This window comes from Macaca nemestrina, chromosome 15, assembly GCF_043159975.1.
Source record: "Macaca nemestrina isolate mMacNem1 chromosome 15, mMacNem.hap1, whole genome shotgun sequence".
Taxonomy (NCBI): domain Eukaryota; kingdom Metazoa; phylum Chordata; class Mammalia; order Primates; family Cercopithecidae; genus Macaca; species Macaca nemestrina.
This window is the reverse complement of record NC_092139.1, coordinates 116,728,200-116,871,473: the sequence shown is the minus strand read 5'-3', so window position 1 is coordinate 116,871,473 and position 143,274 is coordinate 116,728,200. Positions and strand designations below refer to the sequence as shown.

The 143,274-nt window shown below is 51.2% G+C and overlaps 4 long non-coding RNA genes across 6 annotated transcripts; 1 reads left to right on the top strand and 3 right to left on the bottom strand.

The window, feature by feature from the left end:
* Nucleotides 1–84,266: 84,266 nt before the first annotated feature.
* LOC139358761 (uncharacterized) lies at nucleotides 84,267–99,261 on the bottom strand. Its single transcript, XR_011614246.1, has 4 exons — nucleotides 98,841–99,261; nucleotides 96,169–96,310; nucleotides 95,520–95,612; nucleotides 84,267–88,305 (listed from the first exon to the last, which is right to left on the bottom strand). It is a non-coding gene; the product is annotated as an uncharacterized lncRNA (long non-coding RNA).
* A 626-nt stretch (nucleotides 99,262–99,887) lies between these two features.
* On the top strand, nucleotides 99,888–110,420 carry LOC105489780 (uncharacterized). Of its 2 annotated transcripts, XR_011614245.1 has the most exons (5): nucleotides 99,888–100,099; nucleotides 102,960–103,056; nucleotides 106,821–106,896; nucleotides 107,137–107,335; nucleotides 109,940–110,420. It is a non-coding gene; the product is annotated as an uncharacterized lncRNA (long non-coding RNA). The 2 variants fall into 2 exon arrangements; XR_011614244.1 differs by lacking the exons at nucleotides 106,821–106,896; nucleotides 107,137–107,335; nucleotides 109,940–110,420 and adding an exon at nucleotides 103,470–105,014.
* LOC105489781 (uncharacterized) lies at nucleotides 100,774–105,713 on the bottom strand. Of its 2 annotated transcripts, XR_011614242.1 has the most exons (4): nucleotides 105,574–105,712; nucleotides 104,585–104,655; nucleotides 101,621–101,736; nucleotides 100,774–100,912 (listed from the first exon to the last, which is right to left on the bottom strand). It is a non-coding gene; the product is annotated as an uncharacterized lncRNA (long non-coding RNA). The 2 variants fall into 2 exon arrangements; XR_011614243.1 differs by lacking the exon at nucleotides 104,585–104,655 and having other exon boundaries at nucleotides 105,574–105,713.
* Nucleotides 110,421–123,854: 13,434 nt separating the features above from the next.
* On the bottom strand, nucleotides 123,855–125,292 carry LOC139358760 (uncharacterized). Its single transcript, XR_011614241.1, has 3 exons — nucleotides 125,210–125,292; nucleotides 124,919–125,037; nucleotides 123,855–123,906 (listed from the first exon to the last, which is right to left on the bottom strand). It is a non-coding gene; the product is annotated as an uncharacterized lncRNA (long non-coding RNA).
* Between the last annotated feature and the right edge of the window lie 17,982 nt (nucleotides 125,293–143,274).

Below are 143,274 nucleotides of genomic sequence, written 5' to 3'. Positions count from 1 at the left end.
AGGAGAATGGCGTGAACCCAGGAAGAGGAGCTTGCAGTGAACTGAGATCACGCCATTGCACTCCAGCCTGGGCGACTGAGTGAGACTCCATCTCAAAAAAAAAAAAAAAAAAAAAAAAAAAAAAAAATTAAAATTAAAATTAAAAAAAATACAAAAATTAGCCAGGAGTGGTGGCAGGCACCTGTAATCCCAGCTACTTGGGAGGTTGAGGCAGGAGAATCTCTTGAGCCAGGAGGTGGAGGTTGCAGTGAGCTGAGGTGGCACCATTGCACTTTAGCCTGGGTGACAGAGCGAGACTCCATCTCAAAAAAAAAAAAAAAAAAAATCAGAAGAAGGACAGAAAGGAGAAAAAGAGGAAAGGAAAACAGTTGGAACAAACAAACAAAAAGGAAATAATAAGATGGTGGACCTAAAAGTAAACACATCAATAATTACGTTAAATGCAAATGGCTTAAACACACCAATTAAATGATGGACAGTGTCAGAATGGATAAAGAAGCTTGGCCCAGCCTTTCGTCATCTATAAGAAGCTCACTTCCAATCAAAAACAGCTAGAGTGGTTATATCAACATCAAACAATTCCTTGTTTGTTTGTTTAATCCCTTTTAAAGTGTTTTTGTTTATTCCCGGTTGTAGGCAGCGGGCAAGGTGAACCCACTGGGCATTAACACTGCAAGGGTCAGAGGGCGGCCCTTGCCGGGGAAGAGGGGCTGCTCCAGGGCCCCCTAAATACAGTTGGTACAGGGAGTTGAGAACCCTGACAATCCAGCTTCGACCCTGTTCCTCTGGATTGGGAGGAAGGGGGCTCTGGTTGAGGTGAGAGGATACGAATGTCTTCTCATGGTTAGTGAGCTTGATTTACACCTGTAAGATTCTTCACCATATAATATGTGGGCCTTCACTTACATCATGCATTTCAAGCCTCAGCATAAACAACAGTTCTGAGCATGAAGAGGGGACATTGCACAGTGATAAGGGGGTTAGTTCACCAAGAAGACGTAACGATGCTCAGGGAGTATGTGCCTGATAACCACTTCAAAATAAACAGAACTAAGAGGACAAACAGACAAACTCACGGATAGAGTTGGACATGTCAACAGAGACTGGTAGAGCTAGGAGCTAGAACGTTGGAAAGACCAAAAAAAGCCCAATAACACCATCAACTAAGCGGCCCTAACCAGCAAGAGCAAACACCTGGCGCATTCCTGAGAGGCCATATCCTGGACTGTAAAACTTAACCTTCACAACCTTTAAAACACAGAAATCACAAAAAAGTGTGACTTCACACTGGCTGTAATGTAATTACACCGACAACAACAGAAAGTCGACAGGAAAACATCCAAACACTTGGAAATTAAGGAACCCACCTTTCAGGAATCCATGAGTCACAGACACAGCCTCGATGGGAATTAACATCCATTCTCACCCGGCCGGGCGCGGTGGCTCACACCCTTAATCCCAGCACTTTGGGAGGCTGAGGCGGGTGGATCACTTGAGGTCAGGAGTTCGGGACCAGCCTGGCCAACATAGTGAAACCCCGTCTCTACTAAAAATACAAAAAAAAATATTAGCCAGATGTGGTGGCGGGCACCTGTAATCCCAGCTACTCGGAAGGCTGAGGCAGGAGACTCGTTTGAGCCTGGGAGGCGAAAGGTGGAGAGAGCTGAGATTGCACCACTGCCCTCCAGCCTGGGTGACAGAGTGAGACTCCATCTCAAAAAACAAAACAAAACAAAATTCTGACCTTAAAAAAAATGAAACTTCGTGACATCCAAATGCACAGAACATAGCTGCAGTGGTGCCGGGAAGGAAACAGGGAGTGTGTTCTCTGTCTGAGTGTTCTTCACTCTTGTGAGGAAGGAGAAGGGTCTGAAAATCCACGACACAAGCTTTAACTTTAAGAAATGAGAAACAGATGAGAGAAAACAAACCAAAATCAAGTGAAGGGAAAATAACAAGAATAAGAGTAAGTTATGCTTCTATATACTAGCAATGAACAATTGAAGTCTGAAATTAATGAAACGATGCCATTTACAACAGCTCCAAAGGAGTGTCTTAGGAATCAATCTAATGAAACGTACAGAATCTTTGTGGTAAGAATTACAAAACACTGATAACAATAATCAAAGAAGACCTCGTAAATGAAGAGATATACTGTGTTAATGAATTGAAAAATTCAGCATAAGAAAAACATCCATTTCCTTAAAGTTATCTACAGATATAAATTAAGTTGTTAAAATTCCAGCACAATTTTTTTTTGTAGACATAGGGAAGCTGGTTCCAAAATTTACATAGAACAAAAAAACCCAAATAGAATAGGCTAAACAATTTTGAACAACAAAAAAAATGAATTAGAAGGAATGATACGACCTTATTATTAAGACTTGCTTTGGGCTACAGTCATGAAGATTGTGTCACACTGGCAAAGAGATAAACACGTAGATCAATGGAACAGAATAGAGAGCCCAGAAATAGATCGACAGAGATGTGGCCAATCAATTGTTAACAATGGCACAAAGGCATTTGATGAAAAAGAAGAGTCTTTCAACAAAAGATGTTGGGACAATTGGATGTTCATTTACCAAAAAGTAAACTTTGATTTAAGCTTCACACCTTCTGCATAAGTTAACCCCAAACACACCACAGATCTAAATGTGAAAAGTAAAACTCTAAAATTTTTTAAAAGAAAATATGGGAGAAAAGTTTTGTGACCAGTTTAAACAAAGAGTACTTAGATTCGGCACCAAAAGCATGATTCCTAAAAGTCAATAGATAAAAAATGGAGGCCAAGTGTGGTGGCTCATACCTGTAATCCCAACACGTTGGGAGGCTGAGGCGGGCAGATCACAAGGTCAAGAGATTGAGACCATCCTGGCCAACATGGTGAAACCCTATCTCTACTAAAAATACAAAAATTAGCTGGGCATGGTGGCGGGCGCCTGTAATCCCAGCTACTTGGGAGACTGAGGCAGAGAAGTGCTTGAACCCAGGAGGCAGAGGTTGCAATGAGCCAAGATCGTGCCATTGCACTCCAGCCTGGGCAACAGGGTGAGTTTCTGTCTCAAAAAAAAAAAAAAAAAAACTTCCTTCCTTCCTTCCTTCCTCCCTCCCTCCCTCCCTCCCTCTATCCTTCTTTCTTTCTTTCTTTCTTCCTTTCTTCCTCCCTTCCCCCCTTCCTCCCTGCCTCCCTTCCTTCCTTCCTTCCTTCTTTCCTTCCTTCCCTTCTTTCTTTTTGTTCAGACTATTTTTATTTTATAAAATGAAATGTTGCCATTAAAAGTACTTTTAATGCAAAAACCACAATTACTTTTGCACCAACCTAATAAAGATCAGTTTGCAGTTTCTTAGAAAGTTCAACAGACATGTGCCCCTTGATACCTCTTTCGGGTGTTTATCCAAGAGAGATGAAACCCAAATTCATATAAAAATGTGCATAATGCTTATGGCAGCTCTATCCATAGCCTGATACTGGCAACAGTCCAAATGCCTGTCACCAGGGGAATTGATAAACTGTAATCGATACTCGGGGATACCCTGAGGGAACACTGTGGAACCCGTACACTGGCGTCATGCAATGCATGCCACTCAGCTGGAATGACAGGTGCAATATCGATACAGACAACGACTTGGAATAATTCAAAGGAATTATGCTCAGTGGAAGAGACCAGTCTCGAAAACGTCCATACCCTAAACTTCTCTTTGTATGACACTCTTGAGAAGGACGATGATGGTGGTGAGAATGGATCAGGGAGCGGGGAAGGCGTGACTATGAAGGGTGACACCAGGGAGACATTCGTGGTGACGGAAGGGCTTCCCTGTATCCTGATGGTCTGGTTGGTTAAGACTTATAACCGTACATACGTGTTCTAAAATCCATCCTGCTGAATTTTAATTCAAAAATACCTAAAAGTAATAGCCAACAAACTTTATAAAGTAACAATAGTCAGAATAAATGGAAAGAAAGAGCATGTTTTTCTACAGAATAATTTAATATCATATAATGAAATAAGTTGATATTTAATTAAAATATTAATAACCAAAAAAGTAATGTATAAATAAAGAAATAAAATAGAATTGAATGAAAATCAAAGTAGTATGAAGAAAATAAGATAGAAATCAATGAACTTGCAAATGAAGACCAACTGAGTTGCATGGTGGTTCTTTGAGAAGAGTGAGGGAACTACAAGTTTCCATGAAGACTGAGCAAGAAAACAAGGCTAAACTACAGTACACACTTTTTTTTTTTTTTTTTTTTTGAGACAGTCTTGCTCTGTTACCCAGGCTGGTGTGCAGTGGTGCAATCTTGGATCACTGCAACCTCTGCCTCCCAGGTTCAAGCAGTTCTCCTGCCTCAGCCTCTGGAGTAGCTGGGATTACAGGTGCCTGCCACCATGCCTGGCTATTTTTTTTTTTTTTTTGTATTTTCAATAGAGACAGGGTTTTGCCATGTTGGCCAGGCTGGTCTTGAACTCCTGACCTCAGGTAATCCACCCGCCTCAGCCTCTCAAAGTGCTGGGATTACAGGTGTGAGCCACCATGCCCAGCCCACAGTACACATTTTTAGGAATGAAAAGGGTCATAACTTCAGAAGCGGCCAAAATTACAAAGACAACACAATAACGTGAATCATTTAACACCAATAAAATTTAAAATTAGGTTGAATAGATAAATCACAGGAAAGACAACAGATCTGACTGAAGCAGAGGTGAAAAAAATAATAGTAATGGGCCAATTATCCATTGATGAAATTGAATCAGAGATAAAAATTCTTTTCATAACGAAAGCACAAGACTCAACTTTTTTAAAGGCAAATTTGACCAAACGTTTATGGAACAAAAGACACATGTGTCATCCTATGCACAGTGAGTGTTCCCGGCTCATTTTAAGGGACTAAGGCGGCTAGAGAGTTGATCTGGTTTGGCTGTGTCCTCACCACGTCTCATCTTGAATTGTAGACCCACAGCTTCCACGTGTTGTGGGAGGGACCCTGTGGGAGATAATTTAATCGTAGGGGCGGTTTCCCCCCTACTGTTCTCATGGTAGTGAGTAAGTCTCATGAGATGTGATGGTTTTATAAGGGGAAACCCCTTTGGCTTGGTTCTCATTCTGTCTTGCCTGCCACCTTGTAAGATGTGCCTCTCACCTTCTGCCATGATTGTGAGACCTCCCTGGCCACATGGAACTGTGAATCCATTAAACCCCTTTTTCTTTTTGTTTTATTTCACTATTTTTTATTTTACTTTAAGTTCTGGGATACATGTGCCGAACGTGCAGGTTTGTTACATAGGTATACATGTGCCATGGTGGTTTGCTGCACCCATCAACCCGTCATCTAGGTTTTAAGCCTCACATGCGTTAGGTATTTCTCTTAATGCCCTCCCTCCCCTTGCCCCTCAACAGGCTCCAGCGTGTGACGTTCCACTCCCTGTGTCCCTGTGTTCTCATTGTTCAGCTCCCACTTAGGAGTGAGAACATGGGAAGCCTCTTTTTGTTAATAAGTTATCCAGTCTCTGGTATGTCTTTACCAGCAGTGTACAAATGGACTAATACAATAGTAGAATAGCATTAATGCCAAACAAGACGATTCCATTATGAGAAAGGTATAAACAGGACAATCTCATCCATAAATATGGACACACAGATCTCAGTAATAGCAAAAGGATCACAGCAACGTGGAGAAAGAAAACTGTCACCACCAAGTAGAGTTTGTCCCAGGAATGATAGGGTAGCTTAAAAACAGAAATCAATGTATGTGTTTCTCCACATCAAGAAATTAAAGGAGCAAAATCATATGATTTCCCAAATGGATTCACTTAAATTGCCTGATAACATTAAACATTTGAATAATAAAAAATAGAATATTTACAATAAGGTCAAAAAATGTAAAGTGCAAATAATCCATCAAAGACAAAGTATAGAACACAGTTTTGTGGAAAATCACAAAAGTCTCTGACAGAATTAAAAAAGACCTGACATTTTGGAGAGATGTAGTCTATGTGTGAATTGTATATTTATTTTTATTTTATTTTATTTTATTTTGAGACAGAGTGTCGCTCTGTCTCCCAGGCTGGAGTGCAATGGCACGATGTCAGCTCACTGTAACCTCCACCTCCCGGGTTCAAGCGATTCTCCTGCCTCAGCTTCCCGAGTAGCTGGGATTACAGGTGCAAACCACCACACCCACCTAATTATATTTTTAGCAGAGACAGGGTTTCACCATGTTGGTCAGGCTGGTGTCAAACTCCTGACCTCAGGTGATCTGCCCACCTCAGCCTCCCAAAGTGTTAGGATTAGAGGCGTGAGCTACTGCGCCCGGCCACATATTTATATACATATATTATAAAGACATTGGTTCCCTTCAAGGCAAACGAGAAAATCAGTAAAATTCTAATAAAGGGAAATTAATTCAATTCTAGTAAAAATCCCATCTTTTTTTTTCTTTGTTTTTCTCTCTCCCTCTCTCCCTTCCTCCCTTCCTTTGGTCCTTCTTTCCTTCTTCTTCTTTTATTTTTAATTTGTCTTTTTTGATATGAACCATTGACTAACTACTGCATTTTAAATGGGACAGAGGTCAGGTGCGGTGGCTCACGCCTGTAATCCCAGCAATTTGGAAGGCCGAGGTAGCTGGATCACCTGAGGTCAGGAGTTCAAGACCAGCTTGGCCAACATGGAGAAACCCTGTCTCTACTAAAAATACAAAAATTAGCTGGGAGTGGTGGTGCACGCCTGTAATCCCAGCTACTCGGGAGACTGACTTTTGTCAACACACTTGCTCTGGGGCCCAACAGACTTTGTTCCAGACCACTGTATGCTCTCCAAGCCCATCGAATCTCCCTAAAAATCATCTATCTTCCGTCTCTCTTTCATCTGTGGAGGAAGGTGCATCACTTTCTAGGTAATCATTCCCCTGCAATTCCCCCGTGCTATGGACATTACAATAAATTTTGTAGGTGTTTTTTCCTACTATTCTACATTTTGCCAACTGATTTTCAGGGAACTTTCAGAGGACAAAGGATAAGTTTTCCCTTGGTCTCTACAGAGTCATGTATAGCACATCCATAAAATATAATATTGAAATAAAATTTAATATATTTTAGCTACAAATATCAGACATTGATGATTCTCAAAAACATGTTAGTGTTATCTGGGGGAAAAACAAGTCATAGAAAAATACATTCCGTATGATTCCATTTATACGAAGTTCAAAACAAGCCAAATGTAAGCAATATATTATTTAGGGATAGGAGTTATAAGTGCCAAACAATTTTGTGTAAAAAAAGGAGGAGATGATTAACCCAAAATTTAGAATTGTTTATCTTTCAGGAAATAAGCAGCAGTTTGTGACCACGGACGGAAAATGTGCTGGGAAAAGCTCTCGTCTGGGACCAGAGGGAGGCACGGGGATGGCACGGATGGCACTGAAGGGTGGACGAGATGCCTGGTACCGTAGCGTGGATGGGATGGATTTCACTGGGGCGTGGACAGCATGGATGGTACTGGGGTGTGGACGGGATGGATGGCACTGGGGTGTGGATGGGATGGATTTCACTGGGGCGTGGACAGCATGGATGGTACTGGGGTGTGGACGGGATGGATCGCACTGGGGTGTGGACGGGATGGATGGCACTGGGGTGTGGATGGGATGGATGGCACTGGGGTGTGGACGGGATGGATGGCACTGGGGTGTGGATGGGATGGATTTCACTGGGGCGTGGACAGCATGGATGGTACTGGGGTGTGGACGGGATGGATGGCACTGGGGTGTGGACGGGATGGATTGCACTGGGGCGTGGACGGGATGGATTGCACTGGGGTGTGGACAGCATGGATGGTACTGGGGTGTGGACGGGATGGATGGCACTGGGGTGTGGATGGGATGGATTTCACTGGGGCGTGGACAGCATGGATGGTACTGGGGTGTGGATGGGATAGATTGCACTGGGGTGTGGATGGGATGGATTGCACTGGGGTGTGGACGGGATGGATGGAATTGTAATGTGGACAGCATGGATGGCACTGGAGCCTCACCCTGGACGATGAGGAACCTGAGCAGATATAGAGGGCGGTCGGATATTGAGGGTGGGGGTTCTTGATACACTCATTTAGCAGGGCTCTTGCTAAATCTGGATTTTGCAAGGAAGTGCCCACACAGGCCTAGGAGAAGGTTCAGGAGTGTGGCTAATAATGTGTGAAGCAAATAATTTTCATCACTGCACATGCTGGTGGATGTTGAGCCATGGTCACTGGGAGGAAGGAAGCGTTGAAAGTACCAGGAGCAGCCAGATGGGGGCTGGTTTTGGGGGTGGAAGCTGGCAGGTGACACTTACCTTGACTGAGAGTGTCTGGAAGACAGAGCCTGGGTGTTACCACCTCATCCCCTGTCCCTGTGCCAAGCTGAGCCTGATCACGGTTACACTGGTGAATATTATTTAATAAACCCTCTTGAGAAAGTCCTCTCTGAACGCAGCCCACTTTCCTTCCATTTGCCCCTGCAGATCGGTGATTCTGCTTGCTTACTTCACGGCCTCCATGTATCCATTTAGGATGTAGAGCTTAGTACTTCCAGAAAAGCAATTTCAAAATAGATCAGGATAAAGATGACAGCCTTGACACTTGTCCTGAGATGATAAAAGAGAAGACGACAAGAGAAAGCAAGAGTGGAAACCTCTAGAAACTGAATTAATGGTTCTGTTTGCAGCATTGGTCAGGTTTTTCAAAAAAAAAATGACATATTTCAAACATATAAAAAAGTACCAAGAAAAAAATAACAAGTACTTCCATGTCCATCACTACATTCAACACGCCAACATTTAGTCATATTTGCATCCAAGTCTTTCTAAGAAAGCTTTTTTTAAAGAGTGAGTAACTATGGCAAAGTTGGCTGGCATTCACCAACTCTTGAGTTTTATACTGTGCTATATCTCTACAACAATTTATAGTATATTATAGTGCTTTGCATTTTGAAATCAGTCATAACCTCCTCAGAACTTTGTGTTTTCATTCAACATTACAAGTGTTTATTTAGTCATTTACTTTAATAGTGTATGAGTCTATTCTCACACTGCTATAAAGAACGACCTGAGGCTGGGTAATGTATGAAGAAAAGAGGTTTAATGAACTCACAGTTCCACAAGCTGTACAGGGAGCATGGCTGGGGATCCTCAGGAAACTTACAATCATGGCAGAAGGCAAAGGGGAAGTGAGTACATCTTCACATGGCGACAGGAAAGAGAGAGAGAAAGAGAGAGAGGAAGAGAGGAGGGGGAAGTGCTACACACTTTCAAACAACCAGACCTTGTGAGAACTCACTCACTATCATGAAAACAGCAAGGCGGAAGTCCACCCCCATGATCCAGTCAACTTCCACCTGGCCCCTCCTCCAACCCTGTGGATTACAATTCTAGATGAGATTTGGGTGGGGACACAGAACCAAACCCTATCAAATAGTGATACACAGCATCCCATTATATCAGTATAGTCTTTTATTTATCCATTTTCTTAGATTTTCTTTCTCACTTTTTAAATCATCATCATTTTTGTAAATAGGAGATTTTTGTAAACAAGAATAAATATTCTTAGGTGGCCTTTAAGTATCTTGTTTTTCTTTACCCAAAAGAGCTTTGGAAAGTGATGAAACCTCACAGTTTCCAAGATGAAATCCAAACTTGTCATATATTTCATAACTTCCTACAAGGAGTATCTAACAAAAATATGTAAGATGTTTACACTAAATAGTACAAAATACTGTGAAAAAAATTAAGAAAGATTTAAGTAAATGGAGAAGTATGACATGTTCATGGATTGGAAAATCAAATGTTGGAAAAATGCAACTTCTTCCCTTCATTAGTCCATGGCTCATAGTCAACTCATCCTCGTCAGAATTCAGGCAACATGTCCGTGTGGAAACTGAGCAAACTCATTCTAAAACTTATGTGGATATGCAAAAGCCAAGAGCAGCCAAAGCAACATAGAAGAGGCAGGTGTTTGAAACCTCCTGGTCTGGTGATTTGCTGGAAGGACTAACCCAGCTCAACATAAATCATAGTAAAGGTTGACTGCAGTAACAGGAACGACACAGGAATTGCAGGAAAATGACAGCCTTGGGTAGAAGCTAGAGAGACCCCGGGTGGGTTTCTCACCCATCCCTCAGCCAGGGCCATGCTTTTCCCCCCAGCTGAGAACCACAGGGGCCCGTGTGAGATGCCTCCATCCCAGGAAGTCCCTGAAGCTGTGGGACCCAGAGGTCTTCAAGGGCCCAATCATGAAGCTTTAAGGCTGGCTGTGGTTCCAACCCCAGCCCAGGCCCTGTACACAACATAAGTCTTAATGTTTATATTAGATATTCTGACAGCTGAGTCCATCTTGACTGAGAACATTCCAGAATTTTAATTCTCGGGGTATAAATGAGAGTCCTCAGTAAGGCTGTGAAGATGAACCCAGAACTAAGTAAAGCAGATTGGCTATTGCGAAAGGAAAATCTGGGGGCCCCAAAATGACTACGCTAAGGGAAGAGTCAAGCTGAGAACTGCTCAGGACAATCCTACCTCCCATTCTATTCCAAGCATCCTTCTGCTCACTGAGACAGATGCAAATTCGATTGCTTCCTTTGGAGAGACTTTGTGGAAACTCGAAAGAATGCAGCCATTTGTCTGTCACCGACCTGTGGCCTGGAAGCCCCCTCTCTGCTTGGAGTTGTCCCCACCTTTCTGGGTGGAACCAATGTACTTCTTGTATATATCGATTGACGTCTCGTGTCTCCTTACAATGTCTAAAACCAAGCTGTGCCCGGACCACCTCGGACACATGGCATCAGGACCTCCTGAGTCTGTGTCACGGGCACGCATCCTCCACCTTGCAAAATAAGCTTTCTAAATTAACTGAGACTTGTCTCAGATATTCTGAGTCCACACTATTCTAACCACCTTCCCTGATATACAGGCCCACGAGGAAAGTGTGGTATGGAAGAAAGGGCGTGCTGAGGTAAGGAAGGAAGGACGTGTTGGTACCCTAATAGGTCAGTAGACCACAGGACCCAGGTGGAAAGCTCAGAGCAGGTCCACGTCTGTAGGATCAGACCCACGCCCAGGGTGAGAGTACATTGCTATAGGGAATCCAGATGCAGAAGCAATTGACTATTCATATTGAAAGTAAACTCTCTCACACCATGAACAAAAATCACTTCCAGAAGAAATGCAGAAGAAAAGACGTGCCCATGAATTGAATGAGGTGACGATTCCTCACAGGGAACACAAAGGCTTGAGCCACATATGAAAAGATATTGAAGTATGTAAAGACGAATAACTCCTGTGTATCCCCTATAAATAATAAGAAAAAGGATACCCACAGAGTGAAGATGTTTGTGATACAAATATGCAACAAAGGCCTCCTAAGTGGGATCTATATTTTTTAAATCAACATCTTACACGTTGGTAAATGCCACATAACCTAATAGAAAAATAGGCCAAGGACTTAAACAGGTACTTTCTGAAGGAGGGAACCCAAATGTCCGTAGACACACGGACAGGGGTTCATCAGTCACCAGAAAGACAAAGGAAACCCAATGCGACAGACTTGCACACGTGTCAAAGTGACTAACACACGAATAAAGTGGCTGTTGTACCTCCTCGTCCTCCTTCCTGGAATTGTCTCCAGCAGCTCTGGAGAGCCCAGACGGTTCCTCTCACGCTGTGCACACCAGGGAGCTGCCTGGCGCTGAAGCCGGTGTGATTCCTGGAAAAAGCCCACGCCCTGTCTCCAGCGATTGCTCCAGGAATCTGCTCGTGGGGCAGATCAGGACACGTTCTCTGTCAGACCTAGATTCTCTGAGCAATGCAGGCTGGTGTGTCGCAGACCGGGGGGCTCGGTTCTCAGGACAGGCTCCTTCCCCTGGGAAAGCAGATGCAGTTCCTGAGTGCAGCCCCCGCAGACGATCTCCAGGCCTAAGGAATTGCAGGGCTGCAGCACAGGCCTCCAGGGAGCAAAGAGACACACAGCAATTTCCATGCGCACTGCAGGCCACTGAAAGCGGGCTTGGCTGAGTTTCTCATTTCATCTCTTTTTTAAAATTGTCAATGAGGAAAGATAGACTGCTTTTCACTCTCCTCTCCTGCTGAGTACAACGAAAACCCCTGGGCATTGTAAGAAAGCAAACTTGGGAAGATGCCGAAAGATGGAAAGTGAAAGGCAGCCCCGGCGGAGTGTCTCAGGAGCTGGAGTGACTGCCTGGGAGCCCCCTGTGGCTTCTTCCTGTCTCAGGTAACCATGCTGGAAGCCTAAGAAGCCAGCAGCCCAGAGCACAGCCTACTGCACACCTAGGCTGTATGACACAGCCCACTGCTCCCAGGCTGTGCACCTGTACAGCATGTGACTGTACTGAATACTTTATACCTGAACACTGCCAGTTGAGTATCTGTATCTAAACACAGCTAGACAGTCTAGAAAAGGTAACAGGAAAACACAGTATCATGATCTTATGGGTCCACCGTGGTGTACGTGGGCTGTCACTGATGGAGGCGTCCTCGGGCAGGTGTGATTTCATCAGCCTTGACTCTCCACTAACTCGGCACCTCCCACCATGTCTAATTGACTAGAAAAGTTACGTACCTTTGAGATAAATGAAGACGCGGGCCCTTTCTCACTATTCTTGTCGCTGCATCCCATCCAATTCTCTGCAGTTCTCCATCTGGAATTGAACAATCCCCTAACGGAATCGACTTCCACAGCCCCACCCTCCCACCGTGCATTCTCAGCCTGGCGTCCATGAAACCCAGGGCAGGAAGTGAGGTCACTTCGGTACTTTCTGCTCCCCTCGGGGCCATCTGAGTCCTTACACGGCCCGGCCATCCGTTACCCCGAGGTCTTTCCTGATTTCTGACTGCCAGCTCCCTGCCGTCCATCACACCTACCCGCCCTTTGCCCGGTTGGGTGGTGAACACAAGACTGTCCCCTCAGACAGCCCTGGAGTCGCTTTTGTGAGGCCTTCAGGTCTTTCTGAAAATATTAACTCATCAGGGTGGCCCCTGCCTGTGAAAAGCAATCCCATCTGCCATAGATCCCCCACTGACCTTTGAAAGTCCCAGATCTCCTGGTCACTGTGTCCTCGTCATTGCCTGCTGTGGAATATTCACCTGCTGCTGGGTTTCCTGTCTGTCTACACCCGTGGGGTCTACGCCCGTGGGAGGGAAGCTCCTGACAGGGTGGCTTTGTGGTCCCTGCTCCATCGCCAAAGCCAGGACAGTGCCAGCCCATCACAGGTGCTCAGGAAGTGTCAGTGGAGAAGAAACAGGGAAGGGTGACTCCTGCCCTCCATTCAGACTGGAAAACAGGGGCAGAAACTGCTGTACCCAGCAGGTGGTTCACACACAGTAAATATTTGCTGCTTGATTAGGGACGGCAGAACTTTCATTTTAACTTCTGTTGACCTTTGCTGTTCACCTGCCATTAAAGTGACTAAGAGGCTGACTGTATTGAAAGAAGCTGAGCTGGATGAAGATGGTGGAGGGAACAGAGACTGCTCATCACTGAAATTGGGTCGATGTTACAATAATTAAGTTTTGCACAGAGTTCTAGAAGAAATGCGTTGAGCTACAGAAGGCACTGGCTGCACCATTCCTGCAACAGCCTTGAAAGCCAGAGGGAGGCATTTGCACAAGGAAGGCAAAATGACATGTGGGCAGGCAGGGCTCCTGATCCCCATGAGACGCTGTGGGATGAACAGGAACTGGCTCTGGGGGGTGCAGCTTCAGGTTCCTGCAGAATGCCTTCCCTCTTCCCCATCACCCGCCTCAGTAAGCATCCAGGGGCTCTGGCCCCTGTAGCTCTGCCACCAGGAAGGCTCCTCTGTGGGGCAAGTTTCCACCCAATGGGTCTTCAGTAAACATCTGTGGGTCACCAGGAGCCCATCTCAGTGACAGGTGGCTCACCTGGAGGACGCCCAACCCTTCATTCTGTGACTCCCATTTCCAGGGGGGAGTTTATTCTGTGGGCTCAGATGTGAGTTCCTTGCAGGCAGAGAGAGTGGGTCTTATTCACCCTTGAAGGCTCCCAAGTCCCGAGGTGGCTCCCTGGCCTACCTGCTGAGTGCATAAATGAGTGAGAGACCTGTATCATCCCCAACGGGAGCCTGAGCCTCACATCAGCCCTGGTGGTCTCCCGTGGCTCCTGTGGACTCTTCCACTACACACCACCCACTATCCAGGCCAGGGGAAGCAGCCTCCACTCAGATGGCTCAGGTGGCCTCGCCCAGGCCCCTACCTCTCACCCAGGCCTCCATCCTCTGAGCCCTGGACTCTGTGGAGGGTCCACCTTGGAGCCCTGATCCACCCATAGACCCTACCCCTCATGGAACAAGTTTCAGGTGAAACCCGGGGACTGGGGGATCGGAGTGCTGGAGCCAAGGGCAGCAGGTCCCTGAAGGGACTGGAACTGCAAGTCCTCGGGAACCAGTGCCCGACTTGCAGACAGCAGAGCTGTGCCCTGGTCCTGCTGCAGGAGTTGACAACACCCCGGGCCTCAGCGGTGCAGACCCTGGGCTGCCTTGGGGAGCAAGCTAGCCACCTGGGCAGCCTGGCTGGGAGAGGAGCCTCTGTTGGAGTCCTGGGGCGTTACAGAAAACAGAAGTGGCAGGAGGGAGACCCCCACTGAACTCCAAGACAGACAGGACGTTTGTCAGCCGAGCCCCTGCAATGAAGTCCCCATCCCTCCGCCAAATCCCCAGCGCACAGGTGGGCAATGCGGGGGCCTGGCAGTGAGTCTGGCCCTGTGGAGGGGCACGGCCCAGAGGTGGTCGATGTGGGCAGGACAAACTTCATGGCAAAGTCAGAGTCGTTTTGGGATTCTCCGCAGAGCCACTGGTTCACTGGAAAACGTTTCACACTAAATTTTCTTCACAAGGCACACAGAGGGAGCCAGGTGACACCTGCATGCAGGTCCCCAGGATAGCAAGAAGCTCAGGGTGCTGGGCAGCAGCCCCTATGCCCGCCCACCCGAGAGAGGCAGCGGAGGCCCAGTGAGGCTGCCACATGGGAACCTGCGATGAAGCCTTCGTGGGGTACAAGCCCAAGCAGGAGGCCGGGTCAGTGTGAGCCTCTGGCAGCAGGATGAGCAGCCATTTGAAACACATGGGCGTGCACACACACACATCCATACCCATGCACACACACACGCAACACACACACGCACACACACACACATCCATACCCATGCACACACACACGCAACACACACACGCACACACACACACATCCATACCCATGCACACACACACAATACACACACGCACACACACATGCAAACACTTCTCAACACCCATATCCTTTTCACGTCCAAATCCCCCGGCCATGCTTCAGGGCCACCAGGCACAGCCTAACTGGAGCTTCTACTTTCATGCAGACAGATTCTGAAGCATCCCGTGGCCCGGGAGAAGCATGGTGCCTGGCCTGGGGGTGCTGGATGTGCCAGTTCCGGGCAGTGCGAGCACGTGGGCTGTGGCAGACAGCAGAGGGTCAGCCCCAGGTAAGCCCCCTAAATAATTGTGGTGGGTGGGACATGTTGGAGCAGAGCCTGCCAAATCTCCAAGCTGAAGGACCTCCCCCAACGCCCTCCGCACACAGAGAAACTGAGGCACAGCGAGGACCTGCCTCCACCTCCAACCTCTCCCCATGTTCAGCTCTGTCGTCCTGCTCTGGACCCTGCTACGGTCTTAGACCACCCAGCTTCTCAGGAAACAGAATCCCGTGCTGCAGAGACGCAGGCCCATAACCAGTTGGTTCCCTGCCGTGGCAGGAATGGCTCACCTTTGAGTGTCTGAACTTCTTCACCCATCACCCTGAGACCTGGCTCCATTTTTTTTTTTTTTCTTTTTTTGAGAAGGAGTCTCACTCTGTTGCCTAGGCTGGAGTGCAATGGCGCCATCTCGGCTCACTGCAACCTCCGCCTCCTGGGTTCAACTGATTCTCCTGCCTCAGCCTCCTGAGTAGCTGGGATTATAGGCACCTGCCACCAAGCCCAGCTGATTTTTGTATTTTTAGTAGAGAGGGGGTTTCGCCATGTTGGCCAGGCTGGTCTTGAACCCTTGACCTCAAGTAATCCACCCACCTCAGCCTCCCGAAGTGCCGGGATTATAGGTGTGAGCCACTGCGCCCGGCCTCCATTTTTGTCTTTTCGGTGAGCTCGTGGCTGCCTCTGAGAGCCGTTCTGAGCAACTGTTGCAAGTGCACCGGCCTCCTTTCAGACCATAGGATATGGCTGTTCTTTGAGGGCTGGATCCACTGCAGGAGTCCACCTGTCTTCTGTTCTCTGTGCATATGCTGATTTGGGGTCTGAATTTATGCAACCATGAAAAGGTGCCAGGAGATGTTTAGAGCAGCATGGAGAGGGCAGAAATCATTTTGCCACGTGTGCCCACCCCCACCTGACTCCTCTGGAGACAGTTCCTGCCCGGGTGCCCTTAGCCCTTGGCCACGGTGGCTCCTGCTGGAGGCTGCTCCATTGCAGCCATCAGAGATGTGTCAAAACTCTGCCTGCTAGCAGAGGAGGACACCCAGGGGCAGGCTTGGGCTCCAGGCCACTGAGAAAGCTAAGGGTCAGGAGAGACAAGCGAGAGATGATTGCAAGGTTCTTGCAGCCATGGAGTGTGGAATTCCGTGGGTCAGGACAGTTGATGGACTCCTCCAGTGAGCAAAGGGCCAGAAGAACAACATGAAACTCAGCCATCGTTGGACCTCAGAAGCCCTCTGGCCCCACCACTCCTTCATGCAGCTCCTTCACGGGAGGGGAGTGAGGCCCTGGGGACCTAAGCCCACTTCAGTGGTGGCAGCCCCCCTGCTTTGGTGCAACCTGACTCCTGTCTGGGGACTGCGCTGCCTCCTCACCGGGCATCAGGGCAAAGTCTCCCATGGAGGGTGAGGCACTGCCAGGGAAGTCACCAGAAATGACAGACGCTGCCCAGTCTTGTCTCCAAAGCCACAGCTGAGGCCAGCTCCGAAAGTCCTCCAGGGAGCTCCATTCATGCCAGGGTTCGGCTCCCTCGGACCATGTGGTCCCACCTGATCACCTGGCTTCCCACAGTCACGGTGCAAGTCACACCAGGCACCTGCCAGGAAGGGCCCAGTTGTGTCTCCCCAGGCAGGACCTTGTCACCTACGCTGCCTGTTCTCTGCACCCCAACCCCTGCCCTGCACCCCAGCCCCGGCCTCAGTCCTCCTCCCCTTTTGCATCTCCCCTCCCCACTCCCAGAGGCACCACTCGCCTGCGAGCCATCTGCTGACCTAGCACAAGTACCTCCTTGGCTTCCTGTCTACTGGGTGAAGCACTGTCACCCGCCCTAAGTCCATGTCACACAGCCACAGAGATGCTCCATCCGAGGCCTGGGCAGGAGCTGCCCGCGCAGGCAGCAGCCCTTCCCGCCTCCCACACAGCAGCCCAGGGGAAGCGGGGACACCCTGGTGTGATTGGAAGAGAGTCTTCTGCGGAGACTGAACAGAGGCACCCCTCACCTGGGCCTTACTCACCTCCACAGCACCAGCTGAAAAGCAGCCCCTGTTTCTGATGGAGTAGGGGGTACACAGAGGAGGCCAGGATAGGACCCTCCGGAAAGCCAGCCCCAGACAAGCAGAAGGCCCTTCTGTGGCGCGCGCACACACACACACACATACACACTAACATACACACACACACACATACACACACACACATACACATACACACACACACACACACATACACACACACATACACACACACATACACACACACACACACATACACACACATGCGCAAAGGTGCATAGGCACACATATGTGCACACACATGTTCAGACACATACATGTAGGGGCACACACACATAAAAGGCCACACACTCGCACATATGCATGGGCACATGCACCCACATGCAAATATGCATGGGCACGTACACATATGGGTGTGCACACATGTATGGGCACACACACATGACATGCATGGGCACATGCACCCACATGCAAACATGTATGGGCACTCACATGTATGGGCTCGCACGCATGTATGGGCACACACACAGGCATGGGCACACACACACGTACGGGCACACACATGTATGGGCACACACATAGACATGTATGGGCACACACAGACATGCACAGCTGCACACACATGTACACATGTATAGGCACACCCACATGCAGGAGCACACACACATTTGTGGACATGCACACACAGACACACATGCACACACACACGCCCCCTCACAGCCCTACTCATGGGCCCCACCCCCTCACAAGTGGAACACAGGGTCCCAAGCTGGGCTAGGGGGTCTCGGTGCCACTGACTGTGTAAGTGGGGGCCCTGGGCCTCGGAGGAGGCCAGCAGGAAAGGACCGAGTGAGGCAGAAGTGATGTCTGAGGCGCCAATGTCAGAGAATGCCAACCCCTCCTCTGCAGGAAGCTGAGCGAGCTCTGAGGTTGCCTCACTCCAGTCCTGGTCCTAAGACTGGGGGTTGAAGATGGGCGCCCGCCTGGCCTTTCTGCTCCCCTCTCCTGCCAGGTGCAGCAGCTGCCTCTTGGAGGGGCCTCTGTCCTGTGATGTCCTCACCCTGATTCTCTGTCCTCTCCCAGACAGCTCGGGCACACCAGGCCCCATGTTTCCATGGAGTCTGGGACCTGGTCTTCCCTCTGGGTACGGGGGTCTCAAACCTGCCTGCCAGTCAGTGTCTGTCCAGGCACGCTGCCCTGTTATCTGCCAGTCTATGGGTATCTGAGGATGCCTTGGAATCCTTCACAGGGGTGACTCGGGGCTGCCACAATCTCAGCAAACCTGGAGTCTTGCACACGAAGCCCGAGGTCCGCTGAGCGTGTGGCACAAAATGGCCACATCCTGTGAAGGGGAGACAGGACAGACAAACGAGAGGAAGACAGGCCCTGCCCAGCTGTGCCAGCCCTGAGAGAGCCACAGGACAGTGGGGAACCAGGGAGCTCTCCACTTACCAGACACTGAATGACAAGGGGATAGCAGTCGAGGAATCTTCCAGAACACTGGGGTCATTTCTAGAATCACAGGAAGACGCAGCTCGTGAGCAGATGTGCTTCTGTGTGTCCCCGGAGCCCCAGGAAATGGCGGGCAGCGAGTGTCTTTGACCCCGTAGAAGCCTTTCCTGATGTTCAGTGTGCCCACCTGGGGCCACAGCTGCAAAGCTGAGCACCCCCCATGGGCGGGACACACCGAAGCTCAGCAAAGCCTTGAGTCTCTGCGTGGGGGAAGGACCTGAGACTTCTGAGTCCGATTCAAACCGAAGGTGCCCGTCCTCTGTGCCAGAGATCAAGGGAATTCCAGCTCAAATCACCCACAAGAAATCGTACCATGGGCCCAGGAATGAGGCTGGCTTTGCCCCAATCCTGGCAGTAATTGTCCTTGGTTCTCCTGGGGCATCTCGCGGGCTGTGCACACCTCCAGGGCCCAGGGTCCCTCCGCTCAGGCAATATTTGAGAAACCAATTGAAAAACCTACGTACACGGAGTCTCCGTGAATTTTCATTTTCACCCCTGCTTATTGGAGGTGAGGACTCGGGGCGCAAAGCCTCTCTGCATTTATTACGGAGTCTCGGCGAGGAGGACGGTTTCAAGGTCAGGGAGAGCCCGATCTCCGATGATTGCCGCTGCCAGCCAATCTCCGGGCCCCACGTTCCCAATCGGGAGCTCTCTCAAGCATGAACTATCAAATTATTGTCAATTCCGGCTGATTTTCTAACAGACAATGGAAAATCTTCGGTGGACTTCATATGTGATTTCTACCCACTTTCTTCCTTATTCAACAATAACAGTGAGAGGTCACGGGCCTGGCATATGCAGTTAGCTCTTTGCTGTTTATTGAGTTTTTATGCTTGGTTTAAAACTGAATTACTGGGGCATAAAGTGAAAATGCATTTATGCCCTTCAGGAAAATCTGTACATAAAAATTAAATTATATTATGAAAAGCAGAGAGAGCCATGTGGGACGCTCGGAAGAATTGATTAGGAGATCAAAGCGCCTGTGAGGCCGCGTGATAATTACTGGGCCTTGTCACCCTGTGTGTGTTTTTGTTATCTGGAGTCATCACCGGGGGCCTCCTCTTTCCCATCTTCCTGGGGGTGCATTCCCTGTGGGTGCCCAGAGGGGCTGGCGACCTGCTGGAGGGGTTGGTACACAGGGCACTGTTAATTATGGGACCGGACCAGGCGAGGCAGCCAAAGAGACTCCAGGGAGAGCCCCCGGCCCCATCAGGCAGCTGTTTTTCCATTTACCAACCAGAGCCCTGCCCAGGAGCTCAGAAAAATATAACACCCAGGTCCTGTCCCTGGAGACTCCAATTCCAAAGGTCTGGGCAGGGCTCTGGGGTCAGACAGTGCCCAGAGGCCATGCTGGTGATGTCAGATGGACACTGAAGGACCCTGGGGACTGGGCAGGCTCTTAGGGACACGTGGCTGCAGTGCCAGGGCCCAGGCAGCCTGCACAAACTCCTGAGGCCAGCATCCAGGAACAGGTAAATAAGGTCAGAAGTCATCTTATCATAAGCTCATGTTTCAGAGTGGAGTACGGACCTCACACGGCCTTGAAGATAAGAGGAAGTGACCTTTCTCCCTGAGGATGTCTGGGCAGGGACAGGGTGAAGACCTCCAGCTCCAGCCCCAGCCCCAGCTCCAGGCCCTGCCCCTGCCCCTGCCCCTGCCCCTGGCCTTTCCCCAGCCCCAACCCTTGCCTCAGCCCCAGCCCCTGCCCCTGCCCCAGCCCCAGGCCCTGCCCCTGCCCCTGGCCTTTCCCCAGCCCCAGCCCCAGCCCCAGGCCCAGGCCCAGCCCCAGGCCCTGCGCCTGCCCCTGGCCTTTCCCCAGCCCCAGCCCCAGCCCCAGCCCCAGCCCCAGGCCCTGCCCCTGCCCCTGGCCTTTCCCCAGCCCCAGCCCCAGCCCCAGCCCCAGCCCCAGCCCCAGGCCCAGCCCCAGCCCCAGGCCCTGCCCCTGCCCCTGCCCCTGTCCCTGGCCTTTCCCCAGCCCCAGCCCCAGCCCCAGCCCCAGGCCCAGGCCCTGCCTGTGCTCGCACAAGGTCATTAGCTTCCAAAGGGCCTCTCAGATTCGAACACCCTACAGGCCTGCAGGCATTTTCAAAAAGGTTTTCATAGACTTCCCCGCTTCAGCACAGACTTGGGAACCCTCTGTCTACAGGGACCCTGAGCATCTCCACCAGCCCAGAAGGAGGGAGCTGCCTTCTTCTGTGGATGACGGAAGCCGAATGCTCAGACCTGCAACCTCCACTTGTGGTTTCTGAGGCCCAAGCGAAGAGCCCGAGTGATCCAGGGGACATTGGCCCATATTTCCACGGACGGTCACTGGCCTCCTGCTCCACAAGGCACGAAGCTGGCAGACTCCTCCCCCTCCCAGCACATGAAGGGGCCCCTGATCCCCTTCTCAACTCCTCTTCCACAGTCCCAGGAGCAAAGTAGGCAGGAGCCCCTGACAATAGCTGTGGGGGCAGGAAATAGCATCTGGGGGACCTAGCGCCCCGCGTGCTGGCCCCAGGGACCACGAGAGGCGCGGCTGACGCCCAGAACCGTCTTCTTCCCAGGGTCGTTTGGTCTTGAAGTTTTGCATCCCTATGACTTTAATCTGTGTTGTGTAAATCCAAATAGGGCACCAAACATCCCGCCAGGGCCGTGGTTGCTTAAGATACCTGCAATTTAAAACATGCTTCGAGGTAAGGTCGTTTACAGAAACACGTTAGCAAGCGGCAGTCCCCCGGCAGGCAGTGAGAGGAGCGAGAGGAGGCGGTGACCCTGGTGTTCAGCGGCTGTGCTTTGGGAAACGGGATTGGCCCGGGATTCTCATTGTATGAATAAACTCCAGGCCCAAGAGGAGCGACCTGCGGCATTGGTCCTGTCCTGCAGACAGTAGTTTGGAGACACAGCTACTTCCCGTGTCCTGCCCGGGCCGCCCGCAGCCTACACAGCTGGGCACGCACACGGGAGGGGAAGCTCGCCAAGTCCCTGCACATATATGCCGTGCCGCCTGTAGTTGCTCTTCTGAAATATGAATGACTGTCAGCGATCTAACACCACTGGCTAGGCCGCCCCCCGAGACACCGTCTATCGGCCTGCGCCTTGGCCTCCTTCCTCGGACAGTGAGACGCAACATCAGAGAGAAACCTGCCCAAACTGCAGGACTTTGCTTTTCCCTCCAATAAAGGCTGCTGTTCCCCAGTGACAGGATGACTCTGAAGGTGAAGCATTTTCTTAGCGGACAGAAGACGTTGCTCACTCCCTCGGGCACAGCTGTAGGACGGGATTCCACCACCCATGAAGCACGTCAGCTCCGCGAGGCTGGCTGGCTCCTGGGGCCTTCGATCGAGGGGGAATATTCCACCCCTTGCCTGGCATATTAAGCGATCTCCGCCTGGCCTTTCCGAGGAGTTTATGACTTGGAAATGGCTGTGTTGCATTCACTGACATTAAAGCACGGCTGTCTGGCTAGAGCTGAGAATTAGTTATGTAGAAGGGTTTATTCCAGGCTTCTGAGAGGTTTACAGGTGACTAACTCCTCACCTGTAACTGGCAGACTTGTTGCAGCAAAAGACGGGCATTAACACCTTGGACAGATTCACATTTAAATCCTGGCATAGCAAGGATTCACCAGACATTCAAGACGACACCAATACAGACGGGAAAACAGGAACTCACACGTGCAGAATTCTGGCTCGTGCGCTGCCCCAGAGCGAGGACGATCCTCAGTGTTGACAATGATGGCGATGACATCATTTCTACAGGTCCCAATGTCACTGGTTGGCAGATGTACGCATTCGCCCATGGCTTCTTGCCCATTAAAGCATTATTAAAGCTGGCCCTGCCTTTCTTGTTGAAACTCAGACACACTCAACTGTGATTTACACTCATCTATTTTGATTTTTTTCCCCCCGAGATGGAGTCTTGCACTGTCGCCGGGCTGGAGTGCGGTGGTGCGATCTCGGTTCACTGCAACCTCTGCCTCCTGGGTTCAACCGATTCTCCTGCCTCAGCCTCCGGAGTAGCTGGGATTCCAGTCACCCACCATCATGCCTGGCTAATTTTTTGTATTTTTGTAGAGATGGGATTTCACCATGTTGGCCAGAATGGTCTCAAACTCCTCATCTCAAGTGATCGGCCCTCCTCGGCCTCCCAAAGTACTGGGATTACAGGCATGAGCCACTGTGCCCGGCCCGTTAGTCTCTTTTGAGAACTACCTCAGACCAGGGCAATGAGAACGGCTCTGGACTGGATTATTTCTCTCTGGACTGTTTGGCGTTTATTCCCCTTGACTGTGGCTGTGGACTTTAATTATGCCAAGCATTAACTCTCGTGTCAAGAAGCGAAGAATGGAGAAGCACTCAGGCACCGTCCTACCCAACCTTTCAAAAAGCAGTTAACCTCCGCGTGAGCCGACACCTCCAAACAAGCCTGAAATTAGTGGACATCAATTGTGCCGAAAACAAGGGGAGATTGTTTGCGACTCGGGCCTGTTTGCTTTAAAATTCACTTTGGTTCCCTGTCAAACACGCTGCGCGGGGCGTGAGCAGGGCCTGAGTCTTTAAAGCACTGGTTGTCGTGACGGGTTCCAAACCATTGACTTTGTCAGCTAGCAACTTGCAGAGGACCTGAACGCACGGGGCCCCGGCTGTCTTTCTTACTCTCTCTGACACCTAACAGGATGCCAAAATGGCCAGGTTCAAAATGGTGTTTTCAATTATTTTCTCTTCTAGAGTCTTAGATGTGCTGTTCAAGTCTATCTGTTCATCGATCCCCTCTCTCCACTTTCAACATTTCCTAATTGCCTCATCAAAACTCCTCGACGATTCATTTTATTATCTATTTAGTCACCAGGCTCTGCTCGTGCAGGTCTGACGCATGAGGGTGCCTGTGCGCCTGGGCACTGCCAAGGGGAGAGGGAGGAAGGGACATAAGAGATAAGTCCAGCCTGAACGGAGTCCAGAGACCAGTGAGGAAGGAGCAACACCCATGTGAAAACTCAGAGTTGTAAAAGGTGAATCACCTGGACCTGGGCTGGAACCAAGGCCTGTAGTGGACACATGAGGGATCCTACAGCCTCCCTCCCCACTGGGAGCCCAACAAGCTGTGTTGGTGAAATGGGCCGTGTTCATCCAGGTATCACAGAGCCCTGGTTGGCCCAAATCTGTGTAACTGGGTTTGGGTGAAGAACTGTTAGATAGCCCTGGGAGTCTCCGGGAGAGAGAAAGAAAGCGGATACTTTATGAACGTTGAGCTGCTGGATCAAACCAGTCCTGAAGCTTTTTACCCTGTCTGCATATTTTACTTATTGAAGATGGTACATTCCCAGATTGTCAGGTTTTTTTTTTTTTTTTTTTTTTTTTTTTTTTAGATTTTAGTAAATTGAAATCAGGAGCCCCAACAGGTACACTGATAATCCCAGGAGACTTGAGGAGTCAGGAGCCCTAACAAGTACACTGATAATCCTGGGAGAATTGAAGAGTCTGAAACCCTAACAGGTACACTGGTAATCCCAGGAGACTTGAGGAGTCAGGAGCCCTAACAGGTACGCTGATAATCCCAGGAGACTTGAGGAGTCAGGAGCCCTAACAGGTACGCTGATAATCCCAGGAGATTTGAGGAGTCAGGAGCCCTGTAACAGGTATGCTGATAATCCCAGGAGATTTGGGGAGTCAGGAGCCCTGTAATAAGTACACTGATAATCCTGGGAGAATTGAAGAGTGAGAAACCCTAACAAGTACACTGATAATCCCAGGAGACTTGAGGAGTCAGGAGCCCTGTAACAGGTATGCTGATAATCCCAGGAGACTTGAGGAGTCAGGAGCCCTAACAGGTACACTGATAATCCCAGGAGACTTGAGGAGTCAGGAGCCCTAACAGGTACGCTGATAATCCCAGGAGAGTCCTTTTTCCTCTTTCAACCACAGCAGCTCCATCTTAAGCCTGGAGATGAAACCTGCTTTGCAGCTTTGGTCCAACAGTGACGGAGGGGGTGGTGTGAATTTCTCAGTGACATCTGGTGCATTGCACTTGATGAATGGAACCTGCTCTAGTGATTAAAGATTCCCTTTACCTCAATGATGAGTTCCTGAAACGTTTCACGCCATGATTTCTATATTGTTTTTAAAAACTGGTCAGTTAAATTTCGTCGGCACCACCTCAAGGGAACTGATCTTGATTAAAATGTACTTAAAGGGCGAGTACTATACAGATTACACGCAGGTGTGGGCACACAGGCATCTTGCTCCGCACAGTCTGTCTTTATTTACTTACTTGTTCTGCATTGCCCTCCATCCTCGCCGCCCAGTCTCAGGAAACCATGTTACCGTTTTAACACACATCTTTCGTTTCTTTAAGGGCTCTTGCTAAAATATGTGTCATTGTTTTCCATATGTGTATTTTATATTTGTAATAATCACCTTATCTAAAGCTCAGGCTTGCAACACTGTCTTTGAGATCTGTGTGCTCCATTAAGTCCCGTAAGACCTTTCCCCGCAACATCTCTGAGGAAGCGCCTGTCCACTCTGCAGGGAGAGGTGGTCCAGGTGCCCCTGGGGTTGCAGGGGCGGGGAAGGGATGCCACAGCTCCCAGGACCACTGAGTCCACTCCTGCCAGCAGTCCAAGTGTCCTCCCTCCTCTGTCCCCAGCACCACCCACATCACCTAGCTCTATGGCACCTGCCAGGTGAATGGGACCCTGGAGAATTCCCTGGAGACATCACTCCCATTTCTCTCATAATGAACACATCTGGTGTCGGCTTCCTCTCCCTTACAAAGCCTTTTTACATCACTTCCCCCCTTTCTCCATTTGAGCTCCTATTTTTATAAGTTTTCTTTTTGTTTCTCTAGCTATGGAATGTGTATTTATTCTAGATTTTGCAAATAACCTCTCCCAACTCTCCACCTGCCTGGCCAATTTGTCCACAGTGACCTTGGCTGAACCACCCCATCCTTCACTGTCCGGCAAACGGACTCAGAGCACAGGGCTCTGGGGCGCTCAGACGTGATGGGATGGGTCCTGCACCTGGCAGGTTCTGAAGGGCTGGGTGAGTGGATCAGACGGGCCTTGGCTGAGCCCACCCACTGCAGTGATCCCCATGGGGGACCCGCCCTGCCACTGGAACCCCGACGGCGCTGAAAGCCTGAAACGCTGGTGTTGGCCGACTGGCTCTCCCGGCCGGCTCCTGACTGGCTTCTGACACTGACCTGAGTCTCAGAGCACAGTGTTCCCACCCAGATATCCCGACAGCACGTCTGGCTTGGACTCGCCCTGCCCAGGTGTCCCGTCCACCTCTGCTGCATTCCCTCCATCTCTGCCCAGCGGTAACAGCGCCACGCCTTGCCATGCCTGCGCGGTGCCTGAGGTCAAAGGAAAAATATGATCTCTGCCTGAAAATCCCAACAGATCCTCCAACAGACCCACAGGGACGGCACAGAGGCACAGGAGGCAGGAGCCGCTGCAGATATCACTGTGTAGAGTGTCCAGAAGCAAAGGGAGGCCCCTTGGCGGGAGGCACAGGTACAAGTGAGAGAAAGGAGGCCACGCCAGCACCACCTGCAATGCGGAAAGACAGAGGCTGGCGGTGGGTGCGAGAGAAGGACTGTGGGGGCCGGGCTGGGGTCCCAGCCAGCGTGAGGGTGACGTGGCCCTCGCCCCCCCATCTGCACAGAGGTGATCTTCATGGAGAGGCACTGAGGCTGAATGAGATAGTTCGGTTCTTCATCCTCCTTAGGCCTATGAGAGACTGAATCTGGGGAGTGAGGATGGTGAGTCTCGGCTGCGCCAGTGCTGAGGCCTCGCCTGTCAGTCAAAGGAGGCTGGGCAGCCCCCAGCTCTGCTGAGGGAGGAGGAGCCATTGCCCACAGAGTGACTGGCCTCGATCCACGCCCCTTGTGTGAGCTCCAGCAATCAGGTGCGTCATACTTGCTTGTGGGTGAGGGTTGGGGGGCAGGACCCTCAGACTCTGCAATTGAGGCAACAGCTCTCGCTCACGGGCTCCGTAGGAGGACTGGGAAGAGGCCCAAAGGCAGAGGCACAGGGAGCTGTGCAGGGCCCTGAGGTGGCTTGCACCGACACCTGCCGAGGCAGGGCTGGCATCATTCGAGTGCTGCACTGCACAGGGCGTCCTAGGCTCTGGGCACGGGGGTTGGAGCCAGCACAGAGCAGCTGAGAGACCCTTACCAGGGGAGCTTCGTCCTAATGGAGAAATGACACAAGATGCGCATCTCTGCAGCATCCATCCAGCGGCAACCTCTGCGTTGTGGAAACGAATAGAGCCCAGCACAAGCCAAGTGAGGATGCAGGCAGCCTCCAGCCCGAGCAGAGGCCTGGCAGGTGTGGGGAGGAAGCTGTGTCAGAAGAAGGCCGAGGCTGAAGGACACAGAGCCCAGAGAGGCCATGGATTTTATTTTGGGACCTATGAGGCTCCCTCAGGGGCGGGTTACAGGGAGCTGGATCCTCACCTGTGTCTTAGAACAATCCCTCTCTCCTGTTGGGGAGGGACTCCCCCAGGTAGGCAGGCTGGGACGGGCGCACCTGGCCCGTCCAGGTGAGGGACATCAGGGGCTGCAATGAGGGGTAGAGGCTGAACCTGACAGAATTGCTGGAGGAATGCGGGTCGGGTGGGAAAGGGAGAAAGTGAAGCAAAAATTCAGAGACTGAGCCTGGACAGAGGGCAGGGCTTGGAGGACGGAGGTGGCTTTAACTCACGGGGTTTAGGGCAGAATTCAGACTGGATAAACAGTGTTCCAGAGGGTCAAGCTGCCTTTCTTTGTCTAAAAATCAAGATTTGTTTGTTGAAGGATGCACGTGTGTCTACATAGGTAAGATACTTCAAGGCTATTACACTCAGGATCATTAGAAGAAGAAAGGGCATGTGTAATAACATTCTGAATTGAGGGGGAAAAAAAAAAAAAAAAACAACTGGTGAGGTATCCAAGCAATGACAATCACTCCAGGAAATGTTCTTGTCTGATCTAATTCTTGCACCTAGGAGTCCTCAGTGACCTGGTTTCTTGGGAAGATGGATGAATTTTCTTATCTTAAACCCGAGGCCAGCCCAGAGGGACATTCTCCGACATGCCCAGCACTAAACAGGGCCTTGCCACCCCGACTCCAGGGAGAGGTCGCGTGAGAAAGAAGGCTCAGTGGCTGTTTCCGGCCTGAACAGGAGCCCAGTCTCCCCAGGAGGGTCCCAAGGGCTCCCTCGTTCTGTAGGGGATGCCCCTCGCCAGGGCCCAGGGCTGCCATCCTGGAACCCCTGCAGTTGCCCGGTCCAGAGGCGTGTGAGGGAGAAGGGGTGGGAGGCAGGCCCAAGGCAAAGCTACACAGGCCACCTGCGGAGAGGAGAGGACTGATCTGCTGGGACTCCTGCAGTGCCAAGTTCGGGACTTGCCCCTTTAAGAAAAAAATGACTGTCACAGAGCACTTCAGGAGGACCCTGAAAATCTTCCAGGGGCTTGAACTCTCCCAGCCCAGCAGGATCCCTCATGGGACCCACCCATGAGGGTACTCTAGCACCTCCTGCCCCAGCCCATCATCCTCTCACCAGGGACTACAGCTGGCTCAAGGGCTTGCCCCTTTGGCCATGGACAAACCTGGCCAAGTACCATGGGTCTGCCAGGGTGCCTCCCAGGTCATGCCAGGCCCCAGGGTGAGGTGTGTTGACCTACTGATGTAGATCAACTCTCAGGTTTTAACTCCTTGGCATCTGGCAAACAAAGAGCCGGACAGAAAGCCTGGGCTTCCTCCAGAGGTCCATGGTAAGAGGAACACAGTTTGGTTCTGAGAATGTAGCCCCACGGAGCTGGCCTAAAGAGCCCGGCCATCCAGGCCCTGGCAGAGTTAACAAGCATCCCTCATGGTTCTCTGCCTGTGCTGAAGGCTCCTCACTTCTCAGCAGTGGCAGCAGATGCCTGGGAAGGAATGTCAGGGTCCAGAGAGCTTGATGGCCTAGACTCAGGCTTACAGTGACTCAGGGCTCAGAGCTCGGCACCTTCCAAGGTCCCTGTCCTGCACTCAGGACATTAAACAGAGGCCGCTCCTCCCTGGAAATCAGGACAGAAGAGTGTCTGGGCAGGCTGACTGCGGGTGCTGGGAGGAAGGAGGGCAATCAGCAGCCCCCGCTCAGGATGGAAGCTCCACCAGCCTAGTTCATTGCCCCACAGTAGACGCAACGGCTCAGAAAGTGCCAAGTGCAGGTGTGGAAATATCAGGGACATTGTTCAGTGCAATTTAACAAGCCTTAATTAAGTGTCTCTCTGCAGACATCCCACTAATCATGGGGTTAAAAAGATGACCAAGGCCCTGCCCCACCATTAAGGTGACCACAATCTGTCATCAGCCCTCTCGTCGTGGTGAGAGTTAATATCCACTTACAATGAGCTTTCTCTAAACTTAAGAGATGCCTGATTGATGCTCCTGGGGGAGGCAGATGGGGGCAGATTATGGGGGACCAAGCTTCCTGCCTCCCTTCCCCGCCGTGTTCTTCGCACATGGGTGTGGGAGGTGTCACCTGTACTTCCCTCTCGCACCCCAGGCTGCAAGGACAGAGGAGGATCTGAGCTCAGTGGTCTCCTGCACTTGTGTCTTCAAGATCAGTAATGCCTGATGACAGTTCCCCTCCCCTTCCTTCGACCATTCCCCTTTCCTGTGGCCCCCACAGTTCCTCCCAGGGTGCTGCACCCATTCCTGTGCCCGGAAAGCTGAGGACGGGTGACTTCGTGCAAAGGTTAAACTGTGAGACAACCACATCCTGCTGTCAGGACCCCAGCCCTTTGGGAGTTTACTTAGGACTGCAGAGTTTCTTAAGGAGATATTTATCCTCTTCAATGTTTTAATAAAGAATGTCTTTTGTTACTCAGTGTTTCTTTAACATTATTTCCTCAGCAATCTGCTAATTTTTCACTAGGGTCCCACACGTTCCCAGTGACTTGCTGTATTGACTGCTCAGATGTTTCAATTGAGTGATGAATTAGTAATCCCAAATAATAGATGGCATCACGGAGCGCTGACGCACCTCTGTGGCATAAATGAAAGGCAGTGTCTGTTCAGGGAAGGGGAGAGGTCTCCAAGCTTATTAATTTAGCAGTCTCAATGCGAGTCAGAATTTCAGCCTGAATAAATATCGGGAGTTTGTTTAGGTCCCCGAGGTGTTTGAAAAAGTCCGCTCCCGCAAGGCTGGCTTCGAAGCTTTTAACCTCAGCTTAATTACCATCCGGCTCACCACCGTTTGACTTCCATTTCCAGATCTGTAGCAATTTTCCTGCTGTCATTCGTCCAGGTTAAGTGAGTTGTATTTTTTGATAATTGTGTCCTAGTGATATCAATGCAGATAAAAGAGATATGATGTCGGCTGGGAGCCATTGTGTTATAACCAGGCTCTCCCCGGACACTCCTTCTTCCGGGTCACTGGACATCATTCCAACACTGTATCACTTTAAAAACAGAGCTTTGCATAGAACTAAATATCCACACACACTCACACTCACACACACACGCACACTCTTAATCACACACATTCACACACACACATTCACACACATATACACACAGTCACGCAGTCACACATATACACTCACAGACATACACACACATGCACAGACACACCCACGCACATCCACACACACACATATACACACTCTTAATCACACACATTCACACACACACATTCACACACATATACACACAGTCACGCAGTCACACATATACACTCACAGACATACACACACATGCACAGACACACCCACGCACATCCACACACACACACATATACACACTCTTAATCACACACATTCACACACACACATTCACACGCATATACACACAGTCACGCAGTCACACATATACACTCACAGACATACACACACATGCACAGACACACCCACGCACATCCACACACACACATATACACACTCTTAATCACACACATGAACACACACACATTCACACACATATACACACAGTCACGCACTAACACATACATACTCACACACATACACACACTCAGACACATGCACACACACACGTACACACATATACACACTCAGCCATGCTCTCACAAGTGCAAGCAAATCTGGGGAAATCTGGTTAAGAACTATGGATTTTGTCAATATTGACACCCTGGATGTGATGCTGCTATATTATAGATATGACCACCAAGGGAAAGAGGGGGAGCCCCTGGGATTTGTCTGCATTACTGATCACAAATATCTGTTGTTCTACCATTACCTCAAAATGAAACATTTAATTAAAAAATGTTGGTCCTCACAGCCTGAACTGTGATCCTGATGAACTGATTGCCTTATAAATTTCCTTTGGAATTCTTTCAAAAGTAATTTTAATAAGTCCTTTGAAGTATAAATATATACATATATATACACACATATATTTTATGTTTATATTTATATTTTACATAAAACATATAGAAAGATTTGCATTGTAGATTTTACTCATTTATTTCTGCATGACCTTGTACAAAAGTAACCAAACTTAAGTCTCTGTTCTTTAAGACATTCCAGATGACTAGAAAATACTCATCAAAGTTCTTTTCTGAACAGTAGGTATTCCATATGCAAAAGGAATTGCTGAATCTGCACTAAATTCCAGTTGCTATTTCTATTCATTTGCATTAGAAGAGGGGTTGGCAAACTCTAGCTCTCAGACCACATCCAACCACGGCCTCCTTGTAAGGCCCGTTTTCCTGGGACACAGCCCCACACATCTGCTTCTGTATGGCTCTGGCTGCCCTGAGCGACCGAGGTGGAGTAGTTGCCATGGAAACCCTCATGGACTGAGCAGCAGAACAGATTTGCCGTCTGACCCTTCTTAGAAAAAGTTTGTGGATCCCTGCATTAGAACATCAACTCTCACCAGCCTTCTGAAAATGGTCTTTTATAGATTTCCTAATGTTCTGAATAGATGAGACTTTAGCACCTTAAGTTTACCCCCTACCAGTGCAACACAGGATGTGGGGAGGGGCTGGGCTCCCTCACTGCTCACCTGCTCAACATATGCTGCCGATGCCACCTGGAGCAGGTGCAGAGCCCAGTGTCCACTGCCCCAAGCCTGCTCCACCTCGTCCTCTGAACCTCTGAGCTTCTACACCTGCATTGAAGGTCTATGTCTTGATCAGGGACTTAGAGGCTGCATGATAGCACAGAAAGGAAGGAGACAGAAGGGTGAACTTCTGAGCCTCTACAACTGCATTGAAGGTCTACGTCTTGATCAGGGACTTAGAGGGTGCATGAGAGCACAGAAAGGAAGGAGAGAGAAGGGTGAACCTCTGAGCCTCTACACCTGCACTGGAGGTCTACGTCTTGATCAAGGACTTAGAGGGTGCGTGATAGCACAGAAAGGAAGAAGAGAGAAGGGAGCAAAACAAAACAACACTTTCCCCTCAAAATGTGGTTTTGTCTCCAAATTCTAAAATACACAAAGAAAACTAATTTTGAGAAAGAGCATAAACAAAGAATAAAAAATCAACCCATTAATAGACTGTAGCTGAATGTTTTTGACAGATATTTCAAATAAGTGCATTGGCGATATTTAAAGAGATGAATGAATGCATAACTTCCACTTAAAAATGACAAACGAAATAGGTGTTTTATGAAAAACTTTCCACTAGGAAATATTAGAAAAGGAATATAGACAGGAATATGAAGTCCACAGGTCAGATAAGCATAGTCCCATACGTTCCCACAAGTAAAAGAGTGAAACGAGAGATTCAACAGATGCTTTCCCCCAAGAGGGCATTGTGTAGACAGAAGAGTCTGAAACAGTAAAGAAATTAGTGCTGAGAGACACAGAGGAGAAGATCATGTGAAGGATGATGGAGAAGCGGTGGCAGAGCCAGTGACTGAGAGCTGTGCCACAGTGAAGACAGGTGTATACCCTCGGATTTAAAGTATACTTTGAGTATCTACGATTATCAATAAGAATAAACCTGCTCCTACATACATGAAGTGAAACTACAGAGCATCAAGGATAAAAGGACACAAGAAAATCTACCCAATAAAAAACAGATCACACTGAAAGAAAGGGAGAGAGACTGACAGCTGAGTTCTCTTCAGAAATCATAGAAGATGTCTATTTTGAGCCAGTGTTTAAGAAATAAAGAAAAATAAATCAAGAAAAAAAGAAATAGGCCAGGCATGGTGGTTCACTCCTGTAACCCCAGCACTTTGGGATGCTCAGGTGAGTGGATCACCTGAGGTCAGGCATTCAAGACCAGCCTGGCCAACACGGTGAAACCCAACCCTGTGTCTACCAAAAATACAAAAATTAGCCAGGCATGGTGGCGGGTACCTGTAGTTCCAGCTACTTGGGAGGCTGAGGCAGGAGAATGGCTTGAACCCAGGAGGTGGAGGTTGCAGTGAGCCAAGATTGTGCCGCTGCACTCCAGCCTGGGCAGCACAGTGAGACTCTGTCTCAAAAATAAAAAAAAGAGAGAAGGAAAGAAAGAAAGAGAGAAAGGGGAAGAAAGAAAGAGAAAGAAAAAGAAAGAGAGAAAGAAAAAGAAAGAAAGAAAAAGTAAGAAAGAGAAGAAATAAGAAAGAAAGAAAAAAGAAAGAGAAAGAAGAAAGAAAAAGAAAGAAAAGGAAAGTAAGAAGGAAAGAAAGAAAGAGAAAGAAAAGAGAGAAAGCAAGAGAAAGAAAAGAGAGAGAAAGAAAGAGAGAGAGAAAGAAGGAGAAAGAAATCATAGAAGATGGATGAGTTCAGAGCAGCATCTCCAGGGTGCAGAGGGAAGTGACTGTCACCTGAATGTGCACACCAGCCTGAGTCTTCATCTGTGTACGTTTTGGTTATTTAGAATGACAAAATTTATAATCTATATAACGTCCTTAAAAGAACTATGAAAAGAATGTACTTTAGTGAGAATACAAGTGAATGCAGAAGAAAAATATACCATAGAATAAACAAAAATCAAGGAAATATGAAGAACACTAAACAGAAAATACAAAATAAGGTGATGGAAATAAGAATATAGACACCAGTCACCACCAGGAATATAATCAAATTAAACTCCGCTGGGAAAAAATAGACACTATATGCATGAATGGTTTTCAAACTTCACAAGAGAAATGAGCAAAACAAAACCACAAAAGGTTTAAAAATAAAGGGATTAGATATGCCCTGTAAAAATTGAAGTAACAATATTAATATTAGACTAATCCAGATTCGAGATATATAATAATAGGGTTAAGAAGGCAGAGTAGGTGATGACAAAGGGGATGAACTATAAGAAGATATTAGGACTACAAAATCACATTTACTTAATAAAAGCTTCAAAATATATATAAAAACCTCAAGAAACTACAAGAAAAGGTGGATGTACCCACTATCATAAAGAATGAGTTTAATACATGCTATTATTTTAGGTTAAGCAAATAAAAGATAATTGTACTACTGAAAGCTTGAAAAACAAAATCAACAAACCTTCATCAAATAGACAAACAGGGGACACTATCCGGGTCATACACGTTTGTGTGTTTGTGCACATGGTGTGTGTATCATTCATAGGTCTGAAACATTTATGAAAAAGTAATATTGTAAAAATATAATTATATACTGTAAAAATAAAATTATAATATTTTAATTGACATAATGTTTCTCTGATTATTATGCAATAAACAAAACATACGTATAGAAAAACATACTTTTGGAAACTTAAAAATATGCTTCTAGATGGCACAGATCACAAAAAGAAAAATAATAATGGGAAATAAATGTAATTACACCTGAGAGATGACGGGAGTGAACCACCTCAAAACCCCAGTGTTATGTCGCTTACGCAATACTTGGAGGGGAATGCACAGTTTTACATGGATTTATTAATGAAAATAAATGTTCAACTCTAGGATGTAATAAGATCAAAATCATCTGAAGAAAGAAGGTAATAGTAAAGACAATAAACTACCTCACAATGAACCAATAAGAAGCTTCAACTAATGCAACTTTTAAAAGAAAACAAACTTGTGACAAACATGACTGATAAGAAAATAGAAAATAGCTTACAATAATAAAAAACTTGAATACCACTTAAAGAGGGTAGAGATGTTTAAAACTCAAAGTAATTACTAGGAGTGTCTTTAGGCCGATAAATCTCATTGGCTCAGCACCAGAAAATCAATTAAAATCAGAATAACAAAACCACTAGCTCTTCTCAATATACAGGTAAACAAGATACAATGTAGCATTCACACATGATAACACCTAGCAAACTTCTCAGCAAACATAAACATACTACAAATATCCTATTTAACGATGAGACTATAGAAGCATTTCTGTTGCCGTTAATAGCAACAGAAAACCATTTGCGATGGATTCTTGAACTTCAACACCAATTGGGAGTGGGGAAGGGAGGTTCTGGCTAAAGGAGTAAGACAAGAAAAAGAAATAAAAGCTGGGAGACTTGGAAACATTAAATCATCTATGTTGGTAGGCAATGAATAATGGAAAAATCCTAGTGAATCTGCAATTCAAAATAAAAAGTGAATCAAAAAAAGTTGCTGGATACAAAATCAGAGCACAAAATACAAATGATTCCTCTGTACCACTGGTAACAAATTGGACACTGCAATGGGGAAAATTCAGAACATATTAACAGTATCTTCCCCAAAGTAAGACCTGCTGATGCTCATTGCTGTTTAGTGGAGGAGCATTGCAAGGAATTCGTCATCTGGAAGGTACCTCCGTGTCCCTGCCCAATTCTCTCCACCGTTTCTGAACCTTTTTTAGTACTCATAGTTGTTATTGCACTTGAACTACTCTTAAATATAAAGAATATTTGCACTTGAATGTCTCCTTCATATAAAGATGTTGCACAGAATGAGATGTTTGGTGCAAAATAAAAGCTGAATATTACAGTGCTCTGAAACATGAGCCCATGAAGAGTTGTATGAAATGCTGCCTGCTTGCTCCTCTTGCCTGGTGTGTGTTATCCATATTACTTAGAATATTTACAGTATCAATAAAGTACCTAGGCCCAGGACTAAACTTAGCAAAAATGTGCATGCCTGCTATGGAAATAATAACAAAACTTATGACCAGCATAAAAGAAGACCGGTAGAAATGGAGAGGTACACATAGTTCATGGATTAGAAATCTCAGTCTTCTGAAGCCAGAAAATCGAAACATAATTCCAACCGTGTTTTCATGGAACTTGGCGATCTTGCTCCAAAGTCCATGTGATCAAAGTAAAAAGCAAGAATGGGCGAGACCATGGCAAAGGAGGTGCAAAAGATCATCAGAACTCTGGGCTATAGGGCCTGGCCTCTTCTGGTCAGATACGTGGTCCTGGGGTGATTTGGGGCAAAAGAAATATTTGTGGTGTGTGGGGTTTGTGGCGTGTGAGGTTAGGTAGAGGGTGTTCGGGGTGTGACTTGGTTGGTTTGCCTGTGACAGGCATGCTCACCAGGCTTTGGTGATCTCAGGCCAACCAGGAAGGCCTCTGAGATGTCGAGACACCATAAAATGCAAAAAGTGAAAGAGTGAAATTAATGATTCCTACATGTGCCAAGACCAGCCTGAAGCTCAGGGAGGAGGACGGGGAAGAGTGGAAGGGACCTCCCTTCAGAAAGTTAGAGCAGGTCCCGACAAGGGAAGGGGTGACTGGTCCAGGGTGAGAGCTGGGCAGGAGGGGAGAAGGGACCACACAGTCTCCGTGGACCCTGAGGACAGGACTCGCAGCTTCAGCTGAGGGATGGGACGTCGGGTGGGACAAAAAGAGGCACCAACATCCACCCTGGTTATTTGGCCCCGCAACTGAGTAGCCTCTGATTGAGCTCAGAGGAGGTTAAGTTTAGCCTGAGCTGGCTTGGAGGAGGTGAGCTGCTATGCTCCCGTGATTAAATATTCCCCCTGCCACGTTCTCATCTTTCTGATGTCACAGGAAGCCAGAGGTTTAGTCCATGGCCAGGCTTCCATGGTCCCTGATTGTGTTTGTCCGTGGGAAGTGGGGTTATTTATGTATCATGTCCAGCTCCCAGACATACTGCCCCAATTCCCCTTTCTCCTTTCAACTTGATGTCTGGGGCTGTGGAATCTGCCCTTCTATTCTGAGCTGGAACCATTTTCTCTGATATGATGACCATATCACTATTTATGGTTATTCCATTTGAGCCAACTTATTAACAAGCCAAGCAAGTCTCAGGAATAAAATCATGAGAAGAAAATTGCTTTTGAAAATTTCCCTGAAGATTTAGAGGTCTCTGACACATGGGCCTGAAACTTCCTGGAACTGTCAAGAGATGGGAACGTTAATACTGCGCTTGGAAAACCTTCTACCTTTAGTCAAATGAAGCCAGGCCCAGAGCTAAGCTTCTCAGTGCAGGTGCACCCTCCCTTAACATTTTACACTCACCTGGGAGAGACAGAATGAAGTGGAAAGCTGTTAGAAATCTGAGGCTACACTCCAGAGAAGTGGTTTCCTGCATCTGGAAAATCGTGGAGGGTGGGGAGGAATGTGGCCCCCCAGTGTGACTCAGCACCAGGAGTGACCTGCAGCAGTGACGCCCACACGTTTTGCTAACGTTCGAACCCACTGTCCCGAGATGGGGGCATGCCCAGTGAGCAGAAAGTCATGGCCCCGGGCCTGGGCATCAGGGTCTTCGTTGCAGTTGCCTCCTCTTAGCCCCACTGGTGAGTAGGACTTCCTTCTCGGGGGTTATGGGGATGGCCAGACACAGCACCTGTCATGGAACAGATGAGATCGGGAGGGGTTCTTAGCCACAGAAGCTCACAGCCTGGAGGAGGGGGACACCGCCTGCCATTAAGGCTGCTGCTCGAGCAGCTGGGTGCTGTGGGGAATGCTTTGTAGAAGCAAGAGGGTGGAGTGGGCCAGGCACAGTGGCTCACGCTTATAACCCCAGCACTTTGGGAGGCCCAGGTGGGCAGATGGCCTGAGGTCAGGAGTTTGAGACCAGCCTGGCCAACATGGCGAAATCCTGTCTCTACTAAAAATACAAAAATTAGCCAGGGGTGGTGGAGGATGCCTGTGATCCCAGCTGCTCAGGAGGCTGAGGCAGGAGAATCACTTGAACCTGGGCGGCGGAGGTTGCAGTGAGCCGAGATCTCGCCATTTCACTCCAGCCTGGGTGACAAGAGAGAAACTCCACCTAAAAAAAAAAAAGGGGTGGAGTGAACTGGTTCCTGCAGCAAAGTGTGTTTGACTCCCTTGAATAATTCCCCAGGCTGGCCAGGAACTGAAACCCTGGGGTCAGGGATAAGCAGAGACCGCGCCTGGGCCTGTGACGAGGGGCGTTGTTTGTGGGGTGATTTTCTCTCAGGGAGTAAAGTGAAGAGGGGGCTGTGAGGCCATTGGAGGCCTCCTGTCTGCTGTGTGGGCCCAACGGACTTTGTCCCAGGCCAGTGTATGTTCTTCAAGCCCACTGAATTCCCCTAAAATCATGAACTATTCCCTAAAACCATCCACACTACCCCACCCTCCTTTCCCCTAGGAAGAGGGGAATGCAACTGTCTGCGCCCCATCGCGAAAGGGGCCGCCACCCAAGGGTTCTCCCCTGTGTATGCCGACGGATGTGTGAATCTGCCTTTCGTCAGCTGACTTTCAGCAAATCTTTGGAGGGCTAAGGGGAAGGTTCCCTTGGCCCTCGCCCCTGGCTGTGTGTCTGCAGTTTTCCTCCATAGAACCTGCCTTCTCTCACCAGAGCTGCAGCCACGGTGAAACGGAGGGCGCGGATAGGCTGTGTGGGGGCTCTTGGACAGCCTGGCCAGGGCACCAGGACGCCACCAGGACACTGTGGGCAAACGGGCTGGGGCTCCGCTGACCAGCGTAGGTTGCCTCCTGGTGTGCCAGGGCTCACTTAGTTGCTGCACTTCAATGAACTGACCCTGAAGGACCAGCTGGTGGCCTCACAGAACTCAAGTTACAGGTACTGGCTGTAGAAAGGGGCAGAGGATGCCTTGGGGAGCTGCTGGCTGTGGAGTTGTTGCCACCCTGTCTGGCTAGAGCCCAGGGCTACCAGGCCCAGGGAGGCCAGCAAGCTTGTGTAGGCTGCGGCTGGCTGCAGACACACCTGCAGGGAAGGGGCCAGGAGGAAGCATCCTGTGACCCAGCACGACTCCTTCTTTGAACTGAGCCCCTCGAGTGACCCTTGGTCCCAGAGTCTGTGTCCAGGGAACTTCCCAGCCCACAGCCGCTCCCAGAGCAGAAGGTCTCTGTCCTGGAGGCTCAAGGGTGGGGGGAGCTGCCAACACCAACTTCACTCCTTTTCTTCTTTCAGACTCTCCTTGGAGGATGAGCAATTTCTTTCTTATTTTTTTTTCTGATTCTGATTCTGATTAGAATAAAGAAATGTGTCAGCAGACCCCAAAGAAGAAAGGGAAAACGCAAACATCCCCTGACAACGGGCCCCGAGTGTTGCCTGTGGCTGCTGTGAGCACACCTGGCTTCTCAGATGCCGCAACAGCTCGAGGTTGCCCCCAAGGATCAGGCCGGGGCATCTCTGAGCACGTTCACCGCCCCCCGCCCACCTCACTTCAACAGCACCTGCTGAGGGTCCGTGCCACCGTCCGTTCTGCCAAATTCTCCCTCCTCTCCCTCTGACTTGCGTGATAGGTTGTTCTGGAGCAGAGACGTCTCCCTCCTGGAACCAGCTTCTTCTTTGCAGCAAGGCCAGAGACTCAGGTGCAACCCTGTCAAAATTCCGCCTCCAGCAGCAGCGCCTTGTGCTAAAGCAGTGCTGAAGTTAGAGACAGAGCCTCAGACGAAGAGGGAGAATGCCAAACAGCACCATGAAAGAAGGTTCTGGAAGGTTTTGCCGTTTCTCTGAGGGGTTGTTTTCAGTCCCGGGATAACCTCCATGTGATGCCATGGTGCTCCCCTCTGAATGGCCGTGGGGAGTCTGCACACCAGCGCTGGCTATGGCTGCAGGACGCAGGGTGAAGCCTCACCCAGGGGAGCCACCACCCAGTGTGGAGGAGGGTGCTGCCCACAGGTAGGAATTCCCCATGGCCCGCAGAGCCAGGCCACCTCCCCATCCCCGCGAAGCTCCCCTTGACCTCCAGCGGCCCTCACGCGTTACCCTGCCCTGCTGCCCCCGGGGCTGGCCACGTCTTCTCATGGCTGCACAGGCACCTGTGCACTCAGTCACACTCAACTTCGCAGGGAGGGACAAAGCCTGGGTCCTCGCTTCACACGAGGCCCAGGTTCCCACCCTCGCGGATGCCTAAGGATGGTGCAGGTCCTTCAGGGTGAGCCAAGGGTGGACAGGGTCAGAGGCAAATCCACAAGTCTTCAAAGACCCAGGAGAGCTGCTTCCTAAAAGCAGCGAGAAGAGTCCAGGGCTCAAAGCGCTGGGTGATTCTCCTCTGCAGGAGGGTCTGCAGGGCACCTGGAGCGGGAGAAGCACCCGAATGCAAGAATGGACCCCAAAAGGGGAGAGAAAAGAAAAGCCCCACTTCAAAGTCACCTACACCCCATGTGACAGGTGACAAAGGAGCTTCCTCCTACCGGGTGATTATTCTAGGGAGAACCATAAAATGCACGTTTCAGAATGAATGCAGAGTGTGTGCAACATGAGAGCCTCAATGGCTGGCACTGTCAGATAAGGCATGGCGTTTCTATATTCAGGAAAGAACCTGCATCAGGGTGTGCTGCTCCGTGAACCCCTGAGGACTCTGAGGGAGGCTCCAGGGCATGAGATCCCCTCGGCTGCTGGGCCACGAGGGGCATCTTAAACACTCAGCCTCTCTTGGAAGGGAGATGTACGTGTAAGAGGCTAAGGGCTCTGGGCTCTGAACAGCTTATCCTCCTGCCCTAAATGCTCGGGAAGACACTGAGCCGTCTGAGAGCTTGGAATTCAGGATAATCTGGTTTTGCACCTCATTGATTTAGGTCCATTTATGCAGGGGTTAGACCCAGTGTTTGAAAGGAGACTGCCCTGAACCTCAGCCACAACCATGAAGCAGCCCCACCCTGATTCTGGAAATCTCTGCCTTCCAGGGTTCTTACCTGGGGCTCCACCTCACTGGACCCCTGCCTGTTGACCGAGTGCCTGCTACAGCAAGTGCAGTGCCCGGAGCTCTTCTAGGGTAGGGGGCAAACTGTCTGCAGCCTGCTTTCCGGGAGCCCCCACGCTCCCGCTACAGAAATGCTTAGTGTTGTTCACCATGTTCTAATCAACTCACATTCAAGGACAATTTACATGTGATCAAACACGCCCGTGTTAAGAGGACAGTTTGATGACCGCCTTCCCTCTTGTCCTGACGTAGTCTTCCCTCTGTGTGTGTCTCTGTGGACAGATTTCCCCTTTCTCATAAGGACATCGGGCATAGTGGATTAGGGCTCGCCCTAGTGAGCTCATTTTTTTTTTTTTTTTTTTGATGAATGTTGACACTCATGTTGCCATTGCTTTTAGACATTTCCATCACCCTAAAAGATTCCTTTGTGCCCCTTCCCAGTCACCCCAAGTCCCAAGCTCCAGTGACCATGGGTGTGCTCTCCAGCCTGGGGAGATACAGACCTGCCTTGGTAGGATGTCAGATCAGGCCTCATGCAGTGAGCATTCTGCACCTGCCTTCTCTCAGCATAAGCGCCTGGAGACCTGGCCACGGGGTCACGTGCACCCTCGTCCACCCCGTTTACTGCTGAGACAGATTCTGGCACATGAATACGTCAGGTGATCTATTCATACTTGTGTGATGGATGCTGGGGGACTTGCGGGTTTTTCCTGTTAGGAACATGCTGCTGTGAACATTTGTGAACATGGCTCTGTGTGGCCTTGTGTTCCTGGTACTCCTGGGGAGAGACCTCGCTGGGGAACGTCTGGGTCACACAAGGCCAAACTTTAGAGAAGTTTCCGGACACTTGTGCACAGGGGCCCTACCCATTTCCGTGCCTCTGGCAGTGGCTGGGAGTCCCAGTCACTCCCCATTTCCACCAGCACTGGGGATAATCCGTCTTTCCTAGTTTTTCCATTCCAGAGGGTACGTGATGTGTTCTCCCTGGGGCTTTAATTTGCAATCTGATCATGACTCACGGTGTCGAGCGTCTTTTCCGGGGCTTACTGGATAGTTGCATATCCTCTTTGGTGAAGTTCATCTTTGTTTTTGGAAGCCTTCTATGGAATGAAATTAAAAGATGACTTTACAAATCTGCCAGAGCTCCTGCAACAAAACACCCAGAATGCATCTCCTCAGCGGCGGAAGGTTTGCCTCCCCCAGCTCTGGCGGACGGATGTCTGAGATCCGTGTCTACAGGGCTGATTCCTTCTGCGGCTGTGGGGGAGAATCCACCCCAGCCCCCTCTCTCTGGCTCGTAGACGGCCGCCTTCCCTTGTGTCCTCACGCAGTCTTCCTTCTGTGTGTGTCTCTCTGTGGACAAATTCCCCCTTTTTCTTAAGGACACCGGGCATATTGGATTAGGGCCCACACTAGTGACCTCAGCCTCCCTAGTAGCTGGGATTACAGGCATGCACCACCACGCCCAGCTAATTTTGTATTTTTAGTAGAGACGGGTGTTCTCCATGTTGGTCAGGCTGGTCTCACACTCTCGACCTCAGGTGATCCACCTGCCTCGGCCTCCCAAAGGGCTGGGATTACAGGTGTGAGCCACCACGCCCGGCAGTGTCCTCAGTTTTACTCGGCTTCCTCGGTAAAGATTCTATCACTGAATGAGGTCACATTCTGTGGTGCTGGGGGTTATTGCTCCAACATTTGAATTTGAGGGAACATAACTCAACCATGACAGTGACCGAGACCATAGTCCCAGGTGGGAGGAGTCCATGCCCACAGGCGCAGGCACGATTTGCCTGCATGGACGGCATGCCAGCCCAGTGTCCTGGAGCACTAAGGTGCAGGTTACAGGGCTCACCTCCTGGCCTTGGAGATCCAGCCGCCTTCATCGAGGGCCTCACACTTCTCTGAGTGCCCTTTCTATCCCAGACGCCTTCTGGTTGGTCCCGTCACTCCAGAGGCAAACACAGTTAGCACCTGTGAAGGTGAGTGGTTCAGGACTAAAGAGTGAACATGCCATCTGGGAAACTCGATTTTTGGTGGAATTGAGGTTTTTGGCTGTGATCGTGGTTCCTGACTGCCCGAATGATTGGATCAGCTGTGAGGATAATCGAATCCGGGAAGGCGTGTGTCAGCCAGACCCTCCGCCTTGCTGCCAGGGTTGCGGGCTCCTCAAGGTCTCAGGAATAACAGGGCCCCCGTGCCTGTCTCCTCTGCAGAGTTAGGCCCTCAGCCCAGAGGATGCGGACTGGCCTGGCAGGTGCAGGGCAGCAGGACGCTGTGGTCTGGAACCTGCAATGTCCACCTGACCCGCTCAGGTGGGCAGAAATAGCTGTGGCTCCCCTTGGAGCAGGGAGGAAGCTAGTAGGACAGAAACCATCCCCGCTGTCTGAAAACCCTTTTCCTGACCTGCTGAAGGCAGAGACCTAGGCTTGATTTTAAATAATGCAATTAAAAATTCCACCTCTGAAACACAGTAATTGTAATCTGTCTCATCTCTAAGTGTAATTACATTAAACTCCAATTTTCCCTCAAATATGCATTCTAATTCAATTTTCCTTTTTTTCTCTTCTTAACTAAATCTATTATCATTCCCTCAGTTAAATTATGCTTATTTAATCTTTGATGAGACCTTTTGCTGGCAATCAGATGTTTTAAATTAATGCCCCCAAGCCTCGGGGAGTATTGGGGCTCGGTTCCCTGAGCCTCTGGGGGAGTGAATAGGGTGCAGAAGCTGTGATTCCTGGGTCTCTGCCTGGGGGGGCTTCCTCCTGCACCTCCTGCCGGTGGGGTCCCCACAAACCACATGTTCCCTGGGGAGAAGACAGCCTGTGAATAAGACGGGGTGCTCCCCTGGGGTTAGACCCGCAGGGGGACGGAACCCAGCCCAGCCTTGCAGTTACCCCAGTGGAGGAGCCCAAAGCACGTCACCTTCCCGCACCGGCTGGAAAACGGTCAACCTCTGCAGAACCGTGCCGCCTGGAGTCCCTCAGAGGCAGACCTCCCTCAAGGGAAAAATAATTCTTACAGAATCCTAGTGTTGACCTCAATAATTCTCGTTAGAACACCACTTGTTAGGCTTAAATCCCTTCGGTTTATAGCTTTTCCGCAGCCACTAAGTCAAACTAATGTATGAATTAAATGCAACAATCATCGGCAGAGCAAAACAAAAGCCGCTGTCTCCTCCTAGTCACACCCTTAGCTTAGAGACTGGCAGGGTTTGAGCCAAAGGAATTGTTTCCAGGGTGGGACGCGGTCTGGGGCTGCTCTTGGCTCCACGGCCCTGAGTAGGATGCCAACCCACTCCTTCCTTGCCGGGTGCTTCTGCTGAGAAGCTGTGTGCTGCCGCTGGGGGGGGGTCCCTGGCCCCCAAACCTCCTCCTTTGTGCATGGGAGGCTTAGCTTGTAAGTTTCCCGCTGGTCCCAACTTAACCACAGCCCCGGTACGGGGAAGCCTTCAGACACTGGGGCTCTCTGGGGGATGCAGAACGATTTAACACAGACATATGAGGGCCTCCTGAGCCCCTCAGCACCTGTTCCCCCTCCTGGAAGGGTGTCCAGGAAAGGAGGTGGTACAGGCTCACTGGGGGCTGCTGCCTGCCTGGGCACCTCCCACAGGACACGGGGCAACTCACATTCCAGTATTAAGTGGTTGGGTCCAATCTGCCCCCTTGTCTGGGAGGAGACGGGTCCCAGGCCTCAGGAACTTACCCAGTGCCCTCCCCTGTTATAGGCAGGCAGCTTGGAGTTCAGGCCACCTGTTCCCGGTCACTTGGGCTTGCAGCTGGGCTCCGGCCTCCCTGGCCCGGGATTGCCTGCTCGCAGGGCAGTGTGAGGGCTCAGATGCCTGGAGTCCCAAGGACACAGCTCAGTGGGGACTTGCTGGGTGACCCCCAAAGAAAGCCAGGGGGGACAGGGATGCAGAGGCAGACACAGATGATTCCTCTAGCCTCAGCTTCCCTGACTACAGATCGGATCTCCTGAGAGTGACCACGCCCAGCACCATGCTCGGCACGGCGCACCCCCGAGGAGTTCACTCATTCAGTCATTCAGTCACTCATTTCTTCACTCCCAGCTCACTCAAGGGAGCCAAATGCCAGAATATTACTTCCAGGCTCTTTACCATCCAAGTACCGCTCACGTAGATTCCATTGTGTCAGAATCTAGGGGTTTATTTAAGACAGGCTAACGCTTCTTTAAGATAGGCTAACATTTCTTCTTGCTACTCCTATAAACACTGAAGTGTCACAGCAGGGTCTGCAGAATCTGATACAATTCCAGGGAGAATTCGGGTCTCTGCAGCCTCGCTGGTGGCTCCTCACATCCTGCCTGGTGACCCGTGTGCCCTGGGCTCAGCAGCTCTGCCGTTTAGTGCTGCAGCCAAGGCGCACCTTGAGGGCTTGCATGGGCCACCGTGCTGTCCCTGCATCCCTCTGTTCCTGAACCTCCACACTCCCACATCCTCCAGGAGGACTGGACTCGCCCCAGCCTTGCAGATGACAAAGGATAAATGTGTTGTGCCCCGTTCGTAGGACCCCACAGACTAATGTGGGGGAAATGACGGAGAGCAAATACGCACGACCCAGTTGGACAGGGGCGCTGGGAACAGCAGCAAGTGTGGGTCACTGCAGAGCACGCCAGAGTGGCCCAGCATGTCCGCTGCCCGAATTGCTGCAGGTGCTCAGCCTCACTCATGCCACTTCCTGGAGGAGCCCTAGACATCCAGGAGGGAGAAGTGTGGGGCAGGCCGGAAACTCAGGGCTCAGGTGAATGTTCCTCTTCAGTTTTCCTCTTAAAGCCTTCACAGTTTCACAATGTGATAAGGCTCACCCAACTGCTCAGGGGTGACCTCCTTTATGCAAAGGCAACTGATTGCAGGTGTTGACTAATCTACAAAATACCTTCACAGCAGTGTCCCAGGATGCCGGGCACCACAGCCCAGCCAGGTGGTGCCCTCTGTCCACTGCCTGTCAGCCTGACACCATGCACCTCTATACACCTCTTCTTAAAACATACCTAATTCTGGCTGGGTGTGGTGGTTCATGCCTGTAATCCCAGCACTTTGGGAGGCCGAGGTGGGTGGATCACAAGGTCAGGAGATGGAGACCGTCCTGGCTAACACAGTGAAATCCTGTCTCTACTAAAAAAGTACAAAAAAAAAATTAGCTGGGCATGGCGGCGGGCACCTATAGTCCCAGCTACTCGGGAGGCTGAGGTAGGAGAATGGCGTGAACCCAGGAGGCGGAGGTTGCAGTGAACCGAGATTGTGCCACTGCACTCCAGCCTGGGTGACAGAGCGAGACTCCGTCTCAAAAAACTGAAAATAAAAATAAATAAAATAAAAATAAAAACCATACCGAATTCCCAAACAAAGACGATCCCCTAACATTATAAAAGCATTCAGTGTACCCCTGAAAACACACTCACCCTTTCCCAAAAGAACATGGGGTGATGTTTCCTCTTCTCCATGAGATCCTGTGGCACAAATGCTGTGATACAAAGTAACAATGCTTAGAAACTATGCTCTGAAGTCAGTACATCTTATGTAACACCATAAAGGGAGAAGAGAGGGAAGAACAGATTTGCTTTGTGTATGTGGTTATGTATTCATACACAAAAACACATTAATTATAAATACGAATATTTATAATTTGCCATCATGACAATTACAGTCCTTGCTTCTGTGACTGGCCCCGAGGGCATCGCTGGGGCTCGCAGCTGCCTTCTCCTCCCCCCATACAATGCTCCCTTTCCCCTCGGGAGTCACGTCAGCTGATCCTGCTTCTCTACCTGGTGGGGAGACCCAAACCTTCATTCCCGAAGGGTCTGGGCCATTCATAGTCCTGCCTGGATTGGGTGGTTGTAATTTCCCATGGCAGTATTAAGAGACACCCTGTGGGATCTCCTGTTTTCTAGACACACTCTTCCTTACCTCCTCGTGGAGCAGTGGTCAATTTCCCCTTGATAATCTGGATTGGTAAGTCCAGCCAGGATAGAAATTCCCTTCTTAGCCTGTTGACTCAGAGACATGAGGAGTCTAATGTGGCCAGGCAGCAGGCTGAACTTCCAGGACAATAACATCATTGTTGTGTCTCCTGGTGGAAGCATTTATCCCTCTGGAACTAAGACTTCTAGGCCAGCAGAGCATATAGTGATGGCGGCAGGAAGCAAAACAAATGTGCTAGCGGGTCACCAGGGGTGATGGCGAGTGGCACCCCTCCATTTCCATCCCTTGGTTCCTGGACCCGTGAGTCCTGGCTATGGGAAAGACAGCCTCACATGTTGTACACTGATTTGGAGCATGCACAGCCCAGGAGACACTCTCCCAGCCCTGGGAGGTGCCATCGCCATCAAAAGGCCATTCCCTGGCTCTATCCAGCCCACTGCTCCACACTGGAGCATGGTAAGAGCAGGGAATTCCATGAGCAGGGGTCCATGGCTGCTTTTCTTTGGCTGTGAAGTGAGTGCCTTGACCAGGAGCAATGCCCTGTGGAAAAGGCGTCCTCCAAGTCCAGAGATGGCGGCACTCCCAGTAAAGCTGCCCTGGACTTCAGCTCAGGCTTCCACACACACAGCGTCCTCTGGCAGAGAGTTCTTCCTGCTCAGCTCCCAGGACCCACGGACATGACTTCACAGGCTTCTGTGATGGGGTGCATCCAGCCAGCAGGCCCCTGAACACAAGGGGGTGCTCGGACCTGAACGCTCTCATGGAGGCCACTTCCTACCTGAAGGGAATAGCAGGGCCATGGCCCGGTTGGAGAAAGAAGTTAAGACGTGGCGGGAGCCTCATGAACCCACCAACACGTTAGAAGACAACCGACCATTTAGGAAAAAGGACAAAAGTCAACAGCTGAGCCTGCCTGCTTCTGCCCTGGTGCGTTTTGTGCCTGAAACTTGCGGAGTCCACGGCATGGAGAGGCAGACGCAGCAGCCGGCCCCCTTAAGTGCTCGTATCCACATTGCTGCAACATTTACATGTAGATATTATTTTAATTGCAAAAACACACTAACCAGCACGTAAAATAATTAAAAGTGCTTTGTAAATTGTGACATCCCAATACTGCACAGTGAAAACTGATTATTTAAATATTAAGTCTAATTGTCACTGTAATTCACATTCAATAGACAGCCAGACATTTTTCAAATGAATGAAAATGTTCTATAAAATCAATTCATTATGTAAGAGCCACACATCACTAACTTGCTGTTACAGTATCATCATCTATCTGGAGGAAGCCCAGGCGGAGGAGTGCATTCCTTCCGCACCTCACGATAACATGGTTTCAACATGTGCACATTGCACTTGCCCGGAGGGACCTGGGGACTCTGTCTAACCTGGGAGCAGATGGCAGAATGGCCAAGGAAGGGCTGTGAATTTTCAAGTTTCTGTCCGATGAGCAAAAGGAAATGGAAATTTCCTGTAAATATTTACCTTTCCACAGCAGCGGGAATAACAAGGCCTCAAATGGTGTTTGAGGCCAGTGAAACCGAAAACGTGGGGACCCCTCGCTCAAAGGATGAAGCATTTCAGGTCAGTGACAGCAATGTATTAACCCAGGTGTGGGGTCCTTCGAGTGTGGGCCCCTGTACATTGCAGGAGGAGTCAGCTGACCAGCCACGAAGGCGGGTCCAGCAAAGCTGGAATGTCCCCACAGGGCTGCTGAGAATCTGCCCGAGGGTACCACAGATGCCACCATTCCATCAGGTCCCAAAGTACTGGGTTTCAGCGTGTTGGACTAAATACCAATGAAACTGTGCTTATGTCTGTGTGTATGTGTGTGTTTGGGGATTTGTGTGTGCAGGCCTGCATGTATGTGACATATGTGTGTTCACATGTGTGTGTGAGTGTGCACCTGCATGTGTGTGTGTGTGAATGTATGCATGTATGCGTGCATGCCTGTGTGTGCTTTTGTATATGTGAGTGTGTTCATGTGTGTGTGTGTACCTGTGTGTGAATGTATGCATGTATGTGTGCATGCCTGTGTGTTTTTGTGTGAGTGTGTTCATGTGTGTGTGTGTACCTGTGTGTGAATGTATGCATGTATGTGTGCATGCCTGTGTGTTTTTGTGTGAGTGTGTTCATGTGTGTATGTCAGTGTGCACCTGCGTGTGTGTGACTGTGTGTGTTTGCATACCTGTGTGTGTGCCTTTGTGTATGTGAGTGTAAGTGCATTCGTGTGTGTGTGAGTGTGCACCTGCGTGTGTGTGTGAATGTATGTATGTAGGCGTGCATGCCTGTGTGTGCTTTTGTGTGAGTGCATTCATGTGTGTGTGAGTGTGCACCTGCATGTGTGTGGCTGTGTGTTTGCATACCTGTGTGTGTGCCTTTGTGTATGTGAGTGTATGTAAGTCATTCGTGTGTGTGTGAGTGTATGCATGTATGCGTGCATGCCTGTGTGTGCTTTTGTGTGAGTGTGTTCGTATGTGCATGTCAGTGCGCACCTGCGTGAGTGTGGCTGTGTCTGTGTGCATACCTGTGTGTGTGCCTTTGTGTATGTGAGTGTATGTGAGTGCATTCGTGTGTGTGTGAGTGTGCACCTGCATGTGTGTGTGTCTTTGCGGATGCCTGAGTGTGCCATGCGTGTGCATGTGTGTTGGGAGCTGCACCATCCTCATTTGGGATGAGGGTGGCCCTTCTGGAATGACTTGTCAGTGGTCCTGCTGGGTCCCGTCTTGACCCCACCTCACCTGGCCTTGCTTCCAGGTGGTGCCCTGCGGCTTGCTGAGCTCCTTCAGCCCCGGCCCATCCTTCACAGGTGGAGGGAACACCTGCTCCCCAGGCCTGGTTCCACGCTTCCGTCCCTGTGACACCTGAGGCAGACCCTCGCCCCAGCCAGGTCGACCTTGGCAGGGGCTGCCGCCTGCACCAGGCTGGGAAGGCCAGTGAGCTGCTCAGCTGTGCTGGTGGCTGAGGGGACCCAGGCTGTTCCTCCCGACGCGCCTTCCTACCCTTCCCCGGGAAGAAGCGTCCATCCTGCTGGAGGAGCTCCAGGCTGTGTGGTTGTTCCGAATGCTCCCGGACGGGGTCTGTCTCCTCTCTGGGGCTGAGAAGCACCTGCCTCCCAGGGACCTGGCTCTGCCTCCCTGTTCAGGGAAAGCTGGTACCTCGTTTGCAAAAACAGATTTTAACAAAATATTTCTCACAGCCTGCTTTCCATAGATCTCACCAGGATTTCTGGTCACTCCTTGGGTTCAGAGAGCCTTGCAGCAACGCTGGGAGTGGATTTGGGAGCCTCTCTGCCCGCTGGGGAGGAATCCTCACCTCGGGGCCGGGTGCCCACCACCACAGGCCGGCTGACTTCGCCCACATGTGCCCCTCACATCCTGTGGTGACACGGAGCTTCGGGGAAAAGTCAGCAGACAGGAATAGGAAGTGAGGATCCTGCCCCATCTGGGAGACACAGCGTGGGGACCTGGGAAGCGTCACCCACCTGGCCGAGCCTGGGTTTCTCCATCTATGTGAAGGCATCGACGAGGCCTCTCTTGAGGACATAGTCAGCGTCTCCTCTCATCCCCTCATCGTGAACCCCGAGACCACACCAGTGAAGGGGGCCCCAGAACCCCCAGAGAGCAGAGACTTTCACCAGAAGCTCCTTTCTTTAAAAAAAAAAAAAAAATCCCTTTTAAAACATTTTCAGTCACGTGATCAAGAGTAAAATTTGCCCATCTAATTTATTAAACTTCCATCCAAACTTAGACATCAAATGTTTTATTAATATTTTCTATCATCCCCACAAGTTAAACCAGCCATGAAAATTACCTTCAACAGAAAAAAAAAATGTTGAAAATGTATTCATTTATAGGAGTCGCACCGCGGCCCTCCTTCGGCAATTTAATCAGAAATGACTGAGGTATGCCCGAATACGTTTTCTCTGATACAAATATTAAAATATTTAATTAATGTCAATCAGGCCTGGAGGAAGGAGCTGTTCGCAGCAGCCAGTAACCCAGAGCAGCTGCCAGGCTGATCCCCTCCCCGGAGCCCCCAGGCAGAAAAGGAGAAACCACCCTGGGACCTCCTGCAGGCCCCTGGCAGCCCAGAGTGTGCCCGGACGTGATGTGTCCTCTGTGGGTGACAGAGGTGAGGAGGTACCTGGACACGCCGTCCACATCTCCCTTCCTTCCATCCTTCCTGTCTATTTCCCTCTCTTCCTTCCTAATTCCCTCCCTCCCTCCCTTCCATCCTTCCTTTCTCTATTTCTCTCTTTCCTTTCCTAACTCCTTCCTTCTTAATTCCCTCCCTCCCTCCCTTCCGTCCTTCCTCTCTCTCTATTTCTCTCTCTCCTTTCCTAACTCCTTCCTTCTTAATTCCCTCCCTCCCTCCCTCCCTCCCTTCCATCCTTCCTGTCTCGCTATTTCCCTCTCTTCCTTCCTAATTCCCTCCCTCCCTCCCTTCCATCCTTCCTCTCTCTCTATTTCTCTCTTTCCTTTCCTAACTCCTTCCTTCTTAATTCCCTCCCTCCCTCCCTCCCTTCCGTCCTTCCTCGCTCTCTATTTCTCTCTCCTTTCCTAACTCCTTCCTTCTTAATTCCCTCCCTCCCTTCTTTCCTTCCTTCCCTCCCTCCCTCCCTCCCTCCCTCCCTCCCTCCTTCCTTCCTTCCTTCCTTCCTTCCTTCCTTCCTTCCTTCCTTCCTTCCTTCCTTCCTTCCTTCCTTCCCTCTCTCCCTCCCTCCCTCCCTCCCTCCTCTGTTTAAATTCTTGTTGACTTTTCTTCCAGGAGGCCTCATAGTGTAGACTCCGGGAACCCAAATACTAAGGGTGTGGATATTTTCAACAAAAACAAAAATGCCCTCCCGGGGCCGAACTGAGCTTCACGGGTTGCTGTGACTCAAACATCCTGCACCTGTGAGCTCGCGCTGCGGGAGCCGCTGCCCGTGGGCCCCAAGTGACAGGGGGGTGTGCCCAGGAGGGCCTCTGACCGGCTCACAGGTGTCTCCAGGCAGGGTGCTGGGGGTGGGGGTTGGGAGTGCCCAACACGAAGTGCATCTGGGTGCCGCGGCCCATCTGGTGCTGAGACCGAGGTCGGTGCCAGGCTGTGTGTGTTGGTCCGTGTGAAAAAGGCAACACACAGGAGTAGGGCTTCTGCAAACTGTGACGCCGCTGCCCGGGCCTGTGGGCGGCCCCGCGCGGATGCTCTTAGTGTGAAGTTGTCCTCGGTGGGCAGGGAGGCCCAGGGGTGTCCATAGAGTCAGCTCTCCAGGCCTCTGTTCCTCCATCCAGGACACCAGGGCCAGGCTTGCAGCCACAGCGGGTCTGGGAGGCTCTGAGGAAGCTGCTGAAGGGGGGCCTCTGATGGCGTGGGCTGAGTTTAATGTGTGTGGAATTTGGCATGGTCTCCAGGCGTGGCGACTGGTTGGGGCCTGTCTGCTTCTCCTGCAAAGCTGGGCCCTCGAGGACCCTGGATCTCCGTCTCCAGAGGCACCCCGAAACTTCTCCCACAGGGCACCTGGGTGACAAGGCGGGTGGGAGGGACACGGCGTTTGTGCAGGACTTTGAGGGAGGAATTATTTTCTTCTGGAGTCATTCCCGATATACTCCTGTCTCTGAGCCTTCTGCCTGGTATACGACCTGATGTCTTCTCCACCTGAAATGCCATAAAAAGTCAGTTTCCCACATGTTCTATCATTTCATGATTGCCGTCGTGGAAGAATGGCAGCCTCCGTGCCCAGGCTAATCCTCTGTGGAAATGAAGCATGGGCTCCTTAGCACCTCTCAGCCCCTGGAGTAGCTCCCGGGAACTGAGGAAGAGGCAGATTGGCATCTGCCTCGCCCGTCCCCAAGCAGCCAATACCCCCACCCAAGCATCACCCCAGAGAGCAGGCTGGGACTGACTCTCCAAACAGCTGATATCTCCGCCCCGGGTGCACCCAGAGATCAGGCTCGGACAGACTCCGAATTATCTCTCACTCACATTAACAAATGCCCAGAGATGGAACATGTGGGGACAGAACAGCTCCTCCACTTCCCATGGAATCCCCCAGCAATTAAACTCGCCCAGGTAGGGAGGAAGCTCTCCCTGACGGCTGTGGGCGGGAAGAGGGGAAGGTCAGAGGGTGCTGAAACCCAGCCTACCCTGGGGTCACAGCTGCCCACAACCCAGAGCGGGCCAGATCCACACAAAACTCCCAATGGCCTGGGGGCCCCCGGGGTGCCAGGCGTGGTGTCCACAGCCTTTAACACAGGTGGCCTCCACCCATTTTACAGGCCAGAAAACTAAGGCTCAGCGAGGTAAGGTGGCTCACCAGGTCCCACTGAGATCTGGCTTTAAACCTGGCTCAAACTCAGCCTTGTCCAGCCCCAATAACCTATGAGGTCGCCACCACTCAATACACTCATCACTGGACTCAGGGTCCCCGCTGCCTGGCCAACCTCCTGGCCTTCCTGGCACACCACAGAGCCTCAGGAGCCTCGCCTCACTGGGCCTTCTGCCCACCCCTCCACCCCCACGTCAGCAGGTCCCCAGCTTCCCAAGCGCCTCCTCACTCACTGCCTGTGCGAACCTCCAGGACGTCAGGAGCAAATTCCACAAACTGGGGACCTAGAGCAACAGAGATGCCTGCTGCCACAGTTCCGAAGGCCAGGAGCCTGACACCGAGGCATCCTAGGGCCACAGCCCCTCTCCAGGTCTTGGGGAGGACCCTTCCTGCCTCTTCCAGCTTCTGGTGGCCCCAGGAGTCTCTGGGCTGCACAACTCCAGCCTCTGCTCTGGTGTGGCCATTTCTGTTTTGTTTTTTAGACAGAATCTCACTGCTGCTCTGGGCACAGTGCCCATGGGGAGCCCTGCTCTGCGAGGAACGCATCTCAGCTGCCGCTTGAATAAAGGTGTCTGACGCCACCAGCTTGCTCCGGAATTCTTTTCTGGGTGAAGCCAAGAACCCTCCCCAACTAAGCCCCGATTTGGGGGCTCACTTGCCCTGCATCAAGGAAGTCAACAAATGCACACATGTGCTGATGTGGCTCAGCACTGACGTCCACCAGCGAGCGTGAGTCCTGGGGACCACCACACCAGGCCAGCATCCGGGTGGTGGGGGCTGCGCTCCTGCAAGGCATCGTCCGAGTGGACAGAGGGAAGCGGCACTCCCGGCAAGGTCCCTCCAGGTGCGTGAGAATCTGCAGTCACCTCAATAAAACCCCCAATTCAGAAACACCGAAAACACACCCCTGGCATCCCTTTTGGGGCCCAGAATGACATGCCAGGTGCTCCGCCACGAAGTGGCGGCCAGCACTAGACCTGGGGGCCTCCTGGACTACAGTCATCGGGGTAACAAATGTGAACAGAGGGTCCCCAGGTGAATGTGGGCTTCAGATGAACAACGGACAGGTTTCTAGACAAGTAGAGCCCAGACAATAATTGCAATGCCTGGGATATACTTAGGCCCAAAACGATGGGTTGTTTATCTGAAATTCCGGTGTCCTATATTTCATTTGGGGATCCTTCTCCTGTTTCCTGGGGCACAAGTCCCAGTTGGGGATCTGGACAATAGCAAATCAATGAGCAAAGAAACCCAATTGCAAGCAGTGGGGATTCTACAGGAAGGACTTCACCTGGGCAACGAGAGAGAGAGAGAGAATGTGTGCATGCATCCGTGCTTGTGTGTGTGGTGTGCATATGAGTGGAGGGGGGAGCGCAGGCCACCTGCACCTGTCTGCTGGGCAGCCCACCAGGGCAGACCCCTTTGCTCCATTCCCAGTGTCACCCGCAGATCCTGGACAGGCCTGGCTCAGCAGATGTTCCGTGAATGAATAAAGTGGTGATTAAAGAGCCTTTTGGACCGGCCATGGTTCCAGCAGCAGCCACCCTGATGAGCTGGGCTGTGCCAGATTGGAGGACGCCAAAGTGACAACCACATCAGGGGAGACAGCTATAGCAGTGGGAGCTGCAAAGACAGGTGCTGGTGACCACCAGGTGCCCTGAGCCCCAGCGGCCCAGGCTGGCCTACTCTCGGACGCCCCAGCCTCACTCACTCTGCAGCACTTCATGCAGAGATGCCCAGTGCCCAGTGGACTTGACCACCTTAGTAAAGATGGCAGCTCTGCTGTGTCCAGGTCCAGCCCAGGGTCCTGATAGGGGCTTCCAGGGGAAACGCTAATAGCCCCATCCCACCAAATAGCACTTCCTACGCTGCACTGCCTGCTGAAAATTGCACTGCTGAGATGGATCTGCGAGCAGCCTGCTCTGTCCTGGGGCTGCGGCCGTGTCCTGTGTAGCGGCCCACACTGGATGCAGGAGCTGGAGCGGTTGTGCCAGTGTGGACACTTTCACGATCACTGCAAAGGAGATCAGGGTAGGACACTGGCTGCAGCTCCATCCTCACGGTGGGGTGGGGGCTGGGCTTCCAGGGAGCACAGCTGCTGGCCGGGGTCCTGTGACCACTGTCTCCCTGCGGCACCTACGGAATTGAGGCTGGCCACCCTGGGGGCTCCGGCCCGGCATTTGAACTCCGACCCTTTCCTGGCTCATCTCCTGCCCCCTGGATCTGCCTGAGTCCCAGCCCCAGCAGTCTCTCACGTTCCCGCTCTTCAAGTTCTATGTGCAACTTTCCCAGGTGAAACCTGCCCCTCCAAGCCCCCACTCCCTGGTGAATTTTAGGCCAGTCTCGGGCACCAAATAATTTGCCAGGGACTTCTGAATCGTCCTCATTCTCGTCAGCACCTCCTGCGTGCCAGCCACCTCCACGTTTCTATCCGACTCTCTCGGCCACCTGGTAGAGTTGCTGTCACCCCCAACCCCGATTTTCAGAGGGGGAAACTGAGGAGCAGTCACTGTAGTGGCTTACCAGGGTCTCAGCTGAAAGCAAGAAAAGCAAAACTCTGTATGCAGTGCCCTCCTCCAGCCCTCCAGATGTCAGATGGGGCCCGACGCCTCACCCCGGCAGCAACGCTGCCCACTACTGAAAACGCACCCGAGGGGAGGGGCGGGCCTGCCCTCCTGAGAGCCGACTGACAGGTGGGGAACACCTGTGGTTAGCACCCTGGGGGTCCGCGCAGGGAGGCTCCGAGCGAGCCCACCTCCCAGGCTGCACCTGAGCCAGGCTGGACGTGATACGGCCCCAGGGAGGCCCCTTCACAGCAGCGTGGTGGTCACAGAGGGCTGCGCTGACCCCTCTGGGGGAGTCCAGGGCCTGGGCAGAGGCACAGGGGCTCTCTTTGCACAGACAGGTGGGGTTGAGGGTGGGGACACCTTGGTGCCAGACCCAGGAGTGTGACATCATAGCCTCTGCTGGGGCAGACCCTGGAGTGGACGGAGTGATGGTGGGGATGGCAGTGTGTGATGGTCACCAAGGGGCAGCAGTGATGGTCACCAAGGGCCAGCCTGACCATGGGGACCAGGAGGGGAGAGTTCTCTGCCACTGTTCGTGCAGGTGCCCAGCACCTCTGCCCTCAGGGTGGAGAGGAAAAGTGAGAAGTCTATGGCACAGGTGCCACAGGGCAGAGGGTATTTGAGACGGGAACCAGACGTGACCCGGCCATGCCGCCCCTGCCGCAGGCTCGTGTGCTCACTTTCCAAACTGACACGTTCCTTAACCTGCTGGGCCTGGCTCTCCTCGCCTCTCCTCCTGTTCTGCTGAGTGAATTCCAACCTCTCATATGGGTGTGGCCCCCTGTTGAAACACTGCTGTGTCCAAGGAGCGCATGATTATTTTAATTAGGAACATGCTGCGGAATGAGGCCGCTGAGGCCCACACCCTGTGCCTCCCAGCACTCACCTCCCCTGCCCCCAAGAAGGTGGGTCTCCCGGTGGCACTGTCCAACCCCCTGCCCTGTCACACACGGAACACATGAGGGAGGGCATGCCTCACGCCCTGCCAGGAGCCTGCCTCAGTCTCCCCCCTCTCATTTGCAGGCCTGCATCGGGAGAGGGACGCCCGTGTGCAGCTAGCCTGAGCCCCAGCACTCAGCTCCAGATTGGAGCCTGCAGCAGCTGCCATCCATCATGCTTGGACTGCGGCCCGTGGGCTGGCGATGGCCGTCCACTCTCGGGGCCCAGCCCGGCCGGAGCCCCAGCGAGAGCAGTGATTGATTAACAAGCACACGCCGAATTACTCTCTGTAATGGTGATGAATATGGCTTGGACCTCGCTGGCACTCGCGGTTGTTTATCCATCTTTAGACCCAGGGAACAGCAATCAAGCTCTTCTGCTGGCTGCTGGCCCCTGCGCCAGCCCTGGGGTTGGGGGCGATGCCGGCTTCCCTTCCAGGGCTCCCATCTGTCGTTGGGAAGCAGAGGAGGGCAGGGCAGTGCTCTGTTTCTTCCTGGAAAGGAATCCTTCCAGTGCAAGCTGCCCAATGTCAAATGGGTCCGTGTGGAGGATTCTGCGGTCACACACATAAGCCTGCTGCAGGGAGAACCGGCCGCCCTGGGCCCCACGTGAGGGTGAACTCGCCGTGCCCACAGACCTGGCCCACCTGGGATGGGCATGGCAAGGCCCCTTTGCGCTGTCCTGGCGGTCCTCCAGGACGAGATGCTGTCCGCATGCTGGCCTGGGCCACCCCCTCTGAACCTTTCGGCTTCCTAGGCTCATAGCAACAGGATCCTTGTGGCATCGTGGATACAGCACAAGCAGATATGACCACACTAAGGCAGAACCTGGAGCTCCTTACCCAGGGTGAGTCTGGCTCTAAGGTCCAGGAGAGTCTCCCTGACTGCGTAGGTGTGTGACCTGAGATTCAGGGGACTGCGCCTCTGCCCCCCTCACCTCAGCGTATGTGGATTCCTGCACCTACTCAGAAATGAGTCCCCAGCCCTGAAGCTCTGTGCTGGAAACTGGTGTAATCTGGGTCACGTAACAGAGCGAAGTAAATGCTTCATGGGGGCCTGGAATGCGGCCAGGGGTTGTGGAAGTAAATAGGATTTTCAGACACCAGGAACAAGATACGCAGGCCTGGGGTGGGAATGATTAGTGTAGGGGAAGCAATGAGAGGGTTGCAGCCTCACAGCACAAGCACACAGGCAGCCAGCTCTGATCCAAGACTGAGGACCAGGCGTGTGTGTGTGCATGTGTGTGAATGCATGCATGTGTGTGTGTGCTCGTGTGTGTGTGCACGTGTGAGTGTGTGGCTGTGTGTGTGCATGTGTGTGTGCTCTTGTGTGTGTGCATGTGTGAGTGGGTGTTTGTGTGTATGTGCTAGTGTGCATGTGGTCATGTGTGAGCATGTGCTCGTGTGTGTGTGCGTGCCTATGTGGTTTGTGGAGTGGGGGGACAATGGTGTCTGGTTTGAGAGTAGACACCATTGCTGAGGACCAAGGGATGGCAAAAAAACATCACAAACCGTAGCAAAGACACTCATCTTCAGTCACCATTGAGGAGAAATCTTCCCCTCTCCCCAGACTGACGAAGGTATCAGGCTTACCAGGCAGCCCTGGAGTGGGGCGGGAAGCGGTTCTCCCAGTGTGAGGACAGTGCACTGCGTTGGCCTTTCCTGACTGACAGAGCAGTCTCCTGACTGGCTCACACGTGTGTGGCTCCACACAGCACCAGCCTCTCCCCTACGGCCTCCTGGGGCCGGATCATCCTCACGGGAACAGTCACACACATCTCCAGCTCCCACTTCTGCCCCGGAACTGCCCTGGACAGGTCCAGATCCACTTCCTGGTGGGAGCCCTTTCTGTGGTCAGCAGTCCAGAGATCAGGCCCCGCATCCTGCCCCATTTCCCCACCCAGACTCTCTGGTCCAGGGGTCCAGGGGTGCATAGCTCCTAGAATCTCCACCCTGATATCTAAGCTTGCTCTGTCCTGGACCCCTCAGGATGGTTCTGTGTTATTCAGGGAATCAGCACTCTAGAGGTGTGAGTGTAAAAGAACCTTAAAATCACAGGACTCCAAGATGAGAAAACATCCGTGAGGGCACCTGGCCGCTCTGGCTTCAAAGGTGACCAGGGTCCTGGGTGGGGCCTTTGAGAGGACAGGTGGCCCTTCTCTTCTCTATTAGTCCCGTCTCACATTGCTATAAAGAACTGCTTTTCTTTAGTTGAGACTGCGTAGTTTATAAAGAAAAGAGGTTTAATTGGCTCACAGTTCCACAGGCTGTATAGGAGGCATGGCTGGGGAGGTCTCAGGAAACTTACAATCATGGCACAGGTGAAGGGGAAGCAGGCAAGGCCCTCAATGGTCGAGCGGGAAAGAAAGAGAGAAAGGAGGGGAAGCGCTACACAACTTTTAAACCACCAGATCTCATGAGAACTCACTCCCTATCACGAGAACAGCAAGTGGGAAATCCTTCCCCATGATCCCATCGCCTCCCACCAGGTCCCTCCCTCCATGCTGGGAATTTCAATTTGCCATGAGATTCGGGTGGGGACACACACCAGACCCTAACTCCCTCTAACTAAGCACAGTCACACTTTCTGTGCACAGTGTTTGAGTTCTGCTTAAAATCCCATTCACAGAAAGTGGCTGGCTTTTGCTTCCTATGGAATTGTGACAGGCAGGATATAGATCAGGTAGAAGAAGAGTGTCCACGAATCTGTGAATGTGCCACATGCCACGACACTGTTACTTTAAAGTGGCTCACTGTGTGTTATGTGGCTTTCACCCCTGAAAGAAAGAAAGAAAGAAAGAAAGAAAGAAAGAAAGAAAGAAAGAAAGAAAGAAAGAAAGAAAGAAAGAAAGAAAGAAAGAAAGAAAAGAAAGGAGGGAGGGAGGGACAGAGGGAGGGAGGGAAGGAAGAAAGGAAAGGAAGGAAGGAAGGAAAGAAAGAAAGAAAGATAGATAGAATGAAAGAAAGAGAAAGAAAGAAAGAAAGAAAGAAAAAAGAGAGAAAGAAGGAAAGAAAGAAAGAAAGAAAGAAAGAAAAGAAAAGAAAGGAGGGAGGGAGGGAGGGACAGAGGGAGGGAGGCAAGGAAGAAAGGAAAGGAAGGAAGGAAGGAAAGAAAGAAAGAATGAAAGAAAGAGAAAGAAAGAAAGAAAGAAAGAAAAAAGAGAGAAAGAAGGAAAGAAAGAAAGAAAGAAAAGAGGAAGGGAGGGAGGGAAGGAAAGAAAGGAAGGAAAGAAGGAAGGAAAGAAAGAAGGAAAGAAGGAAAGAAAGAAAGAGAAAGAAAGAAAGAAAGAAAGAGAAAGAAAGAAAGAAAAAGAAAGAAAGAAGGAAAGAAAGGAAGGAAGGAAGGAAGGAAGGAAGGAAGGAAGGAAGGAAGGAAGGAAGGAAGAGTATCCAAGCTGGAGTCCGGCTCCCTGGGTTACAGCCCCAGGCCTTGTGCTGGAGGCATGAGCTCGATGCCTGGGGAGGTGTTTAGGGTATTTCTCTGCCTGGGTCCTCCAGGGGACCATGGGGTTCACTCAGAGGTGAGCAGAGTGAAGAGAGGATGCAGAGACAAGAGGGCTTGGCATGCAGAAGTGGCTCAGGAGCCCCTGTCGACTGCTATGCTCAGGACTATCGTTCATCTCATTGTAACCCTGCTTTACAGGTAGGGAAACTGAGTCACCGTCCAGGTACACTCAACCACTCTCAGGGTTTAACCTGGACCTTGGACATTGCAGGGTGAGTTCAACCACCTCCTCCTATGTCTCTTTGCTGCCAGCTGCACCTAAGACCTGTGCAGCCTCAAGATACTCTCCTGAGCAGAGGGACACCCAGCAGAAGGAGGGAAGCTGAGGGTCTGGTCTCCAGCACGTGGCAGTTGGGGGACATTGTGGGGACTCTCCATGTGTCTGTTGAATGAGGTGACAGGTTGAATGAGGTGACAAGTATTTTGCTTGGCAGGGTTACATACGAGGCATAGCCTTTAAAAAATAAAGCAGATGTGAATAATGATCGTGCTCGCTGTTGAATGTCCCTTGCACTCCAGAGCAGGGATCCCGACCGAGGGGCACTGTATCCTCAGTAAGACCCTCTTTCTCAGCCCATGTCTATGTCATAAGAGGATGAGGCACTGAAGTCCTTGTCCAACTAGTTATAAATTATTACACTTCTTCCAAAGATGTATTTCCCTCTTAGAACATTATCTTCAAGGAGGAATAAGGAACATCTACTTATCTTAAAGCCATACTCCAGGAAAACATGATGTATGAAAATCTGGATCAACAAAGCAGATACATGTAGGGGACATTATTCAACTTGTAAAGAAGTAAGAAAATCTGTATCTTCAAGAGGGCACTCATAGGTTTCCTTCAAAGGCAACTGTCCTGTGCCTGCAAATGTTTATTTAACATTTATATAGTCCTTGAAGATGAAGCTGTGGTGGGGGAGTGAGGGGGCACATTTTCTGATCCACTATCAGTAAAAGTAGTGGACCAGTGAATAGAAGGATAGAAGTTGCTTTGCATAAACATTTTCAGTGTGTCTCTAGCACTTGAAGAAAGGCAGAGCTGGCATGACTGAAGACATGCCGTTGGTGCAGACAGCCCACCACCAAGGATGACTCAGCAGGTGCAGAGAGCCACCACCAAGGATGACTCAGCAGGTGCAGAGAGCCACCACCAAGGATGACTCAGCAGGTGCAGAGAGCCACCACCAAGGATGACTCAGCAGGTGCAGAGAGCCACCACCAAGGATGACTCAGCAGGTGCAGAGAGCCACCACCAAGGATGACTCAGCAGGTGCAGACAGCCAACCAAGGAGGGCCCAGCAGGTGTGAGCAGCACGGAACCAGCTGTCTACACTGCAGAGAGGAGGCAAGCCCGATAGCTCCAGGACAGGCCTGGAGGGAGGAATTCGGCTAGGGGGAGCCTGGCTCTGGAATTCTCATTTGGTTTCCATGTCCACACAAAGCCTTTGTAAACAGTCTTCCAGGAGAGCTGGGCTCTGCATACTGGGTCCAGAAAGAGACCCTGCCTGAGGGATGGAGAAGAGGCTGACCCTGTTGGGGGCTGCCTATGCCCCCACTCAGTTTAGAGGTTCCCGGGCTGCCCAGCTGCCTGCTACTCTCTGAGCTGCTAAGGGGTATGCTGAGAACGGGCCGAGGTCTTCCAGCAAATCAGAGGGGGTGGTCTTGCTAACCCTAAAGTTCTGAGATGTCATCAGGTGATGAAGGGCAGGAAGTTCTCCCAGAGCATGGAGGACATCCAGCGACAGGCATTGTTCCTTCTTTCCTTCATTTGCTCAGCTGATATTTATTAAACAACCCAACAGCGATGTCAGGAGAGGGGTGAGCACAAAGTGAGATGGTACGTGCAGCTGCTGGTCCTTCCCTCGGAGCCCCCAGCACCTCCTGCATCCAGGGCTGAGGCCCAGAAGGCGGTCGGATGCCCGGGATCCCGGGTCCTTCTGAAGGATTCCCTGCTTCTCTCTCCATCGGCACCTCTGGCATCTTTATCACGACGCCCCAAAATCCACACTGGGGGTCCTCTCCTGATCATGCAGGGGACTCCTCACAGTCCAGGGGCACTGCCACTGGCTGCTCTTCTCCACACTCTCTCCTCTCTCTTGGATTCTGCTTATTGAACTTATTAGAACCTTGGCCTTTTCCAAAGCTGGTCTCAGGTCATCCTTCACGTTCCCACACTGCACCAGACTCGCTTGATGGGATCTTTCATCTTCACACACACACACACACACACACACACACACACACACACACACACACAGGCTGACACACACTGCCTTCCTCTTCAATTAACTGATCAGGGCAACTCTCAGCTGGGCTCTGCCATGGGCTCTTTAGGACTCAGGAATGTCGCTAGGACTCTCCTTCCATCCCAGGAAATCTCTCCCTCTCTCTATTTTCAACATGAGCCCGGAAATCCCCAGCATGAGTGTATACTAATGTAGCGTCTTCTTGCTGGTAGGCATTAGGATTTGTGTCCTAAGCCATATCATGCTGAGTGTTGCTTCCCGGACATTTCTGTGCACCTGCACAGGTAGCTCAGAGGGGCCGATTTGCAGAGCGAGTTCCATCTCTTCATTTCGATTTCTCGAAGTGAAATCGCTCGCTCATGTGCTGTCACTTTTTATAACAACAAGCAATTGTTTCCAAAATGACTTTGCCAATCTATCCTCACACCAAATGTCTCCTGGTGCTCCTGTTTCCCCTGGAAACTCCCCTGAAATTAAATTATCCCTGGTTAGAAATGACTGCCAGTGTGCAATGGCGTGATGACAGAGCCTCGCTGCATTTTGAGCTGCTGATTCTCCGGAAGACGCGTATCCTTCAGATGTTCGCGGCCACGTGTGTGCAGCTTCTTCTATAAATCAGCTGTGCACATCGCCTGCTTGTCTCTCTTCTCTCATTGATTTATAGGAGTTCTTTGTGTATTCTGAGTGTTAATCTGATTCCTGTTTTATACGCTGCAATATTTTCTCCTGCATGTAACCTGTCATCTGCTTCATTTACAGTGGCTTTTTTTTGTAACACTGTTGAAACTTTTTTACATAACCGAATGTTGCGTGTGACATCTGGGTTTAAAGTTTTGATTTAGAAAACCTAACCCACTCCACACTTATGAGAGAGTCTCCTCAACATCTTCCAATGACTGTTTGCTTAGTTCATGTTCCTTCTAGAGTGTTCATGTCTCTGAGCTCCATGTGGGGGATGTCTGACTTTATCTCAGGCAACCCCACTGGGAGGCAGGGAGGGGTTTCCTCCTGTATGAATGAGGAGACAGTGGCTCACAAAACCCTTTTTTTGGCCGGGCGTGGTGGCTCATGCCTATAATCTCAGCACTTTGGGAGGTCGAGGCGCACGGATCACCTGAGGTCAGGAGTTCGAGATCATCCTGGCCAACATACAGTGAAACCCCATCTCTACTAAAAAATACAAAATTTAGCTGGGCCTGGTGGTGTGTGCCTGTAGTGCCAGCTACTTGGGAAACTGAGGCAGGAGAATTGCTTGACTCTGGGAGGCGGAGGTTTCAGTGAGCTGAGATCGCACCATTCTACTCCAGCCTGGGCGACAGAGTGAGACTCCGTCTCTCGAGAACAAAACAAAACAAAATAAACCCCCTTTTTTTCTTATTTTCTCAAACCATTCAGATGAACTTATCAGAAGGAAATGGAAAGCCTAGAGCAGAGAAGTCTGTGTTACGGCCTTCTGCAAACTGAGGTGGGGCTGAGGGCACGGAGGCTGCACCTCCCGGATCCCTGCAGCACAGGGACATCCATCCACTGTGGCCCCGGCTCCGGAAGGGGACCCCTCGCTGGTCCAGAGCATGGAGGTCACCCTGCCCCCCCCACAGTCCCACCCCCTGAGTCCAGCTCTGGCTCCCTGCTTCTTTGTGGGGCCTGAGATGGTCTCAGCAGAGCTAGTGTCCTACCACCGTCATCCACATCCACAGCTCCACAGCTGATGGCCTCCCTGTGTCCAGTTCCTTCGCATCCACCCGGGCACCCGCCCCTTCATGAGTGCCTGGATCCTGCAACTCTCCTAGGCGTGCTTGGTCAGAGGGAGGTGCTGGCTCCCACTTACAGGGCAGACAGGACGCCTCCAGGGCGTGGGCCCTAGTCCTGCTTGGCCACGGCTCCATCCTTCCTGGCTCTGCCTCCAAGCCAGGGCTGAGGCCACAGCCACAGAGGGCCTGTCTCCAGTGTCCACTGGGGGAGGAGGTAGCAGAGAAAAGCAGGTTCCCCAGGCTGTGCCCTCTCCCCCCTGCCATCCCTTCAGTTCAGGAACATGCCAGGGCTCATCCTTGATGCACAGACTCGACACAGAGGGCCCGACCCTGGTATGCAGGCACACAGGCCCCAAGTGAGACCCCCTCCTGCAGCATCCCAGCCATAGTGCGTCTGTCCATGAACACAGGTTTTGGCTTCAGTTTCCCTTCTCAGAGAAATACTGAGCAGAGATGGTCACGCCTGCTGCTGGGGAAACGGAGGCCCACAGTGTGATCAGGCAGTGGAACTGTTTGTCATCGGTTGCCCGGGCTTTGCTGCCCAAGGACGGAGCACAGGGAGCCACGTGTGGACCTGAGCCAGGTGTGGATCTGAGCTGGGTGTGAGCCTGAGCCAGGCAGTGTCCGGGTGAGTCCCACGGGTGGTTTGGACACTTGGCGATGTTCGGCCCACAGCGGACCCTGTTCTTAGACCACCAGGCTTCCCACGGGGAGACAGAAGCAGTGTTCCTGCAGCTGGGGTGGCCGTGGGGCTCCCTTGGCTCCCGGGGAGCAGCAGCCAGGCTGGGCTCGGTGGACACCTCCTGAGCACAGTGAGCTGGGGGTTCAGCTTCTGCCTCGGAGTCTCTTTGACGTCTGCTTGCAGCTTTACACTCAGGGCACTTGGGAGAAGGAAGGATGGAGGGGGGTCTCCCTCATCTCATGGAGCAGGCCACAGGCCCAGGGTGCTGGAGACTCTGAACCCACAAGTGCCAACAGGAGCCTAACTGGCCATTCTGACAGCCCCTGCTTCAGGGCACACACTCCTGTCCGCGGAGCACACGGCTGGAATGCAAGGGGCTGCGGGACGTGAGGAGGCCTCCCCACAGGCACTAGGCCAGGGCAGGCTTCCTGGGAGGTGACCAGGGACAAGGGAAGCTGGAACTCGGCTCCTACCTACCTGGGGCTTGGGCGGGCACACAGGGTGGGCACTGTTCAGTGGATCTTCTCACTCCTGGGGGAGTTAGAGGGAGCCCTGCCAGCCCTTCTCCTGCCCATGAACCTTGGAATGGCCTGGGGCTGGGGAGGGACCAGGAATGGAAGGCACCCTTGCACCATGACCCTTTGCTGGAGGGGCTCATGGAGGTCCACAGCAGTCTCTGTGACCAGGGCCAGCCCCTCAGTGATGGTCAGGTCTGCAGCCTGGTACAGCCCTGAGTTTCTTGCCTGTCCAGGTTTCTGCCACCATGTGCTGCAGGTCTGAGGTCTGGGGGGAGCCCTCCGTGCATCTGACAGATGTTCCCTCCTCCCCTCCCCAGCCCAGCCGCCTGAGGAGCCAGCGAGGCCCTGGTCGGAAGCCGGGCCAGGTGCACGCTGGTGCCACTCAGCCGAGGCGAGGGGCTAATGGGGACAGATTTCAGGGCAAGAAGAGAACCAAATCCATCTGCCTCCTAACCTGGCTATGTCAGTCAAAATCTGCAAAATTCACAGGGGGAGGCTTCCTCTTGGAGCCCACCTAGGGGAGCCCCCGACCGGCCCCTCACAGTCACGAACCAGCCTCACTGGCCTTCCTCACAGCCTGCCTCAGCCCTCCCCCTGCCTGGAGGCCCCGCCAGGCAAGTCCCCACCACAGCCTGGCCCCCCTCAGCTCGGGGGCAGGGTGGGGGTCTGGCCCACAGGCAGGCCACCCCCAGAGTGACACATGCCAAGAAGGACGCTGCCTGGAGGTGAAGCCTTGAGGGGCAGGGACATCCCTGTGGCCCCTGGCAGTGCCAGCATCACCGCACATCTGGGCCTGAGCCCCCACGTAACGTCTGCCATGCTGGAGCCAGAGGTGAACAGTCCGGGGCAGCCTCATCCTGCAGACCTCTGAGGGGGGCTGTGAGTGCCAAGAGTGAAGCCCGCAGACCTGTGGAGGACAGAATGGAATGAACCCTGGTGCCCACCTCCTGCCCCACCCCGTCAGCACTCACACAGCCAGGCTGCCAGGTGCGGAGTGGACCACCTTCCACGCAGCGGCTTTAGGCTGCAGGTTACATTTGTATCCAGGTATGGTGAGGCCGACAGGTCAGGAGAGGGCTGTCACTGAAGAGATCATATATTACTCACAGATCCAGAGAACGAGACACCCACGCCAGGCAGGGCCACAAGGGAAGGCTCGGGGGTGGCCGCAGGCAGAGGGAGCTGGAGCAGCTGCGGCAGAGCCTTTCCTGTGGCTTCCTGGGAAGAAACGCCAGGCCGGGCAGCAGGATGGATGGGTTCACAGCTGGGGAGTTTGGATGATTCCAGCTGGCTCCAGAGCATGGGGGCTGCCCCTGGTTAGCACCTGGCCCTGGCGATGAGGGCAGGGACCTGGTGTTGGCTCTGCTACAGGAGGCAGGTACACTGTGGGCTCAGAGTTGGGGGATCTGCATAACAGCAGAGTCCTTTGCCAGCTCTGGGATGGCTAACCTGGACTGGAGTGCACAGTCCCTCCCTGGCTAGCAGCACCCATCTCCCCGGGTCCATGCGTCACACATGGAAACAAGGAAACGTGGTTAATACCGCACCACGGGAGGGTCTCTCCTCTGGCCTCCTCCCGCAGCCCCTAACGGCGATCGCCTTGCTTCCTGGCTAAGGCCAAGGGGGCGGTGTCTCCCCCTCCTCCCACCCAGGCATGGGTCTGAACCTGGCACACAGCTGAGCACATCATCCTCTGAAATAATGTAGGGAGGGCAGTGTTGGTGGGGGCCGGGCCGCACATCTCCCCGTTATCCAGAGCATCTGCAGAGGCCAAGCTGCTCCGAGGATGCCGCTCAAGTTGCAGACAAGCCCGAGGCCAGGATGCCAAGGCGTGCAGCTGTGGTGGTGACCTCAGAGAGCCTGCTGGCCGGGAAGGCAAGAGAGACGCCAGCTGATATGTTCACCCCTCAGAGAAGACGTCATTCTAGACCCTTCCACAGACAACCGTGGCCTGGAAATCCTAAAGGTATGAACTGGGGCGTCGCCCTCTTTCTGACACCCTTCCCGCTGTGAGGTGGATGTGTGGGTGATGGATGGCAGGGCCCACTCACCCACTCAGGACCTCCCGAGCAAGGAGACCCGGATGCCCTCCAGGTCCTGTGATAATGACAGGTTGCTTTTCAGTTGTCCAAAAAAACAAATTTTTTCGCAAATCCCAGTCTCAGCAGGCTCTCTCTCAAGTGGCCTAGTTAGTGAGTCCTTCCTGTTTATGGAATGAAAACCCCCATTCATGGATGGAACACCTCTTTGCAGTCTGTGATTTCTGGGTGTGGCAGTTGTGGTCCCAGCCTTGGGAGAGTGCAGACCTGGGGCCCCCACACGTGGCTGCCCTGTTCCAGTAAAGTCCAGGCTGGCGTGAGGCTGCGGACCGTGTGTGCTTGTGGGTGCCCCTACCCTGGGAGGCTTGTCTCTGCCATCCGTCAGGGGCTCATTCTGAAGCAGAGGGGGACTCCCACATGCAGTCTGGTGTCTGCAGGTGATAGTGATGGTGAGCTGGGCCCTCAGGAGCACGGCCTGCCCACCGTGGTGGCCCTGCCTGAGACACAGCAGGACCAGCTGCCCCCCAGCCCACCTGAGTGATGCGACCCTCCCATCAACCTGCACGCCACCAGGCAGAGAGGACACCCACCCCACGCCTGTCTTCTGCCTCTTCGGTCACCAACCACAGGCCTGTGGCCATGAAGCAGGCTGCCCTGTGCTGCAGGGAAGGCAGGAGAGAAGAACTGAAGTCCCAGCCCCTCGCTGACTCCATGGGGAAGAAGCAGGGCCAAGATCAGAACACAGTTTGGGGACACAAGTTTGTCTACACGTGGGCAGGAGTTCTCCAGACTCCCTGTCCACAGAAGGTCCAAAGGCATGAAAAACGCTAGAATCGTCCTGCGCCCAAGAAGCAGCAGGAAAGTCTCTGGAAGACCCTGAGGTTGCCACTTGTCTGGCCACTTCTCTACAGGCTGACCTCTTCCTCATGGCCATGAGGGGACAGACAGGGACCCGCAGCACGCTGGGCAGCTGGCAGCCCCCACCCTCCACCCGGCGGCGGCCTCAGCTCCTGGGGAATCATGGCCGGTCTCTTCCCGGAAAGGCCTCGGCTGGCCAAGGGACCATGCCTTATCTGCACATCCCAGTGTGGGTGCACACGCCAGCCTTGAGCAGCCTGGACCAGAGGGCGCTCACTGTGTAACGTTCTCCAGAGGAGTGTTGATGGAGTTAAAATTGGATTTCTGCTCTGATTGATTATCTAATGTGATAGAAAAATATACAGTCTGGGAGCAAATTTAGATTTCAGTGAAAAATTAAACTGTTATACCAAGTTGCCCACTGAAGCATTAAATGCATTCTCTATGTAATTATATCAGCAGATCGCAGTGGCGATAAGGCTGTCACTCCAGCTGCCTCTCCAGAGGTGCTCAGGACAGCAGCCGCAGATGGCCGGCACCACCGCCCAAGGCTTCCGGAAGACAGGGGCCCTAATTGATTTCATTGGCGTCTTTTCCATGGAAAGCCTGCTGTCTTTCTCTGGGCTTGGGAGAAGAGACCAGCAAATACCCTTCCTCAGAACCTCTGGAATCAAGTGGCTCCGATATCGACGGGTGGAAATGAAGAAAGAACCAACGCGATAGGAACCAATGCGATAGGGTGGTGGTGATGATGATGATGGTGGTGATGATGATGGTGATGATAGTATGGCAGGTGCCCAGAGGCATTTGGTGTGTGCTGAGTGACCTGCAAAGCCAGGAGAGAAAGCCCTCCGTAAGTGACAGAGCCCAGGGCAACCCCCCCACAGAGACTCAGAGCCTTAAATTCTTACCATCAGCAGCCTGGAGGCTCCTCGATTTGTCATTTCAGTCATTAGTGGTACAGTAATTAGGTTTTGGGGTTTTTTTCCCAGGCCTGGAATGTAGGATCGATAGCAGAGATGAGTTAACATAATTGGATTCTGGATGGGTCTTTTCCTTCTCCCTTCGTCATCTCTAAGTGGGAGGCTCCCTGTGCCTCCCCCTCTGCCTCCCATGCTTGCCCTCCCCAGCCACTCTAACCTGGAGCACCTAGCCCCACCTTCCCTCATCACCTCCTCCGGGGCATCACGCCTATTGCACAGACTGGGTTGGGTTCCGTGTGCTCCTTTGTAAAACTGTGAATACATGGAGAGATGAATATAAAAAATCACAAGGTATGGCTGGGGATGGGTGAAGACATGAGGGAAGGCGGCTGCCTCAGCCATTCTCAGAATCCCACCTCTGGTTTGAGTTGGAAGGTGGTCCCTTCATGATGCTGCTCCGGCCACAGCTGGGACATAACACCTGGCCACTCCCTGCAGTGATTGGAGCCACTTCTTGCTCCAACCACACAATGACTTCTGCTGCCTCTAGCACTACCTGAATGGGCTTTGACATGAAAAGTATTAGGGAGGATTAGAAGAAATAACACACGCCACAGCCATCTGTGTGCCTCACACATGCACACACATGCTCTCACCATCTGGGAGGGCACCTTTTCATGCCAACCAACTCCAAGGAGTGATTAGAACATTTTAATATTGCTGGAAACACACTTGGAGCCCTGGGGTTCACATCTGGAAGGAGCCCTGTTTCTCAGGGGACACAACAGGGAATGTGCTGGATTTTCCTGGAAAGGTGAGAGGCAATTAACTATGAGAAGGCAGGTCCTTCTCTTACATCTGTTATTAATCCTCTGCTATTGTTTGCTCAACAAATCGCTCTGATTGGGGGTCACGGGGAGTTCAGAATTGCTAGGCGGCTCTCAGAAGTGTGGCTGCCTCCTTCTGACAACTTTCCCCAGGAGAAACTCCTGAGTCTGTAGGAACCCAGGGCTCATGTGGACTTGGTGCCTTTGGACTTACTCACCTTTGTGAGCAAAATGACAGAATGGGTAAAGCTCACTGGATTCTAGCCTAGCACCAGAAAGGAGCATGGAGTCAGGGAGAAGCAGCCAATACGATGCCTGACTCCTGGTCTCCCCACTGGCCCATGGCTGGACTGGGGCTGAAGCCTGAGACCCTTGACCACAGCCTGGTGTTTTCCCAGGACCCTGATTCTGCTCAATGGGTTTAGCCAAAGTGTGCCTCAGTCACTGTATTAGGGTTCTTCCGGGAAACTGAACCAGTAGGATGTACATACAGAAGGAGACCTTTTTTTTTTTAATAATGATTTGGCTTATACAATTGTGAAGGCTTAGCAGGCTCACCACATGCTGTCCACAAGCTGAAGACCCAGGGAAGCCCTGGTGTAACTCAGGGTGAGACTGAAAGCTTGAGAACCAGGGGAGCTGGTGGCGTGAGTTCTAGTCTGAGGGCAGGAAAAGACTGATGTCCGAGATCAAGCAGTCAGGCAGGGGAGCAAAACCTCTCCTCCTGTGCTTTGTATTCTATTCAGGCCCCCAAAGTATTAGGCGATGCTTGCCCACGCTGGGGACAGCCGTTGCTTTACTAAGTCCATCCAATCAAACGTTAATATCATCAGAAACCCCCTCACAGGCACATCCAGAAATGATGTTTCGCCAGTCATCTGAGCACTCCAGGGCCCAGTCAAGTTGACACATAAAATTAATGGTCACTGCTACCTAGTTGCCAAACAATAATGATGATGTTGTTGGTGTTGATGGTGATGGTGATGATGGTGGTGGTGATAGTGATAAAGGTGATGGTGATGGGAATGATGACGGTGATTATAGTGATAGTGATGGTGATGATGGTGCTGCTGATGGTAATGATGATGGTGGTAGTGATAGTGATCATGGTGATGGTGATAATGGTAATGATGGTGATGATGATGGTGATCATGGTGATGATGGTAAGGATGATGATGATGATAATGGTGATGGTAATGGTAAATGTGGTGATGATGGTGGTGGTGATAGTGATCATGGTGATGGTAATGATGACAGTGGTGGTGATGATGATGATAGTGATGATGATGGAGATCATGCTGATAGTGATCATGGTGATGACAGTGGTGATGATAATGATGATGGTGACGATAATGGTGATCACAGTGTTGATGGTGATAATGTGATGGTAATGATGGTGATGATAATGGTAATCTGGTGATGATGGTGGTGATTATGGTAGGGATGGTGATGATAATGGTGATGGTGATGGTGAGCATGGTGATGGTGGTGTTAGTAATCACGGTGATGGTAATGATGATGGTGATAATGGTGATGGTAATGATGGTGATGATAATGGTAATCTGGTGATGATGATGGTGATTATGGTAGGGATGGTAATGATAATGGTGATGGTGATGGTGAGCATGGTCGTGATAGTGATGGTGTTAGTAATCACAGTGATGGTAGTGATGGTGATGGTGATGGTGATGATGATGATGGTGATGATGATGGAGATCATGGTGATGATGATGGTGATGATAGTATGGCAGTAATAGTACTGAGTCAGCCTTTAATAGCCATAGACAGCTCAACCTTCATCAAGTCCTTCTTACACCACATCCAGTCCCTCCCCGTAGCATGCCCCAGGTGGACACATTCTCCCACCTAAGAACACAAGGCACAAACTGGGCCCTCTTCCACTCAGCAGCTCTTCTGAGGTTCACAGTGGTGATCTTCACCCACCTGAAGCTCCCCTGGTCCCCATATCCCCGTGTCCCACTGTCCCCACTAGCCCTGGGTGACCTGGTCCTGCCACTACATTGGTTGCCCTCCTTAGAGCAAGCTTCACTCCAAGCTCCTTCTCACATTCATTCATTCATTCATTCAGTCGGTCAGAGGAGATCTGGGAGAACAGGAGAGGTCCCTGGTCAGGTGTGGGCAAGCCAGGAGCACGTGGCCTCCCTGGCCCAGATGTGACAGTCCCATCCTGGCAAGACCACTGTGGAGTGACCATGTGGCATGGGTAATGGTTTGGACTTTGAGGCCAGCCTTCCCTCAAGGCTCCCCTAGAGCTGAACAGCAGCAGAGCCATGACATCCCCATGTCGTGGGGCTGGCTGGCTGCTTAGAACCCTCTGCAGACCCCCAAAAGGTAACAGCTTGCAGAGTTTGAGGCCTCAATGCTCTTCCCCTCTGAATAGAAAGGGATTCATGTTGAAATCTACCCACAAACACACACCTTCCATATGCTCAGGGACTCTGCTGAGGAAGCCCAATGCCTGTAAGGCTGACCTGATGCTCCAGCAGGTCCAGGGCTGTTCGCCCAGCACTGGCAGTAGGTAACTATTTGCCTGCCCTGCTTTACCATAAGGAACCCCCACCCCTGAGCCCGCCAAGCCTCCCAGAAATCACGTCAGAAACGCCGTCTCAGGAGCTACCACACACCTATAAAGCTGGAATGAACAGATTTCCCATTCTGTTTCCTAGGAGAGCCCACATTTTATAGGAGACCCATGGTGTTAGCCCCCCCCCCAATAAAATGTCCTCCATGGCTCCCCAGGAAGACGTGTCTACAATTCTCAGTAAGATAAACAGACTGACAATAGCAGGTGGTGGAGACAGTGAACATTCCCAAGGTCTCCGATTTTACTGGCAGAAGTATAAACTGGAACAAAGCCTTGGGAAACTCTTAAGCATCATTCCTCAAAGGTGAGCATCACCTGCCACATGACTACAAATTGCATTTCTAGGTTTCACCAAAGAAGACTCTTGAATGTGGACTAGGGGATGCACACAAGAACCTTCCCCTGTTCTTTTCTTTTTCTTTTTTCTTTCTTTCCTCTTCTTCTTCCTCTTTTTTTTTTTTTTTTTTTTTTTTTGAGATGGAGTCTCACTCTGTCACCCAGGCTGGAGTGCAGTGGCATGATCTTGGCTCACGGCACTTCTGCCTCCCAGGTTCCAGCAATTCTTCTGCCTCATCCTCCGTAGTAGCTAACAGGCACACACCACCACGCCCAGCTGATTTTTGTATTATTAGCAGAGACGGTATTTCGCCATGTTGGCCAGGTTGGTCTTGAACCCCCAACCTCAAGTGATCCACCTGCCTCGGCCTCCCAAAGTGTTGGGATTACAGGCGTCAATCACTGCTCCCAGCCCCCTGTTCTTCATAGTAGCAAAAACAGGATCAACCACTCAGGCACCTGCAAACATTCTCTAAAAAGGACCAGACTGAAAATATTTCTGGTTTTGCAGGTCGTGTTGGGTCTGTCATAACCTCTCAGCTCTGCTCTGCAATGCACAAGCAGCCAGAGATAAAGCAAGACTGTGCCCCAACACAACTGTGTTTACAAAGACAGGAGGCAGCCAGGTTTGTCTCCCAAGCTGTCACGTGTCGGCCTGTGACATACAGAACACAACGGTCAAAACAAATGAAAAACAGCAATGTAATGAATGTTAGCATTCAAAATTTAGTGAACAAGTATAATTGCTCACTACATGTTACTCTTTTATAAAGTTTAAAACTGCCAGAATCCAATAATATAACACATGAATGCCTATTTAGAAAGACACATAAATGGAATAAAAGTACATGCAAGGGAAGAATGAACACTGCACTCAGGCAGAGGTTGCCCTTGGAGGAATGCAGACATCTGGGGGTGGGTTAGACAGGACCATGTTCTTAGACAGCTGTCATGATCAAGATTCCAGCAGTGATATAGGGAAGTGTGTTTTTGGGCTCTTCTTAGATTATTGCAGAATGATGAATCCTGTTCTTTGTACTTGAGATGCACCAAAAAGAGAAAGAAAGGCAGGAAAGAAGAAAAGAGGGAAGGAGGGAGGGAGGGAGGAAGGAAGGAAAGAAGGAAGGAAGGGAGGTGGGAGGAGTGAAGGAGAGAAGAGGGAGACAGGGAAGAAAGAAAAAAGCAAAATAAGAGAGCAAGAGAGAAAGAGAGGGAGAAAGAATGAAGAAAGGAAGGGAGAAGGGAAGGAAGGAAGGAGGGAGGGACGGAAGGAAGGAAGGAAGGAAGGAAGGAAGGAAGGAAGGAAGGAAGGAAGGGAGGGAGGGAAGGAAGGAAAAACTCCAGGTAAAATAATATAACAGGACAAAGACTGGCTGGAGCAGGCACAGGACTGCCCTCAACAGCAGGCAGTGTGAGGGTGGCCTCTGCTTCTCAGGTTTTCGGCAGACCTTCTGTTTTGCTGTGAATTCCTCTTTGATCTCTCACTCAGCACAAGAACAAGAGACAGAAGCTAAAGGCCCACAGCCCCAGGGAGGTGGCCTGCAAGCAGGAGTGCTGAGCACAGTCCTCCTGACGGCCACCTGCCCAGGAACAAAACTCCCAGGGCTCTGAGCTAAAGGGCTCTCGCCTGTCACTGTCTAAATGGGCTGCACAGCTGAAAAGAGCCTGCCTCTTCCTCATTAGGATGCGTTTTTATCAGCTAAGTGCTTTTCAAGGGCTTAAAATGCCCTGAGACTCTTCAAAGGCTGTGGGAGGGGAGCCCATTTTGCCTTTCTTATTTATCAGCTGTCGGGGTATCAGGGGGCAGGAGAGTGGCAGCTCACAGATCGCTCAGAGCGTCATTTCACTCGGTGGCTCCAGCCTCATCTCCCCACCACAGTTCCACTCACAAGAAAGAGACCTTAACGCAAATGCATTTCTTGAGCCTGTGTGTTGAGTCAAAAACCAGCCATGAATGATAATGATAGTATGTCCTCAGATTAGGAAAACACTTTAGGCTTTTCCCAGCCTTGCCACGAACAGTTTCTTCTGAATCCTGACCACAGTCGGGGCAGGGAGAGACAGCACCGTGCCAGGACTGGGTCATGTGGACAGTGGGAGCAATGACAAAATTCCCAGGAATTCTGGGCTGATTGCTCACAGAATTACATTAAATCACATAAGCTTGCAATGAAATAAATTAGACTAAAAACAAGGGTAATGGAGTCTGTACAGAACTTCTAAAACTCATCATCAACAAAAGCCAAACAACCCAATAACAAAACGGCCGAGAACTTGAACAGACATTTCTCCGAAGCAGCCCTACCGATAGAGGGTGGGTAAATGCAGGTGGGCAACACACAACCACGTTTCCGCCGATGGACAGCAGCGGTCCCGTAAAATCAGAATACCGTGTTTTCACTGCACCGTTTCCACGTTTAGGTAACAAATCCTTACCCTTGTGTCTGAACTGCCTGCAGCCTTCTTTACAGTCCCACGCTGCACAGGTGTGTAGCCTGGGAGCACCAGGCGGTGCCACATTGCCTAGGTATGGAGTAGGCCATGCCACGCAGATTTGTGTCAGCCCAGACAAGGACTGTGATGTTCAGACAAGGACAAAATCCCCCGAGGACGCATTCGTCAGAATGTGTCCCTTTCGTTAAGTGACACATGACTGTACATGAAAAGATGTTCGACGTCAGCAGTCGCTATGCAAATCACAATCTCGAAGAAATACGGCTGCGCGCCTGCCGGGATGATGCTCATCAGCAAAACGGACGGTTGCGTGTGTGGGTGAGGACGGGGAGACATTGGAGCCCTCACGCTTCGCTGGTGAAGATGGAGAACGGCAGCTTCTGCAGAAGACGGGTAATTTCTCCGAAAGTTAAAGAGTCACCTGTTGACCTGGCCCCTCCCACTCCTTCCTTGGCACACATCCAGAAGAATCGAGCCCAGGGATTCAAAAAGGTATCTTCGTGTTCACAGCAGTATTCGCCACAATAGCCAAAAGGCGGAGACAGCCTGAGAGTCCACCAGTGGGTGAACAGATAAACAGCATGTGGTTTGCACACAACGTGGAATTATTCAGGCACAAGACAGGAGGTGACAGGAGGGATAAACCTTTTTCATTCTACACGTGGAGCAAAAAGGCCCAACACGAAAGGGCAGCTGTGGCATGTTTCCACCTGCATGAGGCTCACAGGAAGGAGAGGCCAATTCACAGAGGCAGGACGGAGAGTGGTGGGTGTGGGTGTGCTGCAGGGAGGCTGTGGAGAGTGGGTGCTTAATGGGGACAGAGCTCCAGTTTGAGAAGACAGTAAAGTTGTGGAGATGGAAGATGGCCACGGTTGGACAACATGAGGAATAGCCGGGCGTGGTGGCTCATGCCTGTCATCCCAGCACTTTGGGAGGCCGAGGCAGGCAGATCACCTGAAGTCAGGAGTTCGAGACCAGCCTGGTCAACATGGCAAAACCCCATCTCTACTAAAAATACAAAAATTAGCCAGGCATGGCAGCACATGCCTGTAATCCCAGCTACTCAGGAGGGTGAGGCAGGAGAATCGCTTGAACCCAGGTGGCGGAGGTTGCAGTGAGCCAAGATCATGCCATTGCACTCCAGCCTGGGCTTTTTTTGAGACTCAGTCTCAAAAACAAAACAAAACAAAACAAAGCAAAAACAACTCCAAAAACACATTAAGATTGTATTGAATACCACCGAATTATAACTTAAATGACAACATTTGCATTATATATTATTGTATATTTTATTATACATAGTATGACTTTTAAAATTAATATATATATGGACTATATATCCCATATAATGTATTGTACATAAGTAATTATACCAAAAAGTTACTATGTTTGCTTTTCTGTAATCTGCTGTTTTTCTCTTCCTAATATAGCATGAATGGATTTCTACATTCAATATTTTTTGATATTATGTAATACATTGAATGTGATATATATATATACACACACACACACATGCATTTTGTATACCCACAAAGCTAGATAGAAAATATACGGTACACACACACACATACACATATACACATATGAGTTTAAATCCAGTCATCCCATCTCACCAGCTCCTGCCTTTGCGGTGCATCTTACCATGACCTGTGTCCGTGGGGTTGTTCACGTCTGTGAGGTCCTGTATATCTGTTGTATCCGGACTCTATCCTCCAGCAACCACTGACCGCACAGGCCTGCACAGACAGGCCAGAGCTGGACTCAGGGACGCAACCTCCTCAGAACTCCAGTGCACCTGCCTCCTCCTTCCAGGAATATATGTTTTACAGAAAGGTTGAAAAATCAGCCCAGGTCACCCAGAGGGCAGGGAGGTTCCTGCCCAGACCCCCAGGCTGTGGAGGCCTCTGGGATTTCCACGTAGTAACCGTCTATGCTTCAGAGCCAGCGCCATTTTTATGGAGGCTCTGGACTCACGCAGGACTCACTGTGAACGGCACGATACTGAGTGATGAGTGTCTCGCTGAACTTGACTCACACTTGTGTGCGGAGCCACACACAGTTGTTCCTGTTGAGCCACACACAGCTGACCTGTGCAGATGGCATGTTCACACGGTCCATCCTCATCCACAGAACTTTGCACTTTCATTTCAAAGAAATAGGTGGTGTCCTAATTGAAGGAAACATATGTATTCCAGGAAAGCCTGAAAGTGCAGAATTGTACACGAAACACACATTACTCAGCAGTAATTCCGCAGTCTTTCTTAACAACTGGCACATATTCTTAGAGGCTTCTTTCCATAACAATATATCATGTCTCCCTAAAATTAGAATTGTGTTTTCTATCTTGTTTACAACCAGGTTTTATGAAATTTTCCTCTTTTCAAAAAATAATATATATATATCTTATGGGAAACACAGAAAAGCTAAAGAAAAAAAACTAAATAAAAATGATTCTAAGGATTATTTGGGAGAATTTATGTGGACAGATATTTTGGAGAAAAAGTGAGTAACAAAGCAAGACTGAAGATCCTTGGTAATTAAAGTCCGGGGTCCTGGAATGGATTGGGAAGAGAGGCTTTTAGAAGGTGCTTAGAAGCTCTGAAACCATCAAAACCCTAACATAAAAGGAGAACAGAAACAAATACAGAAATCTACCCATAACTCACACAGGCTGCCACGGGAGCTTTCTACTCCAGGAGAAAAAGGAATTCAATACATTGTCTTGAGCTAATTGGTAAATGATTTAGATCATCAACTCACAGCTTACCTCAATGCAAACTTCCTCTGGATTAAAAAGAAAGGCCCAGAAGTCCTAGAAGTATGTGTAGGCAAAAATTTCTAGAATCTTGGGGGCAGTGGAGAAGACTATTATAATAAACAGAACAAATAAATAGAAAAAAATTAAAATACACATACAAAAAACAGACACATTTGGCCAAATAATAATAATAATGATAATAATAATAATGCGATTTCAGCATTCATCAAGAGGACCATCTGTTATTCATTACCTTATCAGTGTCCCAGTGAACATGTTTTTAGATCTTGAGACATTTCTGTTACAACAGAAAGCTTTATCTGGTCCCAGTGGAATAGTCTTCACAAGACTGAGGTATATTTGGCAGTAGTAAAATGTTCTTAATGCAGCTGAATCTGATTTTCCATTACTTCATGTGAAATGTTCACGTCTGAGTTCGCAAACGAGGTGATCTGTTTCTTCTCAATTATGCTAATTTTATTCTCCTTGTCTGAATTTGGAATCATGGTTGTGTTGAGTTCATGAAAGCAAGTGGAAACTTTTTTGTTTGTTTTTGAGACGGAGTCTCACTCTGTCGCCCAGGCTGGAATACAGTGGCACGATCTCGGCTCACTGCAACCTCCACCTCCACCTCCTGGGTTCAAGCAATTCTCTTGCCTCAGCCTCTCAAGTAGCTGGGATTGCAGGCACCTGCCACCATGCCTGGCTAATTTTTGGGGTTTTTTTTAGTAGAAATGGGGTTTTGCCATGTTTGCCAGGCTGGTCTCGAACTCCTGACCTCAGGTGATCCACTCGCCTCGGCCTCCCAAAGTGCTGGGATTACAGGTGTGAGCCTCCACGCCTGGCCAGTAAGTGGAAATTCTCTGTGCCTATCCATTCTTCTGATCACTATGTATAAAACAAGCTTGTTTAACCCGCAGCCTGTGGGCTGCATGTGGCCCAGAATGGCTTTGAATATAGCTCAATGCAAATGTGTAAACTTCCTTAAAACATGGTGAGAATTTTTTGAGAATTTTTATTTAGCTCATCAGCTATTGCTAGTGTTAGTGTATTTTACATGTGGCCCAAGACTATTCTTCTTCCAATGTGACCCAGGGAAGTCAAAAGGTTGGACACCCCTGATGTGTATGCTCTTAAACAAGTACATGAAAATAATTCACAGCTTAATTTTTTGTAAAGACTCAATAGGGTCCTCGTGCTTTTAAGGGAAAAATGCCATGATTGCGTCCTCCATGTCCTCCTTGTGGTCACAGCATCTAATCTGGGGTGATTTTCCATCCATCCTTGCATGTGTGCTGGAACTCACCGGCATGCAAAGAGAAAGAAAGAGAAAGGAGAAGGAAGGAAATAAAGAGACAGGAGACACCGAAGAAACCAGCTGTTTCATGGGAGACCCCACTGTAATCTTGGATGTGGGGAGTTTTCCTTCATTGCTTTAAAATTTCTGTGCTATTCTCCTTGCCCAGTTCCCAGATTTTGCCTGAAAGAGACTTGGATTTGCAAGAAATTCTTTTATGTACTTTTTTCTCAAAAAACGAATTTATTCTAATTGCTTTAGAAATTAAGGTTTATTTTCATTTTCCAATTTCCTATGTTGGCTGTTTAGCTTGTTTTTTTTTTTTTTTTTTTCCTTTCTGTTACATGAGAAAAGTAATTAACCTCTAGGTACAGCTTTGGCCACATCTGCTGGAGTTGCATCATGCTATTCATTTTCATTTTGTCCACATCTGCTATGACTGGTTATACACTGTTCATTTTAATTATTAAAAATCATTATTATTATAGGAGTGTTTCCTTCTAACCCTAGCTCCAGTGCGTGATCGAAATTTTATTGTATCTTGGTGAATGTTGTTTGTGTGGTTTTTGTTTCTTGAATTAGCTGAAGTTTTCTTGGTGATTTTTTTAAAAACATTTTTCAACAGTGAGGAAAAAAATGCATGAATTCATTCCTTTAACGAATATTTACCAAGCATTTACTGTGCACTTGCGGGAAAGTCCTCGTAAGTACCAAGCTTGATGCCATCTACTGCTTCTTTCCCTGCTTCCCCTCAGGGCAGCTTTGACAAAGACTGGGGATGTTCGGACTGTCCCAGCCAGGAGGATGCTGTCTTACCCAATGGGTGGAGGCCAGGGGTGCTTCCAAAGAGACACTGCCACAAGTAATTATTCCAGGCAGAGCCATGGGTGCTGCAGTTGACAAGTCCGGCCTCCACACAAGGAATCCTGCAGCCCTGGAGAGCCTCACCCCATGTTGTCCATAGAATCTCACATCGACTGTTAGTCAAAAGAATCTTAGCACCTTCCCTCACCGTGTCCATAAGTATTTTTAATGGAAGTCGAGGCTTTCTGTGGGATTGAAAGGAGTTGCCCAGTGTGTTGACTGCAGCACCAAAAATGAATGCTGGTGTCTTCCAACTGGTGAACTCTTCATTACCCAGCCCTAGTGATTTTGTTTCATACAAGATAATCCGCCTGTTTCATGAATGTGCGAGTTACAACTGCCCATCTCTATGTTTAAACTGGGCCATTTGCTTAATGTTATCTTTTCTAAACTCTACTCCAAAAAGGATTTTTTAAAAAAAATCTGTCAGCATCAGTATTTCTCAGTGGGATGGGTGTGGTTGGAGCATTTATATTTTGGGCATAACTGCCGTATTTCACACTCCTGCTGACAGCTGCTCTTATGTTTTCATGGCTTTTGACTTTCTTCTTTTGTTTTCTCCATTTTATACATGAAAGTTTTATTTTAATCTACTGCAATGATTTTGATTATTTACACTCAATTTATAATTTCTATTTGGGGCCACCTTTATGGTTCTGAAATCTGCAGGTAATGTTTCCATTTGTAAATTCACAAATAAGATGGTATTTATAGTAACATTCCTAGGTAAGTTAAGGAATTTTGAGTTTTGTATTACCCACACCCCTCTCTCATTATTAACTATACCTGGGATTGATTTATTTAGTATTAAGGTTTCCTTTCTTAAAATTTTTGTTTGCATTAAACTGTCCAAGCACACAGCACAGCTGTTGACTCTTATGTCTCATAGATGTACACTGTGCTTTATGATCAGACATCGCATTCTGTGGTGGTTTACTTGGGACAGAGGAAGTGTCTTGGCCTGGGAGCCACAGCCCTCTGCACAGAGTTCGCCCTGTCTGCACTCCTCCTGGGCGTTATTATCACAGACAAATAAACCCAACAGCAGAAAAGTTACAAATGAACACAGAAAAATATCAGCAAGGCTTCCCCGGGTTCTTTCCTCCACCTTCCGCTTCCCTGGTCCTGTGTCTCAGTGCTGGTCACATTGCAAGATGCAGGTTCACATTCCAGCTTCCTCCCCAGGGGCTCTGCCCACCCCTCTCTAAGAGCAAATCCCTCCCCAGGGGCTCTGCACACTCCCGCCAAGAGCAGCTCCCTCCCCAGGGGCTCTGCACACCCCTCCCTGAGAGCAGCTCCCTCCCCAGGGGCTCTGCACACCCCTCTCTAAGAGGAGATCCCTCCCCAGGGACTCTGAAACTCCCCCCCCGAGAGCAGCTCCCTCCCCAGGGGCCCTGCACACCCCTCTCTAAGAGGAGATCCCTCCCCAGGGGCTCTGCACACCCCTCTCTAAGAGCACCCTTTTCAGGTACTCTGGAAGGAGAAGCGTCCAGAGCCCAGAGTTTTCCCCCAGATTTCTTGGTAGTGCTTCCTCGCTAGAGCTCTTCCTGTTGGGCTGGGGAATCAGGTCTGGCTGCATTTTATTATTTCCAGGAGGGATTCCCCCTCCACAGCTGGCTTGGATATGTTAATCTCCAATACTAACACCCAGGATGATTCCGGAGGCCATCTCTGCAGGGTGAGTGGTGTAGTATCCAGCCTGGGAACTTCTATCCCAAGTGTGCTCCCTCGGGACACCAAGTTTACCCAGAGGTGCCCAACCTGGTGAGAAAGGAGACAGCATGGGGCCAAGACACCCTTGTTTCCAGCTCTTCCTCTTCAGGCCTCCCTGGGAAAGCACCTCCCCACGGTGTCTCCCTGTGGACTTTTGGGTCTGACAGAAACCACCACCTGCTCTGGCCTCCTGGTGCCTGAACCTTCTGAGCCTCCTGCAGAGCCGCTCCCATCCGGGAGCCCTGATGGGCCTCTCCTCTCCTGTGTGCCCTCCACCTGCTGGTGTGGAGCCCAAGTATGTGGTTGATTCCATTTCCTCTACTGTTCGGTCTCCTGGACTCAACAGGAACCTGCATCTGGTCATTCCCTCTCCCCCAGGGCCAGGCCCCGCATCTGCACACAGTGTTTTCTGATTCATACTAAATAACTCTTCTGTTTGGTTTTCTGAGTCTGTTTTCTTCTCTCAGGACTCTGCTTCACCAAGAGAAGAGTGTGTGCCCGTGTTGTGGGAGCTGTTTCCTCTCATGTCTGCTGGAGACCAAGGGAAAGTGCTTGCCAGTCCCTGGCCTCTGCCCACCAGCATCCTTCAGAAAGTGGCACTTCCAGGGCCTTCCACGGCGGCTCCACCTCTCCCGTCCATACCTGGGTGCTGGAGAACCACAGCTGCCATCTGCACCTGGGGCCAGGTGGAAGGTGGGGAGCCCTTTTCCCACTTCCCACGGCCTGCAGAGGTCACCACAAGGCAAGCTCCCATGGGCTGCGTCTCCATGGCCCTCACCCCGTCACCATCTGTGTTGCGGAATTGTGTGGTCACTCTGCACCTGCCGCTGTTTACAGCACTGTCAGCTCCACAGAACCTGCATTTCTCTGCAGGAACCCTGCAAGGGGCCCTTGGGCCCCGGTCTCTCTGCCTGTGCCACCCTCCCTGAGATGTGGGCTCTGGGCAGTGGGCCTCATGGAAGAGGGAGGCCACCTTGGCAGAGCCAGGCGAGGAGGGGAAGGTGGGCTTCTCCACCCATCCGGTCCCCTGAGGGGCTGCCTCATGGCTCAAAATAACCTCATCGTGGTGTTATTTCTTCCCCAGTTGCCAGCTGCGGTGGGCGCAGAGCACACACCTCTGCTGAGAGCCTCTGCTCCCGTCCCTGGTGTCCAGACCCATCTAGGCATGGAGACTCAGGAGCACGGGGGGTTTCTGTTCACAAATTTAAAGGAATGAATGATAAAATTCCTAATTGTTTTTTTAAAAAATACTGTTTGTAAGTCAACGTTTCTTCAGTGCACACACTGAGCATATAAAGTTTTAGAGTTCGTCATTATAATGACTTTAAATACAAGTTAAAGAAGGCAACGCATCACATCCCCTCCTTTTAATTTTGCTGCTATTTGGATGTCTCTGATCAATTTCAGGGTGGGGGGAGTACTCCCAAAATAAAATGGAGTGAAGATTTTCTTTTTCCTGGAGTAATTTATTTGAAATCGTTAAAATCACCAAGTTCACAGTCGTTACCTCCTGATGGTTATCGAGCCCGATTCTGCCTCCTAGCGACTGTCATCTGGAGGGAAATCAGCCCTCCTGTCCCTTCAGCTTTACTGAAATTCAAGGTCAATGCACGTTGGCCTTGTCTGAGGATGGGAGGCATTCCCAAATCGCCCCAGAACTTAGGTTCAGAAAATTCTTAGCCTCGTTAATAGAAATCATTGTTAAACCACACAATTAACATCTCAGCGCAAAACTAAGCCTTTAGTGAAACCCCTCGGTGTGCTAATGGATTGACTTAGTAAAACCTTCACTGAGTTTCTACTATGTGCCGGATACACAGTATTATTATCATGATTATTATTATTATTATTTTTTTTTTTTTTTTTTTTTTTTGAGACGGAGTCTCGCTCTGTCGCCCAGGCTGGAGTGCAGTGGCTGGATCTCAGCTCACTGCAAGCTCCGCCTCCCGGGTTTACGCCATTCTCCTGCCTCAGCCTCCCGAGTAGCTGGGACTACAGGCACCCGCCACCTCGCCCGGCTAGTTTTTTGTATTTTTTAGTAGAGACGGGGTTTCACGGTGTTAGCCAGGATGGTCTCGATCTCCTGACCTCGTGATCCGCCCATCTCGGCCTCCCAAAGTGCTGGGATTACAGGCTTGAGCCACCGCGCCCGGCCTCATGATTATTATTATATCTATTATTGCCAGATGCAAGTGTTAAGGACAAACTGCCTTTGCTCTCAAAAAGGGCAACCGAGGATATCCTTAAATAAAATAAATCAGCATTTACTGAATAAGAAATAAAAGTGAAAATAAGCACATCAATTCCGTGTGTCAGGGCAGCATACAAAAGACTTTTGACCGCCTGTGTGAGGTTGTCAAACATTACAAAGCATCCCCCTGCCTCCCACCCAGCCCATGTGTGCCGGAATCCAGCCTCCCTGGTTCCCACGGGTGCTGGCTGGGATGCAAACTGGGCGGGCAGATGGCAGGTACCACTGGAGTTGCAGACGCAGTGCTTAAAAGTGAGTGCACACTCAGCCGATTGCACCTCCATGGACTTGCCCCAAGGAAATGGTCAGAAAAGTGTTTGCAGTGCTTTCTCATTGAAAAGTTAGCAAGCAAGGGCCGGGCGTGGTGGCTCACGCCTGTCATCCCAGCACTTTGGGAGGCCGAGGCAGGTGGATCACCTGAGGTCAGGAGTTCGAGATCAGCCTGGCCAACGTGGCGAAACCCCGTCTCTACTAAAAAAACAAAATTAGCCAGACATGGTGGCGGCGCCTGTAATCCCAGCTACTTGGGAGGCTGAGGCAGGAGAATTGCTTGAACCCGGGAGGCGCAGGTTGCAGTGAGCTGAGATTGCGCCACTGCACTCCAACCCGGGTGACAAGAGCAAAACCCCATCCCCACACTCCCCCCACCAAAAACAAATGTTAGCAAGCAAGGACGTGTCCAGCAACAGGGCAGTGGTCACACAGATGATGATGCACCCACATGACCCAGTACCATGTGGCTCTTGGCAACGGCGGAGTGTGCATTCATTGACATCAGAGTATCTGTCTGATACAGCAAGTGAAAAGGAAAATGATCTATGAGATTGTGCCCAAAATACTATCGACATTTTTATGGGAAACTATCTATGTATCTACCCATGCAAACACACCTAAACCAAACATCTAAAATTTTATCCACATGAACGATGACGGTCTTGGCTTGCTTCAGAGCAGGGAAGAGGGCTCACCTGGACAGAGGGCACACTGTGCCTGTGTCCTTTGGGGCAGGAGGGCTGGAGGGTGGAAGGAGAAAAGCCTGACTATGAAGTGGGAGGAGAGAAACGGAGACCATTGCCTTCATGGTTCCCCACTGCAGAAGATGGACAAAGTCCAGAGGAAATGTCTGAAAATACCAACTATGTCCTTCTGGGTGCTCCTCTGCCAACCACGCTGTCCTCGGAAATGAAGAGGGGTTGGGTGTCGTCCGTCTCTGAGGGAGATAAACTCAGTGCCCGGTGCTCTGTTCCCATCCCATGCTGCTGGAATTAAAATCACTATGAAGCATCAGACGTTTGTCAGGTGACAGCATTATACCCCCAGCCAAGTCCCCTGCAAAGGGAATCTCCTCCTCCCTTCTCCGCCACTCCCCATGAAGTCAGGATCCTTTACACCCACGTGGAACAAGAGGACAGACTTGATGCGTATTCTTCTCCTCCAGTGACATCTCTTGGAAATTCTCTTATCAGTACCTTTTGCTAAACATACGATGGGGGACGACCCAAAAAATTGAGGAAGTGAACTGAAACATGAGCCCCAGCAAGGATGCTGGCTGAATCCACTGTCCCTCGCAGAGGGATTTCACCTGCTACATGAGGTGTACGATGACTCTGTAAGTGGCCTCTGTCCTCTCGACCTCTGCAAAGCATTAGGAAGCAGAGCGCTGTAGGTGTAAGCTCCGTCTGGAACAATTACGCTTCCCACCATTGCGGCTGCCTCGTTTCTACAGTTCCCACGGTAATCAAACGGGCACAGCGGGTCCGCCGGGTTCTCACGCCCAGGTCTTGGGGTCCCCAGGTGTGATCTCTGCCAGGGAAGTGTCCACCATAGATTTCCAGGCCTCTCTGTCCAGGGGCACTTTTCCTTCAGGGAAGGAGTCCTTCCAGGACTCAGATGCAGCCGCCATCGTGAAGTCACGTGAGTCTCATCTGACAACAGTGTCTTCCACAAACGCACTGCCCGCTGTGGCTTACACCCTGAAACTCTGTGTCTTCCACAAACGCTCTGTCCGCTGTGTCTCACACCCTGAAACTCTGTGTCCTCCATAAACACCCTGTCCGCTGTGGCTTACACCCTGAAACTCTGTGTCTTCCACAAACGCACTGTCCGCTGTGACTTACACCCTGAAACTCTGTGTCTCCCACAAACACGCTCTCCGCTGTGGCTTACACCCTGAAACTCGTCATCTGTGTCTTCCACAAATATGCTGTCCGCTGTGTCTTACACCCTGAAACTCTATGTCTTCCACAAACACGCTGTCCGTTGTGGCTTACACCCTGAAACTCGTCATCTGTGTCTCCCACAAACGCGCTGTCCGCTGTGGCTTACACCCTGAAACTCGTCATCTGTGTCTCCCACAAACGCGCTGTCCGCTGTGGCTTACACCCTGAAACTCGTCATCTGTGTCTTCCACAAATATGCTGTCCGCTGTGGCTTACACCCTGAAACTCGTCATCTGTGTCTTCCACAAACGTGCTGTCTGCTGTGGCTTACACCCTGAAACTCTGTGTCCTCCACAAACGCTCTGTCCACTGTGGCTTACACCCTGAAACTCTGTGTCTTCCACAAACGAACTGTCCACTGTGACTTACACCCTCAAACTCTTTGTCTGGCATAAAAGCTGGCCATAAGGAGTCCACAAAGGGCCCAGCAAACATCACGGATATTTCTCTGATTACAATCCTAACGCAGTCTACGGTCCTTCCAGAGTCCTCCAGGTCACTGCCTCTGCTGGAGCGGAGCTGCAGTGGACCAGCTCTTGTGGGAAACTGGCTTCTCTCCAGCGCCCTTCAGTGTCTTCTCTACTCAGGAAACCGGTGCCATTTCTCTTCTGGTTCGTTTACATTCAGCCCTTTAGAAAGGATCTGAGGTTGCTCAGTCATTGGCTCCTGGGTTGGGTTTGGAGAAAGCGCCCCAGCCTTCGTTTCACTGCCCCTCTTGTGAGCTTTCCACCCAGCGGTCACTGCTGACTCAGTTCTCAGAGCCCAGATGGAAAAGGCACCCATGGTGGAAACATTATCAGCAGGGTAGGTGCAGTTTAGAGAAGAACAATTCCATTAAATGTACTCATCGTGTTTTGTTTGTTCGAGACGGAGTCTCACTCTGTTGCCAGGCTGGAGTGCAATGGCCTGATCTCAGCTCACTGCAGCCTCCACCTCCCAGGTTCAAGCGATTCTCCTGCCCCAGTCTCCTGAGTAGCTGGAATTACAGGCGCACACCACCACACCCAGCTGATTTTTGTATTTTTGGTAGAGACAAGGTTTCATCACGCTGACCAGGATGGCCTCGATCTCTTGACCTCGTGATCCACCTGCCTTGGCCTCCCAAAGTGCTGGGATGACAGGTGTGAGCCACCGTGCCCGGCCCTCATTGGTTTTTAAATCAAGTTCTGATCTCAGAAAGGTTAAATTGCTTTTAAAAATAGAATCTTCTCATCAAGGATATTTGGAAATGAGAGTAGCTTCCGTTTATCCCATAATTCCCACGTGTGGGGCCCTGGGTGGAAACGTTGTATTCACCAGCCCAGAGGTCCTTGGAGGTGAACCTTTTATCTCCCACGTGGCCCCGGAAGTCCCATTCCTCTCCCCTCCCGAGTTCTGAACCAATAGGAAACAAGACAAAGAGTGGAACTGAAATACCACCTTTCTTCAGGCAGTGAAGGGGTTGACTATGGCTTATGGAAGAACCTGGGACCTTCCTCACACACGTCACCAGAATTAGACATGCTCACCACCGTCTCCACCGCCCACAGCTCCCTCAGTTCTGACCATGGTTTCAGTGACGGTCTGCTACTGGCGGGCACAGGAGATTCTGCTCCCAGAAGCTCAGGAAAGGGTAAGGATCCTTGAATCCACTCTTTGCTCACTCTGTATCCAAAGCTGACAGGCGTTCCCTTCTCTCTTTCCATTCTTAGGGTGTCAATCTCTGGAGTCCCTGCAACCCAGCAGAGCATCTGCAATGGGATTAAATGACAGCATCAGTGTGAATGCATAAATCCCTCAAATAAGAAAATGCTAACTGTGTACCAGGGTCCACATTAATAAGCCCACTCCCATTATCAAAGTCTTTTTTTTTTTTTTTTTTTTTGATGGAGTCTTGCTCTGTCGCTCAAGCTGGAGTGCAGTGGTATGATCTCAGCTCAGTGCAACCTCTACCTCCTGGGTTCAAGCGATTCTCCTGCCTCAATCTCCTGAGTAGCTGGGATTACAGGTGTGCACCACCACACCTGGCTAATTTTTGTATTTTTAGTAAAGACAGAGTTTCACCATGTTGGCCAGGCTTGTCTCGAACTCCTGACCTCAAGTGATCCACCTACCTTGGCCTCCCAAAGTGCTGGGATTACAAGCGTGAGTTACAGTGCCCGGCCCCATTATCAAAGTCTTGGGGAGAAACTAAAACCTTTTCAAGTTACGCTCTCAATACCACAAGAAAAATGTCCAAGGATAAATTTTATTATTAGTTATATATGTGCTAATTAAAACCCTCTCTGAGTCCTCATTCTCTGCAGGTTTCCCTAGGAGGCCCCAGGTCTGGGTGGGGGGATTCCCCGGCAGCAGCAGCTGGGGCTATCCCCTGGGGATGGAAGTGGGTCCCTCAGGACCTCAGAGGCTGGGTTTGTGCCATTCTTTAGAGCTTTGTCTCATTTTCCAAGGTGTTCTGATCTTGGCCAGGGAAGAGGGATGTCAGTTCTGGAATCAGAGACTCCAGCACTGGGACCTTATGCCAACTTTACAGATGTGGAGACTGAGTCTTGACGAGCTTTGCAGCATGGTGTCTGACTAAAGCCAGGCTCGAACTCCTGCCTTCCTGACTCCAAGGTCTGGTTCTTCCAGTCCTGCAGCAGCTCACGGATGGGGTGCATAGGGTCAGAGGGGCCCACATCGCCACTCAAGGGAGCCAGAGGCATGTTCAAGTCCAGGCTCTAACAGAAACCATCTTGAACCCCTGCACAGATGTACATAAGCAGGAGTCCTCGGTAACTTCCCCTACGTGCAGGATTGTGACATTGATGACTTTTTACCCAAAGAAGGACTTATTCCAATATCACTCATTTGACCAGTGTGGCATTTCCCTGTTTTCCACTCACTGCCCTCGGCCAGTTCCTGAGAAATATGGAATGGAAAGAAACGGCCGTCCTCAGATGGCTCGCAGGACGCTGGCCGGCTCCCAGGATGGCCACTCTGCTTCCTGTACAAGGGAGCCCACCACCCTGTAAGCAAGCATTTTTTGTTAAGGTTTTTGATATTCATGTCTTCTGTTTCTTATGCCAACTTAGAAAATCCCATCTTCAAAATCTTTCAAACATACCTGGCCACAGGCATTTCCAGTGGCCTGAACGAGAGTGAGCCCAGGCGAGAAGCACCGGTCGTGGGCCAGGTGGGGTGAAGACCAGGAGGAGACACCCACAGAGGATGATGTTGATGAAAGATTTGACTCGAAGATGACACATTGGCCCCAAACACAGGGGCTGCGAGCCATCCGGGGCTTACTTCTTTGAGATACAAGAAGGGGAAGCAGGCTCAGAGCTCCACGTTTAAACCCCAGCTTCAGTCCATTGCAAGGGTTTCATATGCCCAACAAATGCCCTTTTTTGGTAATGAAAAAATTTTCCTTTAAAACAGGAGGTGAGGATTCAGAAATCATTTAACACTCAATCCAATTCAACTCAACAAGGAGGAAGTGAATGTCCCCTGGCAGCTGCAATCATCATCCCTGGTGCAGAAAGGAGCCTTTCCTCTGGTCCCCTGAAAGGCACCAAGTGGCCTCCTGCTGTGGAGACTTCAGAAGAGCGGCGTCTGCTCGTGGGACCTGTGTTGATCTCTCCTATTTATAGGTGGTTGTTGTTGTTGTTGTTTTTGGTTTGAGACAGAGCCTTGCTCTGTCGCCCAGGCTGGAGTGCAGTGGTGTGATCTCGGCTCACTGCAACCTCCACCTCCCGGGTTCAAGCGATTCTTCTGCCTCAGCCTACTGAGTAGCTGGGATTATAGGCACCCGCCGCCATACCTGGCTAATTTTTGTATTTTTAGAAAAGATGGGGTTTCACCATGTTGGCCAGGCTGGTCTCGAACTCCTGACCTCATGATCCACCTGCTTCAGCCTCCCAAAGTGCTGGGGTTACAGGCATGAGCCATAGCACCCGGCCTATAGGTTTCTGTTTTAAAACTTCCAAAGAGCTTCTCTGCGATCTAAAGAAATGTTGAAAGTCTCTGTATAAAGACTGCATGTGCCAGGGCAGAGGAAGAAGAGCAAGGCTCGTGGGAAGAGAGGAACACAGACAGCTTCAGGAACAGCTGGATCCAGACACAAAGCCACCCTCAGCCTTGGTTTCCAGCAGCACCGTGCTTCCTTCACTGCACAGGACAGCATCCTCCTCCGCCACAGCAAGGTGGGCTGACAGTTCGTGCATGTGCACCTTCAGTTTTGGCTGCTGGAGCAGCAACACTGACCACCAAGGCTAAACCACCTTGGAAGAAAAACTCGTCGTCCAAGATTGAGTGAAAGGCTGATCCTAGGGCCATGATGCCGTGGCCAGGGGCAGTAGCCTCCTGCTCCAGATTGTTTAGGGGGTCACTCACCCAATCCCAGGGCTGTGATGCTGTGGTCAGGGGCAGGAGCGTCCTGCTTCAGAGCACTGAGGGGCACTCACCCGATCCTAGGGCCACGATGCTGTGGTCAGGGCAGGAGCATCCTGCTCCGGAGTATTTAGGAGGGGCACTCACCCGGCTTCTGCAGAGTGTGAGCTGTGGAGGAACCGCCCACAGCAGCCCCCTGGAGGCTGCCCCCCGGAGCACCACGCTGACCACCCTGTGTTTCTAACCTGCTGGGTCCTTGGGTTCCCCAGGAACAAGTATGCAAGAATAGGGAGCTAAGAAAGTGTATTTTATTTTATTGAGGGTCAAAAAAGTAAAGCAGTCTAGAGTCATTTTGCATGAGAGGATGGCCGTGCGCCCTCTGTGAGCTCCGCCCGCAGGGTCCAGGCTCCCAGCGCGACAGCAGACAGCACCAGGGCGCCCCAGCCCAGCACATGCAGCTGGATGACACTTCATGTCTGCAGCGTATGAAGGCCAGGAAGTGTCCAGTGTCACATCCAAAATGAAGGAAGTTTTATGCAAAGTATCGCTATGGTTATGTCAAGGCGAGAGGTGTCTTAGTTCGAGTTGCAATCACTAATTACCATAGACTGGGGGCTTAAACACTGGGCATTTATTTCTGACAGGTGTGGTGTCTGGGAAGCCCAGGATCGTCACGGTGCTGACTCAGTGTCTGCTGAGGGCCCCCTTCCTGGCTTGGAGATGGTGCCTTCTCGTTGTGTCCTCAGGGGCAGAAGGGAATCATTTATCTTGTGTCTCTTATTCCAAGGGCATTAATCCTATTCGTGAGGGTTCATGACCTCATTACCTTCCAAAGGCCCCATCCACAAACAGTGTTACATTGCGATTAGGGCTTCAACAGAAGGATCTGGGGATTCACAATCATTCAGTCCATAATAGATGGAGAGAAAGGAACAGAGGGAGGGAGGGTGGGGTGGAGGGGGCAGAAGAAGGGAGGAAGGAAGAGGGAGGAAGAGAGAGAGAGAGGAAGGAAGAGAGGGAGGGTGGGAAGGAGAGAGAGAAGGGAGGGATGGAGGGAGCGAGATGAATTTCCCATGAGTGATGCAGATGCCATCCCTGGTCCTTGTTGCGGAGGCTCCTGTAGAGGGGTCACCCCGGGTGCTAAGGAGACCGGAACCCCGTGTCCCTATGCTCAGTACAGGGGCGGGGGCACCGCTGGCCTGCAGTTGGGAGGTCCTCCTCAACCCCAGCTTCCAGGAGACAGGGCCGGGGCACTCTCATTCACCATTGTGTCCAGAGTGTCCAGATGTCTGCTGGGAACATGATGGTGCTTACTCAACATGGAGGAAACAGAGAAGGAATTTCAGAGAAGCAGGAGGCTCCTCTCCTGTCCCTGGCCCTGTCTCACTTCACGTGTCCCACACCTTTTCTGAAAGCCATCAGCACACCCAGCTTCAGTCCTTCAACCTTTTCCAAATGTGTCATAGGGTCTCCAGGAATTACCTTCAAGCTTTCTTTTAACAAGCGTTAATTTAGTCTTATTTTTGAATTGGCTCAGCTTGAGAATGGGTGAGAATGGAGTCTTTCATTGGCCCTCCATGAAACCTCAACAGAGAAACCTTGTAAACAGGAAGGAGATTGTTGGAGTTAACACGTTGTGTGGTTTTTGCATAGTAGAGGGAGTTAACGTTACTAGGTATGTTTAGATTTTGATAGGTTTAGTGTAGATATTATGAAATTTAAGTGTAATTGCTTAAAGAATAGAAATGATATATACTACCTAAACCAGTAAAAAGCTCAAGAGAGAGACGTGTTAGAAGTATAGGTAGTACAAAGCCCTAAGTAAGGCTGCATAACTAAATTTAATACATTGTTAATTAAAAGAAATGCAAGTAAAGAAATGTATTAAAGAAAATATAGGAAATCTACCTCCCCAGGTGTCTACATATATGTGCAACATGCATGGTTGACAAGAGACATATCAAAAAGAACAAGACATGGAAAGAATGAAGATATAGAAAGTATAAGAAAAACACTAGCCCAAGCAAGGCTGGAATCACCCAGTCGTATCAGACAAATAGATATTAAATCAAACCACATTATCAAGAATAAAGAGAGCCACTACATCATGAGAAAAGAAATTATTTATCAGGGTCATAGCATAATTGTGAAACTTACTATATTAACATAATTTCAAATGGACGCAATGGATAAAATCTCAAGGAGAAAAACATGAATACAAAATCACGATGAGAGTGTTCGACACAACTCTCAATCCTAAAGGGCTACACAGACCCAAAATTAGTAGAGAAGGATTCTTGTCAAGATAATTAATAAGTTTTCTATAATAGCTGCTTCAAATTTGTGAACCTAAGAATCAAGCACTCATGAGACATTTAGAAAAATCACAACAATTACTAAAAAATAAGTATTTATGGACTACATTCTCTGAACTCCACATATCGAAATTAGAAATAATTAGAAAAACAGCCTCACAAATATGGAACTATAAAAACCTATTTCTGAAGGAATCGTAAATCAAGGAAGATTACGATCAAACTTTGAAAATATTTGAAACACAATGACCACATAAATGCTGCATATTGAGACTTCTGGGGTGAGTGCAGAGAATGCTCTGCCTAGGAAGGGTCAGCAAACTTTCTCTGTGGAGGGCAGGCAGTAGCGTGCCTGAGGCCTATTGCAAAGCAGGTGACTCTGGTTAATAATAATGTGTTGTATATTTCAAAAGAGCTAAAAGAATCAATGGATATATTAATTGGCTTGAATTAATCATTCCACGTTGTGCACAAACATCCAAATACCACATGGCATTTCACAAGTGCAGACGGTGATCATTTCTCATTTAAAATATTATTACTAAATTTTTTTGTTTTTTTTTTTTTGAGACGGAGTCTCGCTCTGTCGCCCAGGCTGGAGTGCAGTGGCCGGATCTCAGCTCACTGCAAGCTCCGCCTCCCGGGTTTACACCATTCTCCTGCCTCAGCCTCCCGAGTAGCTGGGACTACAGGCGCCCACCATCACGCCCAGCTAGTTTTTTGTATTTTTTAGTAGAGACAGGGTTTCACCGTGTTAGCCAGGATGGTCTCGATCTCCTGACCTCGTGATCCGCCTGTCTTGGCCTCCCAAAGTGCTGGGATTACAGGCTTGAGCCACCTCGCCCGGCCCTAATATTTTTTACAAATAAAAATAAAAATAAATTTGGCTTTGTGGGATACTCTCCATTGCATCTCCTCATCTCTGCTGGGTTGGTCAGAAAGCAACCGTGGCAGTATGAAAATGAACACGTGTGGCTCTGTTCCCATAAGCTATGGTTAGCAGAAATGCCTCATTTAGATGAAAATATGTCACCTTTAACATATGTAGGAAGTAAGAAAAATTTTAAAATAAAACTTGACTTAAAACATCAGAGAACGACAAAATAAACCCAAAGAAACTAATAAATAGAAAATCTGTAATTATGTCCTTAAATTCGTAAAAACAGACACAAAGAAATAACAGAGAGGACCGCTGTCTTAGTCTATTTTTCATTGCTGTAATGAAATACCACTGGCTGGGTAATTTATAAAGAAATGAGATTTATTTGGTTCATACTTCTGGAGACTGCAAAGTCCAGGACAATGGTGCTGGCATCTGGCAAAGGTCATCCCATGGGAGAAGGATGGAGGGCAAGAGCCAGGGCCTGAGTCAGAGCAGAAGAGGCCAGGATCACTTTAGAAAGCCCACTCTTGAGGCAACTAACCCACTCCCTCAATAATGACATTAATCTGTTTATGAGGGTGGAGGCCTGATAGGGTTTGGCTGTGTCCCCACCCAAATCTCATCTTGAATTGTAGTTCCCGTAATCCCCACGTGTCATGAGAGGGACCCAGTGGGAGGTAATGGAATCATGGGGGCGGTTTTCTCCATGCTGTTCTTCTGACAGTGAGTTCTCACAAGAGCTGATGGTTTTATTAAGCACTTCCCCATTCACGTGCCTCTCATTCTCTCTCTCCTGCTGCCATGTAAAGAATAACGTGTTTGCTTTCACGACTGCCATGAGTGTAAGTTTCTCGAGGCCTCCCCAACAATGAGAGACTGTGAGTCACTTAAACCTCTTTCCTTTATAAACGACCCAGTCTTAGCGATGTGTTCATCAGCCGTGTGAGAACAGAATAATACAAGGCTCTTAATCTAATAACCTACTAAACACCTACCTCTTAATACTGTTGCAGTGACCATTAAATTCCAACATGTGTTTTGGAAGAAAAACACTGAAACCACAGCAATCATGAGGACTAAAAGCTGTTACTTTATCAAGAAAAAAAAAAAAAAGACACTGTTCTAGCCAGACTGATTAAAGAGAGGGAGAGAGGAAAGTGACAAATAAGCATTATTAAAAGAGAAAACAAATCCGTAAGTGCAAATAAAATAGAAGTTTTAAAATAAGATAATACTATGAACAATTTTAACTCAATGACTTCATAACTTTGAATCAGAGACAATAATTCAAAATATAATTTACCAAAGCTACTGCAATAGAAATAGACTAAGTACATAAATTTATAACCATGAACAAATGTAAAATGTATTTTAGGTCAGGCTTAGTGGCTCACACCTGTAATTCCAGCACTTTGGGAGGCTGAGATAGGCAGATCAATTGAGGCCAGAAGTTCAAGACCAGTCCGGGCAACACAGCAAGACCTCATCTCTACAATAATAGTAATAATAATAATAAATAAAATTTTTTAATGTGAAAGGTATTTTAAAATCAACTGGCATTTCTGTCCACAGCCATTAAAAACTTGTTTCCTCTCCAGTAACAGATAATTTCCATTTTACATCAAATTTTCAAGAAATTAGAAAAAGATAGATAGAAATATTTTTGACTCTTTTCATGAGACCACTATATTATCTTAACATCAATATTATATGGGAAAGAAAAAAGTTCAATTGAGTTATGAACATAACTTCAAAAATCATAAATTTATGAAGCATAAACAGACCATATCTAGAAATGTATAAAAAGTACTACGATATTCAACAAAGGTTTAATCTCAGAAATGCAAACATTTAATGTTATGTTAGAAAATATTGGTATATACCTTCCCACTTCAATAATAACACAAGCTGATATTCACACAGCACTTCCCCTGTGCCAGGCAGCTCTCTAAGTGCTTTGAGGGCACTTAGATGAACCCATCCACACCCTTAACTGCTGCACTGGGCTGCCTCTTGTTCTAAGAGATGAAATGAGTACAGCTCACCTCAGTCGATGCAGGAAAACCTTTAATTAAATGTGACCTCCCTGAGTGATAAATAGAAAAGATTCTTGGGCCGAGGTAGGCAGATCACTTGAAGTCACGAGTTCAAGACCAGCCTGGCCAACGTGGTGAAACCCTGTCTCTACTAGAAATACAAAAAGAAAATTAGCCAGGCGTCGTGGTATATGCCTCTAATCCTAGCTACTCAGGAGACTGAGGCACGAGAATGACTTGAACCCGGGAGGCGGAGGTTGTGGTGAGCTGAGATCAGCCTGGGTGACAGAGCAAGACTCTGTCAAAAGAAGGAAGGAAGGAAGGAAGGAAGGAAGGAAGGAAGGAAGGAAGGAAGGAAGGAAGGAAGGAAGGAAGGAAGGAAGGAAGGAAGGAAGGAAGGAAGGAAGGAAAGGAGAGAGAGAGAAAGAAAGCAAGAAAGAAAGAAAAAAAAGAAAGAGAAAGAAAGAGAAAGAAAGGGGAAGGGAAGAAAAAGAAAAGAGAAAAGATACATGGTCGGCTTAATTTAGAAGGAACTTCCTTTACTTCACAGTGAGTGAATATCCAAGTTCAGGTGAAATGTTACAAATTTTTTAATTGAATAAAACAAAAGATATTAACACAAATCATTTTCGGTCAAAATAGTACTAGAAGAACCAGCCAGCACAACACCACAAGTAAAATCAACAAGTGTAAAAGATTAGGAAGGAATTTAAAGGCATCTTAGTTCTCTGCCCAGAGAGTTCAAAAAAATCTATGGAAAAATAATAAAAACTCGAACGTGATGATTATTCATTTATTTATTAACCTACCTCTTACTGTGTCTCTCCACTAGGGTGTTGGCACCATGAATTTTCTTCTGTTTCCTTCATAGTGTTTCTCTACCACATTTAATCGTCCCTACCACATGGTAGCACTCAATGAGTATTTGCTGAATCAATAAATTCATTCACATTGAATGAAGAAACTTCCTGTGTTAGGATCCCTCAAACAAGAGTGCAGGGTATAGATCAATAAACAAAAATCAACGGCCTCTCTATACATAAGCCAGGACAAAGAGAAAACGTATTTTTTTTTAATGTATCATTTACCACAGAAAATATCCACATTACTTAAATATATATCCAACTAAAAGATCATAGAAGTTGGCAAAAATATTAGAAAATAAACCTAAATAAATGCTTCATTGTTTGAAAGAATCAATATAGAAAATACTGCACTTATTCCCCCAAGTCAATGTGTAAGTAAAACCGTAATTAAAATAAACAGTAAGCGTTTTTGCAAATTTTGTGAAGCAGATGCTAGGGGTAACGGGTGCCTAGAGTATGATGAAGGCACACAGCAGACAGTCGGGTCTATTAATAAGTTAATCCAATTGACAGGCAATGATGAACAAAGGAGGGGAGGGGAGAGTAAGGGTGTGGAGGGCAGCAAAAATGCAAAATACGATTTAAAGCAAATATCCAGAATACCAGCATGGGTTTATTTTATTTTGTTCCAGACAACTGGAACAAAAGACAGAACACTCAAAGTCACCTACATGGAGATGGAAACTTGTCCCTAGCAGAAGTAGCTTTGCTGTCCCAGTGAGGGGAAGGTGGGTGACTACATTTGTATGTGTAAACCAACGCGGTTACTATGGAAGGTACTCTTCTCATGTGCACACACTGGGAATAAACAATGTCAAGATGCTGCCGTGTTTGTTTTATGCTTCCATTTCACACCATACACAAATATAGACTTCTGGTAGATTAAAGCTGTAAACAGGTAAGGAAACATAATTACAATTTTAGAAAATATCTAGGAGAATATTTGCACGCCACTGCAGTAAGGAATAGTTTCTTCGACAAGGCACAGTAAGCACTAACCACAAAGAAAATATTGGATGGATTTGCATACAACAAAATTTAAAACTGAGTGGCAAAAGACAACAACATGGACACAGGGAAAATACAAACTCCAGACTGGAAGAAGGTATTTGCAATGCCTAAAACCACCCTTGAGGATAAAAAAGAACTATTTATAAAGGCTGGGGGAGGGGGAAGGCCCAGGAGCAAGGCTTCAGCCGTAATTAGAACATTCTAAAAAAGTTAAATGGGGTTGCTGCAGAAGACATTATTTCCTTCCTTTTTATGGCTGAATAGTATTCCGTGGTGTTTCTACACCACATTTTCTTATCCACTCGCTGGGTGATGGGCACTCAGGTTGGTTCCCTCTCTTTGCAATAGTCAATTGTGCTTACATGGGCTCATTCTTGGTGGGTGCCTATAGGCCTTATTCAAATGTTTTCTGAATTTTATGTATGTTTAAATATTTCATAATTAATATCTTTAAAGATCGGCATTTAATAACGTGCATACACACTGACCTAGCAACTCCATGTCCCATTTCCTGCCCTAGGACACAAGAGCATTTATGGTTCTGCTAAAATGTCACCGTGAGAGCTGTCTCTCACCACGAAGGCTAGGACACCCCAGCCACTCCTTCCACGGCCAGGGTTTTCTCCACCTCTCTTATCGCTGCTGGAGATGGCAGCATTGGTATATTTATTTGTTGGTTTATTATGAGTTCCCCCTCCACAATCAAATACAAGCCTCCCAAGAAGCAGGGCCGGGTGGGTAGTGACTGTAGGTTGAGGGATGGCTGAAGGGTGGGCAGCCACAGCTTAACGAATGCCTACTCACCCAGGAAAGAAGGCAGCAGGTCCACGTGCAACCACACCCTGGGATCTTCAAGACAGGTGTGGACTGAAGCGAGTCATGACCAACACGTAACAGGGATGTAAACAGGGCTATGTGTTTCTGTGGATGCACAGAAAACGGCCGGGAAAAAGGAGGCTGCACCCCCAGCTGCTTTTAATCAGAAGGAACGGGGACTGTAAAACAGGAAAATTCAGCTTCATTGTCGTCTGAACTTTTTTTTTTTTTTTTTTGATGCGGAGCCCCCAGGCTGGAGTGCAGTGGTGCGATCTCGGCTCATCACTGCAACCTGCGCCTCCCGGGTTCACGCGATTCCCGCCGGGACCGGTATAGACACAAATATGCTAACATTGTGTCTGAAAACACTTCCTTGGATATAAGCTCTCACTGTTTCTCTCCTGATTATAAACCATGTCACAGCCCCCCAGCAGTTCTGAAGGCCCTGAGCCCAGGCGGGAACTCAGACTGAATCGCGACGTCATGCAGGCACTAAAAACACGCCCGGGCCCAGAGCGCTGCCCGCCTGAGGCTTCCGGTCTGCGAAACAATTTTATTTAAATTCTATGCAAAATAGCACCCTCTGCCCTTCTTCCCAGCGTCCTGCTTGCTGGGAGGCTCACTGGAGGCGCAGCAGGGAGCAGCCTGGCTTTTCCTACGGGCTCATCGAAAGCCTCGCTGGGAGAATTTCCCAAGATATTTTGCTGTTTGCTCAAACACACATTTTATATTTTAAATGCAGGCATTTGAGAGGGAAATCTGTAGCGTCTGAAGCATGGGTCTGTGGCTTTCAGCGGAGCACCCTGAAGGCCCTTCCCAAGATGGCCGGGGCTTCCGCCTGCTGCCCTCCTTCCCGTGGTGCTGAGCGCGGGCGGGGCGCGGCAGCGTCTCTCTGAGGGCGTGGGTTTAGGGGTCCCGCAGGCTGTGGTCCCGGGTGAGGGATGCGAGCAGCAGCTCTAGAGGGGAACTGGGGGAGCGTGGCTCGGTGAGGGCGTGCTCGGAACACCCTCATCCCCGAACTTGTGGGATACAGCGTCGCACAAGAAGAATTCAAAACCGCGAGAAGAGGAGGACGCGGCCAGGCTGCACCCAGCCCCGGCGCCGCTGTGGGGAGGAGAGGCAGGCCGGGCTGAGCGGGGCCGCGGGGACGCGCGCTCCCGGGCTTCTCCGGAGTCGGCCGGGGCCAGGCCCAGGACTGAGGCCGGACCGCGCGTCCCACCCCTCACACCCCTGGAAACACCCTCAGGGTTAGTAACACAAGCTCTGGGCCCCCCCGAGCCGGGGTTGAGTTTCTTTTTTCTTTTTTTTTGAGACGGAGTCTCGCTGTGTCGCCCAGGCTGGGGTGCAGTGGCCGGATCTCAGCTCACTGCAAGCTCCGCCCCCCGGGTTCCCGCCATTCTCCTGCCTCAGCCTCCCGAGTAGCTGAGACTACAGGCGCCGCCACCGCGCCCGGCTAATTTTTTGTATTTTTAGTAGAGACGGGGTTTCACTGTGGTCTCGATCTCCTGACCTTGTGATCCGCCCGCCTCGGCCTCCCAAAGCGCTGGGATTACAGGCGTGAGCCACCGCACCCGGCATGGGTTGAGTTTCATGAAAAGCAGCCGGTTGCATCCTGGAGCCAGGAAAAGAGGCGCACAGGGGCCGGCGGGCCAGGGCCACGGAGGAGCAAGACCCTTGGGGAGAGGCCCGGGTCTAGGCCGGGGCCAGGGGAGCGTGGTGGAGACCTCAAAAATGGCAGCACACGGAAACAGGCGAAACAATTAAACGTAGCGCTTGTGGTAGTTTAAACCACACAGGGGCAAACGCTGTGACTCTGCCCGGATTCAGAGTGGGGGTCTGTGGCTCTCCCCGCAGGCTGCAGGGACCGGGCTCTGGGGAACCAACGGAAGGTAACAGAACGAGGCTGCTTTTCCTCCAGGCTGTTCGGTGCCGACACTTGTTCGCTGACTCCTGACTTAGAGTCCCGCGTGGCCAGAGAACTCTGGGTGCTTCGGGGCCACCATGGTGAGAGGAGAGGCCACCCCACCAACGGAAGAAGCGATGGAGACGGTCTTTACGACCTAAGAACAGAAAGAGTTTCTTATAAGCAATCTGAAAAGTAAATATTTATTTATTTATTTATTTATCCATCGAGATAGAATCCTGCTCTGTCGCCCAGGCTGGAGTGCAATGGCACGATCTCGGCTCGTTGCAACCTCCGCCTCCCGGGTTCAAGCGATTCTCCTGCCTCAGTCTCCTGAGTAGCTGGGATTATAGGCGCCCGCCACCACCACCAGCTAATTTTGTATTTTTAATAGAGACGGGGTTTCACCATGTTGACCAGGCTGGTCTTGAACCCCTGACCTCAGGTGATCCACCTGCCTCGGTCTCCCAAAGTGCTGGGATTACGGGGGTGAGCCACCGTGCCGGGCCAAAAATCATTTTTTAAATGACCACATGAAAAGTAAATGTCCTGTATCACAGAGCATTTTCTGAGGAAAATGAAAGCCACAGACCCAGAAGACATTTGTGACACATATGAAAAACAAAAACTCATTTTCGAAACATACACAGCATTGCTATGAATCATTTAAAAAAATGATTTCATCTCCTCTACAGAAGCCTGAGTGAAGGACAAGGACAGATCATTATAAACCAGGGAGCTTGAAGAGCTAGTTAACAAGCACAGAAAATATGTTCCCCCACACTGTTAATCAAGAAAATTAAAACTGTAATGAGATGCCACATCGTATCCATGGGATTACTAAAAGTAGAAAGTTCCACAATACCCCTTGTTGACGGAGCAGGGGAGCAGCAGAAGCCTGCAGGAGATGAGACTGTAAACGTGCAAGGACATACTGGAGAAGAGTTGACAGTATCTCACTCAGGTGTATCAAGCCAAGTGCTGAAAGAAGAATTGGTTGTCATAAAGAAAACAGAAACCCAGCCTGGATGTAGCTTATCCCTCCAAGGAAAAGTTACAAAGAAGTTAAAATGAATGGGCTGCATCTCTGTGTAACAATTTGGATCAATATCAAAGACACATTTGTTAAAGCAAGGTGTACAATGAAACGTGCAACATGAAACCATTTGTCTGTTTATTAAAACACAGAAAACCTAACTCCACCTGGCTTATGACCACACACGTGTTAGAATTTGAAAAAAAGGAAAGGGAAGGAGGCTGGCTACACGTGCACTTTTGGAAAATTTCAGCCTCTGAAGGTCTGGGGCACCAGGCAGAGACCACGGCAGCCTTCAGGGATATGAGGCCAGTCCTTCAACTACATTTGCAAGGTTTTGTTTCTTAGGAAAATATTTAAAGCAAATATTTCAAAAATGACTAACTCTGAGTGGTAGGGAGTCGCCGTTTTATAGATGATTCACTTTTTCCTGGGCTTGGAATGTTTCATTTTTTAAAAGGCAAATGAGATGCTGCCTTTCCAACAGATAAAGGCTTAGCTGGTATCTCTGTCACTGCCCAGCAGTGCCTGAGGATGCGGGGGCAGCTGCCCAGCACGGAGGCCGGGCGGGTCTGGTCCGCGAGCTCGGGTTCTCATCCTCTGCACATGCATCTGCTCCTGTGCGTCTCTGTGCACACGCTTGTATCTGGATACAGAGTCCTGCGCCCCGTGTAGATGCACAGATGTGTGCATCTGGGTAGATGTGCTGGTTCACTGTGTGAGCATGCACGGACACTTGTTCACAGTGTGTGTGCATCCCTGCCGTGTGTACATCTGGACAGGACCCTGTGCTCCCTGTCTCTGTCGCTGAGATGTTTCCTAGCTGTGCACAGAATTCACTCTCCTACTGGAGGGCTCTGACTGAAAGCCCTGATGGGGCGGGCCTTCTCTTGACGCTTGGTTAACGTATACCTGTTCCATCTGTGTGCCCACATCTGCTCTCCTCCCTCCCTCCTTCATAGCACTTACCCCTCTGATACGGTTTGCTGGTGTCCCCACCCAAATCTCATCTTGAATTGTAGTTCCCATAATCCCTACGTATTGTTCGAGGGATCCCGTGGGAGGTAATTGAATCATGGGGGTGGTTGCCCAGATGCTGTGGTTCTCGTGATAGTGAGTTCTCTTGAGATCTGATGGTTTTATAAGGGGCTTTTCCTCCTTTTTCTAGGCACTTCTCCTTGCTGCTGCCACATGAAGAAGGATGTGTTTGCTTCCCCTTCTGCCATGATTTTAAGTTTCCTGAGACCTTCCAGCCATGCCGAACTGTGAGTCAATCAAACCTTTTTCCTCTATAAATTACCCAGTCTCTGGTACGTCTTTATTAGCAGTGTGAGAATGGACTAATACGTTCTCCTAATGTTGTATATATGTGTTGGCTCATTTGTCACTGCCTGTCCATCTCCAGTCTCTACAATACGAGATCTGTAAGAATAGGGACACTGTCTATATCAGCTGTTCATGGCTCAGTCCCAGTGCCTGGAACAGCATGAGGCATCTGGCATGTGCTTGACAAACATTTGCAGGGAATATATGTGCATGAACATGCATGTGCGGAAACAGGTGCATAGGAACATGGATTGTGGACGTGCCTGTATGTGCGTGCATATGTATACCACTATGTGTACATAGCTTATTGTGTATTTGCAGTGAGGTTTTCAAACCTCTGTCTTGTTTCCAGGATTTCCTGAAGACACTATCACAGTCAAGTGGTCTGCCTGGTACTGAGCCATCAGACCACCCAGCATGTCCTCACCCACATGGACAGGTGACAGGGGGCTCTGAGTATGCCTCAGTGCACCTTACGCGCCTGTGAAGGTTGGGAGCCTGAGTGCAGCTCCTGTGGCACTGCCCACGGGCAGGGAGATGCCTCCTCAGTGCTCCTGACCCTCGGTGGAGGAGTGGCCAGCGTGTCTGCTGGCAGTGCGTCCACACAGATGTCCTGCACCCAAAGGGCAAGTGGGAAACAAAGGAAAATGTCTGTCTGAAGGAAAAGGCAAAGCAATTTGGATTTCTGCGAGAAAATGAGACTGCATGTGGCACTGTAAATCCCCTTGCTGTTGAACTTCTCGCGCCCCCCAAATACACCCTTCATATTGACATGTCTGGAACCTTAAACTGAACCAAGTTGAAAAGTGAGATTAATTAGGGCTGAGTTAACAGTTAACACATACAATGAAATATTGAATGAGGCTTACTGAGCAAACAAGAATATACAGACGTGGAGGAGACAAAGAGGATATTAAAAATGCAGAGAGTGATGAGGCAGATAGCTGCGACAAATAATGAAAAACAGTAAAGGAGATAAGGCAGATACTGGAGGAGCAAAGAGTCTCTGAAATAGATGTCGGTATCGAAAGATGCTAAACACGCTTCTAAAGAGGCTTTCTAGCCGACACAGGGAGCTCACTGATGGATGAAGTAGAAACATTTTTAAATGGAATCAAACAGGGCAAAGCGGGAGAAGAAAAAGAAGCAGGTAAACCAGTAAATTAACTTTCCTTGCGTGTGCCGTATACTATTTGTGAGCGAGCAGTGAATGCTGTGGATCCCTGGAGGGGCTGGGGGCTGCGGTGGGAGGGGTTTCGCTGCAGTGAAGCAGAGGTGGTGCCTTTGGACCTCTTCTCCTGAACCTTCAGGGAGAGACGCAGAATATTCAAAATGTGAAGATGCAACGATTCAAATGAGTGTGCAGGTTTTCAGGGTGGTTGCTAAACCCAAAAAGACCGACAGCTTCGGGCGAAAGACTGCAGAAAGACCAGCTTTAAATTTTTACTGAAGCAGTGGGAAATTTACCTCGTAAGCCTTGAAAACTTCCCAAAGGGGTTCCTGTTCGTTCCTGTGGATCCTAATGGGCCAGCGTAGACCTGTTAGTCAAAAGAGGATTTACCTACATTGCACACTCGTTCGGACTGGCAGGGAAGTCAATGCCACTTCCAGATGTTTGCAGGGCATGAACCCTGTCCGTTCCCACGCCCTCCAATGGCTGTTACACAGGGATGCCCACTTCTGGACAGAAGTGATTCATGCAAAATGAGAACCATGACCACAGAAGGTTTTGTGCATTTGGTTATTTCAATATTTAAGTGTATGCATGAATGCTCAGGGTAAAAACGCTTGGAGTTTAACTCAATTAAAAATGTATACATTATTCATCTTCTATGGACTGTCCACCATGTAACCCAGAGAGCTGAGGGGGTAGAAATACATTCATTCATTCACTGTCTCCTTAAATATTTACTGAGCACTTGTTGCACGTCTAATAACTCCTTGTTGTAGGTTCCTCATGGTGGCTCTGCAGGAAGGATGCAGAGTGTCCTGAGGGGCTACTGGGAAAGTCCACTTGGGGTTGAGGGATCTGGGAGAGCTCCCTGGAGGAGGAGGTGTTGGACTACAGCGATGGGAACATGGAGGAGCTGGAGCGAGACGTGGGTGCCAGTCAGCACAAGAAAGACCCGCACAGAGAAAGTCAGGCTGGGGTGAGAGGGAGCCCCCCGAGCTGTGAGCTCAGCCTGAGACCATGGGAAGCCACCGAGGAGCTGGGGAGCCAGGCTGAGTCTGACCCCACTGATGCAGATTCCTCTGTGGGCTTGGGGAAGGCCAGAGACAGAGCCGCAGGTGGGGGCTTTGGTGAAGGGAGCGAGAGTGTGAGCCAGTGCCATGTAGAGAGGACAGATGCAGGGATGCCAGCCAGGGTGCCCTTGGCCAAGAAAGAAAGGTCCAGCAGGCGCAGTATCAGAGCAGGGTCCCAGAGGAAGGCAACAGGGACAGTTCTGGTTTCTTACCTCGGCCACTAGGAAGATGGTGATGCTCTGAGGGTGATGAGGCCACAGGGTGGGAGGGAGGAGGAGGAGCCTCCCCCTGCAAGTTCTGTTAGGGGGGCACACATCAGTGGCTCCCCACCACCCTCTGGACGAAGCCCAGAGCACAGAGCACTTGAGGCTACTGGGTGTCCCTGGTCCCCGCTCCGCCAAACAGCTCTCCTGTCGCCGGCCTAATCTCCATGGCCAGGCATTCTGAATCCACGCATCCAGCTCCCAAGTGGTTCACAGGCTCCCAGCTCAGGCCACGTGCGTGTGCTGTCTCCCTGTGGGAGAGGCTCCTGTCCTAGACCCATGCACCTGCTCCCAGCTCGGCCCTCAGCTTAAAGGCCCCTTCCAGGGTCAGGGTCCCAACTGGGAACCCCCATTCTGGGCTCTGCAAATGCCTCCCAGCACTTACTCCCCACAATGCTCTGTCCGAGGGTCTTGGCCTCTGGCTTGTGAGCTCACAGAGGGCCGCGCCCTTGCACTCACCTTCCCGTTCACCTGCAGGGCCAGGCCTTGTGCCGGCATAGAGGTGAATGGGCACACGCTTCCCATCTGCTGGGGAGATTCTCGCTCTGCTGGCTCTGCCTCACCCCTGGGGGCTCTGCCAGCTCCTCAGAACCCTGAGTCTGGGGCATGACGTGGCCTCAGGTCTGGGCCAGATGACGTAGTGCAGGCTCTAGGCCCCGGGACAGACGTGGCACTTCCTGCATCAACTCTGTTGCTGGCCTCACCAGGGCTTCCCTCCCCAAGCCTCAGGGGCTGCGGGGTACCCACCCGCTCCACAGAACACGTGCGCGGGCCTCCAGGAGATGGTTAATAGAACGGATAGGTTTTAGGGAAGTTTGTTTTTATAGCTCTTACATTTATTTATATTTATCAAATATGTACCCATCACTAAAATCTCTTCCGAGCATTTTCAAAAATTAAAGAGTTGCATCTAAAAGTACTGACCTTGATGTTCAGCGTGTGTGGGTAACTCCCCAGGCCCAGAGACATCAAGAGCAGATGTGACAGCAGCCATGGCTGGTCAGGGGGCCGGGGATGCGGGAAAGGGGTGGCTCTCAAATAGTCTTGACAAGCAGCTGAATATGGTTGTGTCAGATTTGGAAAGTGCAGCCTGAGAATTTGAAATCCGTTCATTCCCCACCCCCCAACCATTTTTTCATGTATTCATTCATTCAGCACACCCTGAATGAGCACTCTTTTATTTGATACCTATCCAGGGGCACTGCACAGGCTCATGACCGTCATACGCCCAGTCTGACCCCATGGTGTGCCTGAGCAGAGGACTGTTAGCAGGTGGGTCCTTCCATCCTCCATGATAAACGCTGAGAAAAGAAAGATCAAGGGCTTCAGAGCCCGTGGGAGGGATACAGACGGGGGCTGGGCAGCTGCTAAGAAAACTGCCTGGGCCACAGGGTGGCCGTGACCATGAGGAGGGGGGAAGGACCCAGAGGAGCGGGGGAATCCTTGCTGTGGAAGGCACCACATGAGCTGCGTGAAGTCAGAGTCAAAAGCAAACCCGTCTCCTCCTGACAGCGGGACCCAGGAGGCAGGACAACCTGCCAGAGAGGCTGAAGGAGGTTCTCTCGCTCTGGATCCTCGACAAGAAAAAGGAAGAGGGTCTCCCCTGCTTCCCTCGCCCACAACAGCTGATCTTCCAGAGGTCGGCCGTTTCGTTCCTTGTCTTCAGAATCTGGTGGAGTTGGAGGCAGACACCTGAGGTCAGGAAGGGAAGGTGAGACCCGACCCAGGAAAGCTGAGTCCTCCTGAACCCTCAGGGCTGGGGTGAGGGGCCAGTGCCCGACCCAGACACCAACACAGCCCTGCAGTGAGAGGCGATCTCAGCAGATGGACGGGCACTGCCCGGATGATGAACTGGTCAGCACTGCAGTGGCCCTCTTGGCCTAATTTGCCCACCTGAAGAGCTGCCAGGTCTCCAGTGACCCTAGTATCATGGCCAGGAGAGGAGCAGGGTGACCTGAGGGTGCAGAGAAGGTTCTGCTGTGATCAAGTCCCCCTGCCAGCTCAGAGGCTCAGAGGTTTGGGAGGGGAGGGGTTTCCTGTTAAAGCAGCAGGATCCCTGTGGGCCCAGAGGGAAACAGACATGGCGGGCGTCCCATGGAGTGGGAGTGAACAGGAGCAGGAAGGAGGTGGGTGCAGCCCCCACACGGGCCTCAGGTCACACTGGACGTTTCCTCAGCAAGTGTCACCTGGGTGGTGACGAATGGGGGAGGAGAACAAGTGGAGTGCAGAGAGTAGCAGTGTGAAGCTGCACCGCCTGGTCCCCACTCGAGGTAAACAGGGTTTGCTCTGCTGGAGGAGCCCACCCTGGCTGCAGACACGGGGCAACCATGTGAGAAAGGTCGGACCCAGGCCCACTCGCCTTCCACATGCGTCTTAGGGATGGGGATGCCTGCGCCAGCAGCAGCCTTGCTGCCCCTTCGTCCCCCAGTGCACCTGCCAGGGCAAAGCCAACAGGGAGTGCCAAGGACCTGAAGGGGGAGGCGGACTTGACTCTGAGGCAGGGCACGGACACCAGACCATGTGGAGGAGCAGCTGAAACAGGGCCGGTGGCAGCAGCCACCTGTGAGATGTGCCAACCAGTGAGCCTTGTTTAGTTTACCATTGCCATGGCAAGACCCAGAAGTTACTGCCACTTTCCATGGTAAAAACCCAATGACCCTGAGGTTTCTGCCCCTTTTCTAGAAACTTCTGCATAAAGCAACCCTTAGTTAGCATGTAGTTAAAAGTGGATATAAATATGATTCGGGGCTGCCTCTGAGCTGCTGTGCTGGGTGCACTGCCCACGGGGAGTCCTGCTCTTCTGGGACCAGCCCCCTTGGCTACCGCAGCAATAAAAGCTGCTACAGCACCCGCTCACCTTGGAATTCTTTCAGGGGCAAAACCAGTAACAGACCTGGGCTAAGCCCCCATTTTGGGGTCTGCCTGCCCCACATCAGACCTGCCCAGGGTTGCCCCACCACTCCTAAAGGAAGATAAGACGCGGGTAGGGGCAGCCACCAGGCCAACTGTTCAGATTGCCCGATGCCAGCTCCTTTGCATCCTGGAACCTGGAGACGCAGGGCAAGCCCCAGCACCTGGGTGCTCAATGGGGGAGGCCCCTGAGAGGTGGCCACAGGCAGGTCTGGTGGCCGCCGGGAACCTGGGGGAGGCCCCTGAGAGGTGGCCACAGGCAGGTCTGGTGGCCGCCGGGAACCTGGGGGAGGCCCCTGAGAGGTGGCCACAGGCAGGTCTGGTGGCCGCCGGGAACCTGGGGGAGGCCCCTGAGAGGTGGCCACAGGCAGGTCTGGTGGCCGCCGGGAACCTGGGGGAGGCCCCTGAGAGGTGGCCACAGGCAGGTCTGGTGGCCGCCGGGAACCTGGGGGAGGCCCCTGAGAGGTGGCCACAGGCAGGTCTGGTGGCCGCCGGGAACCTGGGGGAGGCCCCTGAGAGGTGGCCACAGGCAGGTCTGGTGGCCGCCGGGAACCTGGGGGAGGCCCCTGAGAGGTGGCCACAGGCAGGTCTGGTGGCCGCCGGGAACCTGGGGGAGGCCCCTGAGAGGTGGCCACAGGCAGACGCTTGGGTTTAGGCACCTTACCCCATTGCCTGGTCAGGCCCCAGCCCCTGCTCACCTGGAAAGCAACAGGAAGGGACGTCAGGCTTCAAGTGTGGAAACCATGTGTGCGGGGACCTGGAGTGGGAAGCAGCTCCCAGGCCTGGCCTGAGGCCCCTGGCATCTCCCTCAGAGGGGAGCAGAGGGAAGCCTCTCCTGGGACGCCACTAGCTTTGCTTCTGGGCCCTGCACTGTTGCATGAGTCTGTGTGATTCTGCCGGATTCCACCTTGCTCTGCATTGGTCTGCCCGCCGCCTCAGCCCCGCTAGCCTCTGGAATCCAGCCCTCCTGCAGCCACCCTTCCTCCTGGCATCTTTCTTATCCTACCTTTGGTTTCCACCCAATGACTGTTCTTTCCCTCCTGGAAGTTACCACCAGGACACCTCCAAGCCCAGCCCCTCTCTGGACATCACATCATTCCTGCTGTGGTCTGAAGGTTTCTGTCCCCTCAAAATGTATTTGTCAAATTCTCGCCCCCAAGGTGATGGTATTAGGAGGTGGGGCCTCCGGGGGGTGATGAGGCCATGGGGCCGAGCCCTCCTGGAAAGGATTGGTGCCCTTAAGAAAGAGGCCCAGAGAGCTCCCTCGCCCCTTTCACTGCAGGACGACACACACAGCACCAGCTTCTATGGGGCACTGGCCTCGGCCGATGCTGACTCTGCTGGCACCTCGACTTCCTGGCCTCCAGGACCGTGAGAAATGAATTTCCATGGTATTTTGTTACAGAGCCCAGGCCGACTAAAACAATTCCCGTGCTCGCTGGAGAATCAGCAGGTGCATTTGCGTCTTAAAAACACCTTCAGTGGCACCAGCTTCCCCCCACGGCACCGGTTCTCGTCACTCTCCGAGGCTGCCCTCACCTTCGCAGGCCGTGAATTGTTAAGAGAATTTAGCCACAAACCAGGCAAGAATCTTTCCTACGTGTCAGCAGCCAGAAGGCTTTGTAGATAATATTCTTCTTTAAAATTCAGTAATTATGTATCTAGTTGCTACCAACCAGAGAGAAAAATATGCATATTAAAAAGTCCATAATTACATAATAAGCACTTACTGTCAGTTGCATTCTGCTGCCGTGTACTCTCTGTCCCCTTTATCTTAAAAAAATTCAAAAACAATTACCACAAACACTAAAATAAATCAAGCACCAAGTGTCAGGTTAATGCAAAATTAGGGGTTTACTTTGAGCACATAGATAAGTTTTAATTCAGATGCCATCAGTCCTAACCACATGGGATCTGTGGCCCTGCCAGGATCACTGGAGAGCTGGAAGTACCTTGGAAGGGCTGAATGGCAAAGGACTCAGGAGGACACCCGAGGAATCACTTGCTTGGATTGGAAGCTGCCAGAGCGTCAGGTAATTTGGGGAAGGTGGGCAGCCTCCCTGAGACTCAGTGTCTTCACAGGGAAGATGCAGTATTTACTTCATAGAGGTTGCTGTGGAAACCATATGCCCAGATTTCACCACAAAATCAAGCAAAATAAAAGAAATGGGGTGAAAAACGGTGCCTCATCCCAGTTCTCTTATAGCTTCGTGGTCATATGACCCAGTCCTTGCCAGGGGGTGCCAGTGAAAGTGCCTGTGTGAATCCTGAGAAAGGCCCTTTCACAGGAACACGTTTGGCTGGCTCCTGCCTTTGCCCTTTCCTGTCCTCTGTGGAGAATGCGGATGCAATGCTGGAGGTGTGGCTGCCGTCTTGTTCTTTGAGGCAGCCTAGGATTGGCTGAGCAGAAAGATTTAAGGAGGCCATGTCCCTGATGGCACCCAGGAGCCAATGGGCCACCCTGGACTGCTTCCCCCTTGACCATTTTAGTAGCTGAGAAAGCAACCTGACATTGTGCTTCTCTCTTGGGAATTGCTCTTACTTGCATGTTAATGGAAGGTCGGTACCCAGTGGGTGTGCAATGTCGAAGCTCTTATTTCAAGGTAGGAATGATGTCATCTTGAGTCTTTCACATCCTAAGCCTGTGACCCAGGCGTGGGGAGAAAATCAAGTCAGGCTGCGCGTTCTGGGCTTCTTTCTGCTGAAAAGCCCTAAGGAGTCGCCCTGCTTCCACTGATGGTGGACAGAAGCCCCGCTGCTGGCTCCAGAGATATCTCCTCATTCTTAGCTGAGAGCGTACCCCTTCCTCCCTGACCAAACCTTCCGAGGAGCCCACTGGCTCTGAGGTGAGATTTGCATCTGGTTTTGAAGACGCTGAGCATCAGCTCCTTTGCACGCCTTGCCTGCGTGCTTCAATGCACAGGTGGGCTGGCTGCTCATCCCTCCCATCCTCGCCAGGGCTGATCTGCCCTGAGTCGGGGGTAGTGCTCAGATGGCAGCTCTTTCTGTCTTCGGCATGTGTCCTCCCCTGGGTGTTCCTCCAGCATCATACTGTCTCTCAGAGCCCTGTTCAGGACACCAAACGCCTCCCTGCAGCCCTCTGGGCAGCGGAATTGGGCCAGGGCTCAGCTCTGGGTACTGGAAGCTTTCACCTGTCCACCTTTCCTTCCAGCATGCTACCCCAGCATGACCGTGTTTCACGTCTGCCATGGCATAGGAACAGTGGAGGATCCTTGTTGAACTTGATCCAGGGAGCACCCTGGGGAAGGGACCTAGGAGCATAGAGGGCAGAACAACCTCCACCGGCCTTCAGCCTCTGCTCCTCCAGGTGTCCATCGAGCAGCCTTAGGCAGCAGAGCACCTGCGAGGGCTTCTCCATCTGCCCCCAGCGCTCCCCAGACACCCACAACTTTCACTATTGATTTGGACCTCAATCCAATGCCCTACTCAAACGACCTCCCCCAGGACCCTTTCTACCACAGCACCTCATGCATCCTCTTCCAGGACTTGGCTCTATTTTTTTAACGACCATCGGTCACCCCGACTTGCATTTATTGGCTCCATTTGTTCAATACCGCAGCCCACTACCAGAAGAGAAGCCACCCAAGCAGGGATCTGGTCTCTGGTCTGTCCCTGAGCTTGGAAGGTCACATGGCTCTCAGTTGTTTCCTGAAGAATGCTTGTAGAGTAAGTGGAGAAATGAATGAACGTGTGAACAAATGAATGAGTGTATAAAAAGTACTTCATCCAACTTGCTGGTCTCTCTCTACTGTCTTTCCCTGGCCCTTGCTCCCCAGCTGTCCTGGGTCTATAGCTCCCCTTTAGTTCCCTGTGCCTCTGCAGAATATTCCACTGCCCAGGGCTCCACTGTCTCCAGCCTGCCAAGGCGTGTGTGAGGCTTTCCAGTGGCTCTGGGGCTGCTGGCTCTGTACCCACTCCCAGCACACTCTGTCTCTCCCTCTGCACCGGTTGACTTTAAGCTCTGAGTCCCTCACCGTGACCAGCACTTGGCCAGGATTCCTGTTGAATGGATTGATGAGTCAATGATCAACAGATGAAAAAAATACAATAGAATTTTAATAATGGCTTAAAATCCAAGAATAGAATGATTTTTTTTTTTTAAAGAATCCCACAGCCAAGTTCTGTGTATGGGAATTGAAGCCAGGGCCAGAAAAATAACAAATAAACAAACAAATCTGTCTTTTGATTCCTCTGCCCTGGAGGCAGCTTGCTAAGTCCCTGGACCCTGCAGTCGTCTGCTAATTTGTTTCCCTAAAGCTGCCAAGCACGGCCTGGCTGCAGTGACACGGCTGGGTCTGCTGTCACCTGGGTACCAGAGATGCAGGCTCCAGAAGTTCTTTCCCTCCCCAAAGCAAATGTGGTCCATGATGCTCTGACTGTGCCAGCACCAGGAGCAGAGGTTGCTTCCAGCCATGGACTTGGGCCTCTCACTAGGGGAGAGACTGGCTCCTGGAATGCAGTGCCTGCCAGAAGAGAGTCTACACAGCTTTGCACTGGAGTGGTTGTGGCAATGATGGGTTTGGGAGAGAAACTTTGTACCACCCTGTACAGCTCTTGCCCTCAACACACCAAGGGCAGCTGTCTTCCAGCCTGAAGCCTTTTCAAAGATGCAGTGTGTGTGTGTGTGTGTGTACGTGTGCGCGAGCACACACATACACCACTGCATAAAAATGAATCGTTATGGAATTCAGATCAAGAAGCTCTCCCAGACCACAACTGCCCTTTTGTCTGGTCTGCAGAGCTGAGGGTTGCTATCCTGAGGAGGCCAGGACCTCAAGTGAAGATGATAAAGGAAGCGGGAGAGGAGGAGGAGCTGGGTGTGAGAAAGCGGAGACCCGTGGGAGGGACAATGGAGTCCCAAACTGGACGGAGACCTGGAGAGCAGCGGGGAGCCCCCCATGGCCACCATCAATACAGAAATACAGACAGCAACCAGCACCTCTGTAGGTGGGATGAACAGGTCTTCAATTCCACTGGGGCCTCCACTCGGAACCCCGGGTCTGCTGGCTGGATGAGCGAGATCACAGCATGGGGACTGGGCTCCCCCAGGGGCAGTGTGCAGGTGATATTTCCATTGCTGGCCTGATGACCACACGGAGCTTCTGCGACATGGCGCTGGGCTGGGGAGTCCAGGTGGCTACAGGGCTCAGGGGTGAGACCACACAACCCAGTTGTCTCATCTCCTTCCAAACTTAGTCTCAGATTTGGGGTCCTGCACGTCTTCACCTGGTATCAAATGCTTGTTAACGTCACAGCCACCATGCAGCAATCACGCGTGTGTTTTCATCCTCCCGATGGCCTGTGAGTCCAGCAGCAGCCCGTTTTATTTTTCATTCAGAAACCTGAGAGGTGAAAGCTGAGTCACTTTTCCAAAGTCACCGAGTGGCTCAGTTGCAGGGCCAGAACGAAAACCAGGGCTCGGGCCAGTCCCTCCACCTCCGCCTTCCAGCCAGAGTGTCCAGGGACAGGAGGAGCAGCTGTGTGGGGAAATTGCAGTGACACATGCGCAAAGCAAAACATGATCAAATTAAAGAAATGCAATTCCCAAATAAAGATTCTCCGCAAAGTAACACAAGGAGAGAAAACCAAACACCGCATGTTCTCACTCATAAGTGGGAGCCGAACAATGAGAACACTTGGACACACGGAGGGGAACATCACATACCGGGGCCTGTCGGGGGCTGGGGGGCTGGGGGAAGGAGAGCATTAGGACAAATACCTAATGTAAATGACAAGTTGGTGGGTGCAACAACCAACATGGCACATGTATACCTGTGTATCCAGTCTGCAGTGGTGCACATGTACCCCAGAACTTAAAGTATAATAATAGAAAATAAATAAAGGGAAATTAAATAAGAAAAAAAAAGAAACTCCAGTACGTTAAAAGAAAATACCTTAAAATATCCTCCAGACAGCCCAGTGCCCGTGGGTTTCTCTGGTGTCCGACCTCACAGGATAATTTTTGTGCCTTGCATGTCACAGAAGCAGTCATAATCAGAGACGGAGGGCCCGTCTCATCTTTGGGAGATGCTGAAAGGCCAGTGTCCACCGGCCCTGACATTTCATTTCTGCCCCCGTTTTCCTGTAAAGAGACAGAGGAAACGGGACAGCGGCCTTTGGGGTCAGCATTCGGGAGCTGCCTGGTGGCAGGCGAGGACCCGAGGCATTAGCGGCGTCTTCAGCTCCTGGGCTTGCTGAGCTCTGACCCACCCTCGGGTGGCTCAGAGGTGGCCGGTTCACTTCGAGAAGCCCAGGGAACAGATTCTTCCTGAATGAGTTTCAGAGAACAATCTGCACTCTGGCAGCTTCCCAGCAGCTGCAAGTGGAGGCGGGAGGAGACCCGAGGTCGGGAGTCTCCTCCAGGGACTGAGCGTTTATGGTCTGAGCCTCCTTTTCCGTGGGATTATTTCTTTATTGGTTATTTGCATGCATTCTTTCTATTTTTTGGATGTACCCTTTTGTTTGCATTGGTTGTAAATAACTTAATTGAAATTGCTTCTTTCATAGATGGGATGTGACGCGTATGGTCAGAGGTGAGTCTTCCTCTGTTTCTTAAGGGGTCTATATTTCTTAACAGAAAAAAAACTATCCACTTCTTTGTTGATGACTCAAGTTTTTGTCTTATTGATACTCTTTATTTCTTGTTCTTAATATTATTTCTCATTTTTCCTGTTATGTATTTATTTTTTATACTATTCCAGTTTTCTTTGCGTCTTTTCGTGGTGTGACAGTTGTACCTCCCATGGCTGATCTCCTCTGGATACTCACGTTGTGTGTCTATAGCACACACACACACACACGCACACATCCACACACGCACAGGTATTTGACCTTTATTTTTTGGTATTGATTTCCGTGACGGAACAATGTCTGTGGAGTCCGTGTTGGGTCCGAGGAGAGACGGAGTATGCCTTTATCTCCCACCTCTGCTTCACTTCTCGCTTTTGTCAAAATAGCCTGGGATTGTAGAGGCATTGTTTACGTTTCAAAAGGGCCATTCTCTAGAGTGTGGAAAATCAGTCCCTCCCAGCCAGGGCCAATAACTTTACACATAAACAGCGACGCCTCCTGCAAGAAACCTGAGGGCATTTATTTAGCTTGATCGCATACAGGTGTCTGGCAGGAGGAAGATGTATTGAATTTTTAACTGTCAGTTAAAATAGAGAGTATTGAACTTTCTATTTTGGTAGCCTTTCTGAGCAAGGTCAATACCATGTTATTTCAGTCTGGAGCTGAAGGTTGGTGACGTCTGTCACCTGTCACCTCCGAGCTGATATTCATAATCCAGGCAATTCTCTGTCTGGCAGGAGAGCACAGGAAATGCATCCCCTCGGCCTGCCTGATAGTGGGAGCCACAGGAGAGAGGCCCTGGGTGGGTGGGGAAATCAGAGAGGACACCGGACCTTACTGATGGGGTCTGTGCCCTGGTCCTGGAGCCTGCGGGACCCAGCTCTCCAACCCTGGGGCCTCACCCGCAGCAGCGGCCTCCGCCTGGTTACTGTCCAGCAGGGGCACCATGACCCACAGGCCTGTGAGGCAGGCAGGACTGTAGGGGAGGGCCAGACTTCAGGCCATCAGGAAACTCCACGCGTCTTGGTACCCTTGTTTGTGACACGGCAACCTCAATGGGACACCCTGTACCCCAAAGATCTGGCCCTTGCCGCTCAGTCTGCACACGCCGGGCCTGGCTGCGGCTCCAGGAAGGCTTCAAGGAGGAGATGGGTCCGAGCCTGAGCCTGGCCCTGTGTGAGGACTGGGACGGAGCCCCCCAGACTGCAGAGACCCTGAGCCCAGGAAGGCTGGCAGCTGGAGGGGGCTCCATGCTGGCCTGTGGGGATGGGTGTGAAGGTCTCACTTATGTGGGGCAACCGAGGGGAGGGGACAGAATTTGCATAGACTAAAACCCAGGAAGGACGGGCAGGGATGTCATACACGGAGGTGGCACTTTAGCCTGGAGACAAGGGCTGTCCCTGGAGGTCTCTGAGCTGCAGACCGAGCGATGACAGTGGTCCTGCGCCCACAGTGAGACTCTCCCAGGATCCCAAAGAAAGTGTCCTGTCTGTGAGGTCACTGCCTCCCACCCACACCCAGGAGCAAGGCCCCCAAGCAGCAGTCCCCAAAGAATGGCCTCTGTGTCACTGTTGCCCCTCGGCAAGCCTCACCCAGGAAGCCAGGAGGAGGCCTTCGAGGAAGCCGGGTGGGCAGAATGTCAGGGCTGTGGGCCCCGTCCTCGCTGCAGGCCGCCTTTTCTGTCTGACATTAGAAGTCACCGTCCAGGCAGAACCACCCGGGAGAGGGCGTGGCGTCCGCTCAGGAGCAGGGAAAGGCCGTGGGGCAGCGGGCTGCTGAGGAGGGCAGGCGTGGGGAGAAGAAGCCCCCGATCCGGCCAGCCCAGGCCCCCTGTGACTCGGAAGGAGTTGAACTAGGGTCCTGCCTGCTGGGACACAGCCCTTGTGCCTGCCAGAAGGTGAGTCTCATAGCTGGGTCCATGCCAGGAGCCTCCCAGGGGCCAGGGCTTCTTCCGGAAGATTGGGAGAAGTGAACCTTTTGATTAGTCATGGAGGTGTAGGGGGCTGAGTGGGGTGCTGATCTCGGCACCCCAGCGTCTGTCTGCACCGTTTCCACCCAAGTTGCCCAAAGCCTCTACATCCGACGTATTCAGGCTTGACTCAGGGCCCTGCCACTGCCACTCCTAATCCTCCTGCTTCTTCCACAGCAGGTGAACATCACCCGTATTCCCCAACGCCGAAGTCCAAGTTACAAATCCTGGGACATCGAGTCCTCCCCTCCCAAGCTTGCTCTGGATCTGGAGGGGCTAGCTCTGAACTGGAGAAGGGCCTGCCACGCTCTCTCCGTCCTGTTCCTCTACGCACAGAGCATGTTTCACTCTTCAGGTGCCTTGGTCAAAAGCAGGGCCCATCTCAGGACTGTCCAGCAACCCTGAGGTCTGCAGGTCCCACCCTCCTCCAAGCTGCCAGTGTCTGCCTGGGGCCAGGTCACCACCGCCTGCCCGAGAGGGACCCAGAAGGGGGAGCTTGGCCGGGTCCACCACTCACCCTGTGGGCCTCAGAAGCTCCAGAGCCCCAAGTCAGACAGTCTCCTGGGAGCGTGCTGAATCGGGGTTTGTAATTGTTTTTTTGTTTGTTTGTTTTGTTTTTTGTTTTTTTTCAGATGGAGTCTCGCTCTGTCTTCCAGGCTGGAGTACAGTGGCGTGATCTCAGCTCACTACAACCTCTGCCTCCTGGGTTCAGGCGATTCTCCTGCCTCAGCCTCCCGAGTAGCTGGGACTACAGGTGCACGTCACCATGCCCAGCTAAGTTTTGTATTTTTAGTAGAGATGGGGTTTCATCATGTTGGCCAGGATGGTCTCGATCTCTTGACCTCGTGATCTGCCTGCCTCTGCCTCCCAAAGTGCTGAGATTACAGGCATGAGCCACCGCACCAGCCCGTACTTGTTTTCATTGTGACTTAAATTAAACTTCAAGCTCTTAATCCCATGGTCCCTGTAACAGGATGTCTGTGGCAAGTATGCTGCCCTCCGCCCCCTACAAACTCTAGAGCACCGTGAGGCCTCCACCTGCTTCCACGTGAGAGGAGCCGCAGGTGGAGGAGGCCAGCTGAGAAATGTCCCATTTTAGGATTTTATGCACCTTTTGAAGTTAAGTACAGAATTGAGCAGAAATGACACCCAGACGGGGAAGTCACTCGTGGGCAGAAGGAAGCTGCAGCCTGGAAATGGAGAACATTCCAGAAACTGGCAAGGCTGCCCTGGAGCAGGGCTGGGGGCATCTCACTCATGAATCTCACATCCACGACAGAAAGAAGTTCACGAATCGGCACACCCGAGGCCATTTCCCAACCCCCGTGTGTCAGGAGCCCAGGCCCCATCCGGCTGTGACCTCAGAGAGCCACCAGCACTCAGGGCCCCAGGGCAAGGGCTGGGGGTGGACAGACTCCACCTGGCACTGTGGGTTCAGGGCAACAGCATCTCAAGCGAGGTGTGTGCAGCTTGGAGCTGGAGTTCTTCCACGCCGCCACCGACCTGGTGTTGGAGCTGGAGTTCTTCCACGCCGCCACCGACCTGGTGTTGGAGCTGGAGTTCTTCCACGCCGCCACGGACCTGGTGTTGGAGCTGGAGTTCTTCCACGCCGCCACCGACCTGGTGTTGGAGCTGGAGGTCTTCCACGCCGCCACGGACCTGGTGTTGGAGCTGGAGGTCTTCCACGCCGCCACTGACCTGGTGTTGGAGCTGGAGTTCTTCCACGCCGCCACCGACCTGGTGTTGGAGCTGGAGGTCTTCCACGCCGCCACTGACCTGGTGTTGGAGCTGGAGGTCTTCCACACCACCACCGACCTGGAGCCGGGCGGCTGCTGTCACGTGCAACCTCAAAATGCCCGCATGACGGGGAGACAGGAAGCATCACTCCCATCTTTAGCAGCAAGGGAAGGTGCTCAGGGTGGGCACACGACCCACCCAGCATCGTGGAGCCTATGAGTGTCCCCTGAGACTGAAGATTTCAAAGCTGGCCACAATGTTTCTGGGTCGTCTGTGGGCTCCTGTCTGTGAGATCCAGCATCTTACACTTCACGCCCCAAGTCTCAGGGGAAAAGGGCGGAAAGAGATGCCTCTCTTAGGGAAACCAGGGAGAGAGGGGTGAAGATGGTCACCATCACCAAGTGTGCTGCGTGTCCAGCTATCCACATATGTCGCCTCTAATTACCCCCGACTAAATACGAATTATTGCTTCTGTTCCACAGAAGATAAAACTAAGGACCAAAGAGGCTCCCAAAAGTCCCACAGCCCCCCACAGGGTGCGGCCGGGTGGGAATTTAAACTGGTCTCTCTGTCTCCAGGGCTGGAACCAGGCTCTGAAGCTGCTTTGCCGCCTCCAACCTTATTGTTCCTTCTGGGAGTCGGTCTCCCTCCGAGCACGCTGATCTCTCTCCTCCTTTCAGGAGGCCAATCCTACCAGCCCCCTGCACACAGCGGATCGGTCCCGCCAGCCCCCTGCACACGGCGGATCGGTCCCGCCAGCCCCCTGCACACAGCGGATGGGTCCCGCCAGCCCCCTGCACACGGCGGATCGGTCCCGCCAGCCCCCTGCACACGGCGGATGGGTCCCGCCAGCCCTCTGCACACAGACTCTCCAGGAATGCCTTTCCCAGGCCCAGATGCTTGATTTCATCCACGTGGCCCTCAGCGGAGGCTGCGTTCCTGCTCAGCGCTCTGCCTTTTGGCTGCAGGGCAGCCTGGCGAGGGTGGTCTGCACCAACCACTTCCCTGCCCCTCAGCAGCCGACAGTGGCATTTGCAGATCTTGTTTCTGGGGAGCCTGTGGCAATGCATCTCTCCTGTTTCAGGGACACACCAGCCGTCTTCCTCTGCGGCGCCTGGGGCAGGTCACACCGCCCAGGGGGTCCGCCTGGCAGTGGCAAGTCTGTGTCCTCTGCCAGCCCAGGGTGTCTGATGTCCAGGAGAGGATTTGGGAGGAGTCTTTTGTTAGCAAAAGGTCACAGGGACGCTCACCTTTGCAGTGCACCAAGAAGACAAAGGCTGTCCTCAGCGTCCGGAGGATCCGTTTAATTCATGCCCACAGCAGGGATGGAGCCTTCTGAAAAATGCAAACTCACGGCTCTAGACTGCTGGCTGAAGATCACGGGACGAGGAGGCAGGGAGAATTTACTGAGATTCCAGGCATTTTCTAGACTCCCTGCTCTGCAGTGCTGGGGGGCGACGCAGGATTCTCCTGCTCTGCTGGCAGGGGTGGCCTGGCCTTACGTGCCAGGAGCCCGGCAGCCTGCTCTGTCTGCCTGCTCACTTGCTACGGGGCGTCCCGGGCCTCCCTGCTCCTGCTAACACGCTGCCGGTGGTCACAGCCTCCTCTGGCCTGGATTCACTTTCCTCCATGCCCAGCTGTCCAGGGGTTCCTACGCACCCTCCCTGGCTCGGGTCCAGGCCAGAGACCCCAGGGAAGTCTCCAAGGTGGCCCTGCTTTCCCTACTCCTTCAGAACTGCTCCCCCCCACCTGCAGGCCCCAGGCATCTTCTCCCATGGAGGCTCCTGCTCTGCTTCACACCCACCCCGGCTCCCACGTGCAAGCCCAGGGAAGAATCTGCCTCGGGATCAAACCGAATCCACTGCCCATGTGTGGCATGGAGGCCCATGTGCCTGTCCCTCTGACGGGCACTTCCAAAGGGCCCACTGAGAAGGAGCAGAGTCCCTGCCCAGGGCCCCAAGCGTTCACTGAGGGAAGATGCCCCCGAGGCATCAGGCATCAAGGCAGCAGGCAGACCCACTCCCTTGGACAGCTGCATGGACACCAGGGCAGGGGGTGACCAGGGCCTCGAGGTCTGGAGCAGGGAAAGCTTCATGGAGGAGGGGGTGTTTGGACATACCTTGGTGAATGGGAAGGAGTTGATGGGAGATGGGTAGAGGGAAGGCAGGAAGGAAGGAGAGGTGGAGGGCATGATGGTGGGAACGGCTAGGCATTCATGCTGACAGCTGGAGGGGGAAGGAGAAACGCGGCTTTAGAATTGGGCGAGGGGCACCCTGACCCCACTCATCCCCCAGATGGCCACCCCTCTGGGGCTTCTGAGTCCAAGGGAATGCATCTGTTTAATATTAATAGACATTTTCCATTTACTTCCAAAGAAAGGCTGCAAATCTAATTGTCACCATCAATGTCAGGAGCTCTTGTTGCCTTGTATTTCCCCTGACAATTATTTTAAGCATTGCCAATCAAATATGTGAAAGACAGCAAGTCAATCAGACACATAATTATTCATAAAAATGAGTTTGAACTTCTATCAACAGTTCCTCTTCTTTAAATTGCCTATTTACACCCTTCATTAATTTTGCATTTTGCTGTTAGAACGTGTCCTGTTTGTTTCTGTGCACGCCTTGCCCATGGTGAACATTTGACTTTGGGGTTTCTGAACTTGCTCCCAGGCCCTTCCTTCAGCAAGAGCCAGACCAGCCTCACTTTCAACACCTGTGAAGTTGTGGGGTGCCCGGACCTCGATCGCCTGTCTACTGCCTGTGATGACTGTATTCCTTGGGGTGTGTGTGACGTTCACACACATCACTGCTGAGGCGTCGATGCCTTGATGTCTGTGATGCAGATTTCGGAGAGCCTGGGCCAGCATTTCTTGGAAGAGTCGGCATCTGTGAAGATCACAGTTACAAACACACTGGAGAGGTCTCTTCTCAGCTGGCTTCAGAGTTTTCATCTTCTCGTGCCATTAGTAACCGACAGAATAAGCATATTACACTAGCAAAATGTGGCTTTTAGGATGACTGGATATAAAATAACAAAAAAAAAACCCACATTTTTTTCTACACTAGCAGCAAACAGACATGGAACTGGATAATAATCTCCCATTCAAAAATGGCAGTGTAAGCTGTACACACTGCAGAGAACTAAATGAAAAAGGCACAGATCTCATAAGAAGAAAAATCTAAAATGGTGCTGATAGCCTCAGAGAAAGACCTGAATGAATAGAAAGAAACTTGGGATTACTAGGAAAATCTGACACTATAGAAATATGATTTCTTCTTCAGTATTTTATTTTATTTTCGTTTTTATTTATTTATTTTTGAGACGGAGTCTCGCTCTGTCGCCCGGGCTGGAGTGCAGTGGCCGGATCTCAGCTCACTGCAAGCTCCACCTCTCGGGTTCATGCCATGCTCCTGCCTCAGCCTCCTGAGTAGCTGGGACTACAGGCGCCCACCACGTCGCCCGGCTAGTTTTTTGTATTTTTTAGTAGAGACGGGGTTTCACCGTGTTAGACAGGATGGTCTCGATCTCCTGACCTCGTGATCCGCCCGTCTCGGCCTCCAAAAGTGCTGGGATTACAGGCTTGAGCCACCGTGCCCGGCCAGTATTTTATTAATTAATCTAACTATGAAAAGAAAACAATCCCAAATAGAATCAGAGTTTTCTTTGATATGGCACAGATAATGTTAAAATTCACCTAAAGGAACAGCCAGCTCTCTCTTTATCTGAGAATATTTTTTTAAAGAGCTAACAATCAGGGGTCACTCACCTTGTCAGATAAAAAGCTCGATACAGAGCAGCTTTGGCTCAGGGATCAATGACTAGATGAGTGGAACAAGTCACAGCAATATCTAGCTGGGTGTGGTGACTCACACCTGTGATCCCAGCATTTTGGGAGGCCAAGGCAGGAGGATTGCTTGAGCCCAGGAGTTTCAGACCAGCCTGGGCAACATGGAGAAATCCCATCTCCACAAAAAAATTAAATCATCTGGGTGTGGTGGTGTGCACCTGTAGTCCCAGCTACTCAGGAGGCTGAGCTGAGAGGATCTCTGGAGCCTGGGAGGTCCAGGCTCCAGTGAGCCATCACTGCCCCATTCTGCTCCAGCCTGAGCAACAAAGCAAGACCTTGTCTAAAAGAAAATCTAGGTCCATTTTGTTATGGAAACTCGGCTAATTGTGGTTTCTTAATCTTATGGAGAAAGGATAATTTATTTTATTGGTATTAACATAACTGACCACTTGGAATTAAAAACATTTCTTCCTCATACCTGATTATAATGAGTTCAACACTGATCACCTATCTGTAAAAGTAAAATATTTAAATGTCTTAGAAGAAAATGTAGACGGAGCTCAGCCTTGGTAACTTGGTGAAATCCTGTCTCCACAAAGAAACAAACAAAAATAAAGAATTCGCTGGGCACAGTAGTGCATGTCTATGTTCCCAGCTACACAGAAGGCTGAGGCAGGAAGATCCCTTGAACCCAGGAGTTCCCGGCTAAAGTGAGTATGATCACACCACTGCTCCCCAGCCTGGTAACAGAGCAAGACTCACAAGACTCTGTCTCAAAAAAAAGAAAAGAAAAGAAAAGAAAATTTAGAATAACATTTGTCTAGCTTTTGAGCAAGGAATTTTCTTATAACAGAAAATCAAGAAGCCATATTTGAGAATATAGATACATTTGACTACACAAAGCTTTAAAAAAGAGTGGATGTCAAAAATTCTATAGGCATTCTAAAACATAGCATACATCTGTAATATATATTCTTATAACCACGAAAAGTTAGTCTTCATAATGGACAAGGCATTTCTACCATTGAACACGAAACATCCTAACGCCAAAATATAAAATTAATAAAGGGTTTGAATAGGCAATTTAAAGAAGAGGAAATGTTAATATATATTCAAACTCATGTTACTTTTATTAATAATTATATTACAGATGGCCTTACTATCTTTCATCCATTTGGCTGGCAACACAAAGAATTGTCAGAAGGTGACCACAGGGTGACAGGCGCTCCTGACTTGGTGAAACTTAGAATTGCAGCAGTTTTCTTTGGAAGTCGTCTGGCAGTCCCTATGGAAAATGCACTTTAGTCATAATTCTTGCATTTCAAAGTTGCTCCTTTCTACACAAGAGCCTGCAGTGAGGATGTCTGCGTGTGTTTCTGGACAGTCTCTGCCTTGTCCAGTGCGGGAGCCACGAGCCACGTGTGGTTACTGAACACCCGACATGTGGCTAGTGCAGAGTTTTTATTTCCCTTCATTTCAATTATTTTAAACAGCCACATGTCATGCATGACCACCGCATGGGACAGTGCAGCTCTGAGCAGTCGTGAAGCCAATGACCTGGATCTCAGCTAATGCTGCAGAAGGAGAATAAGAAAAAGGAAAAGAAAAGAAAGAACACAGGTTCCTCCACCATTGCCAGCTGGCTGAGCTTCAATCTTAATGGACCAAGTGCGTATTGAGTAACATGTCTGGAAACATAAGGCGTGTGCTCTCAGGGAGCTTACACTCTAGCAGGGAGGACCCAGGTGTGAAAATGGAAGGTCTCACAAACAGGATGCAGTGAGCCAGGTGCCTGCCCACCAGACAGCCCGGTCACACAGGGTCTTGCGAGGAGACCCCACACCACATGCGCTTGATGCTTCCCTTCTCACACCTGCTCTGTCCTCCGTGAAGTTCTAGATCTGCACCTTCCGGGGCGGAGAACGGTGACTTCCCCTGAACGCTGCTCTGACCACCACAAGCCCTGCCTTGATGGGTCCCAACCCAGGCAGTGCTGGGACACAGAGTCCATCCAGCCATGAGCAGACCCAGCACTGACCGGGGGAGCTGATGCTGCTTTCGAGAAATTTGCTTCCCTGACAGTGTGGCCTTGTTCACTCTGACTGTGCCGGCTCTGTCCCTCTGGGCTCCTCCCGACAGGGTGAGGACACAAAAGGTAGGGCGAGGGTGGGCAGCAGCGTGAGGATATGTGAGGTAGGGCGAGGGTAGACACACCCTTCCTGCTCCTGCTCGGCAGCGTCCAGACCACAAAGGCCTCCCTCCCTTCCTCCCTCTGCCCGCCCTCCTTCCTTCTGCACCTCTATGAATTGAGGGGAAGGAGACTGCGGCACAGCACTGGATTCCACTCTGGGCCCCATGACCCACCAAGGGTTCTGCCAACTCGGGCAATAGGAAAGCTATTGATTCATTTCTGCTTCTGTAAAACAGGAGAGGACCTGTCTTATAGGGTGACCAGGAAGTTTAAATAGTAGAAGAAATGGAAACCACGCAGAACAGGGCCAGCGACAGCAGGTGCTGTGTCACTATCAGCGGCTGTCAGGATGACGTCTCCGCGTCTCTGGTTCTTCATCTAGAACATGGGATCTTACGGGGGGTTGCTCTGCATGTTACAGGAGGGTGTGCGTTGGTGGCTGCGGCAGGACCGTGGTCAATACGCGTGCTCTCGTCACCCTCGGAGCCATCTTGCCTTCGTGGTCTGCGTCTTCCACCCACCACACAGTGCAGCGGAAGCGAGGGGAGCCCTGGACGGATGGTGGAGGTGCTGGTGTGCAGCCACTGTTCCAGGACATGGGCCACTGGAGTGCCAGGGCAGAGGAAGAGGAGACACCCGCCAGGACAGTGAAGGGACAGTGAGTAGGGAGGAGCAGTCCTGAGGAAGCAAGGGGGCAAGAGTGCAGCAGCCAGTGAGGTCAGGGGATGCAGGGGATGGGAGACGGGGCCTGGAGCGTGGCTCTCTGTCGCCCGGGATGGTCAGTGGCTGGAGAGTTTTACTGGCAATGTGGATGCCGAGACCGGGCTGTGAGGGCTGCAGAGGAGTGGAAGCAAGAAGCACAGGATGGCTTTCCAGGCACTGGGGAATTGGGGAAGGGAGGAGGACAGAGGGAGGCAGATGGCAGAGTGTCTGTCGCCTAAAGAGGGGTGCAGAGAAGGAGAGCGGTGCGGTCTTACTCTGATTTGGTTTTGAGGTTTTCACATTGATGTCTCTCAAAACGGGAAGAGCTTTGCGGCAGGACATTTGATTGACATTCAGAGGCGGAGCCCATAGAGCCTGGGGGCTCAGACGCAAATGTCTGCAGCTCATGTCTGTGTGCAGGAGACATCTAGGTTGGTGCCCAGATCCATCGGCCCTTGTCTCCAGCCCCGCAAGCCACTGGCAAGCCAGGCCGACCTCTAGGGGGTGGAAGCACGCCACTGGCTGGAGTACTCAGCAGACGTTTGCCCTGGAGATGAGGCCCTGTGGACCTCACAGAGTCCTCCGCTTCAGGCAGGCTGGGCTGCTCCTGCCAGAGGTGAGCCTGGAGTCAGGAGGATGTGCTCCGTGGGGTCCTTTCCCAGGAAACCTCAGCGGCATGAGAGTCTTCTTAGCTGTGAACACAAAGACAGGGCGTCCAGCGTGCTCCCCAAGAACCACCACCGGTAATCACCACCCAGGAGAAGAGCTGCCCTCAGAGAACCCCTAACTGAGCTGCAGTTGGCTCCTCTGTCAGATGGGAGGGGGCAGCAGCTGCCTGGCTGGTCTTCAGTTCACAGCTCAAGCGGGGGCAGCACGGAAGCTGCGGTGTCGCTGTCGGGGGTTGTTCCTCCCCTGGACCTGCCCAAGCCTCTTCTACTGCCGAGCACTTTGCACTTTGCTGTAAACCAGCAGCCAACGGGTGCTGGGAATTTAAAAGGTAAATAAAATGTGTATTTCTTACACTTGCTGAGAAAAAAAATCAATATCACACAGATACTGATGCTACACAGGCAACGAGATGCTGAGGAACACCATGGGCCTGCGTGCCAGGCACGGGCGTTCCGAATACATTAGAGAAAGAACCTTCGCTTTCTTTATGGACTTATTTTTATTGAAGACTTCCTTCTGTGCCAGAGCAACACCACCCTCACTTAGCAACACAGACCAAGTCCTCGTCCTTCACAAAATATGTACAAACCAGTGAAAGTAGCATTAAGAGAGCCCTTTCCAGCCAGGAGGAAGAGGGCGGGTGCCTGCAGCTAATGCCAGGGTGGGGGAACATAGCACCTGCCAGAGACTTCCCTGCCACAGGCCCCACCCAGGTGACCCCATCCAGGAGCTCCACTCAGGTGTCCCTGTATGTGTCCTCCCCAGGTATCCCCACCTGCCCCAGGTACCCCCCTGAGGTGTTCCACCCCAAGTATCCCCACTCAGGTGTCCCTGCCCAGGTATCCCACTCACCCCGGCAGGTATCCCCTAGAGGTGTCCCCACCCAAGTATCCCCTCCCAGCTCCCCCGCACCATGGCTCTGCCTCCAGCGGCCCCACCCAGGTAGGTGTCCTCACCCCAGGGACCTCCCCGCAAGATGAGCTCCCCTGTTCTCCAGGGTGGAGCGGGCACCTGAGAGCTTCATCCCAGGAAGAGGGGAGCAGGGGGCGTTCCCGCCTCAGTCCCACCAGGCTCCCCACCCACATCCATCCCCCGGGGAAGGGCCAGCCTGTGTCTTTGTGATGATGTCGCTTATCTTTGCCAAGAGGCCTGTCCTGCTCTGCAGTTCCAGCCCCAGAAAGGCAGCCCCCCTTCTCCTGTGTGGCCCCAGCCCCTCACGTGTGTCGAACGTGGGCCTCTTGTCCCGTGTAACTCCAGAGTATCTCCAGGACAGTGGGTGTGTTTTCCACCCTGGCGCTGACGGTGAAGGGACTGCAGCCACGTGTCTGCCCATCACTTTCCTCTTGCCCTGGCCTGGGCCTGGCCTCTTGGAGGATGAGAGACACACAGCGCCGAGGTGAAACCAGCGGGCCTCGGGGTTTCGGGGAGACGGGCCCCGCCAAGATCCGAAGAGCAGCCTTGCTTCTCCCACTGCCCCTACGGGCTGCCCAACCCTCCCCACTCCCGGGCTGCCCCCCACTGGCCCAGCGGTGTCCGTGTTCTGCCGTGGGCTACTGAGTTCCGAGCTTGCCTGTCACCCACGTCACCGTAACAGCAGGGAGGCGCCCCACCGGCACCACCTCTGGGGAACCCCCGAGCTGCTCCTCCCTGCTGAGGAGGCTGAATTCCAGCGAGGTGCAACCCGATGCCTTTCTCTGCAGAAGAGCCAGGGCTCAACCAGGGAGGGAGAGGTCTCTCGGGGGGTGGGGCCTCCCTGCACCCTGCGCAGGGTGACTCACCACCCGGCTTGCCAGGACTGAAGGGTCCCCAGGATGTGGGGAAGGCCCCAGGCACACCTGGATGTGGTGGTCACCTGAGCCCAGGACGCAGGAGCTTCGGCTCCTCTGCTCCACACGGGTCCCCTCGGGGTCTGGGCTCCTAAGGTGCCTGGGCCTCAGCCCCAGAGTAGGCTCCACACATCTCTGCTGTGCCCCGACCTGGCGCCCCACCCATAGCAGCAGGTTTCTCGCACGCCACCAGCTCCAATGCTGCACGCACGGGCATGCACCCTGGTGCCCTGCCTCCCTGGAAAAGCACCTTGGCCACTGGAAGGAGCCTGCACTGCAGGCAAGAGCCATGGGACCTTGGGGGCTGATCCAACTGGCTGCAAGGGTCCGGCCAGGAGATGCTGGCATGAAGCCCACTGCAGGGCACCTGAGGGTACCGTCTCTGCCCGGGCTCCCCTTTGCTCTTGGCTTGCTGGGAAGGAGAAGTGGGAAGTCCCCTGCCCTGACCACAGAGCAACTGCACACTGCAGTGGACACGGCCAGGGCGCCTTCCAGCTGTCCTGGTGCAAAAGCCCCACAGGCAGCCTCTGACCCACAGTCTGAGCACAGGGCAGAACACAGGTCCCACAGGGCATATGGAACCATCACAAAACCTATTACCTGGTTCACATGCATAAACAGTCAAGATTCGTGGTGGCATGGTGATGGTGATGGTGATGGTGATGGTGATGGTGATGGTGATGGTGATGGAGATGGTGATGGTGATGGAGATGGAGATGGTGGTGGTGATGGTGATGGTGGTGATGGTGATGGTGATGGTGATGGAGATGGAGATGGTGGTGGTGATGGTGATGGTGATGGTGGTGATGGTGATGGAGATGGTGATGGTGATGGTGATGGAGGTGGTGGTGGTGGTAATGGAGATGGTAGTGATGGAGATGGAGATGGTGATGATGGTGATGGTGATGGAGATGGTGATGGTGATGGAGGTGGTGGTGGTGGTGATGGTGATGGTGATGATGGTGATGGTGATGGTGATGGAGGTGGTGGTGGTGATGGTGATGGTGGTGATGGTGATGGTGATGGAGATGGTGGTGATGGTGATAGTGATGGTGATAGTGATGATGGTGGTGGTGGTGGTGATGGTGATGGTGGTGATGGTGGTGATGGTGATGGAGATGGTGATGGTGATGGTGATGGAGGTGGTGGTGGTGGTGATAGTGATGGTGATGATGGTGATGGTGATGGTGATGGTGATGGTGATGGAGATGGTGATGATGGTGATGGTGGTGGTGGTGGTGATGGTGATGGTGGTGGTGGTGGTGGCGGTGGTGATGGTGCAGCCATGCTTTCTGCTTTCTGCGAGCTTCCTGAACCCCACCAGAGCAATGCATCAGGAGTCTGTTTCAGTTGTGCTATTTCGAGTAATTTGAACTCTGATATCACTAACGGGCAGGAACAGACTCCCAAATTTACCTGCATGCATTGAAGCCTGGAGTGTGTGGCTGGCCACAGATGCAGGCCCCATGCAGGTGATCTGTTGGCCAGAAAGGCCTGCCCAACTGCCTGAGCCCCAAGACAGGGCTGCCTGCTGGAACCCACGTGTCTAGGAAGCTGGCTCTAGCCAGCCCTAGTGGGATTCTTTAACTAGGACTTGAGGAGACAATCAAAGGACACCTAGGCCCACACTCGGAGACGTGCTCAGACACTGCTCCTCAGTTAAGGTCGGCCCTGAGGGTGATGACCAGCTGAGATTCACACACACCAGCTGGGGTGCTGGGTCCGGCTTTGAGCTCATCTGTAATCAGGCAGAGGAGCAACTTCCGGCTCAGACCCGGGATCCAGGATTCCTCTCCTTGGCTGTTGCCAAGGTAGTGACTGGAGTCTCCTCGGTCGTTCTGGTTCCGTTTCCACCCCGTGTTTCCCGGTGTCACAGCCCTCCTCACCACCACATTGCCTCCAGGCTCCTGCAAAAGAATTTGGTGGACTTTTCAGTGAGAACCTGAGCTGAGCTCCGGGAGGCTGCTCACCTGCTGTCCTCTCCTGGGTGCTGCCTCCTGTCCCTTGAGAGGGCTCCACTCGGGTCGGCTGCCTCTCCTTCTGGCACATGGCACATGGCACATGGCAAACCCAGCCCATGGCAGAGGGGACTGTGGCCGAAGGTAGAGCTGGAGGATGCTCCCCTAACAACTGGGGGCATAAAATCCTGGACCCTCACACAGCAGAGACTCACCAGGAGAGCTGGCAGGTGGCCGGGCCCCTTTCCTTCCAAACGTCTCCCTTAATGTGTCTACCCCGTCCTCACACTTCTCTGCAGCACCCGCCTACCAAGCAGGAAAGCTGCACCCACCTGGAGCCTTCCACAGTGATTCAGAGGCTGCTTCAGCCCTCATGGCCAGCTCTCCTCACCTGCCTTTCCACACTGACGGCTGGGGAGGGTAGGAAACAAGGGCTGCCCAGGCTTGGGGTGCAGTGGGGTCTGTGTGTGAGCTTCTGGAAAGCAGCAGTCCCCAGGGGCCGCCTCCCCACTCATCAGTAACATTAGAGGGTCCCATCGCCTACTGATGGGGAGAGGCTGACCTGCAGGTGGAACCGTGAGAGAAGCACCCAAAGGTGGATACAGCCCGGGGGGGGCAATTCTGTCCTCTTCTCTTCCTCTTGGAGAGTCCAACAAGGGCTTGTGGCAGCCACCACTGCAGCCACCCCAGGACCCTTTCACCTGGGACCTAGCTCAGCTCTTCCCCAGCCACCCTGCAGCAGAACCCTTACCAGGACGGAGCCCACGGTGCCCACTCTGCCTGGCACAGACTCTGGCCCTCAGGGGCTCCTCTCGTCCCCTCCTCTATCTCCACACCAAGGCTGTGGCTGCCGGGAACCAGGCCAAGGCCCTTCCCTGTGTTTCCCTCTATGCCTTGCACCATCCAGTGGCCACGCTCAGGAGGGTTTGCCAGATCTGTAATGCAGGAACAGAGAGTGGCAGAGCCAGGGCCCGGCCGAGGGCAGTGGAGTCCGGCTCCCTGCAAGGATTCCAAGAGCACCTGCACAGCCTCCCCACTCCAGCCTGGTTCACGTCAGCATGTTTGAACCCTTCTCAGCTATGCAGCATAAGTGTGGGGTAGGGCGGGGCCTCTGCTGCTATGCCGTGGGGGTCGGGAGCAGGGGCTTCTTCCTCTGGCCTGAATGTTCTGCCACCCCGTGGTGCTCAGGAACCGTGCGGGGCCCTGCTGAAAGAGAGAGAGTCCCTGGGGGTGAGGTCTTTGGGAGGCCCCTCCCAGTTTCCACTGTCTGCGCTCCTTACAGCCTGGACAGGCTCAGAGCCTGGGAGACCACAGGCTGCCAAATGAGGTGCCAAGCAGGGCATCTGTTCTCCCGAGCCGTCTGCCCGCCTGGCCTTCTTGCTGTTTGCACACACAGAAAGAAGAGGATGTCTCCATTCTGCGCCTCCGGGGAGGTGCCAGTCACTCGGAGGGAGTTGGTGTAGGTCTCTTCAAGCACAGGCCGTGGTAAATATTTGGTTGGCACCACAGCTTCCGCCATCAGCGCGCCTCCTTGCACCACTGAGGAAGGACCTCGGAGGCAGGATGCCCTGTGAGTCTTCCTTGCTCACAGATGCCCTGATGGGGTCCAGCCGACCTCCCCCAAGGGGTTGATGATTCTCTAAGGATCCAATGAACTGGGCCCCCCACCTCACCCACTGACAGGAGGACACACCGAGTCCCAGGCAGGGGCTGTCACCAGGTGGCTGAAGCCAGGAGGACCAAGATGCCACATGTACCCCAGGTCTTCTCCCCAACACTCTGGCAGTCAGGCCAGCGTGCCTGGCTGCACCTGTCCCGTGCTGTGGAAGGTCATGCCCCTGGTCGCCCTGGAAATGGATCCCACAGAGCAGAGGGACTCACCGTCCCTGGGTGGAGATTAGAGCCAATGGATTAGTGGGTGAGCCCAGGGCTGCCAGCGGAGACAGCGGGGTGGTGGAGTTCTCCGGAGACCGGAGGAAGATGAGCCTGTCTCTGAGGATGCGTTTGCTCTGCCACTGACCAGAGGGCACAGCCCAACACAGCAGAACCCCGTTCTCACCCGCGTGACCTGCCTCATCACCGAGCGATGTGCCCAGTCTCACCTCCTGAAGGGCCAGAGGCAGCTCCTGGGGTGTACGGCTCTTCAGGCCACACCATGCAGACAGCAGAGGCCACGGGGGTCCTTCCAGCAGGAGAAGGTCAACTGGCAGCTGTGGGGACAGAGTTTCCATTTCTCGGAGGAGAAGCCCTGTCCTCCTCAAGTCCAAGCTCCAGCCGACGTTCGTTGTGTGGCTGCTGGGGACCTGCAACGCAGGGACCATCTTCACAGAGACCTCGCATCCATGGTGGCCCTGCAGAGCGGGCAGAGAACAGCGGGCTGTGGGGGACCCTGTGCTCCATGCTAGCTGTGGGAAGTGGGAAGGAGAAGGTTCCTTGTGGCTGCTGCTGAGCACAAGGGATGTGCTTGTTCTGTGCCCCTGGCCAGGCAGAGCAGGGAGGTTGGAGTAGAGAGAGTCTCCCAATGATAAAAATGACAAACAATGATAAGCATTTAAAGCGATGGCTATGTTAATTAGCTTGATTTAATTATTCCACATTTTATTCATAAATCATAACATCATTTTATAACCCATAAATGCAGACAACTATGATTTGTCAATTTAGTTTTTAATATATATTATATATAATATATTGTATATATAATATATATTATATTATATATATTATACAATATATATTATACTATACATTATACAATATATTATATGTGCGATATGTAATATATATTACATACAATATATAATATATTATATATTATGTATGACATATATTGTATATATTATATATTATATATAACGTATTGTATATATACTTGTATATACAATATATATTTTATATATACACACATTTTTTTTTTTTTTTAGATGGAGTCTCGCCAGAGTCTCGCTGCAAACTTTGCCTCCTGGATTCAAGCAAGTCTCATGCCTCAGCCTCCAAGTAGCTGGGATTACAGGCACACGCCGGTTCGCTGTGTTGGCCAGGCTGGTCTCGAACTCCCGACCTCAAGTGATCCACCCAAAATGCTGGAATTACAGGTGGGAACCACTGCACCCAGCCAATTTACAGTAATTTTTTAAAGCACCTAGGGTACATGCACGTTGTAGTGAACACCGAACCAGCCACTGCAGTGCAAAGTGCTGGCTGGAGGAGACGCGCTTGTGCTGTGCAACATTGTAACAAATCCTAAACATGGGCAGCAAAAGGAAACACAGGGATCGCAATATGCCTGATTCTGGTAGTTTAACTTCACACAGAGGAACAATTTTAAGTGAATTTTAAACAATAACTTGTGCATGTTTAGTGGTTATACCCTCACTCTGAAAATACCGTGACCTCTTAACTGCTCGAAGCTCGGTATTGTCTGGGACGTGTCAGGCAGCTCTTGTTTAATGGGTGTGAGCTGCACGTCCTGCCTGGAGGGTACATCTGCTGGGTTTTGTTCCATGAACATCTCAAGGCCCAGAGCCATGCACAGAGCCTGGTGTCCTCTGTGAAGGTAGGGTGGTCCCAGGGGCATGAGTGTGGGTGAGGCTAGTGCACCCCCGTTCCTTCCTAACCTTAGGGTTTGCTCCAAGAAGGGAACCTAAGAAGAGGTCACACAATTGCGTGACAATACACAGCTGTTGTGTTTTAGCCATAAAGAAAAAGAGAACAATTAGTGAAGCCGGAGCGAGGCCCAGCATGGGGCCCGACAGGCACTTGTACTGGACCCGCCCTGTCCCTGCTCCACACCTGTGGCTTGAGGTTCCCGTCTGTCCCCAGGGACCTGCTGCCTGAGGGGGTGGGTGGATAGGGGCCCCGTTTTGTGGTCAAGAATGCTTCCAGGCTTTCCTCCTGAACCGCAGCATGACAGGAAGGCAGAACGCTTTCACGATGATAAGACTGATCTGTGACCTCAATTTCAAAACTTTCTGTAAAGTAACAGGAGTTGGGGCAACCCAGTATTGGTTTAAACTCAGATAAAGAGTTAGCATTATTTTCAAGTTTATAGAATATATAAATATATCAACACTATATATTATCTTATTACATATGCACATGCACATTTCATAACCCATATGGGAGGAATATGAATAAAGATGTTGGTCAGCGGCTCACCAGATTCTTCTATCTAAAGCACCCTCTTAGTGTTGGTCACGGCCTGGGTCTATTTGCTTTTTCATTAGGGATTGGAAGTGCTGACATTCTGGTCTGCCATCTTGATTCGTTAGCTATCGTTATCCCATGAAGAAGACATTCCCTTCACCAGCCATCTGGGTGCCCTGGCGCCTTCTGCACAGGAAACACTGGTACTGAAAGGACACAAAGATAGATGTGTACCCGCCCCCCACCCGCTACACCCTTGTTCTGCTCTCTAATCTTTGCACATACCAGAGATTTCGTAAGTTCTGTGAGTACCTGGTTTTCTGCACGTACCAGAGATTTTGTTTTGCACATACCAGAGATTTTGTAAGTTCTGAGGCAAGGGCACAAGACGTGTTTAAGTAAGATAAACTCTTGCTGCCATAAACCTGCTCTCCCGCCTCAAAGTTTGAACCAAAATATCAGAAATGGCAAGAACCAATCATAGTTAGCCAAATCGCCTTGTTCAAACACTAGCCAATCATATATCTGATTTGTATAATAACTCTATGCCCACTTTTCTTAGACTATATAACATTGTTCGGAGCTGAGTGGGGGAGCTCTCCTGCCCGTCTCGTTTCACGAGCGAGGGAGAGTTCCAGGTTCGAACCTGTAATAAAGATCCTTGCTGCTTAGCTTTGACTCTGGACTCTGGTGGTCTTCTTCGGGGAATAAACGGTCTGGGCATAACAGTACCCGTGAGATCCTTTCCTCTTCCCAGTTTTCTGAAAAATCAGTTGATTCTTCAGTTTATCTTAAACTGACCTATGTTTTAGGAAGGCCATTATGAACTCCCATTCTTAACGTATGTAATGTGCTTTAATTAATTATAGTTATTCTCTTTGATTCTTAAATTGCCGCATCTTTACACGTATGTACATAAATACCAATGCATGTCTGTACACATGCAGCCCAAATGGCCACGCGAAGCGTGTTACCACCGACACGCGCACATTTAATGGCACATCTCAGCCTCTCCCCGTGCAGCAGACACTGGCTCATCTAATCATCAAGGTCAAACCATGGAGCAGGTTCCAGGATTACCACACAGGGGAAACTGAGGCACAGAGAGTTTCGGCTTGCCCAGGGCAGTGGGCCTTTGGGGTCTGTGATCTCACCCTGGGTTCTGCTTTCGTGCATAACTGCATGGGTGTCATCCGGGAAGGGAGCGGCGTGGCTGTGCACGTCCACCACCGAACATCACTCTATGGCTGACACCACCTTGAGGCTCAGGGATAAAGCCAACCCCACTGAGGAAGGCTCCGAGTCCATCAGCACAGGGAGGGAGGCTCCTTCACGCCTCAACACACATGTCCGCAGGGCAGCCCTGGGCCGGCCTTTCCCCATCCTGATAAAAGTCACGACCTCTAACCCCATTGACAGCCTCCCTCGGAACCCCACACACGAATCAGCTCCTAAATTGCAGCTGTTGCTGCCTCTCAGGCCTCTGGGCCTTGAATGAGAGCTACACCTTGAGGCTGTGGACATCAAGGATGCCGGTCAGTGGTCAGTGTGTCCCTCCCCTGCCCTGAGATCCCCATCCTAGTGCTCCAGAAACGTGACCCTTGACAGCTCCTCCTTCCACAGACTTTAGATTTCCACAGACTGATAGATTTTTCAGCAGCTCTGGCTTTTTAGCCACAAAACGAAAAAGTTTTCATGCAATTGACAGATTATAGAAATAGGTCTATCAAAGTAATTTTTCTTCTCAAGGGAAAAGATGTTTCCACCTTCAACAAGTGCCCAGCTGTGTCCACCACGCACGGGATGGGGGTTGGGTTATCCTTTTCCAGGACAGAGTGAACGTTCCCCCTCCCTCAAAGCCAGGCTTCAAATCCAGGAACTCAAGTTGTAGTTAATTGTCCCAAGGCACCTGGGGGCAGGACTCCAACCAAGGCTGTCCAGGGGCTGGAGGGAGGCCTGAGGCACTGGGGTGGGGCATGTTCTTCTTGCAGACACTGACTTCTCCCTGCCCCTGACACCCTACTCCGGTGGGGCTTGGGCCGGCCCAGGGCCTGTGCTTCCCGTGGGGAGCTAGAGGGCGGTCCCAAAGCACTGCAGTTGGGCACAGCTGAGCACACATCCAGGGTCCAGGCTCGGGGACTTAGAGGTCTGAGGGGTCTCCTTCCAGGATGACCCTGGGACAATTCTGAGGCCCTTGCACACCCTGCTTTCTCTCCGAAGATCCTGTAGCTCTGAACAGCACGTCCTCATTAAAAACAAATGCATCCCAGGGCCTGTGGACGTGGTGTCACTGGGAGGAGGGTCTGGGTGTGCCGGGGACATAGTGAGACAGAAGTGCTGGGAAGGGAAGGGCCTGGTCCCTTTCCGTAATATGGAAGGGGGAAGGTCGTGGTCCCTGGCTAGGGCTCCACCCCAGGGCCTGTGCCCAGGGACCTAGATGAGGACACACATTTTTGTTTTCCTGCCCAAATACTGCATTACCCAAGACCACCCTGGCCTGCTATGCCCCCATCCTGTGCCTATAAAAGCCTGGAGACCTTTGTAGGCAGACACACAGGTGACCAGACATCAAGAGGAGCACCGACAAGCACCGGGAGGTCACCAACTGGCAGAAGGAGGCAGAGTTTGGCCAGGGCAGTCAGAGGAGAGCCCGGGGTGCCCAGCAGCCTGATTCCAGGGGAAAACCTTCCCACTCCATCCCCTTCTGGCTCCCCCATCTGTTGAGAGCTCCTTCCACTCAATCGAACCTTGTACCCATTCTCCAAGCCCAGGTGTGATCGGATTCTTCCGATACACCAAGGCAAGAACCCGGGAGATAGAAAGGCCTCTGTCCTTGAGACAAGGTGGAGGGGTTAACACAAGCCTTTAGACGGCAAAACTAACAGAGCACCCTGAAACACAGGCTCACAGGGGTTTCAGGAGCTGGAAACATCCACCCCAGACACGGTGGTGGGGTCGGGAGCCCCACAGCCTGCCCGTCTGTCTGCTTCCCTAGAGGTTTGAGCAGCGGGGCATGAAGAATCGAGCCACTCCCCATTGCACATCCTGTGAAGGGGACAAAGGAACTTTCCCCATTTCCATCGGGTGACCGCGCTTTGACCCAGAGCCCACAGCGGCACTCCCTTAACCAAGGGCTTTCGCCAGGATATGGGCTCCTATTCTTGCCGCTCCTGCCCTGGAGATGTGGGCCCGAGCCCAGGGCTTTCCCCCTACCCCCGCTCCCCACCCCCAACACCAACAGGCAACAGTGGGGTGTCTGGAAAGAGGGAAAGAGGCCGAGCAGGACTGGCAGGAAGTGTTTTGGGAGAATCCCCCGTGTGTGAAAACCGGGGCGCTGAGGTCATTTGCCCAGGGCGCACCTCCTGGCCTGGGTGGAAGCAGGAATGGTCTCACTGAGGCTGGCCCAGCCCTCTTGGCTACAGAAACTTCCTGAAGCAATAAGGCCAAGAAAACTGAGCCAAGGGCGGCTTCGTTTCCTGGATCCTCCGAGCACATTCTAGATAGAAATCTCTCGCTGTGAACACCGAGCCGGGAGCAAAGTTGCCTTCATGATTAGATAAATTATAAACCATTCCATGTATCGGTTCATCTCTCTAATTAGACTTCCCTGAGACCTGGTATCTGCCACGACACGCGGATCTCGCACCTTTAATAAACGGGAAAGGAATGATGCTGCCTTAATCTCCCGGAGCCTGAGATAAAGGAATTACTCTGTTTACTTTGGATTAGAGAAGAGCTTTGACCTTGAGTTGGGAGTCATTGTTTTCTGAGTCAACTTTCAATTGGAAACACTGTTGTCTTTCAAAGAAAGCCAGAGCCCTGAAAATGCAGCAAAGTGCAAACAATGCCTGGCCCACTGTGGACCTGGGTGAATCAGGGGCCGCTTTATTAAACGAAAATAACTGATTTCAAAATGTTATTGCAGCAGAGACCCAGGCCAGAGGCAACATGTTTGCTCATCTCCGGCAGCTGCCTGGGGCTGATCTCCGTAATGCATGCCTTAGCAATAATTAGATCCTTAGTAGGCTAATTATTCTGTGAATAAAATCAAACAAAATCAAATAATTAAACAACAGAGATGTGGGAGTCCCATCCTGAATGTTCCTGAAAGTCCAATTCAAAGAGGTGTTTAAAAATAAATAAGGGTGTGGCAGGATTCCCTGCCCCCAGGCCAAGAATCGAGGCTCCTGGTGGCAGATGGGGACCAAGTGTTGGGAGCCCTGGTGTCACTGAGAGACTCGCTGGGTGCATGTGAGGCCCGCACAGGTCATCTGGGAGTGCCGGTCATTTTCCGCTTTGAACCCGGGTCCCAGCTGGCAGAGCAGGGCCCCAGGCCCACCTATCAAAAGCAAAGCCAGGTTGGTGGTGAGGGCTGGCCAGGGCCTGGAGACAGATGGTCTCTGTGCTGAGCTGGCACCTTGGCAGTGAACCCAGGGTGCTCAGGAGCCTCTTTGGTGAAGTCTTGCCTCTGTCCCGTGCACGGGGTAGCTACTGGGTGCTGAGCGCACTGCCGGCACCATCCGGGTGGTCTCCCTCTCCCTGCTGGCCTCTGATTTGCTTTTTTGTTTTTTCTGTTTTGTTTTGAGAGATGGAGTCTTGCTCTGTCACCCAAGCTGGAGTCCAGTGGCGTGATCTTGGCTCACTACAACCTCTGCCTCCCGGGTTCAAGTGATTCTGCTGCCTCAGCTGCCCAAGTAGCTGGGACTACAGGCTACCACGCCCAGCTAATTTTTGCGTTTTTTAGTATTTTAGTACATACAGGGTTTCACTATACGTTGGCCAGACTGGTCTCAAACTCCTGACCTCAGGTGATCTGCCGGCCTTGGCCTCCCACAGTGTTGGGATTCCAGGAATGAGCCACTGTGCCCAGCCCAGGCTCTGACTTGTGTGACCACCTGCTCACAGGTGAGGCTGCTCGGGGGGTGGACCTGTGTTCACCGAGGCCCCACATTCCTTCACCCCGCAGCCTCGGGACGGGTGTTCAGCGCCAGCTCTTTGCTTCAGGAGTGGGGAAGTGCATGCCATGAGGGCAGTAGATGGTGGAAACTGGCCCGACCGTCCGTGAGGAGAGGATGGCCGGGGCTGGCCTCAGATGGCGACCCTGGCACTGGCCCGGGCCCTGGAGTTGGCTCTGGAGGTGCTGAACCTGACGGGGCTCCCTCCTTCTGGCTGCCTGGCTGGGTGTCTTCCGAACACACCCCCGGGGCAGTCCCTGCACCTTCTGTGCTGGGAGCTCTGGGAGGAGCATGGTGGGGTGGGGAGGTGCCAGAGGGCAGCTGCCCCTCAGAGGGGGCAGACGGGCCTTCCTGGCAGGCTCAGAAGCCAGGCTCTGTGCTTATCTTGACTCAGTGGAGAGGGGTGCACTGCCCTACGCCTGCTGGGGTCAGCAGCATTGCCTGGGGCCCGATAGAACCTTCTAGAAGTGTGTTCTTGCTTCTGGTGCAAGGGAAACAGGCTGTTTCCCACATAAAAATGTGTTCTACTCTTTAGCTTCTTAACTCATGTGGTCAACTCGACTTCCACTCAGTGACTGCCGGCCAGGGGCAGCCTCCGCAGCTGAGGACCCAAGAAAGGCCAATGTGGAATTCCTGGAGTTTCCGTGGAAACCAGGAGTCAGCGAACTTGTTTTATAGCGGGGTAAATGGTAGGGGAGAGTCACGGATATTCTGTAAAGGTCAGACCTGTCTATAGCCGGGGAAAGATTGAAAATAATTTAGGCGATAGGGACACACGGCCTCTGTTATTCCTCAGCTGCTGCTGTGCTGCGTGCAAAGCCCCAATCATTGAACACATGGGCGTGGCTGTGTTCCAATGAAACGGTATTTCCTCTGTCTGAAGGAGACCCAGATTTGGCATTAGGGCCGCTGCTGGAGGTGATGCATCCCGTGAGCGTCCATGCTCATACTCACCTTCCTCTGTGGCAGCCGTGGCTCCGGCCTCCTCAGCACAGTCGCCGTCCACTCCCAGCACCGCGGGTCTGTCCCTTCTGAGCACCCTGAGCGGCCTGTGCAGCAGGAGCTGACGCCGTCACCTGCACATGGTCGTTCTTCTGCAAACCACCCGTGGCTCTTCACAGCAGCGATAGCAGAAGGGAACCCTCAGGATGGCTGACCACCTCACAGCTCGCTGTGTGCATCAATTAATAATTTATTATTGGTCAAGGGCGGTGGCTCACACCTTGACCGAGCACTTTGGGAGGCCGAGTTGGATGGATCACTGGGTCAAGAGATCAAGACCTGGCCAACGTGGTGAAACCCTATCTCTACTAAAAATACAAAACTTAGCTGGGTGTGGTGGTGCACACCTGTAGTCCCAGCTACTTGGGAGGCTGAGGCAGGGGAATCGCTTGAACCTGGGAGGCGGAAGTTGCCATGAGCCGAGATTGCACCGCTGCACTCCAGTCTGGGCCACGGAGTGAGACTCCGTCTCAAAATAATAATAATTATTATTATTGATTATCATATTCAGAAATAGGCAAGCAAGGCATCACTTAAACAGAATTGCAAACCAAACGTGCAGTAGAGAGCCCACATCTGCTTCTCGGAGACAATGTAGCTAAATGGGTGAGACTTGAGTCCTGTGGAAACAGAGGAGGCAGACTGAAATTCCGTTTCACAGCCATTTCCATGTGGGCCATTTGCTTCACTGAAACTGCAGTGTTTACATCTGCTTTTTAAAAAGTTACTTCTCAAGGTTCTGGCAAACATTAGTGAGTCAACAAGTACAGACATTCGTTCCAGGCCTCCTGAAATGATAGCTCTCCTCCGTGAGGCCACAGTTCCCAGCAACCAATCCCACCTAGAAAATAGGTCATACGATGCCAGGCACATGGGGCGGGTACCCAGCCCAGCCGGGCAGCATTTTTAAGCATCCTTCTCTCCAAAGAAATCAAGCTTTAAATAATAGCATCATAGGAGAGAGGCAAGTACTAACTATAGAATTAACTGCATGCAGAAAGATCTGGCACTTGGGATTTGGGGATGGAAGAAAAGTCTGGCCAGGCACCCTCAAAATAGTCTATTTATGTTCGATCCCTGCCCAAAATACAGACGCCACATTGGCGCAGGTACAAGCTGTCTGTTTCCATACAGTCTAGCAAGTCTGGAAAGTAAACACACCACCCTGGGTTGCCTGCCTGGGAGGAACAGAGGAATCCGATTAAGCCATTTCCATGGAGTGGAGCTGTTCAAACCAGAATAAAACGGATTTGGAAGGTGCAGTGTCAGTGGCTGTTAAATGTGTGGCGGGAGGTGTGGGGGGGGTGAACATTCATGGACATCAAATTGGTTTTCAGTGTTGTCTGCTCTTTCATAAGATTCAGCTCAATGAAGCTACCCCTGGCTATCCAGGGACTGCTCCCTGTGCTGACCCCTCCCAGGCACTGGGCTGAGAGAGATGCTCAGGTCTCTGCATGTGTCTGCCCCAGGCCAGGCTGGGCTTTGTGTCAGGGAAGGCCAAGGCCGAGGCTACAGTCACAAGACCCAGAGGCACTGGTACCGAGCACCCGCGCTGTCAACAGGCAGCCAGCCTCTGGGGCACCGGCGTCTGAGCACCAGCACGTCGCGTCCCCTTGCTCCCTCCCTCCTTCCAGGGCAGACACCAGACCATCCTGACGGTGGCTGCCTCCTGGGAATGCAGCAGGGGACAGAGACATGAGCCTTGCCCCAGCGGCTTGCATTGGACAGACATAAACAAGGTTCACGTCAAAATGAGCATCCGCTGACTATGTGTGGGGAAGGCAAGGAGAGAAACAAAAAACCAGGCGGGGTGGGAAGTAAGGGAGGAGTGAGGTTGAACTATGGATGAGGAGTCCAGGGGTCTCCGAGGAAAGCAGCATTCCACAAGACGTGGGGAAGGAGGGAGCCCTAGAGCCAAGCGGAGAAGAATCCCGGGAAAGAACAGCAAGCGCAAAGGTCAGAAGGCACATTGAGGACCAGAGATGCCCGGGGCTGCGGGACGACGGGAGGGACAGGGAGAGGAGGCTGCCTGGGTGGGAACAGGTGGGTTTCTCCTGGGAGGAAGGCGCTAGGCCTTGAGTAGCAGGAAGATAATGGGTCTGGCTTCTTTCTTCCAGGACCGCTCACTAAGTTGTTGGGGACTCTGGGGTCAAGTGTGGAAAGGACGCACCCAGGCCTAAGGTCCACATTAACCCAGGTGAGGTCAAGGAGAAGCCAGCAGAGGCCAGCATGCTGACCAGTTCACCCTCCTCCCCACCTGCGTGCTGTGCTGAGCCATAGGCTCCCCGGGCCGGCACCCGCCCTCTCTTAGGCAATTAGGGCCCGGCATGTCTGGGGCTGCATGTTTGCTCTTCCATGAACATCCACCTGCATTCCGGACAACCCGCTGTGGACCCTTTCCCTCTTGACTCGTGTGCAAGTGTGCGTGTGCACGTTTGTGTGCACACCCTACATGCTCTGGGTCCGCAGTGTGCACAGCTAATAGGCTGGCGGTTCCATAGCAAAGGGCTTCTCTGTGACTGTCCAGTGAGAGGCAGTGGGAGCACCTGTTTGCGCTCCAGCGTGGCAGGCCCCGGGGGAGGAAGGGCGCCCCGAGAAAGCCAACGCCCCCAGCTGTGTCTGGGTCTCTGAGCCCCGAGTACTTCCCCGTCCTCTGTGGAGCTCAGAGAAGGACACAAGTAAGAGCCTCAGCGACCCGGCAGGACACAGCCGAGTGGGTGCCGACAATCAGCCAGGATTGGCACAACACGTCCCCCTGTGCCGAGTCCCTGCAGAGCATCCTCCTCATTGTAGAACATGCCCATTGTTCAGCCCTCGGGGCAAGGTGGAAGACAGCAGCAGCCCCACCAGCCTCTCCCTATCTGGGCAACTCCAGCCTGACTAACTCAGGCTGTCCTCTGGGAGGGCTCGGCTGTCCCCTGCGCACCGCCTGCACCCCACCGTCTGCCAGCAGAGGCCCTCATGCTGAAGGCTGCCCTTCAGAGCCTGCAGAATTCACTGGGAGATTCTAAGAAGCCTCCCTAACAATTTCTGAGCTCAGCTGCAGACGCAGCCACAGGAAGATGACATTCGCCAAAGCCTTTGGAATCCGGAAGCTCCTCCACAAGGGTAAAGACTCCCAAAGGCTGGGAAAAGCAGCCCAGCCTCAGGGTCCCAGGACCTCAGGTGAGGGAGCAACTCCCAACCGGTCAACTCCCACTGCCT